General features: G+C 37.2%; 3 protein-coding genes across 3 annotated transcripts; all 3 read left to right on the forward strand.

The window, feature by feature from the left end:
- The first annotated feature begins 651 nt into the window (after nucleotides 1-651).
- On the forward strand, nucleotides 652-42,777 carry cpeb4b (cytoplasmic polyadenylation element binding protein 4b). The gene is made up of 10 exons (XM_015009257.2): nucleotides 652-1,106; nucleotides 3,565-4,802; nucleotides 21,787-21,877; nucleotides 27,417-27,467; nucleotides 32,276-32,446; nucleotides 32,549-32,638; nucleotides 32,933-33,051; nucleotides 33,143-33,257; nucleotides 34,972-35,153; nucleotides 37,332-42,777. The coding sequence occupies exons 2-10, from the start codon at nucleotides 3,615-3,617 to the stop codon at nucleotides 37,557-37,559; spliced, it is 2,235 nt and encodes a 744-aa protein (XP_014864743.1). The 5' UTR covers nucleotides 652-1,106; nucleotides 3,565-3,614; the 3' UTR covers nucleotides 37,560-42,777.
- A 2,952-nt stretch (nucleotides 42,778-45,729) lies between these two features.
- nsg2 (neuronal vesicle trafficking associated 2) lies at nucleotides 45,730-77,739 on the forward strand. Its single transcript, XM_015009263.2, has 5 exons — nucleotides 45,730-46,425; nucleotides 46,661-46,832; nucleotides 57,496-57,606; nucleotides 73,877-73,987; nucleotides 76,295-77,739. Exons 2-5 carry the CDS (start codon nucleotides 46,704-46,706, stop codon nucleotides 76,484-76,486), a joined length of 543 nt encoding a protein of 180 aa, XP_014864749.1. The 5' UTR covers nucleotides 45,730-46,425; nucleotides 46,661-46,703; the 3' UTR covers nucleotides 76,487-77,739.
- A 50,754-nt stretch (nucleotides 77,740-128,493) lies between these two features.
- Nucleotides 128,494-131,778, forward strand: msx2b (muscle segment homeobox 2b). Its single transcript, XM_015009266.2, has 2 exons — nucleotides 128,494-129,568; nucleotides 130,508-131,778. Exons 1-2 carry the CDS (start codon nucleotides 129,184-129,186, stop codon nucleotides 130,963-130,965), a joined length of 843 nt encoding a protein of 280 aa, XP_014864752.2. The 5' UTR covers nucleotides 128,494-129,183; the 3' UTR covers nucleotides 130,966-131,778.
- The last annotated feature ends 12,401 nt before the right edge of the window (nucleotides 131,779-144,179 follow it).

Consider the following 144,179-nt stretch of genomic DNA (forward strand, 5'->3'; position numbering starts at 1 on the left):
CAAAATTTCACACTATTTTTAAAGTTCCTTATCTTATCTTATCTTATCTTATCTTATCTTATCTTATCTTATCTTATCTTATCTTATCTTATCTTATCTTATCTTATCTTATCTTATCTTATCTTTTATTCAACATCGGAAAATTAGGATAGAACTTGACAAAAAAGGCAGAGAAGAGCAATCTGTATGGCGCTGTGAGAACCATAATGTAAAGATGATTATGTTTAGAGCGTTGGGTTACAGAAAGAAGATATTTTGAAAGATAAATAAAAAATCATGCATGCATTGCATATAAATCCGCGTTATTTAATTTCCATCTTTTACAACAAAGGAGCATTAGATGAAAGATAAAGCCTGGTTAAAGAGATTCTCATTTTCTTTCCATCCTTCTAAAAGGGAAGTGGGCCGGGGGTACTCATTTTTCTCACGACCTGCTACCGGCCGCATCGAGAAAGGTGGGAGGAGTCTTTTTCTGTCTTCCTGACCTCCGTGGGCAGTACATATTGATATTATGGGTGTGTTACTGGTGCATGACTGCTAAAGGATGAAAAAACTGGGCGAGATCACTGACTACCCGGTCCAATCGCGTATCGAGGTGTGCCTCCTTGGAGGCGGAGCCACGGTGGTTTGGGCGGTCCTTGAAGCGGAAGCGTGCCTCGGCTGATCTCTCGCTGTCATTCGGCCACGGTCGGTTCCAGGAGAGAGGGGCAGCCAAGAAACACACACAAGGATCGGCTGGCTCTGTAGGAAAGACAGCAAGCAAAAAATAACCCCAAGTCAAACGGACAATGAAACCGATCGAATAAGGCTCAAAAGGGAACCCCGCTCAGCTGCCACATTAACAAAGCTATTCGATGATCGAGTCCAGATCAGAGGCATCAGATAGAGAGCTGTGTCATTGAGAGGCAGGACACGTCAGGAGAAGGGAGAGAGAGAGAGAGAGAAAAAAAAGCTGACCGACTGCACTGTACGAGTCAGCTATTAAATCGCCTCTGAAAAGCTTTGCCTGCCGCACTCATCGCTTCAAGGACATCTTCTCGCTGTCAGCCCGAAGCAAAGGAGCTCGACAAAAAGGCATCTCCGAGGTCGAAGGGGGTGATCAGAAGGTGAAAATGATTTTTACTCGCCCGCATACACAGCCTGTCCAGCGAGCTAGCATCTGTGCTAACAGCCGTTAATAGCTAGCTTGCTAATGTTAGCAACGGATAAAAAACTTCCCTGGTCACCTTTATAAATTATAACTGGCTGTATGTCAACGACTGTCGCAGGAGTATAAGGACAAAAAAATGAAAAATACATATTGTCTGGTTAGATGTGAAACGTTGTTCCCAAACTGAAACTTATCTTCGATTTAATTTGATCATAGTGTTTCCTGCTGACAGCTGTCAAAGCAAGGTCGACTGTTTTATTCCCAAACGTTAAGGCGGTTAAGTGGTCATATTTTAAACATTGTCCGATTGATTACGTTTGTGTGTTCGTGTCGTTGTCGTGCTGTTTGTAGTTCAATGCCTGTCAGCTAATTTGCCTTTCTGAAAACCTCCTCCTCTTTCTGCTGCCTGTTCTCGACACAGCAGTGTTTCTGGTTTTACGGGAGGCTGACTGGAGCTCAGCTGGGCTCTTACAAACTGGCAACGTCACGGGGTTATAATTAGCTAAAGATGGAACGTTGACTTGTTTTTTTCCTCGGTTGTATTAAGGGTCAGCTCATATGATCATGGTTTATTATTAGGTGTCCATAATTAAATTTAAATAACCGCTACTATTGACTATTTATACTTACAGAATACATATAAAATGTATTTAGCATTTGTATAATAAAATGCCACTTCTAAATCTGTTTGCGACTGCTACAGGGATTCATTAAATAGAACATTTTTGGTAGACTCCCAATTTTTGTGAAACCTTTGACCTGCTGATTTTTCTTTAAAAGTCTAAATATCAATATACTAATTCAGGATCTTGCATCTTGGAGTAGTGTTCCTAGTTTATTAGCCGTGATGTCATTTTAAAATGTCTTGCTTAATACAAAATTTTTAAATTCTGTTTTTAACAACCATACCATCTGATGTTATTGAAGTAGTCTTGCAAGAGGAAATAAAATATCCCCTTTATAATTTGTACATGCTGTCAATTTCCACTATTTAACTATCTTTTATCCTTTGCAACATATGCCCTGTTTATTACAAAAAAACCCAAACAAACAAAAAAAAAACAATAAAAAAACAAAACAATTAGTTTCTACAGCTTAGATTTATATGAGCAATGTATCATCTTGCCATTGTTTGGAACTTTGGCAATATATGGGATGATATGAGAATAGCATTCAAATCATTTCATAGCCTTTCTGGCATTTCTGATCACTAATTATTTATGCTGGAACAAAGTTGACTTCACTTTGGGTGCATGAAAAGGCATTCTCAGGAAAACTAATTTTTAATAATCTTTTATTACACAAACAAAATGATGACATAGTTGACAACTGACTTTAGCAGTTTAGACACTTATGTCTTCATAGCTGCCTTTAAATTAACAATACAACCAATATTTCTAAAATTAGTCCTTTTGTGTGTATTTTCTCTGGAGAAAGTAGATTCTTACCTTTACTATTAGCTTTTGAAAAGGGTACCAACTTTTCTAAATCCAGTTCCAAAAGCTCAAATGAACAAAACAAAGCCTTCCTGTTATCTGAAGAAAGTTTTGATGTCATCCACAGTTTAATATTGACTTGATATGTCTTGAAAATTGGAGTAGAGATGTCGTCATGACCAGGCTTGGTTTTCCTAATTGGTACAGTTCTAATTACTGTTAGCAGTATGACTTTTTCATGTGTTGAGGTACACAAATAACACGTTCACATGTTACTTAACTTTTTCTCAAAATAGCTAATTTTGACACCCTTATCACTGCAAGACTTGTGCCTCCTGGTAGTACCTACTTCTGATGTATTCATTTATAAGAAAAAAAGACATTGGATATTTGAGTTTCAGACTGATTGACCAATGAACCTGAAAACTGATTGATTCCACTGAACAACTGACATTAATGTAAGTCGATTTTGGTAGAAAGCATGTTTTTATGAAACTGAAAAGATTTTATTTATTTTTTATTTATTTATTTATTTATTTTTTCATTTTTACAGCTCCAAGTGACTTGGGACACTTCTTTTGTGTCGGAAAAGAGATCATATATCATCATATTTTTGGACACAATAAAGTAAATTCAGAATTTCTGTTTGAGTAATGAGCCAGGAAGCTGAAAGATGTAGGTGTTTATATATAGACCCATTTTGAAGCAGGGGAAGCTAACCTCAGATTTTAATCGATAGTGCAAAATTTTTTAGGCAAGATATTCTTCTCACCATCTTATCTGAAAGAGAAGCAATATCCAATATTATATTACTTAAGTTAGGCTGCCACTTCTGAATTATGAACCCAAAAGCAAAAAAAGAAAACCTTTTATGTGATGATGTGGAATCACCAGTTGTGAATCCTAGATCCCTTGATATATTGGGCAATGAAGGACTGAGTGCTAACCTGCATGCCTTTCTGTTTGCTTTTTTCACAGTCTGACCAAAGAGATCGCAGAATAGCATTTGTTCTGGGGGGAGAGAACAAATGGGGGATTACGGGTTCGGAGTCCTAGTTCAAAACAACACTGGCAACAAGTCTGCTTTCCCGGTCCGAATCCACCCGCATTTGCAGCCCCAGCACCACCACCAGAATGTGTCTCAGAGCCCCGCTGCTTTCATAAACAGCACTACAGCCACAGGGAATGGCACTACGGGAGGTTCTCCCTGGCTCTTCCCTACCTCTGCCACCCACAACAGTGTGCAAGACGAAATCCTCGGGGGCGCAGAGAAGCCCAAAGCACAGCAGCAACAGGAAATGCAAGAAACTCAAGAAAAACAGCAGCAGTTATCTCCTGGGGGTCACCAGGAGACTGGGAGCGGTGGCGGGATAATTGCAGAACTGGAAAAATCCCGATCAGAGGAAGTCAAGACAGAGAATGGCACGTCAGAGGGCAGCAACGGAAAAGAGAAGCAGCTTCGTCTTGAGTCACCTGTCCTGACTGGATTTGATTATCAGGAGACATCTGGTCTAGGCGGAACAGGCCCGGTACAGTCGAGCACAACCTCGTCATCCCTTACTGGCTTTAACAACTGGTCAGCTGCCATCCCACCTGCACCGTCAACAATCATCAACGAGGACGTCAGCTTTTTTAACCCAGCCTCTGCTAACAACGGGCCTCTGCTGTTCCAGAACTTCTCACACCACGTCAGCCCAGGGTTTGGGGGAAACTTCTCACCCCAAATTGGACCGGCTCCGGCCTTGTCCCAGCACCACCCTGCCCCGCCGCCTCACCCCCATTTCCAACACCCCCACAACCAACACCAGCAGCACCGACGCTCCCCAGCCTCCCCCCACCCACCGCCACCCTTCTCGCACAGGAATCCGGCTTTCAACCAGTTGCCGCATTTGTCCAACAGCTTGAACAAACCCCCATCCCCCTGGGGTCCGGCCAGCTACCAGAGCCCCTCTCCATCCCCTGGCTCCTCCACCTCTTGGAGTCCTGGAGGAGGCTACGGAAGTGGAGGCGGCGGCTGGGGAGGATCTCAGGGCCGAGATTATCGTCGTGGGCTTAATGGAGGGATGACTCCCATCAATTCCATCTCTCCACTGAAGAAGACCTTCCCTAACAACCACGTGGCATCCCAGAAGTACCCCAGAAACAGTCCCGCCGGCTTCAACCCAAAGTCATGGATGGATGATGGAGTAGGTCGTGATAACATTTTCCCTTTTCAGGTCAGTTTTCTTGTGATAATTTCACCAAACAATATTCTTCTAAGCTACCACTATGTGGCACTGCTGCTATTTTTAGAAATGGGGGGTGGCATGGATTTGCACAATTTGCTTGTTACTGTGTAAAAGCTGTCACTGGACTCTGCACTTTCACAGTTGAATGTCCCTTGTGGTGAGTCACATGGATATATCACTGCAGTGGCGTGTGCCACGTTGGTGGAAGGAGGAAGGGGAGGCAATGCTGGGAGGAGGATGGGTGAGGGGTGCATTTGATTTAGTCAAAAGATGGGGAATGGGAAATGGAAAAGGCAGCTAGGAATGAAGAGACGGAGAACGGCTTCAGTGAAAACGATCGGAAATTACCAAGATAATCTGAATGAAACTAAATTATCTTCATGAGCCTGCCTGGTTAGTTGCTTCTTTGACGTAAAGGGTTTCAATCTGTTGTAGTTGCAAACATAATACTTATCCTCAGACAATAAAATGGCCCACATCATTTGGAGGAAGTTAGGATAAGCATGGAGATAGAAATCCACAAGAAATAATATTATTCATCAATACCACTATTAACAGTTGCTGCAGATTTATCCTCTACACATCCTTCATGAAAAACTCATACCACTGAGTCTTTCAGACTCTGTTGTATTGAGATCTTGTGACTCTGAAGGCCATGAGTGTACTGTAAATTCATTGTATGACTTAAACCAAAAACAGTTCAACAAGATAAGGTGATCTTTGTGATGTGCTGCTGGATTATCCTGCTGAAAGTGTCCATCAGAAGATGGATATGGTCAGCAACAATAAGAGTTAAAACAATGCTGTAGTGGTTACAAAGTGGCCCAAAATATGATTAGAAATATCCCCTTCACCACAAACACTGACCTGAACTGTTGTTTCAAGGAACGATGCACCCATACTTTCATACTGTTTATGTGAAATTCTGAAACTACTACATGAACATAATATGTTGTGCACTCAGAATTTATTTAACATGTCTGGGTAGGAGCAAATGTTCATTTGAGCTTACTGTCATTTTCAAAACCTTTTCTGGGACGTCAGTAGTCTGTTCCTTCATTTACTTTCTCATAGAATACCTGCTGGTCAAATGTTGCTCGGGTCATCATTGGTGAAATATTTTGAGGGTTATGGATCAACTGTTTTGCAAGGCTGTATCTGTATTCTGTCAGCATGCTGGTTCCAAATTAAGTCAACTTAGTTTTTAACAACTAAGACCTTCCTAACTATTTTGTTAATTTTTCTCCATTTGCAATCAGTCAGTCACAGGGTTCCACAGGTTAAAATGGAAGGACTTTGTTCTGACATGTCTTAACTTGCCTTGACTGTTTGTGTAGTTACATTGTAAACCTAAATCAACAATCTAACAGTCAGACAGCTACTGTAAACAGTAAGTAATCTTTGTTGGTGGGCTTCAGGTTTAGCAGTACATTTTTGGAAACCAAGTTTGACGTTGATAGCTAAAATCTTTCTTGTGGTCGTTAAAGCATTTTAGACACATTTTTAGTAAAAAAAAAAAAAAGGAAAGTATTGGTCTTGTTTAGTTTTATGCAAGCAGAAGAAAGCTGTACTTTCAGTTACTGTATTGCATTACATAATGATTAAAATGTTGTCACACTTTAAGTGTGTCCACTTCACTGCAGTGCGGGACATAAATATCAGAGAAAAAGAGAACATCATGACCATCTGTTTGAACTAATTAATACCACTATATATAAAGTACAATTATGTTTGTGTAGCTGAAATAACTTCCTTTCAACCTCATCACAAGTCTTCTTGTCTAAATCAATATCAAAATACAGAATTAGCATCCTGCTCTTTTTCATCCAAAATGTAATTTTACTCAAAGTCATGATTCAGTTTCTTGAATCCTTTTATTGCTGACATCATTTTCAAAGTACATACAACACTTTAGCTCGGCTAAAGTATTTATACTTCTTGATTTTAACATTTTTTCATTTATTCATTTATTTATTTTCACATTTTGTAAAGTTACAACCAAAAATTACAATTTATCTTGGGCAGAAGTATGTGTTGTATGCACAAAGTAACATACTGGAAGGCGAAGGCAAACGACGCTCAACACAATGTGGGAGTATCCTTTAAAACAAGAAATCACCTGATAAGAAAATACACTTATGAAGTCCTCGGTTAGAGAACGTTAGTGAACAAACATCAGGATAAAGACGAAGGAATGCAATCATTTCTGGAAAGATTTTCAGAAGGATTAGGTGATAAAACAGTATTCCCAATCTTTAAACAAGAGATGGAGCAATGTTTCACCCATTTCCTGAAACCAACTGCAACCAAGAAGATATTGCTATCAACCTACATTGGCAAGTTACAGAAATCCACTGACCAGCTGAAAGCAGTGGATTTCTGCTCAGGTGGGATTTTTGGAGTTAAAATACAATCCTGGTAGTTTAATTCCAAAAATCTGATAGATAATAGAAAAAAAAACCCATGTTGATTAGACTTGTTTCTGGTAGACTTTCAGATGTCTACACAGCAGACTTCTGAAAGATGGCTGGTCTGGCCAGGTGAGAAGAAAGTGAACTTCATGGCCTGCATGCAGAAATCTTTTGTGACTAAACACACACTGCACATCCCTCCAAACACACCTAACCCGTCTGACATCAGCATCCTTTGGGTGGATGCTTTTCTTCAGCAGGGCCAGCTTTCAGGGGAAGCTGGTCAGACTTGATTGGAAGATGGGTGGAGCAAAAGACAGGGAAATCCTGGTAGAAAATCTGTTGTGAAACAAAAAAGCTTTATCTTCTAGCTTGATGACAACCTGCAACACACAGCCAAAGCTATAACAGAATGGTTTACTCCACATGTTAATCTGCCTCCATGAACATCCATATCTAATTGAGAATCTAATTTAAGATAAATGCTATCCAACAAATTTAAATAGTCCTGACCAGTATTACAAAGTATTTACTCAGGGGTGCTGAATACACAGGCATGCTGCAAAACATGTGAACATTTTTTATAGCTTTCCTTTCAATTCACAATTATACACTGTTTTGTGTTGGTCTAACACCAAATCCCAGCAAGGGACTGTGTGGCTGTAGCTGCAGCTTGTTATGTGTGGCTGAAAGTAGCATTGTCCTCCTGGCATCTTGACTCTGTAAGGGCAGATTGGGCATGGGGCTGTGAATGGCTTTTCTGTGTGAAGGAGAGAGTTATGTAAATGCAACCTATTTGACAAAAACAACTAGACAATTTTACAATTAAAATTATCAACAAGTTGCAAGACTTAAAAAAAATGGCTTAATCTAAGAAGGTGGCTTGTTGTCGCTGTCTGTTTTGGTCAGATGGTGCAGCAGGTGGTCTGTTGTTCATATTTGTATTCAGGATTTGTTTGGTAATAGACTTGGAACAAAGTGTCCAACACACTGGTGTTCTCGGACCTCTTGTGGTTCCATACATAGTTTCAGAATTTGTCTTCGTTGTTAGCCACAATCCTCCCCGGTATGAACGGAGCAGAGATCTTAGCTGTCTTTTTGGGTGGTAAATTCCCTGAAGTTGATCTTGTCCATCTCTTCCTTCCCCTCTTCAGCTGTACTTTCAGATGACTACCCAACCTCTATTTCTTTTAATGTGTTTTGTTGTATACTGAACCCTTTTCATTTTTTTCCCAGGCACTGGCACGCTCATGCTTAACTGACCTTCATCTGATAACTTGTACTTTAGGGAAGCAGTAATTAAAAGGGAATCTGATGGCAGTGCTGCTCGGATAACTCCGGCAGTTTCCCAGGCAACGACACATAGGTCACATTTTACTCCTCGGAGGCTCCAAAACACAAATCATTATTGATTTTCCCAAAAAAATTTATATTTGCTGTTATTCTTGCCATCGGAACTTTCTTTTGTGGCCCACTGGGAGTTATCTTTGGCTTATTTGTTTACCAGCCTTAAACAGATCTAAAGGAAATACTAAGATGGCTGCTACTAGACTTGTTATAAATATTTCAAACTTATTTTGCCAGTGTAACTTACCAGGCATTCAGATTTTATTATTTATATTTCCTTTGTTTTTTCTGCACATCAAAACCTCTGATCTCATTATGCAGATTGGCAACAGCTAGATGTAGCTGTGAATGCTTCCTCTGGAGTTTCTATTGTTTGCCAGTAGAAATTATGAAGAATGTTGTTCCAGCAAAACATTAGTACTGCTGGGGTTCATTTATTTTGAATCCTTTAGAAATAAAAACTTAATCCCACTAAGCTTTAATCTTGATAGCGATTACCTTTGTGGAAGAATATTTGATGTTAGAATGTTGTTACATAACTCAGTTTCAGAGTGTTTTATTTGTCGGGGCAAATTTATTCTGTTGCAGTGTTAAAGCTGTTACTATAGAAACTATTGCTAAATGACAAACTCTTATGTAGTAAGTCATAACTACTAAGTCATATGTTACATTTATACTTATGTCTTAAAGTGATTAAATGACTGTTCAGTTTTTGCTTCTCCCTTTCTTTCTTCTAGATTCATGAATTTTATTTCTGATAAACACACGGGTAACATTTGCTGATGAATTCAGGCAGAGCTACAAACCGTGTTGACAGAGAAGCTCCAGTCAGTCTGCCATAGACTGGAATAGGACTGTTATCCTTGATTGATTTAAATTCTGGGAATCTTGAATATTTCATTAAAACTCAGGTCTCCCAATATTTATTGTTCTATATAAACACATACACTAACCTTACAGTGTGTGTTTCTTTTTTTAAGTTTAATTAAAAAAAAAATACAAAAAAAATACAAAAAAATCAGCCAAAGGTTAGCATGAGTTAAAATGCTGTATTAAAAAAATGTGTATAATTTCTCTTCTTTGTGTTAAGGATCAAAACTGAAATTGGCAATCAGACCACAAGGAAAACTGCTGAACTGTACCGGTTGGAAAACATTTGATCGATGCATAACTACCATATGATACAGGGAAGCATTACGTTTTGTGGAGAGACAAATATCCCCAAACTGTCACTCTTTACTAGAAACCTGAGAAACTTGCTCCTAAAACCGGATTACTGACTTTAAGTTGAATGTTTTTTGCTTGATTAAAATCCAAGCATTCTTCTATTATCCACAACTGACTCGTTCATCATTGAAGATTAAATTTTTTAAAGAATTCTACCTGAAAAACAGGCATTTTAATGGTTCCTAGAAACCCAATGTTACTCTTGCGGCGCATACGGCATGCTTTTGAGAGGTGTTGAAGTTGGGTAACCTTTGTATAAAAACACGCAAATCACATGCCAGAGCTTAAAAATACTAATTTAAGTTCTCAGTCGTATTTAACTTGTTTATGTTAGATATAAGTTAAGTTATTTTTCATAATTTATGTTGGTTTTACATTTAAATCCAAGTTTAGTTTACTAAAACTCAGATAAACCCTGTTATAGCTAATATTTAAAGCAATATCTTAAAAAATAGATGACAACGTATCTCATAAGTTCTATTAGAATCAGCTTTGGACAATTTATTTTATTCCCTTCAATTTAGTTTCATTTTCAATAAGATCTGAAAAATGAAGTTTTCTTGTTTTATTTTTAAAAACATCCTTTCTGTACATGTTTTTACACCAGATTACAAAATGCAACACAAGCTCCCAGGTTTTAGTAAATTAAACAGGACAACAGTTTGTGAACTAAACGGTCCCCATGAGGAACCGATGTCACACTTTCCCACTGTAAGCTCTCCAACTGCTTCACATACTTCCCATTTTAGCACCGACGCGGCAGATGAGGGATCAACGGCTTTTGCTTTACACTCGTCATTGTTTGGCCTTTCTAAGCTTACTGAAACTACAGTCTCACTCTGCTGCTTGATTGCGTGTTTTCAGATCGATAGGTTTTTACAGAGCTGTTTTGGATTGTTCATTTGGAATGGGTTTTCTTTAGAAAACGGAGCTTTATAATGGGTAACTGCAAGGATCAAACCTCTTTGTTTGCCTCATGCCTTGGATTTTTGTACAATAGTAAATGAAAAAAACACTATTTTAAAGTTGTTTGAAGCACTGTAGTGTGTGGAACGTTTCCCTGCACCACTGAAGCTTTCAAATATTAGCACAGTGTAATACTCAGAATGGGCCTGTATCCAGCCGAGCTACTGCTAATGCCCTGTTCAACCAGTATGTGCTTTTTAACCAAACATTTTTACTTCCATATAGTTTGGTTTAGCTTCTCTTTCATGTTGCTTCTCCCCTGAATCCTCACCTGTTCGACCTGCTGTTATGTCAGGTGCACACACTGGGCTGATTTGGACTGAAATTTGGCTTGTGACCAGGTCAAGACCTGCAGGGCTTGAAGGAAAGTGAGCCAGGCCAGGATATTGTCTCAGTAAGCCACCTGCATTACTGTTGGTTACTGTTCCCCTCTCACTGTTTGTGCAGCTCAGAAACCTTCCAACATATAAAAGGACATTATTAAACTCTCTCCTCAGTTCAGTGCATATGCTTTATGTGAATAAAATATATATTTTTGAAAATGACATTGCTTGCCCCTGTGGTATTTAAAAATTTCCCAGGAAACACATCAATCTTTGTATAAATTTAATTGATTTTACACAGTGAGTAGAAAAGTGGGGAAATATAGTTGACTACGGTTCAAAGTTTATTTTTTTGCTGGATCAAATGCAGAATAAAAAAAAACATTAATATTGTGTAGACGTGTGATGAGATCCATCTGACCATCATGGCACAATGGGGACAACCATTCAGATGGAAGATGAGTCAGTCAAATAACCAATAAGGACTGAGTGTGCATTTTTCTAAAAATATTGCCAAAGCAGAATGGGTAAGTTACTATGTAAAGTACTCCATTCCAAAGAAATGTAAGGATGAGTGGTGATGATGAGAAACAGGACCTTGAAGACCTTCCTGCTTGTTTTAAATGAACAGTACACATTTTAGGGACAGATCCCAAAGATACTGTAAGTGCAAAGGTCATATAACAACATGCTTATAGCAAGCCTATAGCATATTTAATTCATGTCCTTTCCATCAGTTGCAATTTTTGCTGACTAGTTTGTAGTTGCCATCAGGAGATTTGGTGTACCTGATATTTTAGTAATTGCCAACAATAACACCCAATGGAATCAAAGTTCTTAACAAATAGCACCAAGCCAACATTTTATAGCGTTTAGCTATACTGCATTTTATTTAACATGAAATCCAGGCCAAATTAATTGAAACATCACCCTTTTTAGTTTTTAAAAAATATTTTTTAAATGGCACATATGAATTCATATGCTTGCTTAAGCAATGATCATCTGTCGGCCATACGTGGCCTTGATAGAAGCGTGGAAAGTAGAACACGATTCATACTGTGAAACATGGTGGTGACAGAATCATGCCACGGGGATGTTTGTATTCAGCAGCGGCACTGAAGCCAGTGAGTTGTTGGAAATATGCAAGTGGTTAAATTCAAGACAATCCTGCCAGAAAGACGTTTTGGCCAAATTAATAAAAAAATCACTCATTTTTAAAAAAATTTTCCAGTTTGAACTTAAATAAACTTAACATGTATCTTGTTGGACATTATTTAGCTAGATAGAAATTAATAAAAATTTGCTTTAATACTTCATACTAAACTGAATTGAAATTTGTAACAGAAATGTCAAATGAGATACTAGGTCTGTAAGGTAACGTGTAGGAGGGATGCATACTTTAGAGAATTTGTTGTCGGGGTTTTGTGCGAGTTTTGAGTAGAGTATCATATTAGAGTATGATACTCTAATCATACTCTAAATGATTAGAGTATTTGTTCAGCTCTAAACTTAGAGTTGAACAAATACTGCTATAACTTAGCCATTCCTGTTAAAACTGCCCTAAATTCACTCATGCACACACTATTGAGCTTTTCAGCCAACACTGAGCAATTGGTTGGTTTTGAGAGTTGGGAGTATTTTGTGTCATTATGGGTCTTTGAAATATTCGACAAGGAGGGATGCATACGTTAAGAATTTCTTTTTCCTTTTTTTTATTTTAACACATCCTGCGTTGATGTACACAACCTACTGCTTTGAGCCTCCTAACATATCAGTAACTGAGCTCATTTCATCTGCATCTGCTTCTAGGGTTACTTTCTGTTTGAAAGAGTAAAAAAAGAACCTACTATTCATTTACATTGGTTTCTTTTTGCTGTTATACTGCACCCAATTTTGGATCCAGTTTGGGTATATGTAACTGTGTCTATAGTTACACCCCAAGTATTACTACAAACTGTACTTTCTATCTTTTCACTTCTCTATGGTTGTTTTTCCAGAGGGAATTGACTCTAAACAGAACAGAAACCACAGACAGCTTCACATGCAAAACCTTTGCTGTTTTCTTTTCTTTCTCTCTCTTCATTCCAAGGTGATTTAGCTCTTCACCTGCAAATGTTCTTATGCATATGGTTATTATATGATAGTAACAAACTAAAATGGAAACTAATGGATGTTTGTGAAAAAAAAAGTAATTGTGTGATATGTGCTTGCCAAACTACAGAATATTTTGAGCAGCACAATAGCAAGCTTGCAAATGTCATCTGTACCTTGTGTTTCCAACTGAGTGGTCTAAGCTGCCCAACTCTGCTCTTTAAAGCCTCATTGTAGCCTCTTCACACCCCTGGCAGACGCTTGAAAACAGGAAGACAGAGCATCTCTCTGCACATGCGTGTCTGTGCTGGACTCCTAATTAGTCCCAAGCCTATGGTTTTCTCCACGTGTTTTGATAAAGGAAGAAGGCTAAGCAAAGTGTCGCTTCTACCAGGAGTCAGTTAAGGTTGAACTAATCCTAGAGCTGAACAAATACTGCTGTAACTTAGCCACTCCTGTTAAAACTGCCCTAAATTCACTCATGCACACACTATTGAGCTGTTCAGCCAACACTGAGCAATTGGTTGGTTTTGACAGTTGGGAGTATTTTGTGTCATTATGGGTCTTTGAAATATTCGACAAGGAGAAATGGCATCAAAAGGGCAATCTGCTTCCCTTTCCTGCCCTCCTTTCTGTTCTTTTTACAATGCTTTGCTTGCCTTCCTTTTTCATTTTTGGTTTCCTTTCTCTTGTTGTTGCCTTTTTATAAGTGACCGGAGGTTAAAATTTCCAACTTAATCTCTGAAGTGATTCAAACTACCTCTTGACTATAAAATCCTTGAATCTCATTTAGATCCAGAATTTTCATTCTTCATTACCTGTCAGGTAACAAGCATAAAAAATGCTTCCTCTTGCATTATATCTATCTGTGCTACGCCACACAATGTAAATCTGATGAAATATTTATACCTGATGTTGCAAAAATTCTTATCGGGGTTTAAATTCCAACCTCTTATTCTCTTTTTAATTAAACAGAAGCAGCTTTAACGCATTTTAATTCGGAGAACATTTTGCTAGATTTTAACAGGTGCCTGACTTGTCAGCTGCTGATGATGAATAACATGTAAAATTAGCAAGTCTGGACTCTGTGGTGCAGAGTGCCTAAATTCTGAAGGTGCTATGGTAAAACGGTATGCTGGTCTCTTCACGAATATGTCATACTTTACAGTACACATGGGGTCATTGCAAAAGACCTGTACTCTTTATACTTTTTCACAATTCATGACGTCATGTCAACAGACTTTGTATGTTATTGGGATTTGATATGATGGAGCACAGATATTGTGATGCATGCCACAAATGCATACAAGTGTGGCATATATTTCTTTTTAGCTCTCTTAATTATTTACTTTAATTAGATCCAATACATCCAGTAGACTTCTGAAGTGTTTTAACTAGTAAATTTAATCTTTGGCTGCATTCATATCACACCAGCCCTGTTTGGTCTGTTTAGTTGTTTGCTCAGGAAGTCCATTTCTTTTTTCGGAGAGGTGTGAATACACAATCAAACTCTGATGCAGACCAAAAAAGCGATCCGCCTAAAAACCTTGATCTGTGTTTGGTTGGAATGAACGCCAAGTGGACCGGAGACCGCTCCAAAGTTTGGAAGCGGATTAAAGAGCAGGGCATTCTGGTTAAATACAACCAAAACCAACACAGATATCTAATGCTAGCTGTAGAAATGGCTTGTAGTCTTTTGCCAATAAAAGAGAAATCCTACTACTGCTAAAATCTGAAGTCACTCCACTTGAGAACTTTCACAGTTGATAAGATTTAACTATCAAATACACATTTCTATTAAAAATAATACAATGTAAATCTTCTTCCAGCAAAGCAGTAGGTCAAAGTTTTGCCAAACAGCTTATCAATGCATAAACTTTTTTGCAGTGCTGGTAATTTTAAATGTTTTGGGAGCATTGCCCAGGTTTGTAAATTCTCTACAGGGAGTCCACAGGTCTATAAAAGGTATTAAATTTAACTTAAGAATTTCTGTATTGTACCGTCAGTGCCTTTTTATTTCAGTCAAAGAAATGACCTAAAAGAAGTAGGATATCCTTTCTTCCCTCCGTGTCTCTAAATGTATGAGTGTACAGGTGAAAGTAGTATATGTCATGATCCGCGTTTCTGTGTATTTATTTTTAAGGGGTTTTCTGTGTTCAGTTTTTGTACTGTGAGTCTCTGTTGTCTCTGTGCCTTCCCCGTTGATTGCTTCCCAGGTGTGTCTGGTTACCTGATTACCCTCCCTGTGTATTTAAACCCACCTGTTGTCTTTGTCTCTTGTCGGGTCCTTGTCTATGATAGTTCGTCTGCCGGCACAGTTGAACTGTTTAGTCCTGTGTCGGCATTAGCTCGTCGCTTCAATCTTTGTTTAATTCATTTGCTACCGGTGCTAAGCCTCTGTGTTTCCACTCTGCCGTGCTGCCTGAGATCTGGACTGTTTTTGAGCTGTTCTCTTCATTTAATTAATCTTCTTCATCTCAAGCTGGGTCCCTGCGCTCATCCTCACCACCACCAACCACAACTCACGACACTATAGTGCTTTCACCTAAAAAGAAAAATGTTCCTACATCACAATAAGGATGATTACAATTAATATTCATCAATGTGCTAATAAAGCACCTGTATATGTATCCAAAGGTCATTGTTATTTGGCCTGATAAGACACTTCCCACCAACCAGTCATCATAAAAGATAATCTCCTTTTTAGTGTGGACTACCTCACCATCATTTTATTTATTTTTTCAGATAGGATGAATTATTCAGTACATCTCAGAGGTACAGTTAGCTCAGCGTAGGATGTATGTTTTAGGTCATGGTGAAAGATTCATAAATTGTAGCATGCGCCTGTTGTCTTGCAGTCTGTAGAAATGAACCCTATTGCACCGTGTTTTTTGCTGACTCATCTTATTTAAAGGCGTGTCATGGCTTTTAGCCTCTGTTTAAATCCCATACCCTGCCACAGACGGTATAGAGTGAGATAGTTTATTGATCCTGCAACACATCTTTTTTTTTTTTTCTGCAGGAAGCGAACAATGTAGCAACAAATGACAAACTATGAGCTAAACCTATGACATTTTCTAACTGTGGGCAATTTCTCATGGACTCACGACACGGATTGCCTTGTAAATTGAGTCTTTCTCATTTCAGATGTCCTCAAATGTATCTGTGCATGCCCTTCAAGCTGTCATGTATAAACACTTTGCTGGTCAGCTGCCCAGTTGTTGAGTTAGAAGACACAGATCTGATGATAAATCACCCTCACCTCACTTCTCTGGGCTGAATTTTACCAGCTGCAGAGCACAGTCCATACTGATTGTACCAAAGCTACAGAATGAATTCAAAACACCAAGGACAAATATAACAGCAGCATTATTTCAAACGACGGTGGCTGTGTTCGAGAATTGCTTCAGCTTCCTTGTATCTGTTTATTGTGGTTTGGGAATTTGGTTTGATTCCAGTTGTAAGGTGCTGTTCTTTTGCAGATCTGTATTTAATGTTTGTTTTGTTTGACCTGAAGCAATGGCCCAAGCCTTGCATATGATACTGTGGAGGATATGAGAGAACAGAAGACCCAGTTTGGCTTGTATTCCCGTGCTGATGTTTGTTTTGAGGGAGCGAGTTGTGCGCTGGGTGTGTTCTACCATGTCAGTTCTGTTTTTGCAGGTTCTTTCAGTTAGTGTGGGAAATCTGCTCTTGTACAAATCTAAAATTTTGGTTACAGCTCAGCAAGTTGGGGTGTTTGTTTTTCAGACATTTGTAGTGTGTTGCTAAATTTTCATATCCTCCAAGCTTTTTCTCATTTTGTCACATTACAGGGACACATGTTAGTGAGTTAGAATTTCATGGGAACAACACAAGGTTGTGCATAATCTTAAAATGGATGGTAAAAGTGTAATGTACTTTTGTATTCAGCCCTATGAATAAATCTCTTAGAATGACCATGTGCTGTAATTACAGCTACAAGAATTTCCAGAGTACGCCTTTGCAGGCTTTCTTTCCCTCCAGATTTTGAATTTTACACATTCCTTTACGTTGGCTCAGTCAGATTAAAAAAAGAGAGCATTTTTACATTAGCTTTTAATTCTTACCACAGATTCTTTATTAGATTTCTTGTAGGTCTGGACTTTGACTGGGCCATTTTAAAATATAAATATACTTTAATCTTAACTGTTATATTGTAGCTCTGGCTGTACATTTAGGATATTTGTTCTGCAGGAGGATAAACTTTGTCCCACCTCTGAAGGCTTTTGTTGGCTTTGAACTTCTTGTAGGGTTCCCCTGTATTTAACTGCATCTGTCTTCATATCAATTTTGATCAGGTTTCCTGTTCGTCCTAAAGCAAAGCATTCTGACATCATAATGCTGCCACTTCCATGTTCCTCTGTGGGGATGGCTTGCAGTGTGATGTGAAGTATAACAAAGACTGTCCCCTGGATGAGGAAATTCTGACCAGGACTTTGGACTCGGAGCTTACCGAGCAGCCCCAACTTTAGTGTGCAATATGACTGCCACATATGTTGAATGTAGTGAAAGCTGCCAGGATAAACAATTTAGATGCAGTTTGTAGCGTGTTAGGCCAGTGGCCAGCATAGTGTTGTAAAATGTTTATTTGTATTTATTTGTTTATGTTTAAATGCATAAAACGATGAGAAATGCATTATTGGTTAGTATTGCTAATGGCAGTTAGCGACTTGTAAAATTTACTCAACTTGTGGGTGACGTCATTACCAGATCCAAGCTCTGATCAATGAGACAAACTGAATTAGCTCCACACATCATACTTTCAACTCTTATCAGGTTTTTTGTCCCTGCTAGAAAATAGCAAATACTGACAGCATTATTCTTCCACCTTGGTTCACAGTAGGAATTGTATTTCCAGGGATTATTTCCAGAGATAGTTTCTTTTATGGAAGTTTTCTATTCATTAGAAAAGTGACTAACAAGACTATCAATTGAGTCCTCTGAAATTATTTTAGGAGTAAATGTGGCAGAATGCATATTCACGACACACTTTTCAAATTTTTACTAATAAAAATTTTGAAAACCATGTATCATTTCCCTTCCTTGTTACAGTCATGAGTTTCTTTGTGTTTGGGTATCACACCAAATCCTAAAAAAGCACACTGAAGGATTTTGACCGTAAAACTACAAAACTTCGGATGGTGTTAATACTTCTCACTGTAACTACGCTCTTTAACCCGTCAGACACATAAAGTAGCTTCTGAGTTTAGAAGCGGCTCCAAACTCCAGGGAGGGGATGAAAAAGTGAGGTGCCTGCCTGGCAGAGTGTGGGTCATGTGGTTCACAGAAGTAGGTCTGTTTTTCTGAACCCTGTAGCATTTAACCCCTGTGGAGTTCATGGTAACAGAGTACGCTATGAGCTTTGCTTTCCACAGTGCCTTCACCCTCAGGCTTTCTTTACTCACTTAAGCTGCAGTTCTCCAGGATTTTAACCTGGTTTTTAATAAATGCTAGAAAATCCCAAGACAGTTGCATAGACTCAACTACAGCATTGCAAGTGAAAAGTGGAGCTGTGCATCTATATTACTTATGTTGACTGGTATGTTGGGGTTATTCCTTTTGTGCAAGTTCTGAGCTTTACCAGTCACAGAGGCAGTCTCTGTACAGTGTTGTTATTGTCAAGATTTGTTTCATACTTTCCACTTGTTTTTCTTTCCTTGTTTTTCCAATCACAAGGCATATAGGCATGACAGAACTGAAACTGTACAGGACAATACAATAAAACCCTAAGAAGGAAGTATCATACTATATTTGCTTGTATTCTCAGTGGGTGAGTTAGTGTGTATCCACATCAATATTTGTATCAGCTGATAAGAAGCTGATACAAATATCGGCTTTGTACAATACAGATATTGCTGATACAATACAAATATTGTATTGGCTTGTTCTGACACATCGGTAACGGTCCAATAAGTGTCAGGTGATATGACAATGATGGAGTGCAGGATGGTGGCGTTTAACCAAAGTAGAGAAGTCATGAAGTTTGTCACTCCTGCACTTTCAAAAGTAGAGTGGAATATGCACTCTACTGATAGATGATTAAATATCATCTATCATCTGGCTGATAGATGATTAAATATCATCTATCAGCCAATATCGATATCGGCCCAAAATGTCCTGGCCAGGATTTTAAATTGTTTCACTTGTCCCCATTACTGATGTAAGTCATTTAACATAACAAAGTTTCTGAAACCAATTTTCAGTCTGACACTTTTTTTTTTGTAAAACCCGTCTTCTGTATTTGCCTGAAAACATATTAGCTTAAGGAGCCATAAAATGACACCACATTTAATCTTGTCCTGAATATTGCTCTTTCATTAGTTGCTCCACCTCAGGCTATTTAAACTAAAGAAGTGGCCTTAATGTTCTAAAAATATGTCACTTAAAAGTGAAGGCTTTACCATGTGTTTATAAAGATACACCTGACTGGATACAGATAGGTAATACTTTATGCCCAATAAACTTGGCTCTTGCTCCTGCTAGCTTCCATTTTATGTGGATCAGTTTCTTTCTTGTTTTGATGTGACTCTGATAATTTCCCACATTGTCGTCTATAGAAAAAAAAAACATATAGGAAAACTGAGCATTTTGCTTTAAATTGTGTAAACTTTTTCGACTGGTTTAAAGTGATTTCAGTGACCACATCATAGAGCAGGTGACATCAGACAGGATGCAGCAGCAGATCACACAGTCTCCGCTAGCTTGTTGGGGGACCTACAGATAAATTTTTGAGCAAAATCTTTCCTGATTTAGTTACTGTTTTTGCAAGATGTGTTTCAATTTTGACAGTTTTTGTGACATTCTATAGGGCAATTAAAAAAAAAATAAATAAATAAATATATATATATATATATATATATATATATACATATATATATATATATATATATATATATATATATATATATTGCTACACCTCATTCAACTTTTTCTTTTTGAACTTTGATTGCTCTGGTTCAGATCAAAAGAAAACACTTATCCTAATGCTGAGTGCTAATCTATACTTTGAGTCTGGACTTTCAAGTAGCCTGTCAGACTTCATTAAGTTCTGAGTGTCTTAAAACATGTTTTACGTTGCAGTCTGAAGATCATCCACCGTTATTAAAAGTTAGTATGATGAAAATGTCATACTTAGCAAATCATATAGTCATATTTGGATGTATTTCTAATATAATGGTACACAGAGAGTACTGTGTACCATTCTCCGCAGAAAGGTGCACACCACCCGACCTTTGTCTGGGAAAACCGAGTATTTCATTTTGTGGCTAAGTTTGGATCTTAACTTTTAGGTTTTGTCACGACTTAAGTCTCCTTAGATGCTTATCTCGGCTCTGAAATTTCTAAAAGAACTGTACTTTTAGAACTGTACTTTGAAGTACTGAAACAGATGAGTGCAGAAAGTAGGTTTTAACTTGACAGTTTTGGGAGAATAAACATCTTTAAGCTTCTTTGAGACTGAAGGTAAAGCCTACTGAGCAACAGCTTGTAGCCAGAGGAGTCGCTGCCTTTTGAAGTCTGGGATCTCTGATGCACAGATGAGAACTATGACAGTATTTAAGGAATTTCTATTTTTGAGGTGACACTCACTGTAGAGAATGACTGGAAAAATAGTAAAAATAGAAGGAAGGGATGAAATGTTCAGATATGTGGTGGAGTTGGGATGTTAGACACTTTAGATAAAAACAATAACGTTATGAATGTCAAATATTGGTCTTTGTTTGTTTTTGAAAAGCAGGAAACAAGACGAGTTTGTTAGCGTCGCCGCTTGTCGTCAGCTGCATACTTGGCCGAGGCGGAGTCGAGGGAGAAAGCTTATCAGTGTGCCACTCGCAGTATTTGTTTGTGGACGGGGTCGTGTTTTTCAGCGTGAGAGCATATTTTGTGTATACACATTGTAAGGGTGTGAGAGTGTTTACACATGTTGATGTGTGCATACACAGATATGTGGCGTCGCCGGTATGCCAAGGATGGCCCAGCTGAAGGTGGAGCTGTGGACATGCTGTTCTCTGGCTTGTTTTCAATGCCATCTCTTTTTTCAAAGCATTTTAGACTCTGAACAGGAGTATTTTGATTAAATGTAGCAAGTGTTTCAATAAGCAGAATGAAAATGAACATAAAATAGATTATTGACTAAGGAGTTAAACAACACTCTGTTTTTCAAATATTTAGGTCGATCTCAGAATGATATAATACTTTAGCAAACAGTTGTACATTAATTTATTCTGCTGTTTGTTTTTGAACACTTCAAAGAAAGATACAAAAGAATACATGGATTCAATGCATGTGATCTGTCATATCTTTTGTATTATTCTGTGATATTTTATGATCTTGCGCAGAGGTGTTCAGCTAGTATTTGAAGCAACGTTCTCGGATCATATTTTCATGTGCAAATTAGGAACTCTGTCTCCTCCTCTTGCTTTGGTCTCTATGTGTTAATTAGGTCAGTGCTGCATTAAAAGATAAGTCTAATGACTGCTGCTCCACTTTAAACACTGGTTGCCACAATAACAAAAAAGGAATCTAAACTACATGCCTTCTGAGGGAAGGAAAGAAGTGAAATTTGTCCTTTTTCTCTGTCCCCTGTAGGAACGAACCAGGTCATTTGACAGCTTCAACATGAACACTCTGGAGAACTCCCTGATCGACATCATGAGAGCTGAGCAAGACACCCTGAAAGGTAAACATAACAACTGAAAATCAAGAAACATGTAGACGAGCAGCAGTACGATGCTTTTCAACAAGCCTCATGCACATGGAGCAATCGAACAAGAAATACACATGCTCTTACTTGTAATTAAATGTTTAAAATTTGACATAAACCCCTTTGCATGCTGCGATGTTTGGACAAGCCACAGTTAATGTTGCATTTTATGCATACTTATAAGTTGGATTTTACAATTTTCTTTTAAAAACTACAACAAGACAACACCTGCAGACGCTGGGAGGTGGTTCCTGAGCGTCCTCAAGCTCAATAACCAGCATGACTCAATGCTCGTAGGGTTAAAGTAACAGGTACAACCCGTTAGCAATGCTGGAGGCTTGTACCCTATTAACCAGCAGTACACTTAGTAAAGTACAACTCTATGTGTGAACATGTTAATTAAGTTTGAGTATGTAAAATGGAGAGAAGTCTCATTGTTTTTCCTACTTGCAGGGAGAATATGATGCAATTCCCAGACACAAGTTCTTACTTCCAAAGCAAACTGAACTTTATTCTTTGATTTTCATCATTTCTAAGCTTCACAACACTTTCCCAACAAATAACTAGAAAGTTTCTGTTAATCTACAAAACTGAACATTAAAATTAAATCAGTCATTTTTAATTTTATATTAAATTAATGTAATATCTTAAAATTAGCAGCCTGTGTTCAATCAATAGGAAAAATATGTTGACGTTTTGTTTGCCATCACATGATCAGTGTTAGTTGATCAAGGTCAACTGATTGTAAAAATCCCAAACTTGATTAATTAATTGCTTCTTTGCAAATGAGCATTTTATTCCATGGTAAAAACAATTTTTTTGTCTTTTGGAGAGAATGTGTAGAACCGACGGTGTGGTCTAAACTGAAATCCGTCTTGTTCTTACGTTCTCATTGCAGCCCTATTTTAAGTGTCAACAGTTTTATTAAATCATTTTGTCAAACATAAATACCATATTGTTCCAAGTGATTTTGTGTCTTTTGACCAAAATGTGTTTATAGTTTCTGATCCAGCTGTGATATTGCAAATATTTATATTATGATGATGACTATGATTCAATACATTTTGCATTCCTAATGTTTACAAAGAGATATTCTAATAAATCACCATTTTTAAATCACCAGTCCTGAACATTAAGTGGGAATCTTCTAGGGTGCACCGATTGCAGTTTTCCGACTGTGCGTAAATTACTGATCTTTTAAAAAACTTAACCTGCCAATTCCGATTTTAGCTGATACCAATTCTTTTTTGTTTGAAATGTTTCTCAGTACAGCAAGAAAGTTGTTGAATTAGCAACAGTGGGGTAACTCTTGTTAATTGTAAACGTGCAGACTTAACCTGGAGGACCAGTCTGTCAGTCAGATCTTTCTCACCAGTGAGCAAAAGAGGACAGTGGTTGATTCTTAGATGTTTGCCAAGCTAGATAAGGTTGGTGGATAAGGTTGGCTTCACATGTAAAAATCGGCCGATCACAGATCTCCCAAAATTAAAGAAATCGGCATCGATAGATCGGCTGGCCGATAAATCAGTGCACCCCTAGAATCTTCCCTCTAAGGGAAGTTAGATTAGCATAATTTTTTTTATGCTAATCTATATGCAAAGCATTTCTAGCAAAATTATGCAGTAATCACAGCTGAACAATATTTGGCTAATAGTAAATCACCTTCATGATTCTTGTTGATTGAAAGGGAGGACCTGTTAGAATTAGTTACACCTTTGACACAAGCTTTACTTTAGTGTAATCCTTTGAGTGCTGCATGCTAACTAAACTTGTCAACCCCAATGTCTTAGCTGTTAAATAGATTACAAGACATCAATGCCAATAGCAGCCATGTTTTAATTAATCGTTACAGATTGAGTAAAAAAATAGAAATGATGACAAAAATAAATGATTTTTAAAAGTTGGATATAACAGATTCACTCATTAACTGTTTAACATTGCTGAAGCTGAGTGGTGGTGTTGCTTTTTCTGTTTTAATATATGGCATAATTTTAAGCTCTCAACATTTGAACTGTTTAATGAAGTCCACAAGCCTGCCTCCAGAACCCAAAATTAGTGGTTCTTATCTCTGGCTCAGCAACGGGTTGGGGTTGAGACGGCTCCTATTTTATGCTTTAGTGGAAGAAATGGGTTGGACAAAAATAGTGGCTAAGCTAACTCTGGTTTTTGTTTTAAACTGGGGGACGTTTGGTCATAAATGACTCAAAGTAGCCAGGTTTTGCGTTCTCTTTGTAATCCATCTGAACAGATTAACTTCCTTACAAAAAAGTAGGCCCAGATAAGAAAATTATTTTCTCTTTTATCCCACTGAACACAATAAAATGTCTATAAAAGGTGCCACTGCTACAATAACAAGATAATAAAAACATTGAAATACAGGCTTTATTATTTTACAACTAAACACGCAAAGCTCATGTGCATCTAGTCGTGATTTTGTGTTCTGTTGTCAGAGCTTATAGTAGAAAATATTTTTAATAGAAATTAAAGTTAAAAATCCTTAGTACCATCGATGTTATGGTATCAGGTTTTTGAGACAGTTTTCTTTGACACTAGCGTTTATTATGTTTATAGTAAAATGAATCACAGCACATTTTCCACCTTAGTTGCCCTAATTATTTTCTCCATCACACTCTGGATTGTCAGTTAAATATACAGTGCACAGTGGTGAAACCATGAAGCACACCATATCGTCTCCCGGACTTATCATCCTTTCATTTGACGTGTAGATCTTGGAAGCAATCAAATTTTACAGTCATCATTTTCATAATTATAGTGCAGCCTTGTACAATAGTATGACAGGTGGAGCTTGAGTAAATTTGCTCTTTTCTTTGCAGAGCTTGAGTAAATTTGTGCTTTTTCCCATGGAGGATAGTTAAGAAAAAACATTATTACAAGAGGTTTTTTTTGAGTGCTCACTTTTCCAATTTCTCACACAAATGCATCCATGTAGAAAGAACACAAAATAAATACAGCAAATCTTGAAATTTCTCATTTGAACTGAAAGTGTTCAACAAAAGTGAGCACAACAAAGCAAGGGAAGAGGCGAGACAAAATGTCTACAGAAGAAGTGGCTTTGAATCCCTTCCAGCATTGTTCCGACTGACAGAAAGGGTTCCTCTGTTCGTCCACCGCACATAAACACACCACTGCATTGTGCGAGGTTGTTCATACATGTGTTTTAAAGTGGACTGTTTGTGTGCAGCCAGCAGCATGCAAATAAGCTTCACAAAGCAGCCACATTTCAACCCTGCAGACACACTGGGTTATGGTGTACCTGTTTACTCCTCAGAGATTTAAAGTCCTTAATGACAGCCTGGAGCTTTGTTGGACTTTGAGTTTCAGATGGTGGAACTATGTGCACCTTGTGTTTATTACCTGGCTAATTCACATGGGGAGATAAATAGGTAAATTCTGCAGTGAAGAGTCACACTGCAGTCTTTATCTGGTTCGGGTCAGTCCCTACGGTTCTGTCTCCTCTGTTCTGTGAGTTCAGTTCGCAGAGTGTGGAGGAGGGGCCCACAGATTTCCTTGTGACAGGGGCATCGGAATGCACCAATCACCAGGCGGTCCGTACCCACACAACAATGGTTGCACTATTTCAGCTCTTTCATCTCATTATCCTTTCTGGTGCAAGCGGGCCTTGCATAACTTTGAAGATTGTTTGGCATCATAACATGTATTTGTGTGTTTGGGAGGTGGCCCTTGCAAATTGCTCAGTGTAAAAAGTATGGTATGAGGATACAGATTGGAAAATGGAGTTGAATGAGAATGAGAGAGATGGTTTGTATTTTGTAGCCACAGTATCTAACAAAAAGCCAGTTTGTTGTAATTTCATATATGAAAAATACATAGTGAAACTAAATTCTAAGGTATAAAAAGACCTCCGGCACCAAATCCCCGGGGTGGAGGACATTCAGTCTGGTGGTGACGGCTCTGGACATTTTTGGGTTTTCTGGTTGAAATACCTCTAAAGTGTTGCATGAAGAACAGGAACAGTAGTTGTGAAGTGGCAGACTTGGGGAGTGTTCCTAATTATGAAGAAAAGGACAGGAGAATGTCTTCCAGCAATTAAGTGATTGCACATCCCAGTCTCCATGGGGAAGCTTAATCTCGGAGGTTGGAAATGAGGCTCCAACTGACCGTCCAAGCTCTGATTTCAAAAGAGCAACGTAGCTTTCGTCCTGGCATGGAAGAGTGGACGAGAATGTGTCATATCTGGGTTGCTTTTAACTGGTGCCCTGTCCTTGTATACCAAAACCAAAGCTCAGATGAGTTCTGTTTGTAGTGTTCATGGAAAGGATTTCAAGTAGTAGCGTCAATATCTCACAGCAAACCCACCACAGAGTGGTGAAGAGTTAATGACATTTTCGACTTCAAATAGTAAACCTTTACCAGTTCATATCAGTGATGGTTCATAAAACACTCATGTGTTTGCATTTACTTAATTGTCTGACTTTTTTTTTTCTTTTCTTTATTTCTTTTTTTAAGTGTTGCATGTGGTCAGGACAAGGTCTCAGGACCTGAAATGGTCCTCATAAGAAGGCCCAGTAGTAACTGCACTTCCTGTGGTAACTCTTACAGTACAGGAGCTGCTGATCATTTTCTATACAACCATGATTCAGTCTGCCATGTGCTCATCCATCACTGTGTGGTTTGGCCTACCCATAAAAGAAAAAAAAAAAAAAAACATCAGTCAAGTTGTGCATTTATTCCCATTTGTCATTTTCATGTGCTAAAAAAGGTACAGAAACTTTCCATTGGAATTTAACCCGTCAGACATCCTGAAGAGATGGAATCTTTTTGTCTGTGAGCACGAGTTCTTGGCTTTTTCTTGCTGAGATGGAAATGTTTGACTGTGGCTGATTGTCCATGATAACACTTTAGGAATGTAGACACAACCTTGAAGTGTCTGGATAAAATAAATAAAAAATACATGGTGTGTATCATTGTATTTTTCACTGAATCAAAAAACTTCAAACTTCTAAATTAGAAGATCCCAATTTGAAACTGCTCCTCAGCTTCCTCAACACTTGATCTGTTATATGTTGTGTCTCTGAAGTTGTGGACATTGGATTATTTTTTACGATTCCCTACAGCCGGGAAACGTAATTAGCCAATTTTAGCTACAGGTTGAGTCTTATTCAGATAGTGTGATGTGTCTTGACTCTTACCTTTTATCTTGTCATATACTGCTGCAGGTGAGCCTTATCACCTTTTAGTCTGTTTACTAACCAGACTAAAACCTGCAAAATCATACAGTTTGGATGGCTAAATTATTACACTTTCGTTTCCTGTTATGGTTGCCGTTAAAAGAAACAGCCTTTCATTTCTGGAGCCTGTACCATTATCATAAAAGCCAACTTTGTAGTTTGTTCTTTACTTTTGGTTCAGTTGTAAAGCTTATTTACTTTTGGTTCTAGGAATAATTAGACTGTCTTCTGGAAAGACTTGCACAGAGTTAAAGTAGAATAAATATATTATATAAAACACATTTTGTTTTGTTTTTTCTTTGTAGGTCGTCTGGGGTTCCCTCACCCGGGGGCGGACAACCCTCTGCCCCTTAACGGTATGTATGGCAACCTAAACACATTCCCCAAAAGTCTACTTACCCTGAAATTGAAAGATGAGTCATCAAAGGGATTTTATACCCAAATCACGTCGAGTGGGAAACTTTAAATGAAGTGAAGATGTAATAATCATAACTTTGAGGCAAATGTGTAGTTTTTGTATAAAATTTAATGTGCTTATCAGGATTTTAGACAGCAGGACTAAAAAGATGTAATTTTTTCCCTGAGCTTTTGTTTAACGCAATTGGTGTTATGTCTTTGTTATGACAACTTGACATTAACCAAGAAATCATTACTGATATAAATTACTGATATAAATTTGATATAAAAGTATTACTGATTGCACTTTAAAAATTAGGTAACTTTATGTTATTAAAGGTAAAGTTTAAACAGTAATGATTTCCTGGTTAATGTCAAGTTGTCATAACAAAGACATTTTGAATAATGTCAACTTTGTATTAAAAGTGTCATAATTTACCGAATGACGCTTTATGACAACAGTCATAAATATTCATGAAGGCTTATTCATGTTTATGACAGTGTCATGTCAGTCTTATTCAACCCCCTTCAAATAAAGTGTTACCAAACATTTTTTCTCCTCTTTTTTCCAACCATATCTCCGTCCTGTTAACCTGTTAAAATGGAGGCTGATATCGTCTTTCTAATGTCGTTTTGCTGACGGGAATCTTCTGTTGTTTTGCAACTCGAAGCAAAATAACCATTTACTTTCTCACTTGCAGAGGAGCTTAGGCTTGAATACTTGTATATAAAATTCTTCACTGCATTCTTTCTGCTTTGTTCTTGAATTAGAGAAGGATGTAAGAAATCTAATGAAATTGAATGATTTTTTTTTTGTTAAAAAAAAGCAATGGTTTGATAGATACAGAAGATTTTTTGTGGAAGATGTCCTAGATTTTGTCTGGAATTAGTGAGCTCCTGTGGTGCTTGTGCGTGTGAGCATGATTGCAAAATTGGATCTTTCTTAGAGATGAGATTTAAACTCTCGGTCATGCAATCTCTTCCTTCATCGTTCTGTGGTTGTTGTGTTTTGACGTCATCTGTACGGGCTTCAACCGGCGGGTAAAACAGGAACTGCCAGTAGTTTCTTGAAAAGCCTGCTGGGTCACATGGTTTGAATCACATGGTCAGGAGCTGTCATGGTGCCCTGAGACAGATGGTGCCAGCGGATAGAGGCTGCACACCAGTCCTGGTTTTCTCTCTCTGCCTCATAAGGATACGCAGATTGCATTCCTCATCCTCTTCCTCCCCCCATCCTCTCTCCCTCCAGTCACTCTCATTTTTGCTCACCCCCACACGGCTTTTTATCAGCTCATTTCTCCATCGCTTCTAATCTATTTTTCTCTCTCACACTCGCATATACACACACACACGCACACACACATCTTTTTATAGCACTCTCTGCTCTCTTTCAATCTGCTTTACTGCCTCTCAGTATTTTACTCCGTTTCTGGCTGCCTTTGACCTTCCCCGGCAGAGTTAATGTCCATCTGGTTTGAAATGTCCACTGAGGGAGGATTACTGCCGCCGCGTTCCAGCCGCTTCTTCACCCATTCCGGGTTCTTCCAATTGGAGATTGTGTTTGGCTTTTTTTAAACTCTTCTGTTTAAAAACCTATATTTCATCCTTATGTTGCCCCAACTGCTTCCACTGCCTCCTCTTGGAAAATTACACACTACGACTGAAAAGACATTACTTTTTTTCAAATACAAACTGCTCGTTCTCAGGCTGGAGCTGCTTGACCAGCCTCGCAGAGTATTGCTTTTGTTTGACTGAAGCTCTGACGTTAGAGCGCCATCTTTGAATCGTATCAGGTCCCCTGATTGGCTGTGATTAGGCAAAGTGATGTGCTTCAGTCTAATTTCTGCTTCTTCCTTATTCTCTGCATGATTAATTCACATCTCCCCTCGCTGTTGCCTGTAATTGTGCACACTTACTTTCTTTTATTACTTTGCAGTCAAGCTCAGTAAAATGGATCAGTTGCACAGTGTTTTGCTAAAACTGCTTAACTAATCAAATCTGCAGATTAAAGTCCAAACACAGTTCTTTTCTTGGATACTTCTATCAGCTGCTCTTTTTTCCAGTTACGCTGCATTTCCAGGTTTAGCTTCGGGTGTCTCCAGGGTTATCATGGCCTATTTGGGCCTGATTCAGTCTTTTAACTATACATCCTGTGGCCTTTATTACATTGTGTTTTAATTGCCTCGCTTTTATGCTAATGCCTGTTCTGTATTGAGTACCGATCCTCTCTGGTGAACTGAGATGACCCTTCTACTCTCAATCTTTCTGCATACATAAGCACAATGCACACATCCATCACAATATTTTAGAACATCATCTAAATCTATCCCAGTTCTAAAAAGTGAAATTCAGGTCAGTACACTCAAAGTGATACATTTCTGACATTTCTGATGCTGCAAGCTAATTCCATTAGCTTGTAGCTAATGGAATTTTGAAATTCAGTTTCTCTGAAAATAAATTTTACACGGCATATACTGTATATGGTTTTAAATCTAAAATTTTCACATTATGACCTCGCCAGTCATGCAGAAAATTGCTGGCTTGACAGTTTTTCAGGTGACAGTGACTGAAACATGCCACAAGGAGGGGATAAGTCACCAAAGGTCACTGCTAAAGAAGCTGGCTGTTTATAGAACGCTACCCTAGCTTAATAATGGAAAGTTGAGTGGAAGGAAAAATTATTGGTATGAAGTACTCGAGCAACAAAGATGCCTGCAGCAGATTACAAACAAAAGCCTTTTCAAGAAGACGTTGATGCTTTAAGTGCTAAAACCCACAGGTTTATTTTGGGCTTAGGCTACAACTTTGCATTATTTGTGTTAAACTACAGAATTTGTTGATTCTGCCGTGATAATCTGCTGGTTTCTGTCAACTTTGTTTTATTAAGTCCAAATCACTGCCGCCATTTACTTGTAAATTTGATATCTTCATGCTTCCCTCTGATGACAAGATTTATGGAGACACTGATTTCATTTTACTGGCGAAGGGAACAATTCTTTCAGTGCTTTTCAGCGCTAGCTCTTTCTGCTGGATTACTGGAATAAATAAATGTTTCAGTAATTCTCTAATTTTGGGAAAATGCAAAATTTGATAAAAACGTCTTCTTGAAAAGGCTTTTGTTTATAATTTGCTGCAGCCATCTTTGTTGCTCAAGCACTTCATACCGATAATTTTTCCAATAATTGAACATACTGATTCAAAAACCAAATCTATAAAAAAATAAATAAATGCACCCACTCTGTACCCGCTTACATAAATTGATATTTGTGTGAGAAAAGTACTGCAGGCTGATTATGATTCAGCGCTGATTAACAGAATCAAGTGCTAGCAGGCGAGCTAACTGTGGAGCACATTGTCATGAACCACCTGGCACTTTTATTGCTCTGGTTTATTATGCCATATTTACAAACAGCCTCTACTTTGATTTATTTATTTATTATTATTTTTTTCCCTCGTTCCACATGCAGCCAGGAATTATAGCAGGAGACGAGGTAAAACATATTCATAAATCTATAATGTCCATCTGTGGAATACGTTGTTTTAACCGTTTTATTTTATTTTTTCTATTTAACAAACTGTTTTCTGATTTATTTAAATCAGAAAACAGTTTCTGTTTTTCTTGCCTGCATGTTTTTCTTTTTTAAATTTGATTCCCATGTTTTGAAATAAATTTTTTCATGTGTGTGCAAAATTGTCTAAATGTTGAGTCTTGTTATAAACTTGTGAAACTGTGTCTTTTCCTCTTGCTAGGGTTCACTCTTTGCATATTTCCTTTCCTCACTTGCGTTTTGCAACATTAAACCAGTGTTGCATTTAGCTTAGAGTTAATGAGGCAGTGAGGTACACAAAGCGTCGTATGTCATTTACCCAATTCTGCGGCGGAAACACACACACGTCACACTGTGGAAGTTAAGGCTAACACCCTCGCATAAAGCTTTATAAAGCAGCTCAGGGCAGTTCGGATGGGACGGCTTAACCTCCACCACGCATATGTTCCACAGTGAAAGTATTCAGACTTTAGAGGACTGCTGTGTTTGTGTGATTAAGCTTGCGTGCCTGCTTCGTGGGAAATCATTACAGTTGAGTAACTTCCACAAGAAGAGCACACAACATTTTGGACATTTTTTGCTTTTTGTTTTCACACTTCATATTTCTTTTAATCTTAGTTTTATTTTTTAGGAAGCATTTAGAAATGCTTCCTGAACACCAGCCTCACAAAGTGTTCACACCTGTTGAACTTTTTCCCCATGTTTCAACCACAAACTATTTGAATTTAATGTTATCTACCAACTAAGTTGATTAATTGGTTGGGAAATCATTTTTGGCATTAAGCGCTCTTCTGAAAAGTGTAGGTTTGATTTTTTTCCCCCTTGACTCTGATAACAATCCAGGGATCTTTGGCATGTTGGTGGGCGATCATTAAGCAGAGAATCAGCCTAGAGCTCCATGTTAACTCTGGAGGAGCTGCAGGGATTCACAGCTATTTTGACAAAACAACTCTTAGGTTTGCATGCTACAAATTTGTTTTGTTTAGTTTTCATTAGATCAACAAGTCGATGAAGACATTTTTAGTTATAAAAGATTTAAACATGCCGCAACAAAGGAAAACAGAACCATTCCCTCAGTTTTTGCTTTTTTCTACACATTTGCCAAGATAAAAATCTATAAAACAGAAGTCATTATCACCATTATGACATAACTTATTTTTACCTTTTTTTTCTCATCTTGGGAATTAAATCTATTCTCCTGACCTCCTTCTGTTTTTTAGGCCACTCCTCGCTCTTTCCAATGGAGGACAGTTTCCCCGATGATGAGCGAGCTGACCAGGGTCTCGCGGGCCTCGGCTCCCCACACTGCTTCCCACATCAGAACGGAGAGCGCGTGGAACGCTACTCTCGCAAGGTCTTTGTTGGCGGACTGCCCCCAGACATAGACGAAGGTACAGTCATTAAAATGAAAAACAAAGGCTTATTTCTCTCATATCAGAAGCTCTTTGTGTTTGAATTAAATTGATATTTAATCATTTTCCTTTCTGTTTCAGATGAGATAACTGCCAGCTTCAGGCGTTTTGGACACCTGTTTGTGGACTGGCCTCACAAAGCAGAAAGCAAATCCTATTTTCCTCCTAAAGGTATTGAAAATAAGTTAGACTTGTTTGGGTGTTGGTAACATAGCACATAAAAGTTCCAGCCACATGTAATCTGCTTCTTGGTTTTCCTCATCTTCATCCATATGGGTCTGACTTTAGGTAGCAATCTGAATCACTTTTAATAGCATCTGTAAAGTTTACACCTGTGTAATAGAGGCTGACCACTTCAGGACATAAAGCACATGCCTGAATTCAGGGCTCAGATACACAGTCACAATAATCGGTCTGTTAAACTGGAGTTTCTGTACTTGAATGACCTGCCTGTGTTTGGTGCAGGCTACGCCTTCCTGCTGTTCCAGGACGAAAGCTCGGTGCAGGCCTTGATCGACGCCTGTATCGAGGAGGACGGCAAACTGTATCTCTGCGTTTCCAGCCCTACCATTAAAGACAAGCCAGTTAGTTTAAAGTCACACAGTTTTTCTGTTTCTCTTTGTTGTACTGGCTTTTTTTTTTCTTTTGTGAGCTTTTTGTGTGCTTGTGCCTCAGGTCCAGATTCGCCCGTGGAACCTGAACGACAGCGACTTTGTGATGGACGGATCTCAGCCTCTGGACCCGAGAAAAACCATCTTTGTGGGAGGAGTTCCCCGTCCGCTCCGTGCAGGTATCTGTCACTCTTTGTTCTTCTGGAGGTTAAATTGAAAACAAATGAGTATTTGTAATAAAAACAGTTGAATTTTAGGTACGCACAGTGCATACGGGCTGGACTTATACCTCATTTATGACCCATATTTTGAGGCTTTATGAAAGGTCTTTAAAATTTTCCTGCTGTTTGTTTCTGATTGCTGCATAAAAAATAATACATTACCATTCTGTACTTTTCCTGCCTTGTTCCCATTTGCTTAATACTGCTCTCTGCGGTGTAATCAGACCTGCTGGGTAATAAAGCTACAGAGGCATTGACCTACACTGGTGGTATTAAAATCAGCTCTTTGCAACCTGCTGAGCAGTTTAGAATATTGAAATGTATTGTTTCCTAATAGCAGTGGTATGTGTATTATTAGTTCATGTCTGCGCTGCTGGTTGCCATGCTTTAAGCCTTTGTAGCAGTGAACAAGGTCATCAACAGCAAATATTCTGTAAACCCCTAAGATGGTTTAAAATAAAAAAAAATAGTCATTACCATAATTTTTATTTTAGTAAACAAAGGTTTTTAGTTGAAAATCAGAACACAGTGAAGTGCCCTGCAAAATTTCTTACATTTTGACAATTTTTTATTGGGATTTTATGCATTCGTGCAACAAAAAGTAGCATCTGATTCTGAATTAGAAAGAAGATTTTTTACAAATAAAATCTCTAAAGTGAGGGGTGCGTTTGTACTCATCCCTCTTTACTATAAAACCCCTAAATAAAATAAACTTCAGAAATTTCAGTCGTAAATTCATGGAACAAGATGTGCAAGAAGAAAGTTATGTTTGAAAGAACGTCATAAAAATCCTATTTGCAGTTTACCACAAATCTTGCAGGAGATTCAGAGAGTATGTTTTGTTTGGTCCATCTTTCATCAAGGTGCTTTTTATGTTCATTCTGATGTAAATATGCACATTAACTCAATATGTTATTTTTATATTTCTTTGTGATTTCAGTTTAATATTTGTGACTTTCTTCTGCATATTTTTGTAATGACTTCCACATTTACATTTCGATGCTCATGGGATTTGGTTGAATGTTCTAGATTAAACTGTACATAGTTTATCTGATGAAGAACCCATCTTTGAAACGGCCCGGTTCCACATCCTGGTGCAACGAAGCAGCTAAGATGGAACTCCTCTGGAGTAAAACCCGGTTCTGTTTATCAGGAAACCAGCACTGCTCATTCCCAGGAACGTGACAGTGGCAGTTTCATGCTGTGGGGGTGTTTTTCTTCACCTGGGGCTGGGAAACTGTTCATAATTAATGGAGAACTGGATGGAGCTAAATATATGGCAGTCCCAGAAAAAAAAAAAAATTGTTAAAGACTTGAGGCTTGAGCAGGAAACCCCATAAACATCCAGCCGGTGTTATAACTAAATTGTTAGACTGGTCTGGTCACTAAATCTAGCTGGTAACCTGTAGCAAGACCTGAAAACTGATGTTGCTTCCAATCCAATTCTATTGGAAAATTACATAAAATCCTAACATTGGAGTTTATGATTGTAATGTAACAAAAAAGTAAAAAAAAAAAAGTTTAAAGAGTATTTATTCTTTCTCACTGAAATGTAAACTTAGAGTCTTTTCACATCAGCAACATGTGCGCTGGATTTTTGGTGTTGGGTATTTTTCGCTCCTAGTATTTCTCCTTTTTTTAAAACGACGCTGCTTTTGTTTTTCCTCCTCAGTGGAACTGGCCATGATCATGGACCGCCTGTACGGTGGAGTTTGCTACGCAGGCATTGACACGGACCCAGAGCTGAAGTACCCCAAGGGAGCGGGGCGGGTCGCCTTCTCTAATCAGCAGAGCTACATTGCTGCTATCAGTGCTCGCTTTGTACAGCTGCAGCACGGAGAAATCGATAAACGGGTGAGTGGAAAGAAAAGGGAGCCTCTGTGTTTTTCCACCTCCCTCCTCGAAGCCCCTCTCTTTCTGAAGTCGTCTCCACACCACAGTCTTACTTCCTGTTCCTTTACCTCAAACTGCACTGCCTTTCTTCTTATGATGAACAAAAAGTTAGATTTTTGCTGAAAGTAAAATGCATTTGTTGGAAGAAAGGCAGAAAGCTGGGAGTGCAAAGTGTCAAACTTTCCTCCTACATGAAGAATTATTTGACCTTCTCTTATAAAAGAAGTTTCATTCCATGTTTTGTTTTTTTTTCTTTCACTTAAGTAGAAAAGCAGGAGTATTAGCAGCAGTTTAACAAGACTTGCTTTTAGATTTGGAATCAACGATTCAGCTGAATTTCCATAAACTGTAATGAGGCCTAACTATTTGAGGTTTTAATCAGAGCCATGCATTTCGTAACGCTCTTGTTAAATAGAAGGATCTGCGCTGATCCAAGCTGTAGATGTGCTCCAACTGTGAGTCACAAAATTGTATGTGGGAGCAGTAAATGGGATTCTTGCATCTGGAACAAAGGTGCCGAAATCTCCCCTCCCACTCTGCAGCATCTCTGTAAACACTTTATTTTTACTACTGCAGGTGACATTTCTGCGTGTTAGCCTCGAAACAATAGTACCAATAATGCTTCTTCTGCTGGGAGACAAAACTCTGAACTCTGCTGCTTCTCAGCGTCACCGCTTTGCAGTTTCAGTAACGTGGTTTCCTCATGGTGCAAGCTTATTTATTTGAGGATTCACACTAATATTTGCAGCACTGGTGCACAATTTGCCATAACCAGTGAATTATGCAAATTTAATCCAGTGTTTGCAAAAGAGTAAGTGCAGATGCCTGAGAATGAACCTGGTGGAACTTCTAGTAGGCTGTTTTTCACACTTGAGTGATTTTTCAATATCTATCTGCTAATAATGGCACAACGCCAAGTTAGTAATATGGTGAAATGTGAAGTTGACTCTTCCTGGAGTACATTCTGACCTTAAAAAAGGAAAATAACAGATTTCAGCATTTGGACAGCTATTATGAAAATCGACATTTAAATTTGACCTTAAAAAGCTCCTCGAGTCTTTAAAAAATGTTCTGTGACCTTTAAGACCAAAATGGAGCCAAACTATTAAACTAACTGTGAAGTTTTTCTTTACAATTAGTTAACTAGATGTTTCATTAAAAATCTAGTTTTTTCATGCTTCAGAAAACATATCAAATCAAAACATGTTTAAAAAATTTCCCAGCCATTTATGATTGGTACATTTCGAATGAACACTGAAAAATATTTAAGGCTGAAACCTGGTCTAAACGTTTCCCTTCATATGACTTCTGTCAGCAGATTTTTTTATGACCCAATAACAGTAGGAAGCAGTGGTAGTATTCATTCTGTTTGCAAGAAATATGATTGTTGGTTTTGTGTAGTTCAGTGATCTGCTGGTTTTTAGTATCAGATTGTTCCACTTGAAATCCCTGTGAAGAGCTGGAAGTAGCAGGTAAATCTGCTTGCAGAAGTCACACCGACCTGATTTTGTCAAATGCTGGTTTGAATTCTCCACAAGGAAAGATTTACAACTTTAAGCAAGGTTGGCCAGGTTGGAGGGAACATCTAAAGTAAAGACAACTTTCCATGAGTCGAATGCAATCTGGAAAAGTCTGGAATAAATTTTTGTAGTTTCCAGATCTGGTTTCAAGTTTCCCTCTTTTCTATCGTTTTTCCTCTCCTCCTCTCCTCTTCCTTACTTAAAATTTCCTTTCTTTCCTTCTTTCCTTCATTACTCCTTCCTTACTTACTTTTTTCTTCCTTCCTTAGAAACTTTCTTACTTAAAACTTACTTTTGTTTTTTCTTCCTTTCTTACTTTGCTACTTACTAACTTACTTAAAACTTACACAGAAGGAAAGAAAGTAGCAACTTTCTTTCCTACTTTCCTGTGTACCTCCTCTCTGCCCTAGCTCCCTCCCTCCCACTCCTTCACTCTCATTTATTCAGGGTAAATATTTAAAGTCTTTCTGCTATATAAATACATGCCATGAATTCATAAAACCCACTGAGTTGTAAAACGTACGAAATATTGAAATGAGTAATGTGTAGAAAACTATTGTTTACATCACCTAGAGTCTTTTGGGAAAAGAAAAAGTCTAATCCTCACCTCTGCGTCCAGGTGGAAGTGAAGCCATACGTGCTCGACGACCAGCTGTGCGATGAGTGCCAGGGGACCCGCTGCGGCGGCAAGTTTGCGCCGTTCTTCTGCGCCAACGTCACCTGCCTGCAGTACTACTGCGAGTACTGCTGGGCGGCCATCCACTCCCGTGCCGGCCGCGAGTTCCACAAGCCCCTGGTGAAGGAGGGAGGCGACCGGCCGCGCCACATCTCCTTCCGCTGGAACTGAGCGACGGAGAGGGAGAGGCGACAGAGAAGCAGGGGAAGGAGAGGTAGTGCAGGAGTCGCAAATCATTGTACAAATAAATGCACTTTTCTGTTGCTGGTTCCTTTTTTGCTCTAATTTCACCTAACAGCATTTTGTTTCTGGTTTTATTTAAAGTTAATATATATCAATATTTTGGAGATAGAAAAGAAAAACTGGAATTGTATCCAAATATGTCCATTTAGGGGGAAAAAAATGTAACATAATTTTATTTTTCTTCTGATTTTTTGAAATATTTTTATTAGTTCTCAAAAAAGATATATATATAAATATAGGAAAGTTTTGATGTGTGATATGGTACTCTGCTATTCAATTGGCATATTTTTCTAAAAAGAATATTTCCTTTTGATACAAGAGGCCCTTAAAAACACCTTTGGTTTGACATTCAGCTGTCTTATATTGTAGCAGAGCTGTTGCCTTTTTCCTTTTGTACAAAGTCTTCACAGCAAATGCTGCTGAAAAAGTGCGTCATTGGCTATTTATTTCTGAGACGTGGGATTAAGTTTGCTATTGCTGCAAGAAGCTCCAGAGCAAATGTGATTAACAAAGGTGTTGCTGAAGAAGAGTGCACTTATTTCTTGTTTTAAAGAGTGAAGACACCGTATATGAGACCCTTTTGTAGTTAACCAAAGCTGAATTCTAATTAACTTTGAAGAACAGAAAGGGCCCGCTGCAGGAAGAAATGGAGTCTTTTCTCTCCCTGTTTGAAAGAAAAAAAAAGAAGAAAAACTCTTTCTATGAGTTCCAAGACCATACAGACATTTTGACGTTACTTGAAAAAAAAAAAAAACACACAACAAATTTTAGCAACACAGATTTGGGTTTTGATCTCCATTTTTCACATGCAAAAACCAATACCTCAGACTCAGCTGCTAATGTGCCGAATACATTAAGTAGAAGAAGGAAAAAAACAGCAAGTAAGCAAGAACAGAAAAAAACACATTACCACTCTCTGGTGTTAAGCTTCCCTTTGAGCGAGAATCAGAGGGAAGTGATGCAACAGACAGAGAGTGGCCTAACAGGCACAGTTTTCTACTAGCTTGCTTCATCACCTCCTTATTTTTGTAATCAAACCTAGGGTTGCGCTAGGGACTGAGTAAAGTATCATACAGTATACAGTGTAACATGGGAATGTATGGCTAAGGGAGGATAGAGAAGAGGCAGGCGAAGAGATGAATGCAATTCCCCTTCCTCATGTCCGCTTCTGGCTTCTAGAACAAGACTAGCAGCTAACCGAGAGCGCGGCCTCATTGTTGGATCCAAATCAGATTATTCAGGACATGAGGTGAAGGTACAGCGCCTTTCAGAAGCATTTCATACCTCTTAATCTTTTTCTACATTTTAGTCACATTACAACCACACATTTCAGTTTATTTTATCTGTTTTTCATGATATACCAACACATAATTATGACGTGGGAGGAAAAGAATAGTTTACAAATATAAACTGGAACCTGTGGCAGATTGCTCCATCTCAATCCAGATGGAGAATATCTTTCGACATCAGTTTGTAAATCTTGCCACAGATTTGTAGGCCTGGACTTTGATTGGGCCATTCTGACACATGATTTGATCCAAACCCTTCCATTATAGCCCTGGCTGTTTGGTTAGGAATGATCTCATATGAGAAGGTTTTCCTCTTAATTTTTTCCATTATTTACCTCCAGCCATCGTCCAGTCTGCTGTGACCACCCTGCTACCCACAACATGATGCTGCCTCTACCGTGTTTTACCTTGTGGAAGAGATATTCAGGGTGAGATGTAGTGTCAGTTTTCCTACATACAGAACTCAGATGGTAGATGAAACCAGAGTTTAGTAGCATTGAATTTCATTTAACGGTAGCAGATTGAAAATGGGTGGATACATGTTATTTATATACTACTTTGTGCTGGTTTATTAAACAGAATTTCCTAGAAAAAATGAACTGAAATGTAAAAAAGTTTAAGGGGCATGAGTATGCTTGCGTGGCGCCACCTTCTCAGCACCAAACAGGAAGCGCCTGTCTCTGCTGGTTCCCTTAAAACCCATTTGTGCAATTCTCCCAAGTCTTTAATATCAAAAGTGCTCCTTTTGCATCCAAGATTGAAAGCGACGCTCAATGAAGCGTGCAGTTTGCGTTAATCTGCTTTGCACATCATCAGCACGCGTTCGATTCACGGAGGGGGCGGGGGGCGTCCCTCCATCCTTTTTGCTGCCAAGTGAATCCAACTCAGCATCCAGTGTTTTAGAAGCATAAATGAAGATATTCTCTTGCAGTGTGCTCTACTACTACTACTACAACACAATCATGACCCACATGCAGTTTTCAGGCCCGTTCGGTTGCACCCAGTGGCTCATGGGAACCAAAGATGGCTGTGCAGTAGTGGGTCATGTTGTAGCTCATTTCCTGTCAGGATATTTATGTTTTCTCTCATTTCTTTAGAGTTTCTTTTTAATCTCTCTCTCTCTCTACACACACACACACACACACACACACACACACACACACATACATATATATATATATATATATATATATATATATATATATATATATATATATATATATATACATGCTCATCGTACCACTCCGACCCAGTTTTTGTTTCACCGTTAAGCCCTGGTGGACTACAACAAACCAAAGATTGGCCTTGAACACAATGCAGGCGCTGCAGATATATTTAACAGTGAACACCATCTGTGGAAAACCCAACAGGGCTTGCAGACACAGAAAAAGACCCCAGCTCAAAGCGGAGGTGGTTCTGTCAGGCACGTATTTTTTTTTGTTGTTTTGTTTTGTTTTTAATCTCAAATACTTCTGCAAGTTTAAAGTGTACATTCCCACAGCAAAGGTGAAAATAATCCTCTCATTTTCTTTGGTGTTTTCCGTCACTCAGTGGCGATCTTCTAGCCGAGCATTTAAACGTCAGGGAGTTAGTACCGAAACTTGATTTAATAACACACACTAGTGAGAATCCTCATATTGGCGGGGGGTGTCGCTTTGCGCCCCTGCATCAGTTTTGCGGGTGAGCATTTTAGAAGTTTAAAAAAAAAAACACTTTGTGAAGAATTTGCTGTTTAAATGAGATGAAAAAAAAAGATTATTTTATACATGGCCTGCTGATTTTTTGGTACAGTGTTTTCTAGCTAAATTATTTTGTCATGCACATAAAAACATTTATTATGCACTACTTTTCTAAATATTTTTTTCCTTTTTTTTGTCTTTTTTTCCAAACAGTCATTTTAGGCACATTTTTCACAAAATGGGGAAACTCCTTTTTGCAATACCTCAATTTTTCACATTGTGAAAGGTAGCTTTTGTACTTTTGTTACTGAGAGATCTGCATATATGGAGATGTTTCATTTTTCGAAAAAAAAGGACAAAAAAAAGTTGAGTGCTTTCAATATATATTATTTTCAATTATGCTTTTTATACATTTCCGTGCTGAGGAATCTTTACAACTTTACGAGTGCGCAGTTGTGTTGATGCGACTTCAGATCTGCAGAGGAGAGACCAAAGTGGAAAGCTCTCTTGGTCTTTGTATTTTATTTTATTTTTTTATTTTTTATTGGTCATATACCAGATGTTCTCCGGTCGATCTGCTCAATGAAAGCATGGCGGGAACAGAAAAAGAAGAAAATCTTGTAATTTCAAATTGATGTAAATGTCTCCAAGCTTGGCTGTACTAGTTGGAGGAAATGGTAACTTCTGTCTTGGTTTCCTCTCCATAGATGGAGCATAACTTATAAAGAGGAGAATGCAAAATCTGGTTCACGCTTAACGCTGAATCTTGTACCACAAGAATGGATGTTTGGTGTTTTAGATATTTTAATATTTGAAAAAAAAATCTATATACATATACATATATATATATTCTTGAACTTGCCAACTAGCACCTATTGTAACCCTTAGCATGCATGACGAAAAAAGAGAAAATGACAAGTACATGAATTAGATATTAAAATTAACTGTTGTGGTGTGCACCAAATGTTTAACTATTACGTTAAGGACACCTCAGCTCTCCCCCTCACCCCCCTCGTGTCGATTTCCCCCCCGCTTCCCCTTATCCGCAGACCTCTGCAGGGATGCACATGATGGAGAGATAAACATAAAAAATAAAAAAAAAACTTAATCCGATGCGGCAGTGCAGGACTTTGAGCATCCGTGTTTAAAAATAAAAAAATTACAAAAAAAAAAAAAAAGCAAACAAACAAAAAGAAACACTGTTTTGAAAAGACTTGAGAACTCATCCCCGCCGTGCGTCGCGGTGAGCTTACGTAGACCTATCTGGAGGAAAGGGGAGCTTAAAGACTTGAATGTGGTAAATTGTTGCAAGTTAACTTCAAGTTGTTATGTGCAATACTTCTTTTGAACCTTTTTCCAGAGAAAGACTCTTTGCAATGTAATTCTTTAATGCCATTTTTAATTGCAGACATTTAATTAAAGAAGATGTTAATATGTTTTTCACAGTCATTTTCTACTGTTATTGTAATCCTTTTCATGCTGGTGTTTGTAAAAAAGAAAAGAAATCAAACTATTTGTACTAATATAAATAATTGAAGTTATTTTTAAAACATTAAAGGTTTTTGTGCTCATTTTGCTTATTTTTTTTGGTTTATTTTAAGCTACTGTGATTGATTGCATTGTAATTATTAGGTCAACGATGTATTTAGCTGTTTATTGGTATATTTTTAATTGGAATGTATAATTGATTTTTATAATTTTGATCAGATTTTTGTTATATTTTTGAGGTGAAGCTTTTAATATGTTAAAGTGTCTAGTTTTTACTAATTGCTATATTGTGCTCAACAATATATGGTTCACATTTTCTGAAGGAAAATAAATATTTAAATATTTGTCTGTTAATGATGTTACTTAATGGCAAGATTTCAATAGTTTTTAACTGTGTATGGGAAGGTTGTTGTATTTATTAATAGCATTTTTTACTTAAGATATCACCTTAATTTTTATTGTCATTTCACTTTATAAGTTCCTATTTTTGTATTTTCCTTTCTAATTAAGTTATGTAATACGGATATGTCCATATTTCTAGGAGTTGGTCTGTAGAAGTGCTAGTGAAACGAAAAAGAAAAATCTAATGTTATTTAATTGTTTGCAGCCAACTATTTATAACAGTATGCATAATTTTTAAATATTTGTAATGTGAAATGTTGAATGAAATAAATCTTAACTGTGATGAAAGTGTGTGTTATGGTCTGATTATTTATGCTTTGTGTTGGGACTTTCAAATTGCGTTTTGTTTGCCTATTATTATACGTTTCCTTGTGTTGAGTTTCCCGTATTTAGCTGAGTATCGATCAGCCTGCGGCTGTGAATGGTACAGGCAGTTCAGGTTGCTTTACCAGCAGCAGCTCTTCTGTTTTACTAACTGTCTCATTTTCCTCTTGATAATAGTCCATAAATTCTGTTGTTTGGATTAGAGATGCTGGTAACACTTTATTTGAAGGGGGGTGAATAAGACTGTCACGACACTGTCATAAACATGACATAACACATGTCATGAACATGAATAAGCCTTCATGAATATTTATGACTGTTGTCATAAAGCGTCATTCGGTAAATTATGACACTTTTAATACAAAGTTGACATTATTCAAAATGTCTTTGTTATGACAACTTGACATTAACCAGGAAATCATTACTGTTTAAACTTTACATTTAATAACATAAAGTTACCTAATTTTTAAAGTGCAATCAGTAATACTTTTATAACAAATTTATATCAGTAATGATTTCTTGGTTAATGTCAAGTTGTCATAAAGACATATTGAATAATGTCAACTTTGTATTAAAAGTGTCATGATTTACCGAATGACACTTTATGACAACAGTCATAAATATTCATGATGGCTTATTCATGTTCATGACAGGTGTTATGTCATGTTTATGACAGTGTCATGTCAGTCTTATTCACCCCCCTTCAAATAAAGTGTTACCGAGAAGTTTTCTGGCCAATCAAATGCATCAATGCATAGTTAATGAAGCACTTATTGATGTTTTTTGTGCAATATGGACAGGTGCCAAGTCCATCTGGAACAGAAAAGCAGCATCTCCAGGAAGCTTGTCAGTCTGGAGAAACATGAAGTGCTCTAAAATTTCCCGGTGAATTGACTTTAAACAAAAAGGCTGGATAAACACCAGCATATGAAACCGCTCCTTAAATCATTAGTGATTGTGGAAAGTCTTCAAACTCTTCAATGGACTTTGCGTCAGAACCCTCCTAAAGTTGTCTTCTCTGTTACTGGAGCACCATATTCTACCACATGTTTTCCTTTCACCCACCTTTCTATTGGCATGTTTAACATATTTTGTGAGTTACTCTATTAAAGAAGGTGTTGATTCTCTGGACAATCATCAAGGCTGTATCAAAAGGTGTCTCCTTATTGGTCAAATTTAAATATTTGAGAAACAGACGTTTGGATTTCTATTGTAACCGCCCACATATTTATCAAACTTAAAAAGTAAACAACTGCTTACATGTATGTCTCTCTGTGTGTAGAGACATATATTAAAAAGTTAAACTTTTTGAATGGAGTTACTAAAATAAACTTCCTTATAGTAGTCTAATTTACTGAGGAAAAACTTCCCATTTTGTAAATCCCAGATTTTGCCACCATGCATGTAAATGTCAGTTTTGTTTTGTAGGCCTCCATACTGATGCCTTCATGCCGTGTGAAGCCTTAAATCAGACTGACTGTAGGACCCTGTAATTTTATGACTGGTAATAAATGAGTGGAAATGCACTCAAATCATAGAGGAATAATACCTTCTCATTTATTGGCATCCCTGGTAAAGTTGTGTAAAAAAAAATTGCAACTACATATTTCAGATATGAATCGATACATACCAAAAGTAATACGTTAATGAAAAAAAAAAAAAAGAAATCTACTACACCATAAAAGCCCCCACTTGGCAGTGTGCTTCAGCTGCAAAAAAGTTTTCCCCACAATATCATTTTTCAGCCAAACAAATGCTTATTTTCTGCCAGCACAGAGTCTAGATTACTCAGCTTTTATTCACACGGCTAAAGTGCTTAGTCCAATTTTTCAAAGAAGGAAATCAATACTCGATTTTTTCAGAGTGAAAAGGCTGTCCTCCTTATTCAACAATGTCATGCTTCAATTCTCATTCAGACACCTTAGGATGGTTTGCCAGAACATGTTTGCTCTTTTTCACTTTCACAGTTTAATTATTTTTGGAACACCTTGGTCACAAGCAGCACAGAACTGTGTGATGGTATAAAGAACAAAGGGCCTCTTGTTTAGTTGCTGTCAAAACTGTACCAAGGCTTCTGCAAAGCTCCAAGTTTCACACACAATACCTCCACAGATCTGAACATATGCCAGTATATGACTCCATTGCAGCTCAGTTTATATACAAAGAGCTGTTCTCCTGCTGAAAGGTAGATTTTTGGCCCAAAGTTCAGGTTTTTGGCTTCCTCTCGTAGGTTTTCTTCCAGGATTGCCCTGCATGTATCTGCATCCAGTTTTTCTGCCCTCAATGGAGAAATGCATCTCTACAACATGTATTGGTGAAGATATTTTCTGCTGCCATTGGTAACTCCTCCAGAGTTAGTGTGGGTCTATTTACTGCTTTTCTCATCAATAGTTTCCAAGCTTGACACTTTGGTAGGTTTACACTTGTGGTATACTGTTCAGTTTTGCCTGATGATTGAGAAAATACTCTGTGGGATGTCCAAAGTTTGGAACATTATTTTATTGCCTAACTCTCCTTTAAACATTTCCGCAATTTCATTCCTGACCAGTCTGTTGTGTTCATTGATCTTCATGCTGTTCAGTCATGTTTTCTAACAGAAGCCTCTGCAGAACAGATTTACTTATAATTAAATTAAATTAAATTACAAACAGATTGTCTCTGACTTGATACTTGATTTTACTTTGAGGTGTTAGAGGAAAGGGGGCTAAATGCAAAATACCTGCCATCCAAATTTCAGTTTGGATCTTCATCCTTCTACTTAATAATTGTGCCCCAGTTTGTGTTGGTTTATGGAACACAATAAAATAAACATGAGTTTGTGGGTGTTCAATGTAGTATGAATATTTAAAGCAATGTAACTCAACACATAGTCTGATGTTAGGCTTCTTACAGTCTGTAACACAGTAAAAATATCGCCAGATGGCAGTGTAGGACAAAAAAGTAAAACTGACACAACTCACATGATGTTGATTGCGTTTGGATGCCATGAAGACAATTTTTAAACATATATAGCCTATATACTCATTTCTAAGCCTATGAATAATTGAAAAACATATATACAGATAGCACTGTGGACAGCTGAAGTATTCATGTACGTGAGAGATTTTCAAAGCAAAAATCAGATTTTTTTTTTTTTAGTTAAAACATTTCTATTTTTTATTTTATCATCTGGATTTAAATTAATTTCTAATAGATTGTTTTTCCCATATTATTTTCCAAACGATTACACCTTCCCAATGTAAAAGCTGGAATTTACGAGGTACTGTCAAATGCAACATTAATTTAGCTTCCACTTTAACCAAACAAACGAGACCGGGGGATTAAGGAGGCGAAACATCCCTCTAGCGGCCAGCAGCTCCAGCGGTTGGGTGTAGCTCCACGGAGAAGAAGAGGCTGTGCTCGGATTAGGGGGTTGGGCTGCCTTTGCTTGACGGAAAACCCGCTGCCAGACATCCAGCTTGTCCTCGGCGGCGCAGTGTTGCTTTCCCGCAGCATCAGCAGCAGCGACACCGCAGCGCGGCTTCACCTGCTCCCCAGAGCTCCATCCCCTGGTCCGCACTCAGCGCTGCCGCAGACCAGAGCAGGCGGACGGACAAGGACGAACAGCTGGAAGTGAGTGGCATCACTTTTCTTTGCTAAAACGGCGGTGAGAGAATGTATAGTCTGTTTTTCCTCCAAAACCAAAACCGTGCGTAAAATGTCTATGTTTTTGCATATTATCGCAAACCAGGCAGAATAATTTCTGCCTCTAAACAAATCCACAAACTGACAATATATCTGTTACTTCTGAACTTATTTCTCTGTGTTTGTTCCGGGGAGCATGAGACGTACTGTTTTTGGTTTTCAGGAGCAGCTCTTGAGGGAAATAAAGGGATACAGCAAAGCTGACGATGGTGAAACTGGGGAGTAATCTTCAGGACAAAGGGGCCAAAGCTGTGAGTGTTGAGGACGGCTTTCAGAATGTGCCCCTCATCACTCCTCTGGATGTTGGCAGCCTCCAGAGCCAAGCACCTGACAAGGTGAGACACGTACAGCCCACCAGCTCTGTGGGTTTTATCTGTGTTTGTGTATGAGGGACAGCAGAGCCGGCCTGAGGTATATGCAAACTTGGTGACATCTATGGAACCTCAGGAAAGATGCAAGTTGATGTTTACAAATAAAGTAGCTGAAACAAATAAAGCAAAAACACTGTCAGTAGAGGAGATGCTGTGGAGTTTTTCCAATAACTTCAAAGAAAGAAAAAAATCAGTCTTATTCTTCACAGAGGTGTTAAATCTGACTAAAAAAAGGAATAAGATTATCTTAAGTTATGCACTGAAGCATATGTTCCTATCTATATGTTGTGATTTGAGTCAGCTATGATCTTGGTTGATACATTTAAGAATGAATAGAAAGTAATTTGAGTTTTTACTTTTGTTGCATTCAACAAAGGGGGCAACACTTACAGATCAGAGCCAATCAGGAGATAATTGTCCAATTCTGACTATTATTCTGACATTTGCCTGGACATTTTCCCCCTCATCTACCCTCTATTAATCAGCTGCTTGTTCTGTACTTTGCTTTGTACCAGGAGTCTAAACCCTTGGCTAGAGAAACAAGGCGTGGAATCTGTTGAACCTTTAAATTACTGGATCTGATTTTACCCAGTCACTAACATTTGGGGTTGATGTATGCAGTTTGCCAGCTCAATTGTTAGGGAAGATACGCTATAAAGCTTAGCAGAAATTGAGTGTGAAAAGAATTTGTTTTATGACACCCTTTGTTTAAAAAGTATTTATGGAAATAACCATAATCTACAAATGATTTGTGCTCATTAACTGCAAGTACTATTATTTTTTTATCTGATTCTAATTGGATTTATTTTCGCTATTCATATTACCTACATATATGTGATTAAAACAGAATGAAGAAACACTGATTTGGACAGCTGCAGAAAGTCTGCACATGATTCCTAAAAAAAATATTTTGAATATTAGCAACCACTTCCTCCATTTATTGTCAGCTAAAGGTTCTCCTGTACCTTCGGCCAACAAGAAAAGCTGACAAACCAGATAATTCGCCAGAAAACTTTGTCCACCTTGTTTGATTAGGAAAAGATCAGTGACTGGAACCAAATATGACTAACTTTTGGAGTGAAGACACATGAACATATACAGTGAGCTAATTTAAAGTCAATTATACTGGAAAAAAATATGTTGACAAATTTATTAAGCCAATATTATATCTTACCCATTAATGTTATTTATTTTTTAAGAAAACTCAAGAAAAAATATAACATAGTGAACGCCATTGGCTGACACGTTTTTATAGCAAAAATGTTGGAGTTTCATTATGCACTTAACAGGAAAAGGAAAAATAAAAAAATTCAGACCTCAAAAAGGGTGGGAAAACAAAATACAGCCAATAAAAGGATGGTTTCTAACTCTGAGGTGGCTCAACAGAGAGTGGACCTCCAAATGACATTCTGCATGGGACCTCTTATTATTTGGGCCGGCCCAATTTGAGTGTTTATGTCAGGGAAAGCTTCATTGGATGTGCATCTGTCTGTCTGTTTCTGTTGCCATTTAAGTCGATGTTGTTGATCCATGCCATCCTGAAACCCTCTTAACTAGAATAACCCCATCCTCCAAAGTACTTACACACACACTAACACACACGGCTATGATGTTTGATTCATTCACACATTCATTCATCTCAGCTGTCTCCCGGCTGTGTCCTTTGTTTTCCAGCTGAGATTAGGAGACAGATTTGGTGCCAGACAGCTTGTCATTTATCATCCTGACATGCCATAGTAACTCCGCCGCCGCTCGTTAATCCAGTCACCATGGCGGTGGAGCAGAGCCGATTGGTGCATCTATCTGCGGGGTTGGGACAGAGAACTGTGCTGATTGCACATTATGGAAATGAATGGAACCAGGCAATAGGCAAGCTCATTATCACTTCCAGCACATTTGGAGGCTTTATGTATGAAATGTGTTCCATGCAGCAATCACAGCTCCATTAATTCATTTTTCCTATATTTTTACCTTTGTGTACTCATCAATTTATTCAAGATAATTTTTTTCCAACTTGAGAAACTTTGGAAGCCTTGAGGTTGTTTGCACTCCTGATGCAACGCAGCATCTTCTCTTCATTATCTTCAGAATGTGAAGTCATCCGCAGCCGGGTGGCTTTAAATAGGAAAAAGCACTGGCATCAGATAAAAAAATATGACATATTTGTCTGTTACCCATTTTGCAGGTTTTTTGTTGCTTTAATGCGAGTTCATTCAGTGGGCATTTGGTGTTTCCTGCTTGTAGCTGGGAATAGGGAGTCAATTTTATGTGCTTTGTGTTGGACTTCACTGCAGATTTTTAGATGGTTTCCTATATTTTGATTGGTCGTTGCTGGGGCAGCAGAGGAGGGACTTGCCCAAAGTGTCATTCATGCAGAACCTCCATTAGTGAGCGTACAGACAACAGCTAGTTTAATTTGTGGTAAGACACATTTATCAGAAGAATAGTTTTCAGTCTTCTTTGGTGCAGGTCTTAGATAATGGCTATGTAATTTCAAATTCTTACCAATAAAGTGATTTAAATTTTATGCTGCAAAGGTATGCAAAATTCTAAATATTGAAATAACTGATTCCTGTAGAGAAAACAAACACAATTTATTTCTCATTGTGTTATGTACCTTTCTTAGCCATGAAATTATGAACTCAAAGTCAGTTTCAACTAAATCTTGCTTTTGCAGACCAAAAACTGGTCACCCTTCAAGACAATGGGCTCCGTTTTTCAATGTTTATTGATTTTTAATTATTATTATTTTTTTACTTTTAGGTTGTTCGTTGGTCGTTGTGACCCTTTTATTGACTAGAAAACATGTTTAGGTGTAAATAAATCTGTCGTCAGCATAACAATATAATGAGTGATCCAAAGGAAACATGGATAGTCTGATGGACAAACACAAGCTTATTTAAAAAAAAAAAAGAAAATAGTAACAACTGTAGATGTTGACATAGATATCAATAGCATGTATCATTTTTCTCATCAACATTTGAAAATAATCTAATGTTTTGCTCTTTTTTCAAAATTATTGTTTTTTTCATATTTGTCTAAATTTTAAATATTACGTAAATAACAAAATCAGACGCAAAACAGAATATATTTTGATGTAAGTTAGTTATTTCGCTAAAAAATAATGCTAGATTATTATAATAAACTGTGTGCTTGAGTAACGGGTTTTATGTGCTTGCATCATTTCTACTGATCTGTAACAGCACACACACAAAGAAATGCATAACAAAGAGAATATAAAAAAAACAATTTCTACTGAGATCTCTTTGCAGAAAAAGAAGCTCTAAAACCATTTTACATGCAAAATTGTCAAATTTTTAATAAGCTAGACATCTGAAGATGGTTCTTGGTATTTAAGCGATTCTTTAATCTAACACAATCATACAGCTGCTGTTACAGCATGCATATAGTCACTGCACGGTCTGAACCCACATTTATTCTGCTTATGGAGCCACCGTCTCTTTCCATTTCTTAAACCCGTTAAATGACTTGTCCTTCAATGCTCTTACACGCTTGCATTTTTACTCACAACAACAATTGCTCGCTTCCAGCAGTGTGCATGTCGGGTGCAGCCTTGTGGACACATGCAAGCGAGTGTGTGAATTGCATGTCGATCATGTCTGCAGCGACCAGTTTGTAAATGGACATCAGTCAAGCTGTCACTCATTTCCCGCTGATTAAATTGGTCCCAGCAGAACCAAGAGCAGCGAAACTGCAGCCAAAGCAGCCATCAGAACCTCAATATGCTGTATAGAAATATTCATGTTGTTGTTTTGCTGCATTTTTTTTCTTTCAAAGATTGCACTTATTTCCTCCTTGTGAATAAAGTTGCTGACAGATGATGCAGATATTGCATGCCATTTCCCTGCCTCACAGTAAGAAAGCTGCTGGTCCAGACTCTGCATGCTGGTGCATGTTTGTCCTTGCACAGGACACAATGAGAGTTGGAAAGATTATTTGCCTTTAAGTTTCTTATATGTCAGCAACCTTAATTGTTAGAATTTGTGCTGCTGGCAGGGAGAGCATGGATGCAATTCAAGGCAAAAATGAATTAAATCTGTAGCTATACAAATAATACAGAATGATGACTGAGGTAAGGAGGAATACAAGCAACAACACCCCCCATAATTTATTTGTTCATGACATGGACCTGGATTCAAGGCCTTCCATAAAGTCACAGCTTAAGAGACACAAATAAGTTTTGTTAGGATTCTTCTGCAATTTAAAGTGCTGAATTAAATGTCAGAAACGGTTTACTTCTTTTTGTTTTTTGATAGGTTTGTTACACTTAAATGTTTCAATTCATTAAACTAATTTTACTGCCAGACAAACAGCCTGAGAAAATACACAATGCAGTTTTCAAACAATGACTTTAATTTTCTAAGTAGAAAAACATCCAAACCAACCTAAGCCAGTAAGAAAAAGTAATTGCACCTTAAACAAAGTGACTGGCTTTCTCACCGTTGGCTGGAACAAATTTTTGCGAATGTTACATTACTAAAGAGAAATCTTGGCCCTCTCTTCTTTTCAGAATCCTTTTATTTCAGCCACATTGGAGGTATTTTAAAGATGTACAGCTTTTATTTAGGTCATACTACAGTATTTCAATTGGATTCAAGTTTGGTCTTTTTAGGGTTCTTCAGACCATTCTTGTAATTCATTAACCATGTGAGCTTGAGAATAAAGTCACAAGCTAAAGATCAGAAAATCTCCATTAGGATTCATGGTTCCATCAGTTACAACAAGCTGCTGAGATCCTGATCAGATCATCCAGATCGTCCCACCACTATATCCAAATGAAGGATTGATGTTCTGATGCAACATCTTCCAAAAAGACTCTTTTGCCTCTTCAGTCCTCAAAATATTTTCTCAGAAGTGTGAAACATCAAGATGTTCTCGTCTTACAGCTTTAAACCATATAGATGATTTTGTTTTATATGTGCTTCATTCATTTTACTGTGCCTTAGTAAAGTAGAAAAGTCTGTTAGTACATTTTGTTTTGTTTTAGTTGACTAAATTAATGTGATGGAGTATTTTGGCTTTTTATGCTAACCTCTCAAAGCTTGAACATCAAAGTCACAGCGAACACTGAAAATTTCAGTGAACACATTTCTCTATTCAGAAAAAAATATGCATTTTCTGCTCTCTTTCACGCTTTTCTCATGACAACTGTTTTTTTTTAAACAAATCCTACATTCACCCTTATTATGGTGGCTTTTTTCTTAAGGAGAATAAAAATATCTAACTCTTCCAGGGTTAAGTGCTTTCCAGCTGTACTTGCTAAAAATGCTGTGTGCTGCTCAGCAGGTTATGCACATGTTTTGGAACAAAGCTGCTAGAGATAACACTGAAGCTGTGACAGAAACCTGGAGCAATAAACTAAGCAGACTGTGAAATAATAATTAGAAACATGTTTTAGCACTTCATACAGCCAAAAGGAGGACGCTTAATAATTTTTGGAATTGCTTTTCAGTGTTATTTTGGTGTTATATTCTTAATTTATTTTGACCTTAAACATAAAAAAATGGAATGTGCTCCTAAAAATAAATCTTTGGAATAAAAATCTCAGTATTGCTGAATTCAAAGCAGTTTTTTGGACATAATTTAGAAAAAAAACAAATTGATTGTTTATCTACTTATCTGAGACTGTTGTTTTAAATCTGCCCTCCAAAGTTTACAGGGATGATTTCTGGTTCACATGATCAGTCCTGGACCTCATGTCACCCATTTGGTTCTGAGCAGCTTTACAGACACACACACGCACACACACACACGCACTGCCTGTGAAGGACTGCGTTGTAGCTGTGGTTATGTTTTCTCATGGTCACTCTGTTTTGTGTTTACGGTGTGTAACCCAGCTGAGCTGCTTTAAAAGCTGCTCCTACTCCAGGTTTGTGCTGCACTTTTATCCTAGCTGTGCACTTAGAGACTGATTAATTCCTCTGATATTGGGAGAAGGCAAACTGCTGCTTTTATTTTCCAGATCAAAAAGGCGCACCGGGAGAAGCCAGCAGTGCTGCAGGAAGTATTCCTGAGCATTATTAGTCAGATTTAAAAATGTAGAAAACATTTTACATTTATTTCCAAAGCTAAAAAGATGTATAAAAAACCTTTAAAATGAATTAACCTGGAGATGTTCTTCCCCCTGCATTTCAATCCTCAGTGTAATGTGATGGACAAAAATAAGAGTCCTTACCCTATCCTGTTTGTTGAATTATTTTTAATTATTTTTCAGAAGTAATAATTTAAAGCCATTTCTTGATATTTAAAAATCAATCAACACATGATTGCAAATCCAACATGAGTTTATTTCCCTTCGTGTGGAAATACATGTACGATTATGAGATCAGGCCTTCTTGTCCGTATTTGCTCTGAAACATGACATGTTAATATTTACGTTCTGAGCTCCTACCAAAGACAAGCAACAACACCAACGTCTGTTTGTAGTTCTAATCAAATAAATATGACAACATGAAAAGAGCGGCTGATTAAACATTAATCATCTTTGATTAAAATATCACTTGATCCTCTTGGAACTTGTTTTGCAGTGCTTCAACAAAGAGAGATTCCATTTTTTCTTATTTATAAAACATGTTGTTTATACCTTTTATTCATAAGGAAACAAAAGAATTCAAGATGCCAAGAAAAAAATAAAAATAAAAAGCTTGTCTGCAGCTGTCTTCCACACTGAACCTTGCCAAAAACCTACACTCCCACAACTTGCTCTCCAAGGATTACAGATAAAACAGCAATCACTGCTGCAGCAGTTCTGAGGAATAACACACTGGAAAGACACACAGAAAGAGGAATTCTGACGGATTTCCTGCAAGAAAGATCACAACTGAAATAAACATATAAAGAGTTTTCTTACAAATGTAAATTGTTCTCATGTTTATCCCACATTCTCTTCTCCACTTATTTAAATACACAATTGAAACTTTCAAGGCATTTTAAAGGAACAGCTAAATATTCTTCATCAGCTCACTGCATTGAAACACTAAAGTAAAAATATTAATACCCCTTCTGCTTTTACGTATTTTGCTATGTTACAACCACAAATCTATTTTGTTGGGATTTTATGTGACATGCAGATACAAAGTAGCACATACTTATTGAAAAGAAAAAAAGATGCATGGTTTTCAGTTCTTTTTTTTTTTTTTTTTTACAAATAAAACTATGAAAATAACATTTGCATTTATATTCAACCTTTCGATACTTTGTACATCCATCTCTTGCAGATAGTAAATGTCTGTTTAGCTATGCAGATATCCAGGGACTGAAATCTCATCTCATTAATCTCATCTAATCTTTTGCGAAATGGTTGTGGTCAAATTGTAAACAGGATCTTCATGTTTCTTTCTTTAAACTGTGGATTTGTTCTTGCCATTCTTGCATAAAGATCATTCAACCTAAACTGCAAATCTATGGACATCCTTCAGAGTTTCTAAAGATCTTTTTGGGTTTCCTCAAAGATCTCCTTTCCAAGCCTGTCAGTTTAAGTGGACAGCCCTGTCATCACATTAAAATGACCAATTTGTGCATTTATGTTTTGTGATACCAAGATTCTTGTATGTTTTTGGTGTAAATCATGCCTTTCTATAACAAATTGAAATGCATTTCCATTTCTTACAGAAAAACATTTAAAGGTCACATGCTTTCAAGGTTTTTAAAATAAACATTACTCATGAAAATTAGATTCTCCAAGGCTGAAGTGTTGCTTGGAGAATCATTAGCCTACATTTTCTTGATGTTGGACTGTTGGTCTTGCTGGCAGAAAAAAAAAAAAAAGAGCAGATAGTCTGCAGCCGTGCAAGAGATGAAAAGACAGGTAGGACAATGATCTGTAAGGCAGCCAGGGTAAGGCAGCAACATCAAAAAGGTGCAGCACAGAAAATGAGAAGGGAAACATTGTGGTGATTGTTGTTTGTCAGATATACATAGCATTATTGAGCCAGGAAAGTGTGTAAAAATATCAGAAAAAAATAACTGGATTCCTAATATTGCTTTCTTGTTTTGAATCTTCACATCTTGACACACCTGATAAATAAGGAACTGCATGTCTTCATTAATGAGGGTAAGATAACCTTATTTTGCCCTGATGTTGTCCACTATCATGGACGAGAGCCACCTTAGATCCTATCTTTTTTTCTCTAAAAATACCCTGCTTTCGTATTTGTGGGCCAGCTTTTCAGGCATTAGTTCGTGTTTCAGAAGGACCTATTTTAGGATGAGATTAATGGTTGCAAATTAAAGGTTGCGTTTGGGTGGATTTAACTTCTGTTTAGGAACCAGCTCCAGTATTTCTCTCAAACTGCAGGAATTCTATGATTCTTGGAAACTGTGTCTTAAATCAAGACACATGTAGACGAAAAAGAAGTAAAGAAGTATGGAGAAGTAAAGAGACCATAAAGAGCAAATCCTACAGGAGTAATGATACAAGCTAGAGCAAAAAAGAACTAAAATAAAGATATATCTAGGAGGCAAAACATGGGGAGTAGAACTAAAAAGGTGCAGATACATTTAATATTTCAAGTTATGTGGCAGTGTAGTTATTGTACACATAACTACACTGGTAATCTTTTATCTGTGTAGAGATAAAAGATTCTAGAGATTCTTTTATCCCTAGAATCAAATAGAATGTTTTTCTGCAATAAAAACTTAAGTTGAACTTTGGCTCCCTTTGGTACTTGTTCAGTTTAGGCATTGAATACTTTAAATGAACAGCTATAATAAGTCATCTGTAATAACTAACTATAGCTGGATAAAGTCGAAGGACTTCAGGAAAGCTTTACTGTAGAATAAGTGTTTTCATTTATATCTCTAAAAGAAAAAAACGTCTTTAACAACATGCTGTTCTACTCAGGAATCTACATTCAGAGTTTTATAACTCCAGCATTATGCCACACCTCATAACTGCTATTTTTACATAATACTTTACCTTTTTTCCCATAAAAAGGCATAATAAAGATTTTTAAAATGTATTTTAATTGAAGAAGAACAACTAATTCAGAGTTAGTTGGTCTCAAAGGGTTATTTTTACTTTCAGCCTCAAACATCTAGCGGGCAAGGTGAGTAAATCGTCTATGTAGTGTAGTAATATTTTTATCTAATAAAATCCAAACAAATGTAATGAAACATTAGAGATTTACTACACCATTACTTCAGCAAAATCGAAAACAAGCTTTGAAGAGAACCAGACAACTCCAATAAAGGCATGGTAGTATCAAGTTATGCCAAGACTTTTCATAAAATATGTTTCAAAACTACTACAGTTTTATAGTCATATGATAAGTAGAGTTTGAAGCCCTTCATTTGGATGAGAAGTATTTGTTCAAATGCCATGCTACCGTAGATGTAAGAATATTTACAATATCCCATCAGTAGTGTAGCTAAATGTATCTATATCTCTATAAACAGCGAAAGCTAAACCCACAACATACATGTGCTCAGGAATGACCAAATGCAATTAATAATTTTAAATATGTCTTTTGACTTTGTACGCTGAAAAAAGCTTGTGTTCATGAATTGTTGGTTTTCAGAACAAAGTGGGACCTTTCTAATCAGAGATGGTGGTGCTGGTGGCTAAAGACGCGTGAAAATGAGCTAAAGTTGATTGATAGCCACTTCACTGGGTAATAAGAAACAAAGGAGTGAGACGTGGAGGTGGGGAAAATGTAATGAAACAACATAAACCCCATTGTGTTTGAAACCTGGAAGCTCTGAGCATTTTGTTGTGAAATGACTTCAAGAATGAGAAAGTTGTGATAAAAAATTAGACATTAAAAATGGCAAGCAAGCCATTTGTGCTGCTACACCGACAGCCGCGGGGCTTCTGCGCCTCGGGAGTCCGACGAAACGCGCCGCATTCACCTACTGCAGCTTTCAGCTTTCAGATAACAGCATTGTGGAGCAAAACGAAAGCTTTGTTGTTCAGATAGTGGAGTCGGTTTGTGTGCACAGCAGTTTCTGGCTTTGTCTCAAAGTGACAGTGAGCCGCTTAGCAGCAGCACAATCAGCCACAAGGACACTGAGACATTGGCCTTGTTTTTCTTTTTTTCCTCCACCCCATTTTCCTTTGCTGTGTTCAACATCTCTTACCCTGAATCTTGGGGATTACTAACCAGGGATTGCAAAACAGCAGCTTAAACACTGTGTCCATTTCAGGATCGCAGTGGTGAATTTCCATCATCTATAATAATGAGGTTAATTATTGATGAATGTTCCCTGATGTCACATTTCAGTCCTTTCAGTAAATGAACGAACACACAAGACAAAGAATAATGCACACATACTCATACTTAAGGGCAAAATTAGAAAGACAAGTCATATTTTATAAGTGTGGACAGAAGTCATAGTGCAAACTTTATGCAGAAAGAGTGCAGACCAGGATTTGAACCCATGACCTTCAGCAGTTCATGGCTTATAGTTGACTCACACTGTTTACTGTTAACTTGTTGTGTTTCCTCCAAAGTCAAATGTTTGTGCTGCAGTGATCATATTTAATCCATGTTTTTAAGGTGTTGATTTCTAATAGCAACATTTCTGAGATATGAGGTGGTGTCACTGTATGAAAAGTTTGAGAAAAATTATGTTTGTGTTTAAATTTCCTGTTTTGTTTTTTCTTCAGGTGGTGGTGAAAACTCGGACAGAGTACCAGACAGAGAAGAAACGGCTGAAGGTTCCCAAGGTGGAGGAGTTTACTATCAGCTTCACCGATGGGGTTTCAGAGAGACTCAAGGTAATAATAAACATTCAGTTTTATTGTTCTTAAACCTTTGGGATTACAAAAAAATACATAGTGTGTTGTTTTCTCCTACAGCAATCAAACTTTAATAACTGAAATAACTAATAAATAATTAATTGCAGGTCTTTAAGTTACAGATTAAACTATGAAGGTCTATGTGCAGATGTTTCACTCAACCAGCTGCAGCCAGGTGTCTTTAGGCCAGTCTGATTTTGTTAAATTTGAAATGCAAACTCTTCAAAGAACAGCATCTTTATTCCAACCGAGGAAGAATAATTTATTTACCAAGAGTTCACTATCTGCTATTATAAATTAGATGCGACTGTCTTAACATTACAAGTTGACTGTGAAGATTATGGCATGAAAATGAGTGGGTTTGTGTTATACATGGTTTCTTTTTTCATGTCACTGTCATGTCACCCAATGTCGACTGTAATAATGAGGTTAATCTTTGATAAATGTTCCCAGATGGCACTTCACTGTGAATCTATCCTCCCAAGCATGGCTGTCCTGATTCCTGGTGAAATTGTTAAAACATTTTAACCCATTTTATTTGTAGACACCCCTAAGAATGTTCTGGTTATCGTAGGAAACTTTGCGTTTTAGGTAGAAATAAAAAGTTTTGAAGGAAAGAGGCTTTCAAAGCAGACCCTGCTGCACCTTATGGTCTTGTACTTGCATCTTGAGGGCAATAAGGTTAGATATTTATTAGGTTGGTGCATCAAATTATGCTACATTGAAAGAGTGGGTGAAGTGTGACACTATGGTGTCGTAGCCCAGGAGAGAGATATTGTCTTGAGTGGGGAAAGGAACAGTCATGTCATTGTGCTTACTGATGGGTTGATGTTTAATATATCAAGTGTGTATAGAAATGGACTGAACACACAGCCCTGTGGTGCTCCGGTGTTGGTGGTGACAGCTGTACAGAGGAAATTGTGCTTGTGATCATTGAACCAGGTGTGGATGTTGAAGTGATTCAGATTCTGATGCAGCTGAATGTATTAACGCGTCATATCAAAAAAAAAAAAAAAGTTAGCACAAATACACACTTCTGTCTTGGTTTCTCTGTACTTATGTGTTTTGCAAATCATATTTTTATCTCTGTTTTACATCTCAGTGGAAAAGAGTAACACATGTAACTCCAGCACTGTGTGTGTGTGTGGGGTGTGTGTGTGTGTGTGTGTGTGAATCACACAGTCACTGTTCCACACCGTCTGCATGACCCAAAACACTGTCTGTTAGGTCTTTCTGTCGTCACGGGAGACCAGAGATCTCATGTTGTCATGGCAGCAAAAAAAAAAAAAACCTCCCTCCATGGCAACCCCGACAGAGAGCAAAGGAGGAATAGTGTGTGAACAGAAATGTGCAAATGTGTAAATGAAAAGTGTAACTCTCATCTGAAAGGTGCCTGTTAAAGACAGAGGGGGAACAATTAGAAAGAGGGCATAATATATGTAGAATGTGGAGGGAAAATTAGGCCTTTTATAAAGATAATATAATTATGTTAGATTAAAAAAAAATGTATTTTTACTAAAAACTGCCTTTCAGAAAATAAAGGTATGACCACGTTTGAGAAGCCTAGTATGATGTGAGGCGTTGGCATGACTCCTTAGAGAGCCGTTTATCTTTTAGAAACATTGTAAATACTCCATCTGTTTTACTGTTATTGGCCTCAGAGCTATAAGAACAATAATATAAAAACACCAACTCTGAAATAACAGCAGCAGAGCTGCATTACAAAGTAATATTGGTCATAAGTCACTGAAGATTGCAATGTGTGACTTCCATGGATCCATTGGACTGGTTGCTATATATTTTGACTTATCTTGTTGTGATGAATGGAGTTTGAATCGACCTTTTCAGGGCAAACCTTTTTTTTTCCCAAACTGTGCTTTTTAACCTGCAAACAGCAGTAAATCTAAAAATACCCTAAACCGTTTTTTGTAGACTTGTGGATACAGCATATTTGTGGTTTTAATAAAGAAGGGACTGATTTGAAGTAGGAAGCATAGCAAGAAATATGAAACATCCTTTTTAGGACGGACGGGGTGGACCATAGACTCCTGGTAGAAACATTTTTTGGCCTGTTTTTTAAGGTTATTCTGTTTTGGATAAACTTCCAGTGGAATGTAGCCTAATTCCAACGGTGGATTAGGCCATCTTCTCTGCCTTGTCGCACCACATCCGGTTTTGTTTGGCAAAAATACATTTCAGTCTCTGTGATTTTGTGCGATGTCTCTTAGTTTTTGTTTGCTGAGCTGAACAGTTTGCTTCGCTTGACAGACGGAGCTGATTCTGCAGGCACAGAAACATCCACAAACGTAGTTCACAGAGCGACCCGCGCCCTTCTGTGCAGAGCAAACATTTCCAGTCGAAATGCTTGCATGCACATCTTCTCTCTCTTCAAAGTCTTGCAGATTGTGTTGATGGATGAAGAGCTCAGATTGTGAAATGCTCTTTAATCTGCCCTCCCTCTCCGCCTTGTCTCCCAACACTTCACCCGACTCCTGTGTCTGTCTTTTCACTTCATATGTATCTCTGCTGGCAGGACAGCTTCCTGTTTTAATCTTTTTCTGTTTAATTCCCCACTGGAACTGTTACAGTAGACTTTTACTTATAAATGATACGTCATTTTTGCTGACCTTAACCACTTACTATAGCACAATCTTCCATGGCAACCTTTAAACCTCTAAAAAATTGGTGTCAAAATATAGTAGGAAAGCCATCCAACTTTCTTCTCATCCATTTCCCCAGATCCATTCATCCCCAGTTCCTGTTTTTCACAGTAAAACTTCTCCTTATAGCAAGCTGAGCTGTCATTGCTTAAAGAGTCCTTACTCTCCTCCTTTTCATGATCCATAAGGGAGGACAGTCTCCTTCATTCGTCCCTTGCCGTCTGTCTCTGCTCCCCTCTTCCTCTCTGTCCCTCTTGATACTCCCAGCAGGTAGAAGCTGCTGGAAGCTTCTTTTCTTTTCTCTCTAGGTATTTTTTGTTCCATATAAAGCTTTAGAAGAAACAATTTCCCACCTTTTTAAGAATCAGACATTTAAATTGAAAGCTTCTGAATTTCCTGGCGATCGGATCAAACCGAACTTTGAGAGATTCTTGCTGGATGGCAGTCTTTCTGAAAGACTATAATGACTGAACAGGTTTTACACGGTTCAAAGCAGATATTTACACAAAGACTGCATATTTCTCACTCTCTAACAATATACATTTATTATTTCAGGTCAGTTTGGATTGACAAAAATATTTCTGTTTGCTAAATACAGAATAATGAGGTTGTCAATTTGTTAACATACTCTAAGAGTACTATGCCTTTAAATCTTTTGGGAAAGTGAAGATAATGATCCCGTGGCTTTGCAAATGTTGAATTTCATTACATTTAATTTATTTCTTCTTTAATTTTTTTCTACATTCATTTAAAAGAAACTCATCAGACACAGCTTCCTTGTGTGATATCATTATAGAAAACTAATAAAATCAGAAAATATATAAGAGAGGTATTAATGATTCTCTACAAGTCTGCAGGTGCCTCATTCATCTCTTAAAACAATCACTTGGAAGGCATGTGGATGTTCAGGTTCTGCATGTGGTGGGATGCAAGATGTTCGCATCAACCAGAAAACAAAAGCTAATGACTTGTGAAGCTGCTAAGAGTGTCATCATCCACAGCAAAGTAAGTAGCATTATTTGAAAAACAATCTTAAAATCAAGTTACAGTTTGTAAATGCACTGAGGAACAAATTTGTTTATTTTTTGGAAACATGTCCTATATTCTGAATAAACTAAATTTAAAGTATTTAGCAATAATGGCCATCAATGGAGGACAATATGTGAAGTTAATGGACTTCACAAAATAAATAGTATCATGAGCAAAAATATATTATGAGACAGATGAACAAGAAAGTCCATGTTAGTTTGATTTATTGTCATTGAGAAAAAAAAGACGTTTCTTTCATGTAAGGTGTATGTAAATATATGGCTTCAACAGAGTAATCAACAGCCTCTGTGGCTGACAGTTTACAGGACAATATGACAAAACCACAGTTCATGTCTTTAAACTAAAAATCCTATTTTGTTACGAGAAACAATTTGCTACTTGATTAATAATATAACATCCATGCACACTGCCTTATATCTCAGATTAAAGTCATTAGTCGTAGTTATTTTATATTATAACAGTTTTACAACTACATGAAATTTGCAGTTTGTCAATTAGAAAATTACATGAGTAATAGAAATAACACTCAATGAGTACAAAGGAGGAAAGAGCTAAATTTAATCTAATCTGGATTTTGAGTGGAAATTATAAGCCAGCCTGACCTGAATCCTTTGTTGTTGTTTTTTCCATCATTGAGCCAACTTAAGCATTTTCTGGCCATATTCTCAGCTCCTGCAGTCTGTGGTTGAGAACATATTCAGCTATTTTTTTAAAGCCCTATTACACACTGTAACACGCTAACAAATACATGCAACCCTGAAACTAAACATCCTACATCAAAAGATTAAATAGCAAAATGCTCCTTTGTGGAATATTTGATTGGAATTCACCTCCCAACCTTTGCTGTTTTTTTTTTTTTTTTTTTCCAGACCGCTGACTTTCCCCCGAAGCAAAAGCATAAAATTGTGTTTCCGAAGCAGGAAAGCAGCACAGGGTCGGTGCTGCAGGGCAGGGTTTAAAAGATGCAATTGTGGAGGTTTTGTGAAAGGCAGATTATATTTATACTTTACTTCCATTTCTTTTAACTGTGACCAAAATTCACCATATCTACACACAAACACATATGTGTCTTTCTTAACCTCTAAACTCTGTTCACACCTTAATTTTAAATACCACTTCTTATGGAATCTAGGCTTTGGGCCCCAGAAATGGGGCCCAAATGAAAATATTTGTTGCAGAAATTAACCTTACAAAGTGAGAAGTGCTTAAACGCACGCACTTGAAATTCATACAAGAACTTACACATTCACACTTCATTTCAAATCCCTGTACACCTTCACTACCAAATCAGACACTCTGGACACCAGCAGAAGTTAGAGAAGCTTTGCAAGTAGCAGAGACAGCCATCTTCCAAAACAATTATCCCATTATTACCTTCACTTTTACCTTCAGATAAAAGCTTTTCTGCAGGCTGCCGCCTCCACAAAAGGCCTTCTCTGTTCATCAGGTTGAAGGTAATTACCGCTGTAGGTTGGAAACCGTACACATTTTCCAGTTCCACGTATCGCGCCTGCCTGCTCTCTGTGGATGACTAACAGTGCACTGATTATAGGGAGTGTTCAAAGCCTTCATTGGATTTCAAACACCCACACTGATGCACACATGTGTACTCTCAAATGAACAATAGAGGAAAACAACACCACTAGTATTACTAGCATGCAAATTGTTCAAGCAGAAGCTGAACTTAAGGGGACGTTTAAGAACTTCTGAGGATAAGAATAGCTTTCTGTTGGTTACGTAAGAGAAACATTGTACTTCAAACAACTGAACTTATATGTTAAAAAGCACATATATCGTATTTATTTTACTGAATCTGTATAAGATATAATCCAGAATTTTCTCCAGCAGATACCTAAATGAGAAAAATATCTCTGAATATTTGAAATAATGAATTTCCTTAACAATTTGGACAAATGTATTTATTGCATCTTATTCTTTTAGAATTGAACATAACAGAAGGCAAGACAAGAATGAAGGGAAACAAAATCTGAACTGTTTTGTAGGTTGAGGGTCTAATTTACAAGTGGAGGACTTGGATTCATGGATAAGTGCGGATATTTTACTGATACCGAAGCCAGAAAGTGTGGAAGAAGAAAGTGGAAATAGCGGTGATGAAACGAGGAGACAGTTGCAGTTGAAAATCTTTTCAATTTTTGAGGTACAAAAGTTTATACATCTGTTGCAGAGGGCAGTGGAATACATAAAGAGAAACGGTGGAAGGGAGCTGAATAATCTTACCAAGTCTGGAGATTATGGTGAGATTATGGTATGTGAATTTCCTTCAACAGACTGGATGAAGGAATCGTAATTAACAGATTTTGTACTCATAATCTGTTTTTTTGTATTTCAACAGGTTCAAATTATAATTACAAATATTTTCAGAGCAAAACATCTTAGAAACATCTAAAAATTGAACATTTCATTATGGTCAAGCCATGTTACACATGAAGAATTACTTCAAACATTAAGGTAGTTTTTCCTTTACAATATTGTAGTCAAACGTCAAATTTGATTACCTTCATCTGTTTACTGCCTACTACTGCTACTGAAAGGCGGCAGGAGGAAGGGACACCTGGGCAGTAGCATGGTAGCATGCAATGGATTTTAATGATGCATTGTGCTTTTCAGTTTCAATTGCTGGTATCATGCAGTAAACTAACAGTCTACCAAAAATGGATCATGCACCATGGGAGATCACATAGCTTGTAAACTGCATTGTAACTCGCAGTTGTTTTCGGTTTAAAACAGATCCACAAATCTGACATGGAGGAGTGAAAGTATGTAGGTCATTGTTGAAAGAAAGTCAGAAGAATTCATGTTTTGAAGTTTTCCACAAGCCATTTAGGAGACACAACAAACCTGTGGAGGAATGTGACCTTGTAATATAAAACCAGAAATGCACCTGTGGCCGAACATACAAAACAATATGAATGGCAGAAAATTAGCACTCTGAAAAAAATCCCATGGTGAAACACGGTGATAGCAGCGTCATGTTTTGAAGTTATCAGGGACAGGAAGCCAGTTAGAGGTGATGAGAAAATGGATTGAGCTCAATACTGGAAGAAAATCTGTTCCATACTGCATTAGTTTCATGAGTAAACTGTCAAAGCTTTATAAACCATGTTTGCCAATTTTATCCACATCATTTTTTTTCATTTAGGCAAGCTTCTGGGAAGCATATTAGAAATGTATGCATTAATCTTTAATCAACATTCAGGAGGGCAAAATGTTCCTGACTGAGAACTGCCAACAATGTAAGTGGAAACATAAAGAACATAAACATGACTTTGGTAAATCAGACTGATAAAACGAAGGAACAGAGTGAGAGGTCATGGCGCTCCCTTTCCTCTGCCTAAGTCTTTCACTTTGCTGCTCCTGTTCTGACAAGCTGAGCCATGGGAGCAATTAGGAAACGGGCTGACTGCAGAGGAACGGTCCGACCTGCCACTTCTTACTCCTCTGTTGTTTCCTCTTACTTTAACATTTGTCCTCACAATTGATCCATCTCCTGTAGGTTAGCTCCAAGCTCTGCAGACATCAAATATTTACATTTTTAGAAGAGAACTTGAGATGAGTTTTAAAGCTACAAAGCAAATATTTATAGCTGCTTCTTCATTTTCAATTTGATCATCTGTTAAAACAAAAGATTAGTCAGGAAAAGATGTTTGCTGTTGGCACATTTTACTGTATTTAACTTTGAAGGTTTCACCATTCCTCAATTTAAACTAACTGTGAAAAATATGCAGCTGGGTGTTTTTAACTGCTTACCGTATAATCTAAAAAAGTGCTAAAACTATTTAAAGAAAACTTATGAAACATAGTCCAAGGAAAAACAAGCTTTCTGGTGAAAAGGTGTAAGCGCAACTTTAATCTCTGGGGCAAAAAGTTTCTCCATCTAACAGAAATAACTCTGTGTAGGTGTGTTGTTGCGTAATTTCCATCAGCTATTCCTTTCTGCAGTTCCATGATTCCTTAATATGTTGCATTTTTTATAACTGTTGCAATTGGTTGGTTTTGTTAAATTTGTGTACCATGTTGCAACAACCTTTGTCCAAGTCAGATTTCTCCCACTGGAGACTAAAGACAAAGAGTTGAACCTTCTAGAATTCACTGTCTGTGATTAAAAGATTATTAAAAAGATAAATCATAAATGTCTCAACATATATGCATAAGGATTATAGGTGCATCATATAGAAAACATATAATTGTGATACCATTGCTCAATACTGGGATTGCAGTATTTATAATTAACCCACATTTTCCTGGCTCTTCTCTTGTTTTCCTTCATCACAAGTTTGTCAAATGGATAATGTATAAAAATATACATCATATCTGAGCATCCAGGGTGGTCAGCGCCTGTCCAGCAGGCATAAATAATAGAAGGATGTTCATTTGTCTGGCAGTTCAAAATGTGGTGTTTTTATATTTTTAGTCTCTGATGGGTCTCATCATTTAACCACTTAACTACATTCTGAATGTGTCTCTGTCTCCAAGTAGAAATATCTGTCCCTTTTTATCACTTCTACTTTTATTTGTCATTTTTCATTCCTAAGCACTTTTCTTTCCTGAAATTATTCTGGCTCAGCTATTGGGCTGTCAGTGCTCAGTGGATTAAAGGCCGACTTTCTGAAATGGTTTTCTGAAGGTTTGCTGAAAAAGCAAATGGTGTTAGTGCCAATAGCTGCTTCAAAAATGAGCATAATAAATAATATTGGGGACACAAAAGAACGTTAATAACCAAAGGTGACAAGTAGATATACTGTAGTAGTTAATGACTGCTATACGCAAAGTTCAGAGTCATGGGTAGGGAAAAATCATAGTATGGAAATTTGCATTAAATTTATGATTTATAAGGTTCTGAATATGCATGAAAAGAGAAAATAGTTTGGACTTTCATTCATTCGCTGTGGTCAAATTGTTTTATGCACCAAAATCTCTTCTCTTTCTTCCTTTTAGCTTAAGAGTAAGTTTTTATGAACCACTTAAGATCTTAAGAGAAAAGAATGGGTTTCTTGTGGATGTTTGACCTTTAATCATTTTGCAACTGTTTGTGTGTCTTTATCTCTTTAACGTTTCCTGATTTGTATTTATGTCTCATTTCTTCAGCCCACCTGCTGCTTGTTTACCCCAAGAGCACATTCACCTCCAAGCAGAGTCTCATTGTGACATTGTGCATCGCCGCAACCTTTGAAGTTTAGTCTCCATAGAGACCTAGGTTAATTGGGCTACATTAGCATAATTAGCAGCCATCTTCTGCTGAGCTTGCACTGTGTTATTGGACCATGCACGTTTTGTGAGCGTTTCCTTTAATGACAAATCTCCCAGCGAAAAACAATGTTGCAGTATTAGAATATAAAGTGATCATCCCCACAACTGATCAAAATAAAGATGAGGAATGAATTCAACTTGACCAAATTTTATTACATTTTAGAAGAATGGAATTTATTTTTATTTTTATTGAAACCTCCAACTAAAAATTATGAGAAACAATTTTGAGATAATCAATCAGAATCAAGAATTTAATTCATGATTAATTAATATAGTATGTATGCACTAATGATTAAGCTGAGGAAAAGTAACCCCGAAACAAATCCAGAAGGCACAGGTCCCACTGTAACTCTACTCTAAAACTGCAGATTAAAGAGAAGTTTAATCTGTAGTTGTCCTCCCTTTGACTCAGTGAGGGGAAAAAATGTAGAAAAGCCTCAAACTGTGGATTCCTTTGTGAAGCCACCTTCCTTCAATGCTTACATCAAACATGCCGAAACATTTATTTTTGAAATAATCTACAAAAACAATCCTCCTGCTCAGTCTTTTTTGACACTATTATTTCATAATTTCTGGGAAATATTTGGGAATATTTTGTGGATTCTCAGTGAAATACAACTTTGTTTTGGTGATTATGAAGTCAAATTTGTATCCTAAGTGCAACCCCTGAGAGCATTCATGTATTTTTCACCAGTGTTAAGATTTTAAAATGATTTTAGAGTGTATTTTGAAATCTACTGACAGCACAGGAGTTTAATAAAAGTTTTTTTTCTGGTTTCATCTAAAGTCCATTGAGGACGATTTGAAGGATACAATCTACGGCAGGGGTCCCCAAACTACGGCCCGCCACGTCATTTGGTCCGGCCCCCCTGAACAATGCCGGATCCGGCCCGCCTCCTCATACCAGAGAGCATTCAGTGTTTTTTTTTTTTCATATATTGTATTTTCCGGTTTATATGTGGATTTTTCTTCAACCACCAGGGGGCTTGAGCAGATGTGAAACTAACTTTCCCTCAATGGAATATATACTAGTCAGTCCCAGTCACCGTTTCACTCACGGTTTTTTCCATTTGCATTCTGGGTAAAAATCTATCTAAAAGCGCGAATGTGTCGTCCCCCCCCTCCCCCCGTCGATAAGAATTTTCTAAGGTTTCTTTCTCCAAAAACCTAAGACCGGCCCCCGACCAGAGAAAGGAACAGCTATGTGGCCCTCACAGGAAAAAGTTTGGGGACCCCTGATCTACGGGGACGGTCAGATCTAAGGTGTCTAGGTGCTTTTAGAAAACTTTCATTAGAAAAATCTGACGTGCAGTAAAGTATAAAATATAATCCTAACTTTCCTTAAAAATAATTTTTGGGATTAAATGAAGGCTGTGTAAATCTCCAGGAAAAATAAGCCACATCCCTCTTTTCCTCTGATGTGCAGAATTTAAATCTCCCTGTGCAGCATGTGAGCTGCTGGATTTTATTTGACATTGGATCAAATATTTTTTTGATTATTTTGAATTGAATTGACTAATAGATGAGTATAATTCAGTTCTTACGTGTTTAATGTTCTTTTTACAAATATTAAGAATTTAAAATGTTTCTATTTTGTGTTATTTAAGAATAATCTGTGGAATCTAAAATCCTTACTCTGTCAAAAGCTCGTTCAGATTAAAAAGAAAATCCTGCCACTCTTTCTCTGCTGTCATTGCAAAGTGGTGGGGGATATTCAAGTGGAAAACATTTGCAACTTCTGGATAGGCATAGTCAGAGTGAGGAAGTTTATATTTGATCACGCCTGAGCAAAATGAGGCTTTTTTACCTAAAAACCTGAGTTTAGCGATCCAAGCATACACAGAAGTACAGTTAGTGAAGGGGTTTCTTGAATCCTAGGGATGTTTGCTTGAAAAAAAGGTTCTATATGAGGAAAATTCCTTCACACTCAATAAAAAACACATTGTCTTTTGGTGTGAACGAAGTAGCCAATTGATTTCAGACGAATCTGTGCTCATGTGCTGACCTCGGCTGACCTTACACCCAAGCAGAATCTCGAGTTTCCTCAAGTTGACATTTTAACCAATCGTGTTTTCATCAGAGACACGATGCGTCTCGACAGTGGAGTGTTTGTACTTTGCTGCCTGACTACTGTAGCCGTGCTTGTGTCAACCGGATAAGCTGTCCTCGAGAGCCCAAATCCCTCTCCAGAGCCTCCTTGACATCCCTCCAGCCTGTCTCAGATACTCGGCTCACAGGCAGCGGTCTCCCACAACACTCTGCTTTGTGACTCGTCTTTGTTTCGGCAAGCTGAAAACAAAACAAAAATTCTCTCTTTGCTGAGAATGAAAACCTGAAACACAGGAGAAAAAGAAAATCAATAAAAGAGAGAACTGTCAAGGTTCATGCACAGTCTTGGAAAGTCTGAAGAAAACAGATTTTTTATTTTTTTTTCACTGCTTTCATTTTGATATTCCATCCACATCTGTCCAATGATGAATGACTTTTAACTCCTCAAAACAAGATAATCAAATAGAAATGTGTTAAAATGTTGGTGGGAACTGTTCTGGGACTACATTTAATCAATACCACAGCTGTTGTCCAGATAAGGGTGATTGCTGGTGAATTGATATTGAACCTAAATTAGGTCTGATTGCTCTAATTATCTTTTAAAAGGGCATTGTGCTTATAGTCTGTCTGCTTTTAAATGTTGAGTCAGAGTAACATTCTGGCCTTTGCCTTAACTTGGTCAATCTCATTTAAGCTCTTCAGTTTTGTTTCTCACAATGAAAGGTCTCATTTTATATTGATTTATATATCTCATTTATACTGCATTCTTATTTTACAAGCATGCAGTGTTTTGCAGAAGTATTTATGTTGTCAATAGGAGGTAAAATTGCGTTAGCGTTGTCCTCTAGCTTACATTTCTGCCTATCCACACTTCACAGCTGCAACCAAAAAATGAAGCAATCTCCATCTACCTCTGGGTCTCATACTCTGTCTGCCTTTCTGTTGTTGGTTTATTGTCTTTGTCTCCTGCTCTTTCATATCTCACTTTGCCTCCTCTGTCACTCAGTTTATCAAATAAGTTTTTCTCTACTGTCACACTCCCACCTTTCTTTTTCACCCTTCACACAGGCGCACACACACACACACACGCACGCACACACTCTTGTTCCTTTAGAGAATATGAGGTGGTGTTTGCTGTTCCATATGGCCCGTCAGCTTACAGCGGTGAAAGTGTGGGTGGTGCGTTGCATTCTATCACACAATGTTATTAAGAAAAAAAGAAGGCCAATCATATGTGAAATGCTGGTGAAAACTGGCTGTGAAAAAAGCCAATTAGAAAATGCCTTTGAACTTTTGATTTATCATGAAGCTGCAAATAATTCAAGCAGAGTGTATTTTGTTGATAACACTCACTAGGATTTATAAAAAAAATAAATAAAAAAAAGATTCACACTGAGGTATTTTTAGGAAAAAGGTAGGTAGTGATAACTATAAATCAAGTCATAACTATAAATCAAGTTATGACTATAAATCAAGTTATGACTATAAATCAAGTTATGACTATAAATCAAGTTATGACTAAAGCTGAAACAAAGAAAATATATTAAAAACAAATAAAATGAGATCCAAAAACTGTTTAAAAGATCTATAGAAAAATGCTGAAATTTGTGAGTACTTAAAATGCAGTTCATTATTTGACCATAAATTAGCCATTTTAATGAAGATTAAGATGTCTAATTAAGCAAACTGCTCTCTCAGGCCCCTTTAACCAAAAAGGTTAACAGGGTTGTAACTTTTAGAACCTAATCCAGGAGTGGAAAGAGCAAAATTTGTCCATAAACCAGCTGTAACAATAAGGTCCAGGCCCAAGTTTCAGACTGAGAAGTACAAACAAATCCTAAGAGTTCTCCATGAGCCAAGGACACAGAGCCTTTACAAATACCTGGAATTAGGAAAACATCTTCCACTTGTTGCATTTTTTAAAGTCTCCAAAGCTCTTTACACTATCATTGATTCATCCATGCACAGATTCACACACATAGTGGTAATCTACACTGTAGCTACAGTCATCGCCAATGAATACTAATGGGAAAAGACTCCACGCCTGAAAAAAATAACTAAAACACCACTTTGGAGTTTGTTAAAAAATCCTGGAGTTCATTAGAATCAGTCAGTGGCCCACTGGGAGAATACGGTCTGGTTATATACGAGACCAGTATCAACCACTTTGGATGTTTTGCAAGCACTGTGTTTAGGGTATCGGCATCGAACATCGCCCCAAAAGCACCAAACATGTGAACCTCATTGCAACATTATGAGAGACGTGTTCTTCAGCAGCTGGTACTGGCAGACTTTTACATTGTTTCTTGTCTGATTAGTGTTTACATTGTGTGCTTCCACCTGCATTCAAGATAAGCAAACTGTTATCTGTGATACTCAGTAAGTAGGTTGTGTTTGTGGTGATAGAGGTGTTGGAAAACACACCATTGTACAGTGAGTGACGGCACCATGGGAAATAGTTTATAATTCTGTTTCCAGGCAGTTTTCCTGTGTCTGTTTTTAGTGTTCCCCTGGGTTTTGCTCCTATATATGGTTTCTGCTTGGTGATACTAAATGTGTCCACTTTCTTTGTTTTATCCTGAAGAATAAAACAAGGGACCTGAAGAATAATGTCATATCATGCATGGAGAAAATAATCTCTGAGCTGTGCTGATGCTCTGTCAACATCCTTAGGTTTATAGCCGAGTTCAGTCGGGTCATGAATAATAGAGAAAGGTCACATTTTTTATGGATTTGTGCTCCACATGACCACAGCACCATCAATAGGGAATTCTGAGCAACTATTTAGTACAAGTGGTGAAGTATGTATTTGTATGAGGTGTTGCTTTGACTGAAGGTGGAGTTAAGATGAACATTTTAATGTTAAAAACAGTCACCGTCTTTCATCTTTAAATGTCATTAAATACTTTGTAAAAAAATAAAGTGGTTTTGTTTGTGCTGATTGCATAATATGCTATATTTTTTCAAATAAAACTGGAATGTGATTGAAAAATAATACTCAGAAGGCTGTGGGTGGTCTTGGTATTTGGCCGATATTTGACTATTTGACATAAACACTGCAAATGTATAGATAAAGTCAGATCAGGTTTATTCTGTTCTACTTGTACACAGACGTGAATAATCCCCCCACTCATTTATAACTGGAGGCTTTATTTCATGTGTCTAACCAAAGTATACAGATAGTAAACACTTCTGCTGCGTCCTCAGTGATCTGAGAGGCTTTACTATAATCCCTCTTCTTAATAAGACATTTAATTTCCATCACTATTGATCGATTCAAAAGAAGCCGTTGAGCGGGTCTTAATCAGTCACTTCCCGCCTGCTGTAGTTTCAAAAGGCGGGTCACAGTGACTTTAAATGCATCCTTTTAACGTATGGCACTGTGAGATGTGGGGAGATGTAATTTTGCAGGAGTGTCAGAAGCGACCAAGGGTGAGAGCTGTGTCCCTCAGTTGACACCGGGTAAACAGTCACTTAGCGTGCATGTCCCTGTCCGCCCTCATAACACTGCTGGAGACTGATGATCTTACTTGTGTAATTGCTCTGACATCTCACTGTGACAGATTGTGTGCAGAGCGGTAATGCGAAATGGCTGCAGCACTAGTCAAGGATGGAAAACAGAACATTAGAAATATTCAGCCATGCACGAAAAATTGGTTTCTTCAGCTGTATTACAACCAAAATCTGAAGTTGCGTTTTATTTTTGAGGATAAGAAAAAACGCAATCATAACTCAGTACTGCACACGTACCTACAGCTATCCTTTGAACTTGATTTGCATAATTTTAATTAAATGTTCACTCTAATTTATGATATCAGGATTTCATGTTGAAAATTTAAAGGGGCATTCCCCTTTTTAAAATATAGCCAACAGCAGCGTTATCTTGTCTACCAGGGAAAAGAATATTTTACAACTTTATCTCCATTTGCATCAGTAGATTTACTAGGGCTTTTGCTTGGTGTTGACTTTCCTAATCCGCTCAAGAGACATTTGAGAACTGATAGGAGTATCTTATTTTGTGACATGACAGTCTAGTCAGATTACACACTTTTGGAAATCCACCACCGACCTGTCAAAATAGACAATTTCTTTTATAGTTACCTTCAATAAAAGCAGCTTAAGTAGGTTAAAGTTCAAATTTGAGGAAGTCAGGCTACATGCAAACTATGTTGTAATTTACAATAATCAGTTGCTATAGTCGTTAATAATTAATTACTGAAAAGTTACTGAAAATTTCATTTCAGCAGCTAAATTCATAAAACGAAGCAATTTTATGGATCGTTTACAAAGATTGTTTCCAAACCTTTGTTATGATTATTACGCTTACATTTTTAAATGGTTTGTTACAGCAAACCTTTTAAAAACCTATAGACATATGGGCTTAATAAAAACTGTTTCACAGGTTATTTATTAGTCACTTTTAATCTGACAAATAATCCTCGTATGAAGAGATAATATATTGAACATGACTGTATAAATTTGAGATAAAAAAAAAAAATGAGTTATTGCTTCCTGATTTCCTGACTTATTTTTTTGCAGTCTTGAGAGGTACATGAGTGAATCTAATGTCATGTAGTTAAAGTTTTATTATTAAAGTGAGTACAGTAAGGAGCACATCTGTATGTGTGTAGATAGTCTAAACTGGGCTGTTAGAAGCACACTCCAGGCGTGATTGGAGTGAAAAGAGGGATAAATATGTGAAAAATCACCATATGCAAACTACAAAATACGGCGGTAGAATCTGTGATAGTCTGTTTGTGTTTTCCAAAAGCTTTGACAACCTTATTAGAGTGCATGTCTTAAAGGTGGTTGATACTCATCATGTGGTATCACAACATATGCAGATAAATCCTGCAGTGTATGAGGACAGAAAAATCAAATACAAACAAAATCAAAACAAGAGGATTAAAGAAGATGTAACCTGTCTTCTGATTCACCTCAGTGATTTTATATGTTGTTTTTCACTGAACCATGTAGTGTTAATAGAAACAAGGTAGTTTCAAACCGTATCCCATCTTGAGATATCCATCATGTAACTCAGCAGAACTCCTTGCCTCCAGGAGCCATTGACCTCAGTCAGCAGCATCTTACCATTTATAATGACAGCATGCAGACACACTCCAGTGCACACACTCCATTTTTCTAACTGTCTTGCATATACACACCAGATCCGCCATACTGCTCTGACAGACACACTGACCATGTGTCTGTTTCCCCTCCAGGTGACCATTCTGATCATCCTGGCCTTGGCCTTCCTCGCCTGCATCGTGTTCCTGGTGGTTTATAAAGCTTTCACTTACGACCACGCCTGCCCAGATGGATTCATTTATAAGGCAAGAGCTTTGAGTAATCTCTCAAATGTTAGGCATTTTGAGGTGAAACTTGTAAAGAAAGAGAAAAATAGAAGCAACATCACTTGTTTGTCACAGTGACTTTTGAGTACCATGAAATGGAAATGACGGTCATACTTTGGCAGTTATGTTGGTCAGATTTAGTTCTATTTTTTTTTTTGTTTTGTTTTGTTTTTTACTCATTTGATTCACAGGACTTTTTCAATTTTGAAAACAAATTCCTTGGGAAAAAATTGTCTTTTGCCCAGATTTCTGTCTTCTTTTCCGGATGCTGTTGGGGACATTACTGATCTCAGTATAGCGATCAACAGCGCAGCAGATAAAGAAAACTATGTCCATTTCTTTTGAAGAAGAAAAGCAACAACAGGGCTTGTTTTACATAAATACAGTGAGGTAAATCTGCTGTTTACTCACTGTTAATTTGTTAAACGTCAAGGATAAAAACTGTTTTCATATTCTGGTGAGAAACCACCTTCCATCAAGTTCTTTTCTTTTTCTCCTCTACATTGTATAAACTGTAATATCATTATTGCTCCCCAAAAGACTATGGTGAAAACTATACATTTGTGAGTGGACATGAGGACATGAGGTATATCAAACACTCGGGTCTAAAAACAAGCTTCATAGGAAGGTAGACCAAAGGATACATCAAACCAGTGCACATCATCAATAAAACTTACCACAGAATCATGATATGATCATTTTCTTCTTTGTTGAAGCGTACCTTAAAAGTCACTTAAGCTATGGTAATTTGTCAAGCTGTACTCGTAGCTAGAAGTGTCCCTGAGCAAAGCCCTCAATTCTGTGCCCTTGACTTTCGCCATCTTTCCTTTGTCACCTATCTAAATAAAGAAAAAAGGGTGAGTTCAGTCCCTTATGAGAGCAGATAAAAAAGCTGCTCCTGACCTACTTTTGTATTCAGAGGTTAAGTTACAGGAGGAGACTCATGGTTTCTAGACAACCAGAGACTTTCTTATGACCTGTGTAATCAGGTGTAATTTACTAAACAGCCGTAGACTATTAAATCTGCAGCCAGAAGTTATTAGCTATAGCTATTAAGGAGTGAATAGAGAAATTGTAGCCCTGTAGCTGTTTTATAATAATCAGCATAAAATTCTGGATTTCCATAAGGCTGAGGTCAAAAGAAAATAGCTCTCAGATGCAGCACTGTCCAACGATTTGTTGCAGTAAAAACTGTTATTTTATGGTATATGAACGGATGCAGAACCAAGTTACTGTGCCATGGAGGAGGTCACCTTCCAAGTCCCTCAATATATCCTGGCTTTAATGTAGAAAACATTAAATTTTAGTCCTTTGTTAGATTAAAGCCAGAATATCAAGGGAGAAAGATTGAAGTTTCTCACTAATCCTGACCTTAAATCCAATAAAGCTGCCATGCGTTTAAAAACAATGATTGGCAGTTGTTTTCTACATAGATATACCTACAACACACATTTCCTTAGTGCTTGATTGCATAACATACAGAAACTAACACAACTGTGTTTGGGAAGGACACAGATGCAGAGCAAAACATACGTTGAAATCAAACAGCATTATTTAATAAAATAACTTACAAAAACATAAATGAATGTCCAAGAACCCCGAACTGAATGGGAAAAAGGAGTAAAACCAATGAGGAACTTAAATATTGAGGAGAGACAGAAATGACAAATCAAACCAGATGAATTGATTAGAGACAGATGGGAATCAGCTGAGGGAGAGTGAAGGCAGAGGGAGTTTGGGGGATGGAAAACTACCAGGGAAGGGAGCAAACTACCAGGCTGAGGGAAGGTGACTGATAAACACTGGGGAAAACTGAGACTTAAAGAAACTGACAATCAGCACTAATCTAAGAAATCAAAATCCAAATGTACAAAGAACAAAATGCAAGAATAAACTAAGAAACTAAATACAAAGGAATTAAAGTATATGGCAAGAACTTTTGCACAATAATGAATACAGGGGACTGAATAGAATATGGCAAGACCAACAAGGAAATAATCTAAATACAAACACTGAAGGAAATGTGCAGATGAGATGTTAACAATTCATCTTTCTGTTTGTTTTGGGCTTAGTAGCTGTACACTATTCATATTTATTTCAGCTAGAGACACGCAAAAGTTTATCCGAGTGCCACTCTAGGCAGCCTTAGAGGATTGCCCACCCTTGCACTATAGTAATAAATCTGTTGAAATGACGTTAGAATTGATGGAGGCATTGGTCCAAATTAGGTGCAAGGAAGAAATACTTTGATTTAATGCATAAATCTGCTTCTTCTTCTTCTCACAGCATAAGCGGTGCATCCCTGCATCACTTGAGGCCTACTATGCTGCTCAAGACGCCAACTCACGGGGTCGTTTCTACACAGTGATCAGCCACTACAGCATGGCCAAGCAGACCACCTCGCACTCTGTCTCCCCCTGGCTGCCCGGAGGGGCAGCAGGCCACGAAGCTAAACCTCCGAGTGGCGAGGGCCACTGAGTTCGCTGAACCAATGATTGCCAGATGTGAACAGAATCACATGAACATAAACTTAATAAAAATGAAATAAAAATGAAGGTAGATTAGTATGCAGAGACACAGACAAGTTGGTAAATATTTAGAACCGTAGACAAAAGAAACAACAAATATAGAGTAAAATCCTGCATGCAGACATTGATTCAGCGTAGATTTTATGTCATTTTTGGTCATTGCAGCAGCAGTGCTTGAACACAAGCTAACATAACTTCTCTTTGTTCTTGAAGGTATTTCCTTTCTTGTCTAAACGGAGTGCTGGGGAGTTCAGTTCCCTCTAAGTTAAGCTCTGTGGACATGCAGGGACATGAACACGCGCTAAGACATAACCTGAACATGATATCTGCCCACCTGTATGCTCATTTTCTTTAGGAATTAACTTTGAGATCCAGTTAAAGTTCATACATGCACATGCTGCCCACTCATTGCTCTTTTTACTCTTTCCTCTAATTTATTACTCTTTCATTTTTACTCTAATTTATAAATGTTTTGTAAGTGATTTCCATACTTTGTATAAAGCCACCAGTTACAGCAACATGTCATGTTCCTTTAGTGTAGATTCTCTCTAACTCTTGTTTCTCAAGTGTTTTGAAGTATTACTGTTGGTACATATAATTCCTGTTGTATTTAACAAACATTTCTTGCCCACATCTCTGGCTTTGCATTTGAAGAAAATCTCTTCAGCCTATCAGCCACATTCATATCTGCTCCAGTTGAAGATCATTTATGCGTCTATAGTTGATGTTTGATAACCTGTACACTAAAATCATAATTTTCAGTGTTCTGTGCCATAAACCCAGCCATCCCCTAAAGTGTACATACATTTTGCATTGAGCCTAGCTTTGTGTGTATACATCGTAGTAACAGGATATATTTTCTGATTAGATCTCTGAACATTTTGCCTCTGCTGCAAGGCTTGTAGTTTTCTGAAACATGATGTTAATGTTTTAAAAATGAGATGTGCTGTACATAACTGTCTCTCGCCAAGACTCTTCTGCTGTGTACTGTTACCTTCATAGATGGGCTTCAACTGCAGCTACATTTTATTTGTGTAACACTTCTGTTCCCCACAATTTGTAACGTTGGATATGTTGTCAAGAGCACTCCAGTGAGATATTGTGATGTCGTTAGATGTGCTGATACCTGACGTAATTTCTCAGTGTGCAACCTTGTCCCTGCTCTCTTTGTTTGAATTGAGAATAAAACAAGCTGTGACCTGTGTTGAGCGTCTGTCAGTCCTATTTAATGTTTGCCTCTAATGTAGCTCTAAGGCAGTTCAAGGTGATCAGCAGTGGCTGTTTTTTTATTATTATTTTGCTACATTCAAATTAAATTCCTCCTACGTGTGTTCTTTCCACAATAATGAGGATTTGTGACTGACAACACAGAGAGAACAAGGAAAATACCTGTGTGTTTAATGTCCGCTGGATGTTTTATTCATCCACACAATTCTCTGGGAACACAAGATAAGGCCTCTTTTTTTTACTTCTTTCTTAATTAGACAGGTGAAGCCATCAGTTTTGTGTTACTTTCACTGCAGTAAAGCAGCAGGAAATTCAAAAGCTTTTATAAAGAAAAGCAAATACAGGAAGGACAGATTCCATTCTCAGCTTAGCATATTTTAAACGTTATCATCAATAGTAGAAGCATGAGTAGTGAGTACGTGTTTTCTCCATTTTTGTTTGGGCCATAAAATAAACATAGCATTTCTTTGTTAAAAGTCCATCTTTATTTGGGGTTGGCTAATATTAAAATTGTCTATGAAAGTTAATTTTAAGTGTTATTTTCTATAAGTAAGGAAAAAGACACACATAAACCTTCGATAGAGATATTCTAAACCATTAAACTTTCTCTTGCTTTTCAGCAACAGCAAAAAAATCAGTTTTCCTCTAATATTCACAGGCTAACAACCACGCAGGCGACCAAACAAGCCCGACTCTGTTTCTTGATAAATTGGACAGATGGTTGCGTATGCAGACCTTGCAACAACACGCTGACTTGTGATTTGAGGAGACCAGGTGAAGAAAAACAGCTGGTGATTTCATTTATGCAAAACAAGGTAAATAGCAGTTTTTATCCCTTCTTTTGATGGAAAGGTTGGCAACACGTACACTAAAAATATAAATGATGTTACCATAAACATTACTCAACTCTCCCAGTGACTAAATGCTTGATGAGTATAGTGCTACATTTGCATGATTACCCTCAATATTTGAACGTATATAAATATTTTCTAGCAAACGTTCGTTTTGCTCCTCAGGAGGACTTTAAAAGTAACACAGACTCCAAACAAGCCACACACATATGGCCATCAGTGTGGTCAACACCTCCATCTCTCTCCTCAGCTGTCTCCCCTGCTGTCAGAGAAAAGGCTGCCTCTCAGCAGTCTGCCCCCCGAGGGGAAGGAGGAAAAGCAGGGAGGAGGAAAGAGGAGAGAAATAGCAGAAGACACCCACTGGGAATTAGAGGCATGGGGGGGGGGGAGCCAGGTAAATGCTGTGGCGGTGGATTCATCAAAGCAACGCTACACCTGCCACATGCGTATGGTTTGTTATTCAGCCCCAGTTTGAGCTTTTATACCTCCACATCAAATGTTCACACTATGAGTGGGGGATGGGTGGACACACAGGGTTTCACCTCAGGGCTATGATGCACTCCTTTTACTATATCCTGCATAATTTTGGATATGCAGGATACAGTAAAATGTTTACTCACTGAACCAAAGAGAAATGTGGCTTTGTTTATCTTTCCGTTTTATTGGTAATTCTTACAACTATAAGTTTGAGACTCCAGCACTTACAAAATCAATTGTTGTTATATAAATTGTTAACGTTACAACTCAACTTCCATAATAAACAAATGTGTTCAGGGTAAAATCTGAAGAATAAAGACAAGTACAATGACCTAGTTCAACAAAAGCCTTAATCTCATGTTTTGTTAAATCTCTTGTTGATTCATTTTCTGTATTCTGTCCATTTTGTCAAGTTTATCTGTATTCCATGTCTGCACATCATACAGGGAGGAAATCCCTTCAAGAGATGTTTTTCCCCTTAATTTCAGTTTTTATAACCGACAAAAAATGTTTCTTTTTTAGACCACAAAAATGACAACTCCAGTTGAACAAATATAATTGCAACATTAAGAAATGATGCAAAAAAATGAAAACAAAACCGTAATAATATTTTGAAGTTTCAAGCTTGAGACTGGCTCTCTGTGGGCTTGGGGGGATCCCTAAAGGATACCACGCCTCATTTTCTGCCGATCTTATTCACACCACAGACAGATGCTATCCTGCAGCAAACAGAGGGAGGCAAAAGATAACAAGTCAGGTTGTGTTTAATTTTTAAGCTTAATTCACGGTCCATTTCTTCAGATGTGTTGAAATTATTAGAATTTTTACACGATAGGATTGAAATATTTCACCTTGAAAAGTGTTAGTTGTTTGGGGACATTTAGGCTCAAACATATTTTCACATCCTTCATTGCCAAAACCTGTGTGAGAGAGTTCCAGTTGCTTCCTTCGTGTTTTCAATCAATCTCAATCCACTTATGGCATCTGGCTGGGTACCACAATGAAGTTTACCACCCTTAATATATAGTACAATTTTAAAACCAAATTACCAGAGTGTTACAATACACCCATGAGACAAGATCCGTCCATCCGTTATCTAAACCTGCTTATCCTTGCAGGGCAGCAGGGGGCTGGTGCCTCTCCAGCTGCTTCTGGGTGAGTCGGTTACATCCTGCACAGATCACCAGTCGATCCCAGCATGAGACAAGATGGAAAACAATATTGTGTTTGAGAGAACAAAAGAGGATTTTAATAAAATTTTGGGGGGAAACTAAAAATGGTTAAGAAAGACTGAAAAAGGTGCTTTTTTGACAAATTAAAAAGAGCTAAATAAATCTCAAACATTGTGGAATTATCAGGCTTAAATTTGACCCATCTCAATGTTTTTACAATTTCAAGAAGTGAATAGATTTAATCCAGATTCCTTAAAATCCGTGGAATATCTCCTGTGCCAAATTCTGCCCATATTACCAAGAACAACATGGTAGAAATGATTGTTCTGGAAAATTTGCTGTAATTTATGGAACCCTAAATTCAAAGCATCAGACGAGTATGAAATGCTAAAAGATCTTAACAATTTAATGATCTTTAAAAAACAGCTTTTTGATTTCACTGACCTCTGATATTAAAATGAGTTTCATAATTCAAGACAATTACAGTTAAAAAAAAAAGTTAAAAAGTTTTTGTTAATTTTGCTCAAATTTTCTTGTGTAGAAATTAGAATCTTTTGTATGCATTTTTTAAAAACTTATTTCTTTTTCAGCTTTACCTTAATAATTCCTTAATAATTATTGACATTTGTCAGAAACTTTCATCTCACAGCATCCCTGATGTGAACCATTGAATTAGATCACTGCCTTATAATGGTTAAAAATAATTTCAAAATAATCATAAAGGACTTTGATCGTTGCACAGATCCTGTGTTGCAGATATCAAAGCAACAATGGGGATTTCCTCTAATAGCTGCAAAATGAAAATCTAATGAAAAAAACACATCAGCTTTATATTAATTAAACACCATCAGGAACCAGCAGCTCATGCTAAGTTTAAATGTGTTTTTCTGTGACAGCAGGGAGTTACCTTAATTAAATCAGCATATAAATGTTCAACGTTAATGCATCTCTAAGTGTGTGGAGCATCACTAACTACTTTTCTGACCTAGTTTCCTTCTCTCATTTAGAGCAATGTCAGCTGAGTTCATGAACACTTACTGTTGCTTGGCTGCTCCTGCTGGGTTTGGTACATACAATATTCAATACACTGAATACAGTTCAATTATTTACAATAAAATGTCTGGGTTAAAGGATGAAAGCTTCGCTCTCTTGGTCACGGTGCAACCGATACAAACAGATTTTTGATGCTGAAAAAAATCATTATTTTAAAAACTTATGAAGACACACGCTTGTAAATAAATGTATCAGTATTATGAATACTTTATTTAACTTGAAACATCTTAATCTGAGCAGACAGACAGTAAGCAAAAGGAGACACTACGGCTATTCTTAAGCAAATAAACAGATGCAGCCGCGGACAAATATGAATGAGACAGGATACACATTAAAAATAAAAACCCATTTAAAAGCTGCATTTGCTGCACTTAACCCAGAACCACTGTGACCTTTATGCAGCCTGTCTGACACAGTGCTACCAGCTCACCAGTCTAACTAAAACTGGGTCAGTAGGTTTAATCCCTCTTTGGATGCCAGTCAGATTTTAAAGTTAACAAATTGTGAGCTGCAGGCACCAAACTGTATGCTAAAAATACAGTTTGCCTTTTCTATGAACTGAAGCTGGTGGCAGGATGGTATCTGACTTACTTCCAGAATTTCTCTCAGAAATCAGGACCAGGAAACTAAATGTGAGGAAAGCAGCAGCTGAATTAGCTCTGGGCAATTCTGCAGTCGAACTTTCCATTATTCCTAAAATGTTGATTAACTTGATTAGAATATATTCAGTAAACACTTTAGCAATTTAAAATACATTTTTTCTACCAAACCTGAGCCTACCAAACAGAGAGTTTATACAAAAGCACACCCCTTTAAATTATATATCTTCCACATTTTGAGAATTAAAACCTTAAAATCAACACTGGATGCTACTTGAAATGGTAGCGTAACAATCCACCTACAGTATTCTGTTTATCATCATGATGATTTGCTTCTGCAAGATTTGTTTGCAACAAGGACATCTTAGCACTTTAACTAGCTTCACAACTCAATCAAAAATCAATAGAGGAAATCACAGTGACTGCTAGGTCTTTGATAAATCATCTTCCTCAATTCTGGTTTCAATCAAAGCTGATTTATGTTGATTTTCAAGTCAAGTTGGTGTGTTTGCAGCATCTTTTGCCTCAGTGCTTATTAAAGTCGGAAGAGCGGCGTTAACTCCAAGACCGTGTTCACAACTTTGCTCACCTACCCGCTGCCCTGTTCTTCTTCTCTTTTCTTCTCGATCCCCACTGTAATTATCCTTAAATTGGGCCTTTGTTCACCAGCATATCAGTCTCATTACGCAGACAGGCAGAAATGGAGCCTAATCAGAGGCAAAAAGGGACAGAGAGAAATAGGCTGGCTGGTTATCTCTTATGCCATGCTGCTAAACCTCATACAGCCTGCTAGTCTGGATTTTAGCTCACAATTTTGCAAAAATACAGTGAATATTGCATCAGACTAAAAAAAATGATACCATTTTTTTCAGTAACCATTTCTCCCATTGGTTTGGAAAAATGCAGCACGAGTTCAGTGAAAGGATGATGCCAGAAGGAGATGGAAGAACAAAACATATGGGACATTACAGATCAAAATGAGGACAGGGTGACTCACTGAAATACAGAGTTGCCTCAGAAAAACAAGACTAACAGCAAAACATTCGATTTCTGATCTAAGAAAAATAAGAAAACTATCTTGGTGATGAGGATGTGCTGAGAAGGAAGATGATTGGTGAGTTGACTATGACAACAAGTCACAATGTTGTCTTAAATGTTGGGCCTCTAGTTTGGTCAAACAGGCAACAATTAACAAAAATACTACATCGCTAAATGCTGCACTACAGAGATCAAAGGGTAACTAAAAACCCAAGGTAAGATCACTTACCTGTTTTATTTTAATAGTCTATAAGTAAACATTAGAAACATTTTTAGTGTTATGCATGTAATCTCTCAGCTGTTGGCTCCTCAGTTAATCTTATTTCTTTTGCACAATCAAGGATTAATTAATGTTTTGTTTATCAACGGGTCTATAAAATCTGGACTCATCATTCAGTGCATGTAGCGAAGCACCGACACATTAAACATCTGAACAGCCTTTTTGCTGTTCACTTCAAATTGTTGGAGCTAGAAACTAGAAACTTTTTTCCACTGTGCTTCATATTGAGGTATGCCTGCATTCAAAATGAAACTTCATCCCTCCTAAGCAACTTTCTGCTTCCGTCTTAGCTGCCTCTGTGCTAACGTCTTTGCTAATTGAATTGACTTTTGACGGTACAGTGCCTTCAGATGATATTTATAACAGGCGCTACATGAATATGCTGGATTGAATTGAATATGAAAAGGCTGGTCAAAAGATAAAAAAAAATAGCAGAGTCTTTGTATCAAATTTAAGAAGAAATACCGTGGAGATGTGGCGTGCTACATATTATTCAATAAATGGAAGATGAATATGAGCTTGAACGAACGATATTATTGTTTACCTTGCATCATAAATCATACGTTCTGAAAGGGTTTTACTGCACTCCATTTAACAGTTACTATCATCATGATAAATATGTCAGTAACTGGTCACATGTGAGTTTGCTCATTAGATAAACCAGTTCATCCTGATGCTGCATGACAGGCCTTCTCCATCAAACCTTCCCCTGACGGTAAAAGCAGGAGGGAGCGCCTGCAGATACCTTCTGATTTGCACACAAAGCACACTCAGGACTCTTTGACTGCAGCCTGTCTCTCCTTCTCTCTGTCTGCCTTCCACACAAACACAAATAGAGCACACGCGCACACACACACACACACACACACACACACACACACACACACACACACACACACACACACACACACACACACACACACACACCCCCACACACACAAAAAAAAAAAAATATATATTTATATATCTCTGCTTGTCTCCCAGTCTTTGAAACTTGTTACTGACTAGATCGATGCTTCAAAAACAAACACATTGAATTGCACTTTTCTCCTGAATCATCAGGGGGCAGAATATGGAAATACTTTGCTTTATTACGACATATTCTGAAATGCTGATGCGATCTATTGTGTCGATTTCATTCTGTTTTTTTATGCCAGAACCAAACATAGATAAAGGAAAGAAGGACTCAGTCTGTCCTTCAGTTCTAGTCTGAATGGCCAAACGTTCCTGGGCAGGAAGTTTACCACATTTATTCTCTCTCAAATGCTAACGCTTTTCTTGTTGCGTGAAATGTCACAGCATCGAGGACAGACCATCTCATAGAGGTCAGGACATTTTTAGAAACTAATGCAGAAAAACAGTCTTACCGACACAAGAGGAAATCTCTTCTCATTACTGTGAAAATGTCAAGAAACTGGAGGATATGCTCACCCAGCTCTCCAGACACACAAGCCATCCTCAGAGGGTTTGGTGGAGTATTACACTACGACTGTTTAAAAACCATGAATTTAATTGTGAACTACTTCTCCTTTCAATGGCGCTACTCTCATAATTGTGATCACAAGCATCTTTCTGACATCAGCTGAGAACAGACATGAATCTATCAGTTTGCTTTTACTCACGGTGACAGAGATACTGTTCACTCTGAGCTCTGGAGGGCCACTGATGATCTGAGGTTGTCATTAAGATGGCTTCCACAGCTGACAAGTGGATCCACACGAAACTGCACAGTCTGTGCACTTGTGCTGAAGTGTGAAAAACTTCAGAAAAAAAGGTTGTTTAAACATTTATTTTGTAGTGCTTTTATGGGAATATTTTAAAGCTTTGTCCTTCATTCTGCCTACTGTGTGGTATTTTGTAATGGTTAAGCAATCTGAAATCCATCACCACAAAGTTTTAGAATGATTAAGACAGTTTTTATATATTATTTGCAATCATTCCTTAAATTTTTAAGCTATTTTCTGAGAAATTGAATGCAAAACAATAGCTGGAGTCACACAATTTTCTACTTCACCAGCAGACATGGCATTAATCCTAGTAACTAATTAGTGCTCTTCACTCAGTTCGTTATTCAGATTAGTTTAAAAACTTCTCAGTCTGTATAAGCTCAGCAGATTGTATCAAATCATTAACTTGCAGGATTCACTCCTCCTGGATGATGTAGACAATCGCCTGTGTTGTGTTACTGACTTTCCCTCAAACAAAAAGGTGAGGACTGATATCTGTGCTCAACTAGAGTCAATGCTGCTAAAGGACACACGAGGAACCTGGCTGTAACATTCACATAAAGTCTATTATTAAATTGACTTTATGTGACTTAATAAACTGTAACAAAGCTGTAAGTATATCAGGTTTCTTATCCAAACAGAAAACAGAAAATCATGGATATCCTGCTGCCTCAGTCTTGACCATCACCAGGAAAAATATTTATAATTTCACTCCACTTCTTAAATCACTGCTCTGTTTGTTAAAGAAGAGATTTTATAATTTTGCTATTGGTCAATAAAAAAACTAATTGGTCTTGGCTGACACATTTCTCTACTAACCACCTGAAAACATAAAAGGTGCAGAAACTGTTGGTTCCTTTAAAGTGGGATTGAACATATTTTTTGGTTTTTACAGCTTTTGATGAAAACATCTGACAAATAAATTGGTTGAGACATTTGATTCTTTTATGTATTTAATTTCTGTATTTTAACATATTTTTTTCTTTTATGCAATGCTTTTATGGCTATGCTTTGTTTTTTCTTTCCTTTGATGTCCTGTGAAGCATTTTGGATTGCTTTGTATGAATGGTGCTAAATAAATAAACTTGCATTTCTTTGAAAATCCTGCATCGTCTTTGGGACAGACAGCCTTCATACCAAAATCCACTCATCTTTCCAATATGGTACATTTCATATTTTCCTCCATGGTGCTTAAAACTGGTGAAAAAGAAGCCTTTTGAGGATTAAGGTTAGGTTGCAGCAGCTGCTTGTCATTTTGTCAAAGAGGCCCTTGGATGAAAATGGAACTGTTCATTGTTCCAGTTGACAGGTCAGCATCTTGACTGGCAGGTCAAAAGTGTGTGGATGAGATGTAAACTGTAAAGAGGTTTGCTGTTGTTGGAGAAGATACAGTAATTTCTTTACCAACACTGTCTGGGTTCAGCCTGGCTCCCAGGAATTTACAACCCATCACTGTGAAGATGAATGGAACGCCGTGGCTCTTCTCCAAGCATTCCATGAGGTTCTGATGGGTTCTGTCAAACCCGTGTTTGTGTGCTTCAAAAAGCAAAAAATAAGCGTTTCATAAGCCTTCTAATCTGTTTGCCTGTCAAGAGAAGAAAATGTAAGGAAAATTCTGCTTCACATCATCTTTATGTTTAACGTCAGCAACCACAGCGTCTTTTTAGAAATGCTAATTGGACCGTGGATAAACCTAATCTCCCTCACAGAACAAAACACAAAGCTGACTGTGTGAATGAAACATTTGAGCAACTTGATTTGTAATGACTTGTTTGCAATAAAATGCATCACAGTTTGGAAGCACACTGCTTATTTTAAGGTTTCAAATTTATGGACTAACAAAATAATGTTAGTCCATAAATTTGAGAAATACTCAAATTGGAGCGTCTGATTTAAAATATTTTCATTTGAAGGTTTATTCTGTTAATTGTGAGTAAAACTAAATAAATTATTCATGAAATGAATTCACAGGAAACATTTTTGCGGTTGTAATGGGAAAGGACAACTGGAAAAGGTAACCGGCTGGCTCTAGTTTGGTTTGATTTGGATTCCATGTGAGTAACAGGCAGAAAAACAGAATGACAAACAGCCCCAGTTTACCATTTCAGAAAATAAAATCTCTCTCTCTCTCTCACACACACACCAACTCTTCCTGCTGAACGCTGAGCTCTTGGAGAGTCTGTTTTTCACACTACAGACTCGGGGTGATGGGAGGAAAACCTCATCATGTGTCCAATAACCACCACTGAAGGACTTCTCAAAATTGAGCCAGATAGCAATTTATCAGAGAGGCATTTATATCAGAGTTAGTTGAAGCTCAGGCTCTGAACCTAAAAGCAGCTTTGTGTTTTTTTAAGACTACACCAAATCCTCTGATATGTTTGTGTCCAAGCAAACATCATTGATCATTACGCATTATCATTACGACTTCTGGGAAAACCTAATGCTCAAAACTTCTTTTAGAGGAGACCGATTTTCAGCTCAATGCATTTCCCATAACCTCATAAAGGCATTCAAGGTTCTTATCAGATAAATTGGTGGTTCCTTTTCAGTGGATGAAGCCAGAGATATTATCTCAATCTGCACTTGAAAACCGTAATTACCCTGAAAGACGAAAACCTTAATAATAAAAGCTCTATCTTTCATTCACTGAACTGAAAAGGTGTTACAATACTCACTGGGCTCGGCTTCCCTAACCTCTGGCACTCGGTGCCTTTGCATCATTTTGCTCTTTTGTCGGAGCTTTCAGTGAAATATCTGTTATCTGCAACATCGGGCTAATGAGAGCTCTGCATCTGAAATGATGCTGTGACATTTCTGCTCTTAAAATGTCAGCTGTGACTTTATGAAACATCTCTCAAGAAAAGCCTAAACCTTTCATATTAGTGACAATCAGGGTGGATAAAAGCATGTGATAATGGCTCTACTTCTAGAATAAGAAAAATGCTGATAAGAATTGCTCGAAGAAATAAATTATCTCTGATTTTAATTGAGAACTTTGCCCTTCAAAATGTATTTAATTAAGTGAGAAGCAGTTTCATTTGAGAACTACAGACGACAACTGACATACGATGACAGTAGACAAGGACCCGGCAAGAGACAAAGACAACAGGTGGACTTAACCCTCCTGTTATGTTGACCCGTTTTAAAGTTTAAAAAATATTTTAAGAATAGTTGGAAGTATTTTTTTGCATGAAACTTTTTCTATTTGTCTTAATAGGTGCACTCTACATGTAAATTGAAAATTTATTCATTTTACACATTTGTAACCCCCCCTGCGTCTACTTGTTACATCGATACTGTTCGGGTCAATTTGACCCGGCAGTCAAGTTAAAGTGCAAAAAAAGATTAAAAAATGTCCAATTCTATATGTTTCCTTGCAGCTATGAACCATATTTCACCACACACACATATGCACACACAGACACACACAAGCCCACTTTCTCCCTACCATCTTTACTTCACTATGAACTGCGAGAAAGCAGGTGTTCATACAACTTTTGACTGGAACCTTTTCTGTTCCCGTGGGCAAACTCCACCCACACTGAGTGACACTCAGTAGACGTGGAGGAAAGCATAAATACTCTCTGCATGACTCATTTATATTGATGTTAATTGGTGGGTCAATTTGACCCTGAACAGTATGTGTGTCTCCAGTTCAATTAGAAAGATCACTCATTGCAAAAAAAAAAAAAGTAATATAAAAAAAAATCACCAAAGATCAATTTCAAGGAAATTAATGTTTTTTTTGTGTGTGTGTCTAGGTTTTTTTCACATTTTTTATGTCCAAATGAGTAATTGAGTAAATTGTCGTCATTAATCCTTTCTGAGAAATAAAAAAACATCATTGCACAAATTAATATCGGAGTTAATAATCAGATACAAAAATGTTTTGGAGGAATTTTTTGGTTTCTGACACTATTGCATGATAAAACACTCCCCAGGTAAAATTGACCCACAAACATTATTGCTGTACCTCAGAAACGAACATAACAGGAGGGTTAAATACACCAGGAGGGTAATCAAGGAATGAGACACACCTGGTAAGCAATCAACAGGGAAGACAGGACTGGACACTGCTAAACACAGAAAACCTCAAAAATAACTACACAGAAAACACAGAACATAACACAGATCTGTGACTGAACTGACAAGATTCTTCTGGATGTAATCTGGATCTAGTTCTGTTGTAAGTTTCTTTAAGATGATATTTCTTGTAAATTGGAGGTACATAAATAAATTGAATTGAATTCAATTTCTTCTTAATATCTTTATATAATTGAGTACCTTGCAATTCTATGTTTTGAGAAAACATTTCTTCCGTTCAAATCACTTTTAATTAAATTAAACATTTATAAATCCTACTGTAGCATGTTTTACAAGTGTAACTGTCTAAAGCCTTATTATGCAGGGTACTAGTCATGGTAGCATATTTCTCATACCTCAGAGTGGGTCATTTCTTAGGATAGAAAGCTGGCTTTGATTCTTGGCTCAGACTTTTGAACCTCCTTGAGTCATTACATTTACTCATTAATGTTCCACATTAATCAGTACTTTTCTTCATTATAATACTTGGTTCAGAATCAACAAAAAGAAAAAGGTTTTATCTTCAATTCTCTAAATTGCAAGAATCTATTTTTGGAAACTGCTGAGGCTGTTTTCTGGGACATTACACTTTCACATTTCATTAATAGGTAACACAAAAGCAACACCTGGACGTGTCTTCATCCTGCCAAATATAAATTCAACGCAAAATTAGGAATTCTATAAATTCACAGTATTTTTTTGGAGGACAACAGTTTCTGTTTGTCTGAAACATCAGAGTCCAGCAGACACATCCAATGCTGCTGTAATTGTGTAAAACATGTGGGTGTGCTAATTGCAAGCTGCCAAACAAAAACCATGTTTAGTCTGTAACTAAACATAGACAACAGCTTAAATTGCCTGTTACTCTCCTGCTGCTTCCTGACGAAGCCACATAATAATCACCCTCAAGGACGCCCACCAACTCTTCTTCACTCGTTGTGCTTCAGTTTCTCTCTCCTTTTTCTTTTCTGCCAAGGTTGTCCATTTCTCTTCTTGTTTAGTAATTACTTCTCTTCCAGTGTTGTTGAAAAAAGCTAAGCTTCTCGTTACACCCATGCTGCCCAGGCATCCAGCCAAGGATCAAACAGGAATGAAGAAAAATGGTGCTGCAATGTCTATCCTCTCCTTAGCAACTCCCACTGAAAAAGTGATGCTAGTCCTCTTCTTTGATTGTTATCTTTTGATATGGAGTAGATTTGCTCTCTCCGTGTTATCAAGGATCACCATGGATACGGGATGCAGTTCAAATGAATCATGCAGTGCAGGTTCATTGTGACACTAGAAATTAAAGATGAATAAAGCCTTAATTTAATTAAAATAGAGTTCTTTGAGGATTCATCTGGCTAAGAAAGTGTTATGCTATCATAACAGATTTGCAAGAATAAAATCACAGTTTGAAAGGTTGTATTTCATTTTGACAGTTTTTGCTTTATCTTCTTGCCTCTCATGTTTGAACTCTTTCTTTGTTTTCCAACACAGTCTAAAAATATGTTTTAAATTACATAATGTACACATATCTAGATATGTTTTCCATGTCCAACAGGAAAAAAAGATAAAGAAATGTAAAACTTTTTTACATTACATCACTTTACAGCCGTCAGTTTATTTAATTTGGATTCACCAAAGTTTATTTTCCTACCACTAAATAAAATTCAATGCCTTTACCTCCCTTTGGGATGTCACTTAATTAGCAACATGAATGGAGAAAGTGGTAAAAATAAAAACTGAAAAAGGTTAAATCATAAAAACGATATATCTTAGACTTGGGAAAACTGTTTACTACGTCATTGAAAAATGGAAATAATACGGCACAACCAAGCATCTAAACTGTATAAGTCTGGAGTGAACCTGGAAAAAAAGCTGCACTGACCAGATGGATCAAAATTAAACTGGTCTACATGCAAAATGTAGGAAAAACTCGCACCACACCTCATCTTTACCTCACCATGTCTCATTGTAAAACACGGTGGTGGGAGCATCATGCTTTGTTATCCAAAGTATACTGTGGAAGATAGGTTTGCAGATTTATATTTTAAGAAAAATCTTTCAGAACCATGTGGTGTTTCTGTCATCTTCAGGCTACATAAAACTAAAACGACGACAAAGTGAATATATTGGTTTATATTGTAGCTTCTCCTTCTGACTCCTCTCTTTGGCTGACCAATATTTCAGTAAGATGAAACTTTTCCAGGGTTTTGTTACAACTACCACCACAACTCCTCTAGGAAATGGCCTCTGTGCATGTTTTTATCAGAGCTGTTGTAATTATTTCTTGCCTTCCTTTTTCCTTAACATCCCATTTTATACATAAAAAATACATTCTCTTTTAATGAACATTTTGATATAAAGCGACAGCCATTTTTAAACTTCTCAGAATAACTGTCTAGAAAATCTAGATTCTCCCTCTGCAATTTAAGGAAGAAGCTTTTGAAGGGCTAACCTCTGCTCACTCTAGCTCTGTATTACTTACTGCTGCAGTTGTTTCTTTTTGCCTCCAGCAGCTTTATTCTCTAACCTCATTTGACCTTGATTTCAAATATAAATATAAAAAGCTTACAACTAAGATTGTCTTTACACACTCAGACACCATAAGCTGTCTGTGCTTCTGATGCATAAAGATTCTTTATATGTGCAATGCATGAGAAGAAAATGACAATTTTTTTTTGTGAAGCAGAGCTCATCAGAGTGGGGCTGTTTTATCTTCCTCAGGTTTTAGTTTTTGCATGATCAAGCTTTATTTGAACTGGACTGAACCATGAAAAACAAGCTGGAGGAGTAGTGGAGATTAAAGTTGTAACAAACAGGTGGGTCTCTGCAGATCAGAGGTGGAGAAATAAGTGTAGATAAGACAACAACTTATCAAAGTTTGTTATGGTTCAAAGAGAACTCTTCCCACTCTAAAGGAACAGAAATGAAAACTTTACAGATAAGAAACGAAAGTTTTAGAAATTACTTTTCTCATTTGTTACAGTTCAAAGTATTGTAAGTAGTTTCTCCAGGTGTTGTTACAGCCTGGACAGGACACCGGTGCATCACGCAGAGACATATTGGACAAACAACCACTTTTTAGTGAGACCAATCAACAGTCATGTGGCTCATAGACCATAGGAATACTTAATGATGTCTCGTTAAGATAATCAGAAAGCTGGATGGGAATCAGTGTTTGATTTGTTTTATGATTTTCAGTAAAAACCACTCTGATAGTATATTTATTTTTTTATTAAATCTTAAACAAAACTCCAAATATCCCTTAATTAGTCTGACCCCTCCAAATATTTACTGAGCTTCACAGGTCTTCTTAATTCATCGATTGTTGACTTTTCCTCAGGAAAAGCCAAGTTCAACAGCAGGTCAACATAAGGCGGATTTTCATCTCTTCCTTTACGGTTGCCACATCTTTTTGCTTTTTGAAGGTCTTCACACAACAAACGGCAAACCATTTTGTGGAGAAAGATTTAGCTTTTAAAAAGGAACATTTAGCTTTTAAATTATTATAATTTCTTGCAGGAGTTGAAGAAGAAGACTTTTCCCTGTCTGCATGTCAATCATTTCTACACAGGTTGAGATACATTTTCTTTAACCAAATGTGAAAATAATTAATATTGACGTCTCTTTTCATGTGCATTGTGCTCACAATAAAGTCTATATTATATGAATCGTGCCGTTTGCCTCCCTCATCCACATTTTAAATCATATATTTCATACATATAACAGGCTTTCTTGCTTTCAATTCCAGATCTGAGCATTTAGTGGAACGTTTGCGTTCTGTGAAGCGTAGGGCAAATAAATATTCTGAACCAGAGGTTCTCGTCCTCTTCATCCCTCACTCTCTCCACATTCATTATTTTTCGTATGCTGTCTCAGATTATGGATTCTCCTCAGAATATGGCAGCCTTCATGTCTGCTGAAATGTGCTCCTTTAAAAAACTGCTTCCTTACCTAAATGTGGCTGGGATATTCAGAATATTTGGGTTTCCTTTTTCTACTTTATCAGTGTTTTAAAATGTCTAAGATTAAATACTTTAGGTTGTTTTTTGAAAGGTTTCTCCATTAAAAGAGAACCAGACTGCAACGTGAGTCAGTCTCTTTTTTATCATGAAACTTATTTTAATGTATGTGTTCAGATTATAGTAACTAAACACAATAATCACGCTACTACTGCATCTTGAAATGAAATAAGCTGCTGCTGTTTACTTTGTTTGGTCCATTTTACTTTAATTCTGTAATCTGTTTGTATCTTTTATTTGTGTGTCCACTTATGACAACAGTACAGTTAAATTTAAAGATTTCTCATTTACCTACATTTTATTTTGGAATGTGGATATATTTTATTGCAGTCAAAAGTTATCATGAACATTTTTGAAATGATTTAAAGAAAATTATGTTCCTTATATTGAGTCTTTAAATTGAAATTAATACTGTGGCTAGCTCAGGTAAGTATAGCCTAGCGCAACTGGTTGCTGGGAAATAAATTGAAGCTAATCAAATTTATGTTAACAGCTGTGTTTTGTGTTAAAGCTGCACAAAATTAGATTTCTTTTTTATCTAAACAAGATGTCAGCTCAACTGCAGAGTTTCGCCGAAGGAACTGGGTGTTGGATTTTGTCCCATATTTATAGATCAGATAAAAAGTTGTTTTATTAGCCTGACAGTCATTCTTCTCAACTTTCTGCTTCAGATTTTTTTTGTATCTGTGTCAGAACTACCATAAGTAATATCCTTCATGCTGTAGGCATAGTTGAATGGAGGCGCTTTTGACAGATTGGTGGTGTTTTAGTCTTGTTGTACCTTCTATGTTTTACTGTTGTAGTATAATGTTTTACAGCTTCAGATAAATTTTTGCATTGATGCATGATTTGGATTTGAGAAAAAATGTCTGACTTTCATGAGTTTCCAGGTTAGATCAAGTTAAAATATTACATCCACGATTGCCTCTATTATTCATACCCATGGATCCATGTTTTCTGTTGATCAAAGAAATAATCCCTGTTAAATTAAACATGTTTCTAAAAGATGTGCACACAAACTGTTCCTCCATACAGAAAACCTGTACATATTTCACAATTTGAACAGCCTCGACTGCTTCCACCTGCTGTGTTGGTGTTGTGAGGATATATTGTCCTGCTGTGAATCATCAGTAATTAGATCTGTAGGCAGAATACAGCAGGAAAAAACCCACTACATTACCTTCAAGGTTAAGAGACCCGTGGGGTTTGTGGGTTTATAGTCAGTCTGCGCTAAAGTTGATTACTACATCTAAATCCATTCTTTTGCTGAGGAGCAGTACGGAGGTCAAAAATGAGAGTCTTCTGCATGCTGACTGGGACAAAGACAGCCATATTGATCTGCTTAATTAAGAGGAATGATGCAGACGGAATCAGAAATTAGGTAATACCTTTTGCTTTATCAGCTTTCCTCAAAGGCTAACACAGCTGTTAGGGGGCTCCACTTTTAGCTAATTATGTCTGTTTTACTATGATCTGGAAATGAGGTCCCTCCCCACCTTAATACAAATATTTTTCATAACCAACTTTTTCTGCTGTATTTTTAAAGTGAGATTTTTCTACTACAACAGGCTTAAATTGAAGGCAACTGGACTTTGGCTCAGTCTTTCCTCCAGACGTTTTGACACCGACAGTGAAGTCGTTATAAATTCTGGAGGCTGACAGTTGAGTTGTGTGCTGCTGTTTTTTAAACAGGAGGATGGGCCTCCATGTGCTGGTTGCCTTCAGTTTAAGTCTATTGTAGTACCCATCAGTTGTTATTGCACTAACTTCAGCTGTAAACTAAAAATGAAAGGAAAAAATAGAAGAATGCACTGTTCTATAAAATTAGGTGGATCAGCTGCTGAGACACAAAATTATGCTGAACCTTGTGTCAGAAAAAGTAATTTGGATTAAAAAAACAACTAACTGAAATATTTCTTCCTTCCTGTAGCTTTGCTTCTGGCAGTTTTGTGGTAAGCACTATTGACTATTTGCACATTACATCACATCAAACCATGCTCAGTATCTTCCTGCAGAGCTCTGCCATCATCATTTACCGCTGCCTCAGGATACATGGAAATTAGTGCTATTTCATAGATTTTGTTTTAGTCGACTAAAACATTAAAGAAAACCAAGCTGACCTTGAAGACACATGTCTCATTATTTTGTAGACAGAGACAAAAACATGATTTAGTTTCATTATTTTACAACTTCCATGTCAAAATGACAAAAATAAGAATTAGCATCAAGCTGCCTTTGAACAAAAGTTAGTTTCAGTTTCAGCATTTTTATTGGCAGAAACAGATGCCTCAGATTCAGTAAATAAAAATGCCTCAGATTCAGTAAATAAAAATGCCTCAGATTAAGTAAATAAAAATGCCTCAGATTAAGTAAATAAAAATGCCTCAGATTCTTTGTTGTGTATATTTTCTACCTTATGTTGTTTCATAAGAAGTGAATTGTCAGTCTCTCTCTCTCTCAGGGTCAGTGGAGCGAAACAACTTGTTTTCTGTCTGCATCATCTAGAATTTAAAGATACTTTCTTACTTCCCAAACTTCCCCTCACACTCCTAATGAGGTGAATGTACATGAGACTTTAAACACATTGTGAAAGGAGTTAGGCACTATTTGTTAGTTAATCCACTTACACAAATATTTGTAACTCTAATATTGCAGGATATTTGTAATGCATCCCAAAATGTTCAACACATAATTTTGTATTTTATAAACATTCATTTTCTGAAAGTCTCACTAATGGGCTGAATAAGCAGCCACAGAAGCAACATTAAAAGTTATAACACATTTCATCATGTGCTAATCTGTGAAATGTAGTTTTCGTTAAATTTGTTAAATTCCTCTCTCTTTGGAAGTTAAAACCTCTCAATCCACCAATAATGAGGAGACTCTCCACTCTGGATACAGAGTTGCTGACACAAAGCTTCAGAGGAATACATGGCTTATGAGTGTGTGACTAATAAAAATTGAGGGATAATCCTTTTCACTGCTTGGGTCTGCAACTGACTGGATTTTGGAAAGAGGAGATGATACACTGCCTTTCATCCCAGAGACACAGGATGATGCGAATGTAGGACAGGGCAAAGGAATAAAGAATGAAGTGTGGGATTTAAATTTTATGTACTTTATAATGCTAAAAAGCATTTTAAAGAAGGAGTACGGACGTTAAGAGCTGCTCTGTGATGTGTTAAATGAAAAAGTAAAAACATATACCACTCTGGCTTCCTGCCCAAAAGAGTTGAAACAGCACCAGGAAATTCATGTCTTGCTAATTTTGTCCCATCATTGTTCTGGGTGCAGCCACAGGAATCTCCCCATGTAGCTAAAACAAACTGTAGTTGCTCTTTTAAAAATGATGAAAAAAATGCATGCACACATTTAATGTGTTAATCTGATCAGGGAGACTGTGGGATGTTTTTCTGTTCAGGCAAAGTGCATTTGTCATGCTATCAAAAATAAACCCTGGAATTTCACCTAGCAGAGAAAATGAAAGCAGGTGAGAATGTCAATAAAAACACAAGCAGCTACTTGTGAGATGCATGACATAATTACACAATACCTGGAGCATGCCTTATAAAAACATTGTGGCCTTTCTGCATAGATAGATATGCTGTATTCACAGAGCTTCACTTCTTCCACATTTCATGTCTTATTCCAAAATGTATTAAATTAATGTTTTCTCAAAATTCTACACACTAATAAACCACTATGTAGTATACTGATTTATTTAAAATATAAAACCAACCAACACAAATTTACATAAGTATTCACAGCTCAAAATGGTTTCCACTCATCACGTCTGGTATGTTTCTACAACTGAAACGGAGTCCTCCTGTGGTAAAATCAGTTATTTGGGCTTGAAATGGAAAGACACAATTTTTTTATAAATGTAAAAAACATTTATTTGGAATAGTGCTGCAACATAAGAAAATGTGGATAAAGTAAAGCGCTGTGAATACTTTAGATGCAGTCCATACTTGTTACCTCGATCTGTGACCTGCCAAAGCTTTGTTGACAAAAGGTTGGACTTACTATAGGATGGAAATTTTACTGTTGTATGAACATTCAGGAAATGGAAAGTTAAATATGAGCCCAAAGTAATCATTGATGTTCACCTTAAAGATTATTCACTACTAGTTAGTGTTACCAATAAAATCAGTTTAAAGACAAAGTGACTAGTACCATGAGAACAAAAGAATGGGGGTTGGTTTGGATATGCGTAATTATATGTCTTTTTGTGTTGTACGCTTTAGCAAAACAGAAGTTCATGACGTCACTCCAGGTATCAAACCATGTTTAATTAGTTCTTTCTTTTCAATGTTTTATAAAAAGCCTTTCTCTGAGTTTTTCTGGTTCTGTTTGTAGCAAACTATTGAAGTGTAGCCTCAGGGCAGAGGGAGGCATCACTGCTCAGAATGCCTCTGGCTCTGTGGCAGTAAGTGAGTATGCATGGGAGGATATTAGAAACTGGCATGAAGGTTCAAACATAGGGATTTAGGAACCTGCTATGAGTGTGAGGAGAGTAAGAGAAGTTCCTTTGATCAGAGGAAGCCACAAAGACACCCAATAATTAAACTGCATTCAGATAATCCTACAGTGACAGACATTAAAACATTCCCTCTTCCTTTCTCTACATGTATGATGCACCTGATGCAGCATCTGCAATATAAAGAAACTTTTCTCTAAAAAGACCTTTGACTGTTTCATGTAAGTGCAGAAAAATAAATATCCTGGACTGGATAGGATGTCTGTGTTTTAGTACCAATAAAGAGTTGAATACAGGATCAAAAAATGAGAACTTCCCTTTTCCCTGGTAAGTAGTAGCTATAAGAAGTCTGCACACCCCCCATTAAAAGACCTGGTTTTTGTGATGCAATAGACAAGACAAAAATAGATCATGTCTGAACTTTTTTCACCATTTCTGTCAAGATTTGGGATTCTGCAGGGAAAATCTGAATGCTGAAACTGAATCTGAAGTTTCTACTTTGTTTATGGATGTGCACACATGAAACCAGGTTATTGCATGACGTTTATTTTGGGTGTACTGCTTTTCGTGTTTGACTGTGCAGGCTGAAAGTCACATTAACAGGGGAAAAGTTTTCAACATCTTTTATGGCACATTTTTTATATCCGCTTGATTAAATATTTTTCTGTGACTTTATTTAATTTGGTTGATCTAAAATCCTTTGGGGTAAAAATGGGTGGATTTACAAGATCCAACAAGTTACAACAGAATGTCTGAAAATTGACATATACAGATTGTTTTAATGGTACAACTAACTTCTACACTCCAGTCATTTATATTATCTTGTACTGATATACATCTTAAGGTTTGTGCACTTAGCAGCAACGAGAGATTTCCAACCCTTGAGAGTAAAGGACAGCTTCATGTTTTAAATGTAAGCAGGTTTCAAGTGAATGCTCTGTTTTAGTGTGTTTGTTATACATTTATTACAAGAGAGCTCAAAAATACTCAATAATAGGACGACAAACATAGTAAGTATAATATTTTGAGTGGCTCAAATGTCAAGACATAAATACCTGATGATAGCTTTTACAGCAGAAAATGGGCACAAGTTATTAACACAATAGGTAATTAAGATGTAATTTACCACAACACTGAACTGTTTCATCTGTCAGTGCTGAAACCTTTTTGGATTTATCAAAGAACAGAACAAAGAACAAAATAAACTCAGAGGCTGTTTCTGAGATGAAAATAAATAATTAAATGAATGGAGCAGGAAGAGAGAAAAGAAAATAATTGTCAGAAAATTTCCATCAGTCTTTGAAATGGTGATTAATAATGTGCTGGGTGGTCAACACTTATGCTGAGAAAAAAAAATTGCTAGAAGGTAAATAGATATCTGGCATCAAGTTGCAGTTGTATTCATTTCCAAAATGTATTCCTACGTTTATCAAGCCTTGTTGATGTCAGGGCTCCTCTGAGCAGCTGGAAATATAACCATCTTCATTTTCCACAATGTGTTATGATACCTTTACACTTAAAGTAGTGTCATTCTTAAAATGCACTTGTTTTAAGAGAAAGAAATCCTACGTTACCTATATGCAGCATATTTGTTTAAATGTCTATTAATGCCTTGAAAGTGGCATTCAAGCATTGTTTCATAATCCATCAGAGTTCAGTCTGTTTCTGTTGTATCTGTCTCTGATTAGATTGAATAGTTTTTTTTAATCTCTTGTTATTATTGACTCTGGTTCAGGTCAAATGTAGACCCCATTTTTTCTGTTTGTCTCAGAATCTCCTGTGTGACTCAGGGATATTACTATTAATTATTAATTATTGGATTGTGGCTGCAATATTCTCTGCTTTCAGCAAACTTTTCTGAGATCTTCAAGGACAAACCTTTTCAAATCAACCAAAGCTACTGAAATTGTATTCCTGGATTTTTTTTTTTTTTGTCTGTAGCTTCCTGGTTCTCATCCAATCACGTCAATCATCTGTTTCTGTGTTGCAGACCCTCCAAATGTCTGAGCAGCAACATCCAGCATCCAATCAAGATTTCTAATAAATCTTTTGAAACTTCTTTGTCTTGGCTGAATGTTTGGTTCTAGCTCTTAGCTTTCTAAGACATAAATATTAGAGTCTAGTTTTAACTACAGATCCTGTTTTGGTCACAGTAAATTTCCATGCAGTGGAATGCTATGTTTCTTTTCAAACATGCATTTGAGAATGTCACAGATAGCAGTTATCGTAGAACACACTCCCTTTCTGCAGCCAGAGAAGAAGGTACGTGGTCAGAGTGAGAATAATCACAGGTCCATACAGTCAACTGACTCTGGTGCAGTGACAGCACAGCAGCCACCTGGAGAAACACGGTGGACGACCTGGGCATGTTCACACACAGTCCCATCTTATAGCACAACCAACTAACCAGGTCACCTGATTGTGCTATACTCAAGTGATACAGGAAAACTGGAGGGAAAAAGAGCATTTTCCCTTTAGCATCTTTGTAGTAAGGAAACTTTCAAATGGGCAGAAAACGTAGCAATAATGAAGGTAGAAATAAGGTGGCTGCAGCTCAACCCTGTTTTTGATGCGTACAGGCTTTATCATACTTCTAATGACACAAATCTATGTCAAATGATTATGATGCTAAAATGAACAGCCCTGTAGCTGTGAGGCTAAGGAAGTACATTTGTAAATATTAAACCAGATAATGAAACTTTAAATCTGGCAGATACCTCTGAGTGTTTTGTTTTTTAACCCGGGGCAATACATTAATGACAACCAAACCACTTTGTCTTTTATTTGTAAAGATAATAATCTACTGGTCCCTCTGTACATTTAGAGGAACCACAATGACACCTAGTGGCTGTTCAGAGTTATACTGGAATAAAGCTTTAAGTGTACAGACATCAAATTTTCATAAAAAAATATGATGACTTACACACTGATGAAAGATTTGAAAGAGATCCATCAAACATTTTATCTGCTGAAATCTTTAAAAAGAAGTTAATATTTTAAAAAAAAATCTTACAAGATGTAAACTGACTGCAAGTCATTTTACCTCTTTTTAAACCTCATTTTGTTAAAACTTGGGATTTTCATCTTCGGCATAGACCTAAAATGTCAGTCACAGGGTGACTGACAGACTGACATCTGAGGAATAAACACTTAATCACAGATGGGAGAGCTGAGGTAGAGAAGGGTTCCACACAAATATAGTTTTAGAAAGCTTCGAAGATTGAAAAAAAAATCATTTTGTTCTATTTTCCTTTCCACATACCCCTGTAGAAATTTGATCACAGCTTCAGTCTGACATTTCAGACTTACTTGTGTACTAAATTACAGCCTTGCTGCCAACAGTGCCTTCACAGCGTCTGCATCCTCCTCCTCATTAAATGGCTTTGCTTTGTGATTTTTCAACATATAATCATGACTTTCATGAAGTAACAAGAAAAACTGAAGAAAAAAATCACAGTATATTTTGCATCAACTCTCAGGTGAAGAACTACCAACAACTAATGTTTATGTACTGAAGTGAAGACAAAAAGACAGACGTGGGAGCATTTCACCACAAGGTGGACATCTTGCACCAGATAAATCACATCCTTGAAGCTGAACTTTGTTAAAGTTAATACTTATACTACCAACTACAGTATACACCATTTCCCTCCTGAAACACTAAGCCATGGTATGCTAACAAGTGTGCTTAAGAGTCTGCTCACTGTGTGAAACACATTTATTTATAATACAAAATCACTGTGACAGACTAAATATGAATGTTTTATGTGTTTAAAAGATGCAGCAGCTTTCTCTGTGTCTGCATTGTTGGGTCTAGTGTCTCTCCTCTTCCTCTTGACAATCCTCCATCGATTCTCTGAGAGGGAAAGTCAGGCAACTTTTTCAAGGACAGCGAAACTATGGTGATTAAAGGAGTTATTGTTACGTTTTACAATGTAGGCAGGGAGCCAGTCATATTGGAAAGGGAATTAAACTACAAGTAATATGGCTTGGGTTTTTTATTTATGCGCTGTGTTGCAGATTTCTCCTTGACTTGGCTATGAAATTAGCATCTCTATAAGGTTTGTTGCAAAGGCAGAATCCATGCCATTGCATCTTGTGAATCTGCCATAATCACTGAAAAGACTTTGTTTAAAGCTTTTAGTTATCCATGTTAATTTGTTCCATTTCTATTTGTTTTCCCTCCACTCAACTCTGATTTAAAATGTCTGGATAAACCATTCTGTGAAAAGCCAGGTTCTTTTTATTTTTGCAATGACATTCTGTGGTTTGTGCCTAATTCATCGCCCGTATCCCGAACTACTGTCTTCTCAACTGTGACATAAGTTTGTCATTTCTATGTGTCCCCTAAGGCTTTTTTTTCTGTTTTCCAGCAGCCGAGAGTTATGTGACAGAGATGACCGTGCATAATACACCCAACCAGAGGATGGTGCCAAACATAAAGAAGAGAAAGAAAACGACAGGTCTTGGAAAAACAGGAGATGCTTTTTTGATGATATTCTAATTTTTAAAGAAACACTTTAGCAGGGAGATGGCAATTTCACAGTTTGACAGGTGTCTGGATGGATCATTGCTGCAAATAGTGTTGTGTTCTCTTTCCATTAGTTCAAACACTATAAGTATTTTATTTTTCATGCTATAGGATAATCTCCTTCTTTAGCTGGGTTTTTTCTAAACGGAAAAATTAAAGGATATATTGCTGCTGTTAACTTTTTTATTTAAAACAGAATCTACTCCTGAACAGTTTTTTTTCTGTTTTTGTGTCTGATCTGTCTTCTCACACCCCATGTCAGTCGTGGCAGATGGCAGCTCACTTCAATCTAACTTCTGCTGGAGGTTTCTTCACATTGAAAGGGGATTATAATTTCCACTGTCGCCACATTAACACTCAGTATGAAGGATTGCTGCAAAGTTAATGACTTGATACAATCGACTGTTCACTGTTTGTTCAGAAGGCAAAGCTGCAAAGTCGCTGTCTTGAAGCATTTGGCTCCAGAGAAAATGTTTTACCAGTTGGCATAATAAGCCGACATTAACTGCATTATATGATAATTACGATAAAACTAGAATGTGTTTATTCAACTCTTGAACTGAATATGTCAAAACTGATTGCTTTACAAGGTGACTTTTGTTATTAGCTGTGCCAATTATTGTCATACAAGTGATTTAAAATTATATGTATGTATGTTACTCGTCTCTGTGCTGCCTTGCGACAGACTGGCGACCTGTCCAGGGTGACCCCGCCTCTCGCCCGAAACGTTCGCTGGAGAGGCACCAGCAACTCTCCCAACCCCACTAGGGATAAGGATGTTAGAAAATAAATGAATGAATGAATGAATGAATGAATGAATGAATGAATGAATGAATATTTTTAGTGTGACATTATACGTTGGTGTAATTTTATATATATATATATATATATATATATATATATATATATATATATATATATATATATATATATATATATATATATATATATATATACTCTGCTCAAAAAAATAAAGGGAACATTTCACTTTAATTTTGTGTGTGGCTCCAAATCCAGGCCTCCATTGGTTAATAAATTTGATTTCCATTGATGATTTTTGTGTGATTTTGTTGTCAGCACATTCAACTTTGTACAGAACAAAGTATTCAATGAGAATATTTCATTAATTCAGATCTAGGATGTGTTATTTGAGTGTTCCCTTTATTTTTTTGAGCAGTGTATATATATTTATTTATTTTTTTTTTTAAGGCTTTTCGCCCATGGTGCCACTAAATACACAGATATGCCCACTACTGCTACCCTTTTGGAGAGTTTTATTACTCACAGGTTAAGTGACAGCCCCTCAAAATCCCCAACTGTTTTCCAGTTTGAAACCGAATCTCAAGGTTTATTAGTGCATCTGTCATAATGGCTCAGGTAGAATTTCCTTGTTGTGTCAGAGACTCGAAGCGACACAATGAGCACAGACCGGCCTGCTGTCTGACTCTCAGTCCATCTCAGTCCCATCTCTGTAAGCAATCTGATATCCCGCCTTGATGCATTTAGCTTGCGACACTAATGTGATATGATGACAGATAGAACAAGGCAAAGAGACATTTCCACAGAGGTTTGCTCATAATAAAGGAGCCCCTGAATAAAACATGATGTGACAAGAGAACAAGACGTTTGATTCATACATTATCTGTCTTCATCAAGCAACACTTTCATCAATATAATTTACCCATTTTCATTTCTTTCCTGTCCTTTTGTGTTTTCTCCTCAACATTGCTTTTTCATGTCCTATTATGTTCCTAATTTGTGAACAAGTGAGGTATATTTATTTTCCTATAATCTTTGCAGCCTGACGACTTTGTAACCAGAGTCTACAAAACTCTGATTCCAAATTACAACAAATGTGTAAACAATTTCAATGTTTGCTACTGCAAGGCTTTTAATCATGACTGTGGTCTTGTTATTATAAATGAATCCAAGATCACGAAGTGTGTGGGTTTTTTGTAGACTTTTTTAAAGAGACTCAGCTTCCTGGCTTCATACCTCTCTGGTCCAGGATGTTCCTTGGATTATACACTTCATTAAAACACTTTACAGTGCCTTGGAAAAGCATTTGTATTTCTTGAACTTTTGTCCCATTACAAAAACAAATGTTGCAGTATTTATTTTAACGTTTTGGGGTGTAGGCTGAAACAAAAAAGGGCGTAGTGGAAAGAAAAAAGGCATGTTTGTACTCAGTGATTGCAGAATCATTCCAGATTCTAGTCTTCAACTTTGTAGATCTTGAAAATTAGTTTTTGACTCTTTCTCTCTGCAAAACAGTTCAAGTATGTCCATATTCCCTTTGAATTGAGGTTTGTGCTTTGAAAAGCTCTGGTTTGTATGTTTAGGGTCGATATTCTCTTGGAAAGTGAACCCAACAGGTTTTATTTCTGTTAGGTTCACAAAAATATATTTCTCTATTTAGCCTCTTTCATCTTCCCAATAATTCTGACAAGCTTCTCTTTCCCTACTGAAGAAAAGCATAAGCAAGGCATGATGCTGCCACCACCATACTTGAATGGTGTATTCAGGGTGATTCAAACTGGTTGCTGCCACCATGTTGACGAAAATGTTTAACAGTTGATATTGTTCACACTGGGGCTGATGTGTCTAGGGTGAATTTGCTTTCAGTCATTTTTATTGTGTTGCATGTACAGTAAAAAAAATATCTATCATTTTATCTTCTTCAGCATGCTTGCTCTGTCTCCTACTGTGAACTGGACTTCTTATTGGAAAGCTTTTAAAATTGCTTTCTTCTTGCAAGTTTTCCAGAAAGGCCAAACTTGTGGGGCATCATCACTGAAATAAAATTTAACTAAGAAAATAACGTATATAGAGAATTGGAGGCTTATTGACTATAATTTAAAAGCTGTTATCTAAATTCAAAGTGAATAACTCAATGAGCAAAAACACTTATTGCATTCTCTAGCAATATTATTTAAAGGTGAAAAGGAGATATGCATTTATTTCCAGTTTGTTAAGACATATTACAGACTAATCCATGACATGAATTATTAGTTACTGGGGAAGAACAATATTTATGCAGTGGTAAAATCTTTGACATGTGACCTTTCTTAAACGTTCTGTCACTCTAACATAAAATATTAAGTGTTGCAGCATAAAAAAGAGGCAAACCGCAGGCTTTGAAGGCTAATCCTGGTTGTGTGTGTGAAATAGGATAGGGTTTTTAAGTCCTAATAAGTTCTTAATTGAGTGGAAACACTGTGAGGCCAAGCACACAAACACACACAGGTCAACGGCGGCTTCCCATCATGGTTGAATTATTTCCCCACTAAATTCCTTTTTCTGGGCGCCCTCATGTGTGTGCTGCACATTCTGTGGTCCTCTTTCTGGAGATTTCTGCTGAAGTGAGGAAACCTGTGAAATTATTGTTATACAAAGTGAAACATGCAAGGATTATATGACTTGTGATTAAAAACCATCTATGCATATCTTAAAGTTGACTTTAATGGATTTGTAATTGATCATTAAACTACTTTATCTTCATCTTATTTGGACGGGTGTGAAGACGGAAGGTCCCTTGAATTATTGCTTAATTAGGGTGTGCAGAGACCAGGGCCCCGGTCATTAATCAAAACGGTTCTTTGATGATTATAAAAGGTCTGACAGAACAAAAGAATTGGAGCAAAAAGCTCTTGTTTTAAAGTTAAGTCAACTTGTTGATGTTATTTAAATATTAGAAACAAATGGTGACTTTTTTCCAGTTTCAAAAACTCTTTTCCCCCAAGTCTAAACAAAAAAATATGTGATTAATAAGAGACATTAAAAGTTCTTTTCAGCAAATTTACAATTCAGTTGGGTATAATTAATCTGTTTCTCTAAATAGGATATGGCTCAAAAGGAGGTCTTGCAAAGTACGCTCATAAACTGTTTTTTATTTTTTTTTGGGAACAGAACATCTTTCCGTGGAAATCTTAAGTAAACAACTCAGCTTCATGAGTCAGACACAAGTTTTCTACACGGCTGACTTAAAATGTGAGCTCTTAAAAAAATTCCCAGAAACAGAAGCATGTTTACTTAGGAAACCTGCAGTTAGTTAGAGTGTTGACAGAGCATTAACATAGCAAACACATAGAAAGAGTTTTCAGTCCTATAGGGACACAGAGGCCGACAGCATCTGTCCATCCAGCTGTTGTCCGTACCCGCTTGCCTGGCACCGTCCTGTTGGGAAGGGCGGCTTGCTGTGCCTGTACAACATATGCCTAAATGCTTTATGAACCCTTGCCAACACGTACTTACAATTATATAGAAAATTGTTTTGAATTTTTGTATCAAGCAGATTCTATCTAATTAGAGAATAATTTATGCATGTCACAAATTAAACTTACATTTGGATATTTAGTCTACAAAGTAGCAACAGTAGGCATAGAGTTACTGTGGTAAATGGCATTAAAGTGCTTCTGTTATCATTTTTGGGCGTATAGAATATGCATCCACAGGCATTCATACACCACTTTGGATGTGTAGAGGTGTGCAAATGGTCAAGAAGCTTTAACTTGATTTATTTCTTTTTATGAGATGAAATCCTTGCCAAATCTTTCAAACATTTGTCATGTCTCCACCAAAGTCTCATATATTACATTATTATGCGATATACTGACATTAAAGTGGATATATCACTTTAATGATATGTCCATTAAATCCTTACATTTCACGTGTAAATCATTCATTTATGGTCTATATAAAGTAAAGTGGAATTCTTTGGTCTGAATTCCTCGTTATTGTAGCGCCACAGATCCTTCGTTTATTTCTGCTCTGAGGCGCTTTTTACAGCAACTTGTTCTGCTGCGGTCTTTTTAAATGTGAATGAGACATTTCACGCCCCGCCCCCCTCCATGTCACACAGCGTTCCACTTCACCCTGTTCGGCCATTTTTTTAGTTTGATAGCAGAGATACAGTTATCTACTGGCAGGGAAACTTTTTATTCCCAAGTTTATAAAAGACGTGAAGAGCAGAAGGCTTCTCCATCCAACCTTACATGTTGGAGCCAGTCTGACCCAGAGCAGAAAAATGAAGACGATAAACCGGCAGAACCACACACTCAAATGAATGCATCACAACTTACTGTACCACCCATATTAATATGGAGCACAGTTTAGCTTTAGTGTCCATGCATGTGTGTCAGATACCTATTAAAATATTAATGCTATACCATATGAATGAAGATAACAAAATCTTGACATAATTAAGGAGTTAGTGTCAAGACAGATGATTATAAAATGCCTGACAGAAAATAAGGTCATGTTTGTGCTTTAATCTTTATTATGAGAAGTAGTGATATTAATACTAGTCATAAATATAAATGTGTGTCCATGAGTGAATGCTTGAGCAGCAGCTACCTTGTATCTAAATACACAAACAGTACAATGCAGATTGTGGCTGGCGGTCCTCTCTATTGCCAGCTGACAGTTTTAATCCGGTACTAAGTGTAGATTTCACTGCTGTCATGTAACTGACATCCTGCCTGTCAGGCTCTTCTTTCTGCAGCTCACTCAGAGACAACAGCAGTATTTAAGTTCAAAACTGACAAACTCACTCACAAAAAGAGGCCTGGGGAGAATATTTTAGTGGTTGAGTGATTTTTTGAGTCCTATAGAGTTTTTGTTTGGATGTGTTTGAAGAATTGGACTAAATGCACTGGTCTGGTTTTAGAAATTAAGTTTGAGTGTTGTGTCACCCTAATTACACAATGCAAAAGCATAAAAATGCTTTTTTACAAAATGTACATGACGTGGTGACTTTATTTACTGAAATTAAAATATATACAAACTAAAAACCGGAATGATAGATGGAGACTTGGATCCACTTACTATTTGTCGTCCATGGATCAATATTAAATTCATGTATGTTACCAGCTTTCATTTTTTCAGCAGAGTTAAAACAAGGGCAAACTTACACTTAAAATAATGACATTATGAGATAATGAATGAAAGGAGTAAGGCAGAATATGGAAGTGGAGTTCTTCATCTTGATGAAACAGAAATTTGTTTCACAGCAAAAATGTAGTTGAACCTCAGCTGAGACAAAAGAGGAAATCGTGCTAAATTGAATGAAAGTGAAAATGCTAAATCAGGTTACATAGCGCCAATATTTTCAGATTATATAATATTGGGCAGTACACTGTCTATACAAATAAAACACATTTTAGTTTGTGGTTCTGGCATAAGATGTTGAAAAAAAAAAGATTTTTTTTGCAAGGCACCTTGAATGTTAATAAATACAATTTAACCTTTTGAACAAGCTGTTCTTCATCCACGTTATTCTGAATCACATTAGATCCTGCAGCTAAATAATGATTAGCTGGCGTTGAGCTTCGACCTACGGTTTGGAAAATCTCTCATCGTGGACAAAAGACAGGACTTGAAAAACCATTATGGGTACCTGAAGGCTTTATAATTATATATAATCTGTCATTGTGGACAGATGTCATGTCTGAATAATGAATGGTGTTATCGTCTCACCCCTGGCGTGATACCAGCGTCATTCGTAACATGAAAATGAATGCCTGCTATGCTTTTTTCACATAATTGCTGCCGACTAAAGGAGTCAAAACCAGTTGTTTAAATCTTACTTACAGATTTGTTTAAGATATGAAGTAAGAATTGACATAGTAATTTGTTTTTGGAAAACAAAATATCTACAGATTTGTCTTACAACTCTTTTCATGTTCTGCAAAAACGTCAACTACAACACAGCACTGCAGATGTGATAAAAATGTATGCTTCCCAATTCTTTTGATCTATACACAGAGGTTGTAAAGTGCTTCATGTATTTTTTTTATTTTCATTTTTGTCCTTTATCATGGTGTTGTGTTTATGAAAGTGCAAGTTATTGAAGATATTATACTTCATATTTTTGCACTTAGGTTTTTGCAATATTTCTGGATTTTTTTATTTTTATTTGCCATGACTTGAGGTTCAACTTTTAATTTCCCACTCTTTAAGGGCAGTCTTAAAACACCAGTCACGAAGATCAATAACAAGTTAGACATGCAAAGAGCATTGGAGAACAAGTTTTAGAAAGCTCCCGGTTTGTAAAAAAGAAAAAGAGAAACTGGGAAGAAAAAAGGAGCTAATCCATGAACAACCACTGCTGAGACGGCAGGCTGAGCCTCAGGTATTTCATGCGCTTCACAACTTCAAATTAAGAAGCAATTATATTCTCTCCTGGGTCATTACTAAGCCTTCTAAGGTAATGGAGCCACACCTTCAAGTTTAATTGCAGGGATTACAACTGAAAAGGCACAATTTCTTTAACCAGCACTGTCAGAAACAAAAACCTTCACAGGAAGAAAGAAAAGTTTAACACCTCATTTACTAATGCTGAGAAAGCCCCAAGTGAAAAGAAAATATTCAAAATCTCTCTTTGTGATAACACTTGCCTTTTAATCTTTTAAACCCTCTCTCCGACTTTTGTTTTCCCCTTTCAAACTGGGCAACACTCCCCGACTGTCACTTGAAAATCTCTAAAATTAACAATCACCGTCTGTTAATTTGCAGTTTTTAAACTGCATTTTCTGCCTACAGCTATCTGCAGTGTTGCACAAAAGAGACCAAATCTAACTTTAAAAATCCCCAGTTTGAAACCTAATGCCAACAGAGTTTAGGCGCAAGCAATACATTTCTAATAGCCAGTCAGTGCTTGGTCGAAGCACCAAGTTGAAGCAAAAGAACTCAAAGATATGAAAGAAGAGAGGTGAGAGTTGAAGAATACAGGGCAGAGGAACATCCTCTTTCCATTAAGCAGCATTAGCCCTGACCTTGTTAAAAGAGAAACATTCCCTCATGTCACCACAGTGTCTGCAGGGGGTGGAGAGTCAACCTAACCCAATTATCAGCCTTTTCTCTTATTATACCCTGTCATGTACACTTTCTTGTGACTAGCACTTGTCTATGATTAATATTTCTTTCCAAATAATCTCCATTAACTGGGAATAATTATAAAATATATGCTTGCAGGAGGGATCACAAAGGTGGGAATCTTTTAACAGAGTCAAGCAGAGTTCACTGTCGTTAATCACAAATTTATGAGTCGCTTTGAAGCCTGTGCTTCACAATAATGTCAATAACAACTGACAAGAAATAAAAACATGTAAAAAAATAAGTTATATCACAACATGGAAACTGATTTATATTTGTTTTCTTTGATGAAAAGCCAAAGAAGGTTTTATTGCATTGCATGATCGTTAAACATGTAATAAGTAACATGTTCTGAGGCGCTCAAAAGGGTAGGTGTCAGTGTAATGTAGGATTTTGGAGCCATGCATGGGTCAGCATGTTCCAGGACCCTTAAATCACCTGAGTGGTGGTGTAATTACAGCTCTCTAGGACGCCACTCAACCCTCTAATACCCAGGGGGCTCTGAAGCGGCGCCACTTATTGCGCAACTATTCAGAGAGGGAAACACTGAGAAAAGAGGGGGAGGGGAGCTGGGATGGCCCGGGGGAAATTCAAGGTTAATCCCTCAAATGTCGTCTGACAAGTAATATTGCTGAGAGGGAATGCTTGCAAGTAGGTGTGGGGATTGGAGTTCTGTCTTTTTTCCCTCCCCTCGAAACCAGGGAAAAACATGTTGCTTACACTTTTGCCGGGACGTCACCAAAAGTTTAACACAAATGAGCCTTAATATGTTTCTAGCACTTATGAAAAACACTAATTGTCATAGTTTGATTTTTTTTTTCTTTTTGGATTGCTTACTTATTTTCTAACTCAGATGATGAAAATAAATCACCCTTGATGCTTCTCCAATTGCTTAAGCTAAAGTTTTCTCTCTATTTATAGATTTGACTTCTTTCATTCTTCACTTTTCTTTAGTCATATCATAAGAACACACGACCCGATGTGCCGTATTCTCCAGATAATTGGTCGCGCCGCAGTATAAGTCACATCAGTCAAAAAATGAGTTTTATCAAATGTTACCTGCTTTTCAACAAACGCACGGAAATTGTAACATTTGGTTTGGAAGTCTGCTGGCTTTAGCACAGCAGTGGACTGACGGACATGCTGTCTGCGATCAGAGACGGTGTGGAGGAGCGCAATTATGAGTTTAATCTTGAGCAGCGCCAGAAACGCATGCGTTGACTTTTGGAGGGGAATGACCTTAGCAAGCAGCAAGTCTCTGAAGAACGGTCAGCAATGAAGAATCAAGAAGCATTTCGGTTCTGGTCAGTGTTCTGCCACAGTTAAACATAAATACATGACTCTATGGTTCTATGGTAAATGATTGTGTGGATATTGGTTTACAAATTTTGACTGCATTACCTAAATCCAAAAGGTTTCATGTTTAAAATAAAGTGCCATATATGTATGCATAGTTATACTTTGGTATAAGGAACATGACATTTAACAGGTGTACCCTTAGGTTTAAGTCAACATATGCCTGATTGAATGTTATAATGTATTTTTGATCCTTTTAATAGTTTTTCTGTTCATACGAGCCACTTTATTAAAGAAAACTGTCAGTTTTAAAGCAATGCAGTATGTTTTTCGTGCTGCTTCACTGGAAATAACACATTCATGCTTGACAGCTCACTGTCAAATGTATATGTGAGCAAATATGCACTAATTAATTAATTCCTTTGCTCCACTTATTTTTCATCCTTTTCACCCATCAGTTGTTTCAGGTTTGATGGAGTTCACGGTGGTAATTACCTGTAGACATGGCACAGAACAAAGCAGCCAGGGAGGGTCCCTAAATATGCCGTCTAGACTTGGTGTCTCGCTCCCTCCCTGCGTGTCCCTCCATTTATTGTGAGGCCTGTCGTCTGACCTGACGAGGAGTCGACCTCTAGCTTTAAAGAGGACCCAGAGCACCAATTGTCTCCAGCTCATTACTTGTCGTTTATCCTTTAATCTTACCATGAAAACACTGTTTTGTTTCCAAAAAGGTTATTTTTTCTTTAAACCACAACCAGAGTTCAACGCCTCAAAAGTTAAAGCACGACATATCCAAAGTTTCCGACTGGGAGACAAACAACAAGGCAGGAGGAGGTTGTGGGGGCAGGAGGGTAGAGAGACAGTTAGTCTCACCCTCTCTAATTGCCCAGCTTTGAAGTGGTGAAGATTGTGCTTGTAATCAGCTTAATTGATTGTAACAAGGCACTAGGACCAGAGAGTAAGATAGAGACAGAGCACTGTGGGCTGGTTTTAGAGAACCACTTGAGTTGGGGTTGAGCACTAATTCACCATAATGACAGCAATTACTCCAAACACAAACAATGTTAAAGAGTTCTCCAAACTCTGAGACAAACTGCAAGATACATTCACTGTAGTAAAACACAGCCACAAGGAAATTAAAATAAGATTCAACTGATACTTTTCAGCCATTAGTAGTAAATTAAGGAGCAACATTACATTTCACACCTAGATTCACTGACAGTGAACAAAACACTCAATTTCTCTCAAAACAATCAGAGCAAAAATGTTTTCAGGTTTTATCTAGTACTAAATAATCTGATGTACAAAATATTCCTTTTTCTTTCTACTAATACTATTTTTCATTATAGTTTCCCCCTTTATGCTTTACTTGGTCTCTCCCCTCTATAGTTTCCTCATCTGGAGTTGATCATCCCACTTCCTGGCTACTATTACAGTCAGCAATTATCTTAAAATCAGCAGGCAGCTCATCTTAAAGACAACCAAAAGGGAATAACAACAAAGTACAATTATGGAACTATTTAACAAAGCTGTAAAGGTTATAAGTAGTTGCTGTATTACTATTAATCTGATCTGTAATATTTCAACTCAGTGAAAAGCTTTTTCAAGTCGTTAAAATCATTATAAATTTTAACTGACAAAAGTTCATGGCTCTTTTTGCTTTGAAAATTGAAGTGCAAAAAAAAAATAGTTGATTTTCATCCTGGTCAAAAATGAAAAACATCAAGTCGTATATTTAGCTTTTATGTCAATATCTTACAACAGTTTTAAAAAGATCTTAAAAGCATTGTAAAATATCAAAGGAAACGAGAGTCTCAGTAATTATTTTACCAGGTATTCTGCCATGTTGAAATGTTACATGAGGAAATGAAGAGGATTCTGTGGGATGTGAAGGATTTGAAATATCTGAAATATAAAATTCAGATACACAAAAAATGACTGGGGCTTCAAATTAAGACTCTTATTGCTCCACTTGAGCGATGACGTCACCAACTTACCATTATACAGTGCACTATGGAAGGTGAACTCTTCTCTAAGCCACATCTGTCATTTTATAAATCAGTATAATGCAGTTTTGCTATATTTTAAGAGTTACTGAAGAAACTTTTCATGGCTGAAGTCAAGTTTGCTTTTCTTTCTCAGGACACTTCACCACTACCCTTCCAGTGTTTGTTAATGAGAAGATAAGATGTGCTTGATGAACCACACCAGGGCTGCACAATATATTGCAAGTGTATAATTGTCTCAGTCTTTCAGAAAGTTTACAAAAGAAGCAAAGGGGAACGTAAGAAGAGCTGAAGTTGAAGAGCTGAAACTGTTTCCTTTCAAACTGTTTAAGACTAAACAGTGTTTTTATTTTTTGGGCCATTATAGATGCAACACAATTTTAAAGCTTTACAGAACATTAAAGTGGCAGATTGATTTCATCACACTTCTGCATAAATATTTATGCACAGCAGATGTTAAGCTTACTCCATCTTTTTTCCATTTACTTGTGTTTTGGATGTAAGCATGTGGACTGAATCATGATTACTACCTTATTTCCAACCAGTTCAGCAGCCAGTCTCTTTCGGTCCATTTCAAAGGATGTCAGAAACCTTTGACCCTATGGGTGAAGACGGGGTCATCACACTCATCTGAACACTCACTTTTCTCTACAGGGTCAGAACAAGGATCAGTTGAACTGTTTGTGTACTCTCCACTGTCTATCAGGACTCTGTCCTTGATCTCAGAGTAACTGGAGTCTCCAGCTTGTTAAACAGCAGCGAGCCTGAGTCAGAAGTCCACCGCAAAGCAAGGACACGCATGCACACACAAACACATGAAAGGTTTTATCCGATCACATCCAGAGACATTGGAGTGTCAGGTCCTGTGCTTGTTTTTACCTCGCTTTAATTGGCCATCGAGATTGTTGGACAATCTGTCAGCCAGCTATGTGTTCAAGGATCTAAACTCTGAAGAAGTCAGTGAATCTGACTAAAAGAACACTGAGTCTTTCTCAGACATTTAATCATATTACTCAGTTTATTTTGCAACAGTCTACAAATGAGTCAGAAAGACATCAAGAGATTTCTGAATAGTTAACCTTTAAAATAGTTATGAGTGACTTTGAGGTTTCCTTTTCCTTATTCTGGTGCAGTGGCTGGTTTGTTTACCAAGTGTTTTGTTCTTTATGACTCAATGAAAGAATCACTGACCAGATTCTAACAGCCAAACTGCATCAACTTGGAAATAAACTGAAAGGTTAAACCCCAAAACATCTCAACGCTCAGCATTTTTAGTTTTAATGGTACAATGGTAACATTTATTTTGTAGATCTTCTTTGGTACCAACGTGTGGGTGTGTTGAATGATTAGCATGTAAAAACTCCCATTTGGAGCTTTGTCTCAGCTTGCAAAGTCTTATAAACATTTTAAATTGCTACTATTTCAAAAAAAAGGTTTATACTTTTGAACATATTTTTTTTAAATATGTTCATTCATTTCTTGTACGACTTGACTGATTACAAGTCCAGTTTGTGATGCTGGAGGAGACTTTCCAAACTTCTATTGGTAAAAAAAACATCTTTAGAAATTAGCTCTTCTTTAAAACTGCTTTATTCACAATTATTTAGTTTTTGTCAACCAGCTCGAACACTGAATGTACACAGCCAGTTCATTAATACTTTAAAATCCCAGGGACTTAAATTAGTCTTTATTATTCTTCCTTTGAGATTTTTTTAATATGCTGCACTTTATTGATTGATGTTAAGTGTTTTGTTCAGGACAATGAAAACCAGGTGAAAATCATCCTAAAGGCTGCTTCTGAGTCTGGATGTGAGCTCTTTGATCATGGCAACATTCAGTAGGAGATAATAAGATTTAGGCAAAGTGATTACAAGATGTCCATAAAATAGATAAATGTTCCAGTGAGAGAAAAGAAAAGGAGCAGACTGTCTTAAAGAGATAAAAGTAATAAGCTCATGGTTGTGAGGCATGTTTTAGGACAGCTGATTTAATATTTGCTCACTGCAGGGAAAAGAAAACCTCACCTGAGTTTTTCAAAGGAAACGTGTTATAACTCTAATAAACTAATTGAGGTGGAAAAGTCTTGGCAAATTTGATCCAGCCCTCAGTCTTGAGCAACATACAAGGACTTGATTGCAATTAAATTATTTATTTTTAAAATACATAAAATAAGTTAATAAGGATAAACTCTGAGACAATTTTAGGTCTCAAATGTTTTTGTGAGATAATGGGGCATGGTGGTGATGATAGCAGTTTGACTAAAAAATATGAATGGGTGTTCTCCTCAAAAAAGTAAAACTTACAGATAATCCTTGAAAATGTAATTCTATAAATGTAGGATCAAGTTGAAATTAATGTGTATGACATTTAGAAATTAACATTATGACAGACTTTTTTACAGTCACTAAAAAACACTGGGGTTGCTGCAAGCCTAAGTGATCTTTGTCTCACTTCACTTCTTCAGTGTAAGCTCATCGCACTTAAATGTATCCCAAAGGCTGCCTGCAGCTCAGTCATAATAGCTGGGAAAGCTGTGGCTTTTTCCGCTATAAAATGTTATTTGCTGTGATGGGATGAAAATTTTCTCTTGAGCAGATTTGTTGTTGTGGTTCTAGTTGTTTGTTGTGTGGAAGGTGGATTTCCCCAATCTCTGGAACACTTCCCAGAAGGCAGTGCACGCTCTCACAATCACATGTGGGACAAACACACACGCGGAGAGAAAAGCATGCACAGATGCCCCTCCAGCACCACTTTAAAACAATTTCACCATTTCACTGCCTCTCCATAATAACAAGGCTCCTTTTGATTTAGAGGTCGGTCTTGTCATAAATCCTACCTGTCAAAGATGATTTAGATATAGTTTGTTACAGAGAATCTGCATGGTTGTTTGAGGATGGCCTCTGGTCAGACTCATACTCTGTAAGGGTTAAGAGTTTGACATGAAACCTAAAGTCACAAGGTTGTGATGCATGTTGACTCATAAGAGTCTGCATCCTCCATGTTTCTGATCTTTTTACCACATTATGAATTTTTTCCAAGCGACTGAACTCCTCAGTTGACATCGCTGAATCATAATTAAAATGAATTCAGAACTCTGCAAAATGATCCAGATAAAATAAATCCTTAATCATATCAATCATATCTCACAAATATACATTTGCAAGATATGAAGGATAATCAGAGGTGGTTAAGATCCAACATGGCCAAAGTACAGAGGTATTTATGTTACTTTTGGTCATTTTTGGCACTTTTTTCACTATGAGAAATCATATAACCTCACAAAAAACAAAAAAATATAGCATATGGAAATAATTCAGAACTAACCAAATGCTGGATGTCTGGTGGGGATAATATCTGAATCAATGCCAATGTCAAGAACAAAAGAGTTGGAGTAAAGCTAAGCTTTTTATACCTTCACATTTTGTAACATACAGCATTATCAAAATCAAAAAAGCCCCATTTTCCTTGCAAACTTTTCCCAAGAACACATCATAAATGAATTCTATTTAAGACTATAGACAAACTCATGAAAGAAAATAGACAATAATCAGACTTTTCTGCAAAATAAGATCTGATAAAGCTGTGAATGTGAACAATAGAAATTGGTTGAAAAAATTACAACCATATTGTTGTTCAAGAAATGGGTCAAAAATATGGTTTATGAATCTGCACACGCATCTGTGCAGAATCTCGCTTCGTCCTATTTTTTATTTTTTTTAAACAGCACATGGAGATCTTGCGCCTTAAAACCTGCTTTGGAAAATGAAAGTTTTGGGATATAAAAGTTTAATGAATCCACTGCAATGTTGAAAGTATCACAAATTTTAAACTTCATTCACACAACAGGTCTTAATGATCATTTCTGTTTTTCTGCTGAAGTTAGATTTTTTTGTAAGGTTGTTTATACTGCTAATTAAACATAAAAATGAGATTTCTGTGTGAACGGTTTATGTCCCCAAAGCAACAGAAGAAGAACGTTGATGTCACACATGAGGATACTTTTTACCAAAGAAGTCATTGATGCCACTGCCTATCGATCAGTATCAAAGTTTATTCAGCAGTGGGAGCCAGTAGTATTGTCCCAAGATGATGACAACAGGAAAGAAGCTTATAAAAGAAAGCAAACTAATAGCAATGACCTTCTTTGGAGCATTGACTTCAATGTCTGTAGCAAAATCTGTTCAGATTTATACTTAGTCAGGAGTGGTGTGATTGCGATGTGACGCGCTTCAGTGACAGACTTCTTTTAGAATTTCATAATCAGAATTTTCAGCCATCGTTTAAGTCCAGATTTACTGTGTGTGGATTTTTCTGTTGCAGAATTATGACAGAAAAATTGGATAAAATGTGACTGCTGTTCAGACCATGTCACATTTTCAGACTGTTCAGACTGCAGATACATTGAAAACTATCGGATATGTATTTAAATTAGTACCACATATTGAAGTGGCACAGATTGGATTATAAAGAATAGAATTGGCTCATTCAGACTGCTGTGAAAAAGTTGGATATAGGTTGCACATGGGTGACGTTTGCCTGCTGTGTAGACGAAGCCTTAAATCAACTGAACAAATGCTGGATGTCTGGTAGGGAGTCACTGGAGTAGAGGACTGGAAACACAAAACAGGATTTAAGTCAGGCAAATTCTTATCACTTCTCATAAGTAAAAAATTTAGATAAGACAGTCACATTACCTAAACTTGACTCTAATCGAGGAATTATCAAAAAGAAAAATGACTGGAACTCTGATAAGCAAAGATAACATACGTTTGTCTTATTGCTGTGTAAAACGGTGATGATGCTAGCATGTTGAGAGAGAGATGTGGTGCTCCTGGAAAACAGTTTAGCTTACAAGAAAATCTGCTCCGCATAAAAAATATAGTAACATTTAGTGGAAGTTTAGGCTTTTTCATGTCTTATTTTTCCAATCGTCTATAACCCAATAAAGGGAGAACAACCCTATAACAAAATAGTTCCTGTTTAAAAGAACATTATATGTAGTTTTACTAACTGCGATACTACATTTATGCAAACGTCTGTAGGTAAACCCATGTGTAGGTGTTTTACAATCCTCTGTTCAACTCCTATAATGACCCACGGTCAACTGCTAATTTTCTCAGGAAGCCTCCCCTGCAGACTCGCAGTCATCAGCTGACTGTCCTGTAACATATCCCAGGACTGAGTCAAGCAACAGATTACCTCCTCCTCTTGTCATTAGCAAAGTGGGCATCAATCTTTCACTTTACAGGAGGCCTCATTCTCTGGCTTCTGAATAGATCTGTCTACTGTGTTAACAGCTAATTGGCTCTGGCGCCAATGTAGCATTCAAGGTAGTCATTTAGGTGCATTACAGGCGGAGGCTCTGAGGGCTTCCCATGCCTGGAAAGGGAGAGGCGGGGCGGGTGACAGCTTTGAGGTAATTTGGATCAAAGTGAATACAGTGTGATTAGCTTGCGTGTGGATGTGTCGGTTGTTTACAACATGTCCCACTGGTTTGACGAGTTACTTTATAAGACGGAAGGGTTACTAACTCTGAACACTCTGCCATTTGTTTTTCTGTTGCCTTGAATAATGGTGAGCGATTAACTTTAAAAACAGGGCAGAGCTTTTATTTTAGATACCCAAGAGACAACTCTAGGTAACCTAACTGCATTTTTATTTAACCTTTTTTGTGTCTTGGATCTGTTTTCGTTAAGGAGTTGTTTTAAAACTGTTCTTGTTGAGGTATTCGTTTAGTATTTGAACAATGCAGATAGAGTGATGTTAGGTTTTGATTTGCCTCAGAAGTTGGAGTTACGACCTGTGAATGACGTGAAACCTGAGATCAATGCGTCGAGTTGAACCTTGGAAAACCGGTTCAGTTACAAAATTGCTATGATACCAACTAATATTAGCATCACAAGCTAACAACAATGTACTTCTTCCAATTTTATATTTGCATATCCCCATATAAAGGTTGTGCTGTACTAAGAGTGTCACTAATTAAATGTGGAATAAAAACGGAATTACACTACTGAAAGGACACTATAAAAACAGAGCACTAATTGACCTATTGATATTATTCAAAAGAAAAGAAACTTTGATAAAATAGAAATTTTGAATCTTATTTCAAAGCTCAGTCTGTCATCATCACAACTAACATCACAACTAACCTTTACTGGGATGAACTGGAAGACTCCATTCTAATTATTTCTCTGCATCTGTTGCCACTTTTATTATCTCCAGAATGACACTTCCTTTATTTATTTATTTTTTTTATTTTTTTGCAGATGACAGCTGTGGACAGAACTGACCTCCCCTCGACTGTGTAGTTAACCTCAAAAGATAGGTGGCATTAAATTTTCTGAATTTTAATGAGAATAATACTGAGGTCATGTATTTGGGCCCAGTTCACCAGCAGAATTATGTCCATATAAGAAAACCATTACCACAAATATGTATGTGAGAAAGGATGCTTTACTTAAATTTGTTGTCCAAGATGAAGCTGATACTGTCCAAACAAAAATTTGAACCATTAACTTTTGCATTATGACACTGAATCTGCAGATGTTATGCCCCTCTTTATGAAACAAGTGAGTCTTCCCATTCTAGTTTGAAACTGATACAAAATGCTTGATTTTTTTTCCTTGTAGAATTAAATAAGGGTGCATTTAGCCAGTTTTGGCATCCCTTCCACAGCTCAAAATTTGTCTAAATAATTTTCAGATTAATTTTCTAATTTTCTCAATAGATGAGCAGCATTTCATCTGTCAGAACTGCTGCCCTGCTTATGTACCGTCTCGCTCAACCAGATGTGTTACATATTGTTAGGCAAGAGAATTTTCACTTACTGTTCTCAGGAACAGTCTTTAACTATCAGGTTTGACACAGTATAAAAGTTTATTTTTTATTTTTTTTATCTACTTCTGTGTCCAGCTTGTTGTAACTGTTGTATATTAATTTGTCATAATTTCTTTACACCTTGTATTTGTACCTCTGCTTCTATGGTGTTGAGCTCGGTTTTGAGCTTGGGCATGTGACTGAATGAATTGGACTCTAATGAAAAGCACTTTGAGTTGGTGATACAACCAGAAAAGTGTCATATAAATGTGGTGCATGTATATTTATCAGATGTATCAATACAAAAATATTGTAAAAAAATAAAATTTAATTGTTCACATATTTCTTTTGAAGCTTTTCCTTTTGTGGTTTCAAGATCATCAAAGACAATAAAATGACTGAGATGTCCTGACTCATTGTTTTTAATGAGAATTTAAGTGTGGCCCAGCCTGCTGATTATCCCTGCCAAACATTCTGCCACTTCAAAGCTCCGGCTGTAATTACAACGCTCTGAGGTGTGCCCGACCCACGCAACCAGAGGCTTCTCGAGGCTCCCTCCTTGTCACACATGCACGCACGACGCACAGATATCTGCACAGTTCACACGCAGGAAAACATGCTCAGACAAATTGCTTTTGCTATTACCAGGCTTAAATTATATCATGGAAAAAAGGAAGTGGGATATGTGGGTAATTTTGCTTACGCCCAGGAGGGCACCCCTCTCATCTCGACCCCACCTCCTTCTTCCTTCCTTCCGCTACCTCTTTCTGTTTCCCCTGCAATTGTCTTTTTAGAGTAATTATATTGTTTTCTTGCTCGTTTTTTTTAATGTACAATTGATGACTGAAGTTTTATTTTAACAGTATTTGTACAGATTTTATTTTCAATCCATTTAGGTGGAACTTACAAGTTTCAAGATAATCAAACAAATTTTCTATCAGGCAAAGATAAAGTAGGAAACCATAAAAGTTAGCTGTAAAATTACATTTCATTTAATAAGGGATTATATGATAATGAACAAAGGCCTTAACGACAAAGGTAATTACGCACATCTTTAAATCGGGGATTACGTGTGATTAAAGGATCAAACTAAAGGACAATAAAGTTCTGGTCTACTCACAGCACATTAATGGAAAGCTTAGTTCCAGGTGTGGCCACACCAAAACCTGATTACTATAACTGTTAAAATCAAGATGCCATTTAAAAAGAACTTTTTTGACAGCTCAAAGAACAGTCACATATCTCAAAAAACAATACATTGTCTTAAAAAAAATAAAGAATATATTAAAAAGTCTATGACATTATCCACTCTGCAGTGTTGTGTTCAAGACCACCTAACCCGAGACCAAGACAAGACCAAGACCAGAGTGTATCGAGACCGAGACAAGACCAAGACTTTTAGGGTCCAAGACCAAGTCAAGACCAAGACCGAGGGGAGTCGAGACCGAGTCAAGACCAAGACCGAGGGGAGTCGAGACCGAGTCAAGACCAAGACCGAGGGAAGTCGAGACCGAGTCAAGACCAAGACCAGCGGTCCTCGCTCCATGACACAATAAAATGTAAAATATGATCAAAATTCCTTTTCAAAATAATCTGAAAGATCCATATTCCCATAAGAACACCTAGATATTAAATACTTAATACATTTTACCAATATTAAATATTCCATTACTGTGCTACAATGTGTGATGGTCTCGTGCCATCCCTAAAAACATAACGCCCTGGGCATTTGCCCATATTGCTCAGGTAAGAAACCACCACTGTCTGCACCATTAAACATAGCAATTGAGGCAATGCCCTGATGGTAAATAACGCTCAACTATGAACACTGACCAAGGAGCAACAAGCAAGAAGTAACCAAACAGAAGGCGCTCATCGTGACTGTTTTCACTCTCTATCCCAGTACATGAAGCCAGGTAGTCTGACACCATGGCAGACATTACAGCTGCCACTTTGAACAAAAACAATCAAAGAGCAATGTGCATGCTCTACGTGCTCTTTCGTTCTTATGTTTTAGTTATTTGTTAATTTAAATATCAACGTACATAATTAAATAAAATAATGATGCAGTGTACACAGAGCATTACAAGAACAAAGAACAGGTGTTCTGTCAGGTCAGATCGTCATACGCTTAGCACAAACTCACGGTGTTCTGTCAGATCAGCATACGTTGTCAGATAGTCGTACGCTTAGCTCAGACATGCATACGCTGTCATTACCATATGATTTTATTTAATCAGCAACATAGAATCATGACGTAGATCATCATACACTTGGTTATTAACAGTTGTATGGTATCCAGCTGCAGCCAGACCTGCTTTAAATACACTTTGAAACCACGACAACACGTGTATATCTATCTAGTTATCAAATTATGTCATATTATAAACAATTTAATGACTTATTTTCGTCATAACTTGTTGCGTATACTGACAACTCCACTGACGGTCGGACTTAATGCGCATGCGCTGGCATGGTACTCACTGCATGTATGCTATTCTGACAGCGTATGGCTGGCTATCTGATAGAACACCGGCTACATCTGTCAGACACGTCATTACCATAAGATTTCATTTAATCAGCAACATAGAATCATGACGTAGATCGTCATACACTTTGTTATTAACAGTTGTATGGCATCCTGACTTAGCGGTTAAGTGAGTTTTACACGGGCGTGTGTTGTAGCTGACTCCAGCTGCAGCCTGCTTTAAGCCTGCTTTAAATACACTTTGAAACCATGACAACACATGTATATCTATATAGTTATCATTGAAAACAATTTAATGACTTATTTTCATCATAGCTGAACTGACAACTCCTCTGACGGTCAGACTTCTTAATGCGCATGCGCAGGCATGGTACTCACTGCACGTATGCTATTCTGACAGTGTATGGTAATCTGATAGAACAACGGCTCTCAGTGAGTGACACTCCAGTCCTATCTAATGAGTAAAGAGCCATGGAGAAGAATCAACTGTTTCTGAATGTCACCTCATTATATTGCAGACTTTTGGACATAGCGTTGTCCCATATATGCGACAAGTCAGTCAACACCTCCGCACAATAATTCAGGCAGTGAGTGACTTTTTTTCATCACAAATTCTTATGTATCTCTGTACAGCTAGCTTTGCTAACATCACGTTAACGGAGCTTACCTTCTTTGAGCTACTTTTCTAAGTGACGAAAAAAGTTAGACGTTGTCTCCACCGTCTGTGAAAGCAAAGCGATGTTGAGTTAGCTGTGGCCATCGGATTTCTTACTATTTTTGCAACGCTATTATATTACTGACCATTAGATAAATATTTTCTGCCGCTGAGAGAAAACCACAGTGCCGCGTGCGAGTGAAAGGTGGGGGGGGGGGGGGAAGGAGGGGTAACAGAAACACGTAGTTGCTTGGATTTTAATGGGCTCTTTGCACCTCAGCTTCCGCGTTCGAGGTAAAGCGGCTCGATTGTTTCCGATCCAATACAAATATCATTTACATTAGGTGCTTGCAGTGCTTGGCCAAGGTTTGTACATCAATCCGAAGCCCCAACAAGTAAGCTGGAGAAAGGTATTAAGATGTTCGCCTCGTTATACATTCACTGACACGAAGGTGAGTTTTACTTAAACTTTGTGGCTAACATTAACGTTAGCTTATGCTAGTAGGCAATATTCTCGGACATTGTTCTTGTAAAATGTGCTATTTAAGTATCTAAACATTCTAACGGACAATGTTTTTACCTAATTTTCAAGTATATTATGTGTGTTTATTGTCGTTAGTGTCAGACTAAAGGGGTTCGGTTACTGTTCGGACTTTTTACTTACGAAGCCTGACGGAGCTCAACAAGCCTCATAGCTTGACAGTAGCGCAGCTCTGGTGTCAGACATCTGGTTCAGCTGTTCAGGTTCAAAGTTGCTGCTTTTAGAAAAATATGACCGTGTTGCTTCATGTCTCCGTGTTATTTCGTTTTATTACCTTTGCATGTTTCTTGTGAAGAGCTCAGATAGGACGGTGTTTACAGCAGTATGTACAGGCGGCTCGGCTGTCTGGCTCTGGTCTGCTCTCTGGTTCCCATAAACTCTTTCAGGCTGAATACAGAAGTGATTCCATGGAAATAACTCAGGGAGGCTCCTTTATTTATCATCCGTATCCCCGGTAGTTTTAGGCTGATCCGGAGTGAAGTGAAGGCTGCAAACTTTGCTGTGCGGCGTTAGCTGGTAGCTACAGATATTTACAAGCCATCTTCTTAATTCAGGATCGCTTGGAAATTAACGAAAACTTAAAAGCCCATTATATTAGGAAGACAACAATGTTAATAGTATTGTTTTTTTGCATCTGAAATATGACTTGGTCTTTTCTACCAGTCATGGTAACTCAAAGCGGAAAAAAGTGAGCCGCATTAGCTTCTGGAGATGTGACGTCAACGCCTTAGGTGCAAAGAGCCCATTGGTGTGTTTTGCATCCACTGAAAACAAAGATGTTAACAAATAAACTGAACAGCATGCTGTACGTTTAGTGATATTTTCACAGTTGCGGTCTCGACTGGTCTTGAAATAAAATGCCGAGTCCTCAGAGCCCGAGACCGAGACGAGACCGAGACCATCAATAAATGGTCTTAGGACCAGTATCGAGACCAAAACCAATTTCGAGTACCACAACACTGCCACTCTGAAGATATTAAAATATATTTCAAAGGTTTTAGAACTCCAGACAACCATAGAAAAAGCCTTTAGAACAGTGTGGATCTTACAGAGACCAGCTGATCTCACAGATTACTTCAAGAGCACAACAACAACACATGGGTATTTTAAAATTGAATTCAGTTAAATCAGACTGAGATGCAGCGGCAATGCCCATTCATGCTAAAACCACTCTATTATGGCTGATTGGAAATAATGGGCTCTTTGCACCTAAGGCGTTGACGTCACATCTCCAGGAGCTAATGCGGCTCACTTTTTTCCGCTTTGAGTTACCATGACTGGTAGAAAAGACTAAGTCGTATTTCAGATGCAAAAAAACAATACTATTAACATTGTTGTCTTCCTAATATAATGGGCTTTTAAGTTTTCGTTAATTTCCAAGCGATCCTGAATTAAGAAAATGGCTTGTAAATATCTGTCGCTACCAGCTAACGCCGCACAGCAAAGTTTGCAGCCTTCACTTCACTCCGGATCAGCCTAAAACTACCGGGGATACGGATGGTAAATAAAGGAGCCTCCCTGAGTTATTTCCATGGAATCACTTCTATATTCAGCCTGAAAGAGTTTATGGGAACCAGAGAGCAGACCAGAGCCAGACAGCCGAGCAACTGATCCGCCTGTACATACTGCTGTAAACACCGTCCTATCTGAGCTCTTCACAAGAAACATGCAAAGGTAATAAAACGAAATAACACGGAGACATGAAGCAACACGGTCATATTTTTCTAAAAGCAGCAACTTTGAACCTGAACAGCTGAACCAGATCTCTGACACCAGAGCTGCGCTACTGTCAAGCTATGAGGCTTGTTGAGCTTCGTCAGGCTTCGGAAGTAAAAAGCCCGAACCGTAACCTCCCCGTTAGTCTCTGACACTAACGACAATAAACACACATAATATACTTGCAAATAAGATAAATACATTGTCCGTTAGAATGTTTAGATACTTAAATAGCACATTTTACAAGAACAATGTCCGAGAATATTGCCTACTAGCATAAGCTAACGTTAATGTTAGCCACAAAGTTTAAGTAAAACTCACCTTCGTGTCAGTGAATGTATAACGAGGCGAACATCTTAAAACCTTTCTCCAGCTGACTTGTTGGGGCTTCGGATCGATGTACAAACCTTGGCCAAGCACTGCAAGCACCTAATGTAAATGATATTTGTATTGGATCGGAAACAATCGAGCCGCTTTACCCCGAACGCGGAAGCTGAGGTGCAAAGAGCCCATTGCTTCACATCGATGTAAATGACCTGCTGGCAGTTATCTTAAATACTTGATAGCAGTTGTTGTGCCAAGAATGGCACAACCAGTCATTAGCTTTAGGGAGCAATTACTTGTTCACACAGGGCTACACCTGTGTGAACAAGTAATTAGAATAATTTGAAAGCTGCATTCATTTTATCTTTAAATAATGTTAAAAATGTTCCTGATGGTATGAAGCATTATTTAGATCATACAAGTGTGACAAAAAGAAGAAATCTTTAGGAAGAAAAAAATATTTTTCCACGTCATTGCATGTGCGGTATGCCTAGGCTTGTTACTTCTTTAGATAAGAACACACTTCACAGATGACACGGCAGTACGGCCTGCAAGTTATGCTAGTGCAACATGAGCTAGGCCTTAACATTCAAACTATTATATTAATTAATTTTGCATATCGTGAACCAATTTTTTTGTTGTTGTTTTTGCTTGGTTCAACATACTCTTTATAAAGAAACATTTATTGATTTGATATTAGACCAAACATGACAAAATTATTTGGAAATACTAAGGCCTAACTGCAAAACGCAGAGACAATTCAAGGACAGAAAGACAAATAGGGGTTCAGGAAATGAAAGGCAGACTGTGACAAACAGGAGTAATGGAATTTTGAGGTAAAAAAAAATGAAGATGAACAACCTGCATGAGGGTGAGAACAGAAAGAAAGAAGAGCTTCAGGAATGAACATACAGAGCAGTGATCTAATGATGCATAACTAAAATAAAGGCATCAGAGATAAAAGGCTGCAAGGACAAAGTCAGGAGGTGGAAACGCAAGAAATGTGCCAAAATGACAGTCAGCCAAGACTGACAAGGTGCCTGCAGGGTTACAGGCACAGCCACAGACCGAGCAAGAGAGAAAGAGAAAGAGAGAGAAGTGGGTTGGGTGGAGGAGGAAGAAGGAGGTGGGGATCCTGAACTGAGCTGTAAAAAAAATAAGGCAACAGTTTGTCCCCTGAGGAGTTGGTCCTTTCATCTGGCCGCTCACTGGCGCCTCCACAAACCTCTGATTGTCTGTGAAATAACCCCACTTTAATAAGGCAGCAGTAGCAGCCTCCTGGGAACCAAGAGCTGCTTCGCACAGACAAACCAATCTGGATCTGCTGGCTTCATCTGAGCACACAAAGAAGGACTTTTCATCATGTTGTTAATTCATTTAGTTTCAGGGATGTTTTAGTGGTAAAAAAAAATTAAACTTTGAAAAGGAATCCAATTAATCTTGTACAATTTTAGGGTTGTGTGAATTCTGATATTTAGACAGTATATTTAACAAAGAGCCTCTTTGTTAAACACAAGTAGTAAGGCAACAGATAAGTCATTATTTAGGCACCCATGACTAGAGGGGAAAGATTTTAAAATATGGGAAAATGACAAGAGTGCAGCTCTCTATTAAAAGCTAGGAAACCTTCTTTTGAATGCTTCCATGTAAAAGTTATCTCATAATGAATAAAAATTAAGTACTTTATATTGGCACTGTGAATAATTGAATCATAGAACAAGAAGATGGATGAGTCAGTAGAAGGCAAACAGAGATGCCATCCAAGATGTCCTGCCAAAGGCTTAGAGACAAGCAGCCTTTTAAGAGCTAGTTCTGTTTTATTTGGGTGTGAAACCCCTCTATAAAAGCCTGACAATCAGTACATACCAGCACTGAAGCTCACAATGGAAAGTCCCAATAAAGAGGAGACCAAACAGATGAGAGAGCAGGGGAGATAAAGAAGAAAGGGATCTGTGTTTCATCCCGGGTATAATTCTCTATAATTATCCGCATGGGGCCCGTGTTTACACATGCAGTCTCATGAGGTTAGAGTTAGAGCTAATCCATTACTGGTGCTTAACATGTGATAATGCTGTTGCATGGCTATTATTTTTACAGCCTATTTCTCTGAATCCACTTCTTAAGCAAGTTAAGCAATATGGAACTGTGCATATTGAGTTCCCAAAGAAGCAGAACCGATTCACTCTGACTAAAACTAAAGTCTAGAAATCTTTCACTTCCCAGCATTTTAGAGGGAAAAATGGAAGGAAATTAATTTTATCTTGGCACATACAAGTAATATATTTCCGACTTAATTCACACTTTTTGAGTGTTTTTTAGCAACTGGTAATTTTTTCAGATGAATATTTCTTTTGTGGGATAAAAGTGTGAAAGCCTTTCGGTCAGCTGATGGATGGCAAATAAAAGTACTGCACTTTATCTGGACAATCATCAATAGTCTATAATTTAAGTCTGTCAAATGGCATGATGCATAATTTGACTGTAACTTTTAAAACCTTGGGTCACCAAAACTAAAACTATTAATTTTAACTTGAAATGCTTCCCTACATTATATGCATAATGTGGACAAAATGAGGTGAATAGGGATGGGTAGAGAACCCAAAAATTGTACTCAAGTAAGAGTCACATTACTTCAACATATTTTTATTCAAGTAAAAGTAAAAAGTAGCCGTCCAAGAAATTACTCAAGTAAGAGTATAAAAGTATTTCTTAAAAAGTCTATTCGAGTACTGAGTAACTGATCAAATGATCAGTTATTTGATATTTTAAAATGACATCATCAGATAGACTAAAATGTAGAGTTGAATGGAAATTTTGGTATTTTATGGACCAAACTGGCAATAACTCACAGAACAAAACAAACAACAAAAAATCAGACAAAAAACAAACAAAAAAAATCCAAATCAGTTTCTTTCAATATAAAAATTATGAAACTTTAACAAAAACTCCAGGTGTGCATCTTTGACGAATTGTTGATTAAAACATGCTTGTTTTTCATTGAGTGGGTAGACAATCCAGAAGTTTTACTCAAGAGTAGCGATAAAAGCACATGTAAAAAAAAAAGTTACAATGTAATTGAGTAAATGTAACTCTGAAAACTACCCAACTCTGAAAGTGAATAAAAATCTTAAAAAGGAATTTCCCAGGTTGTACTTCATAAAAAAAAAACAAGAATAATTTCCCACGGTTCTTGAAAGCAGCACAAGTTCACTCATAAACATTCTGGGCAGCAGCGATTGGTCAAAGCTAAACTGTGTCAGCGTGTTACGTTTACAAACTCGCTCCCAGTACCTGACAGCTCAGAGCGCTTCGCTCACCGAGGACATCACCTGACGGGACTTCTGACGGCGCTCTCCGCTTCCAGTCCACCTTTACTTCTGGAAGAGACCTGGAGAAAAGATGACCTCCCAGGACACTGCGAAAGACTTGGATCACTGTTCCGAGGAGGCGAATAACAGATCGGTCTCCCCAGAAGTGCAGAGTGAAGAGAAGACGTCGCCGATTCTCCGTCGGCATCATCCATTCAGCGTGGAGGCGCTCATGTCCGGGAGGAAGACGGAGCACCGCACCGAAACGTCCACCTGTTGTAAAACAGCTGGAGCTACCGTGTCAGCCCCAGCCGCAGGGCTAAAGTCGTTGTATCTGTGCCGGGACACGTGTAGTCCTCCCGGGGAAGGTCGGAACAGTTTCGCGGCGGTCCCTTCTTCGCCGGTGAAATCCGAGGTGTCGGAGTCAGAGGAATGCTCACACTGGGTTTCTGCCAGCGCCTTCTCCACACAACCACGTAAGTTTATTGCCATTTTATCAAGCATCAGAAAGCTTCTTTATTTACTTTTTCTTTTTTATGTAGTTTATTACCTACATTAAACCTTTTAGATTAGTTTAAAACAAGAACAAAGTTCAGCTTCTCCAAGTAAGACTCAGAAAAATCAGGAAGCAAGGATATTTGAGTTCACACAATTTTCAATCAATGCATAAATAAATATTACATTGAAACTTGGTCGACTTTGTGCCCCACGTGGCCTTTTTGGTGGTTTGAACTCTTATATGAACGTTTACACTGCCTTAATAGCATGTTTTTGTCTTTCCCATTTTAAAGAATGACCGAGAAAAATTGGCGCTTGACACGTCATGTTTACAAAAAATAAAAATAAATAAATAAAATAAGACATGGATTACAAATTAAACCTTCCCAAGATGAGCTAACTTAAAAATCAAGGTAGAAGTTAAAGTGTTAATAGGTGATATGGCTTATGTTACCTAGATTTATTTTTTGTTTATATTTGTAAAAAAAAAATAATAACATACCTAGTTTGTCATCATTGAAGTTTTTTAAACAATATTTAAATGTACCTGAATTAAAGGTTTACTTTTTTTTCCCCAAAAGTGTAACACAATGTCCTCTGTCAGAATTTGGTATTACAATAAAAAGTATAAATAACCAATTACAATATTAGTAAATTTGATTTATCTTCCAATATTTCTGTTCATTGATAATTTATTTACTTAGTTTATTTAAACTGTTTCTCTACCAGATTATAATCTAAAACTATTAAAAATGAAAGTAGTAATGTCAAGTCAAAGCATGATTTTCAGTTTTTCAACTCAAATTCATGTAAGTTTTTGGAAAGTCATTACCTGGTATATATTCTATTCAGATCATGTTATAATCAGAATAGCTGAAGTCACTATGCTAAATTTTTCACTCTTTTTGTTGCCTAAGGTCACATCAGTCCAGGCTGTCAGCTGAGGAAACACAAGACCAACAGAAAGCCCCGCACTCCCTTCACTACGTCCCAACTCCTGGCTCTGGAGAGGAAGTTCAGACAGAAGCAGTACCTGTCCATCGCAGAGCGAGCAGAGTTCTCCTCCTCCCTGACCCTGACGGAGACCCAGGTGAAGATCTGGTTCCAGAACCGTAGAGCAAAGGCAAAGAGGCTCCAGGAGGCTGAGCTCGAGAAACTCAAGATGGCCGCTGATGCCAAGACGGCAGTGGTGGCAGCCACTGCCACTTCTACAGCGCTACATCCCGGCTTTACGTTACCACTGTCGCTGGGCGCCATGTCTCTGTACGGACAGTCGTATTCTGCCTATCACCACCACCAAAGACCCATTCTGCCCATTTCCCCATTAGGACTGTATGCTGCTCCGCTGGGATACAGCATGTACCACTTATCATAAACATGGAAATATTTTATGTATTTTGCTTTTATGCATTCCAAAAATGGACAGAGAGGATGTGTGCTTGACATTTAAAAAAAAATAATAATAAAAAATTGTGTACAGCCTATCCATATCACCTGCACAAGAAGTGTGACGTTCAGAGCACTTCAGATCAAATTAGCAACCTGTTTTTCTTCCCCTAGGTGAGGATAGAAAGGCGCTTCCTGTTTTGCCCTCGTCAGACACCCCGTTTACACGATTGGCCTGTAATGCGGAGGGGTGTTTCTGTCTGGGTGCTGTTTATCCTCTTCACTTGTTTACATCAGCAATAATTGAGCAGGGGCGAGGACTTGCACTGGGCACCAAAGCACAGACCGCAGCTGTTTTCTTAAGCCTTGTTCCCAATCAGACGCAGTGCCTTGTGTCAGAAAATGGCCTCAATGTCAGGATACTTGTGAGGATGAACTGGAGTTTTAGCTTCTCAGGACAGATTGAACATATCACTGAAGCTTTCTTGTGGTGTACACAAACCGATTGCCTTAAAAACATCATTGCATTCAGGTTAAACCTGAAAGTTGCCTGCGCTCTAGCAAAGCATAATTTATACCACTATAGTTGAAGTTTCTGTTGTTCTTCAAAACACATTTATAGCACAATAACATATTTATCTCCTATGAAATACAATGCTGGAAATGTATGAGTGCCTTACGTTGTGTATTTATGGTAGAGAATATGGTACAAAGTTTTACCAAATGTATTTATATTGCTCCTTTTGAGCATTCTATGCTGTTCTTGTTTTGACATCTGAAATTAAAGCTGTTTAGATTCCTACATTCAGATATGTAATTTTTTTTATAGCAAAGAAAACTAATACACAAATACCTATCTCTAGGTAAAATTAGTTTTTAAAAGATTTTGAGGAAGTGCATTCTTTGCAGCTTTTGCAGTCTTTTATTAGGCTAAAATTAATTTCTTGAACAAACTTATAAAAATGCCAGATGTCCGGAATATTATTTCCTAATTGACAACCAATAATCGCTAATCGCGTGCAAGTTGAACAACAGCATCATGTAGTCTCACATTAAGTGAAGCTAGTTGCAGTGAACAACTTATACTTGCTACATTTTGAAGTATTTTTGCTTTTATTAAAAGTTAAGTCACTGCTTGCTGCAGCTATACTAGTTATTCTGCTTTTAGAGTGTTGACTAGAGACGCTTGGATCATGTTTTTCACGTTTTCCAGTTTTCTTTATGGTTTAATATACTTGGTCCAAATTTAATTTACATTCTTAGGATAGTAACACATAAAGGAGAAGGAATCTTTATCACAGGTTTTTGAGTCCGGCATAAAATTAAGGCATTACATTAACTTCATTTATGCATGAAAGCATGCATCCCTCATCTTTATATGATTTTTATTCAATTTCATTGTCAGACATACTGTTGGTTGATGTGTTTACAGACTGAAACTAGGAGGAGTTCTTACGTTTTATGCATTTAATTGCTAAACATTATGGAAGAAAAAGAAAAACAAAACAGATTATTCAGTCCTTGACATGATGATCACAGTTCAAAATTCATTCAGGGCAAAATTGACCAAATGATTGGTTCATTGTTAGCCTCGACAAACCAAGTTACCAAAGATCAGTTAACATATTTACAGAAGAAGGTCATGCATTAAACTAAATTGTTACCAATTTGATTTTTGATAAGTTTCTCTTTGTTAACTATTCAACTATTTTGAATCTTGTCCTGGTATCTTAAACTAATACTATGGTGGGTCTGGCTGCTTTGAGGTGTCACAAGCAGATTTGCTCTGAACAATAGGCTACATCAGTATTTAGGCAATAAAGACAAAAGAAGGAGAGGAACAAAAACAAGTCAGGGGTAACCAGGGAAAAAAAAACAGAAAAGACTAACAGAATAATACAAGTAATACTTCTTTCTCATTAGGACGTATTTTTCGCTCTTATTTCCCTATCTATTAACCAGCAAAATTAAACCACAACTAATGCCAGAGTTTAAAGCCACAGGGTGAGTTTTGAGGTGCCTGTGCTTTTGTTAGGATTGTAAAAGCAGCTTAAAAACTTCCTTGTGACTTTGATGTAACAAAGGAATTGTTTATAGGCAGCAGCACATTTATGAGGTTCCTCTTTAATCAGAACAAGTTGCAGGGGTCGGGCAGGCGAAGCAAGCAGCTTACACAGACGAGCAATCAGCTTAATGAAGTGCAGACTGGCAGGGATGACTGTCTTTTCTCTTGTGAAACATCACATTTGTGCTACATGGACAAGGAGGGGGAAATCTGAGTGTGAAGAATCCACTAAAGCAGCTTCTTTATGCGAAGACTTGACATTAGCAGAGGGGATTTGTTTTTGTCACTGTTAGCTATAACTCATTTGTCAGTGATTGGTCATATTTGTGGTTTTACATGTTACTTAAAGAGAAAATGTGACTAAGAACCCCTCTGGGTTTAAGTCATGTGCTTGTATGCAACCTCCTCTAGTGGCTGTTTGATGCATAGCATTCGATTATGACTACTTCCTAAAAAATGTTTTCAATGCAAAGTAAACAAAAGGCACCATTATGAAATGGCTCTCCTTTTAGAGTCTGGTGAAGTGAATCCAAATTCCAAGGTGAAGCTAAATTTCTAAACATAGCTCCGACTTGTTTTTCAGACTAAAATTTCACACCCACCCATTTGCAAAGTCAAAACTGTGACCGTGAGAAATTATGACCGCACCCTAAGATGAAACATAACCAAATGCTTGAGCTTGAAAAGATTTTAAATATGTGTAGAAAATAACTCAGAGTGGTCGTTCTTCCTGTGAGGCCAAACCAGAAGAAAAGTTGCAACAGTGACTTCAGGACTTCTTAAAATTAGGCAGGAATCTCACAATGTGTTTCAGTTCAGATCTTAGTCATTTTTTTTTTTTAAATATGTCATTCACATCTTCATGCTCACATTCTGGTGGTGGTGAAGCCCACTGTAGGTCTGACAGAAGTGAGGCTTCTGTGCATCAGCACCACTGGATCCTTTGACTCCCACAGGCAGGCGGGAGGTGAGAGGGAGCGGGCGTATCTGGCTTACAGACACAATAAGACGGACAAGATGAACTCCCAATCTCAGACATATTTCCCACAGATTGCTTCAACTGGCTAAGAGAATCATTTACTGACAAGAAATTATAATTTGTTGAATTTTGACCTTTTATGTGCTTAAAAGTTAATGTGTAGACCCTAAATATGTTGACAGTGAATATTTACTGGCATTTCTTAAGTATTTTAATGAACATTTATTTACATTCTTATAAAAAAAATCATAATTCTACCCATACAGTGTGAAAACATCAACATTTATCCTGTAAAATCTGCTGTGTTGAAGAATCCAAACTTATAGAAATTAACTCTTTCTCTCTTCATACACACATATGTTTTTCTATCTTCATAAGGACTTTGAATTCACTCCCATTTGTTCTTCATTCTTCTCTATAGCCTAGCCGTAGCCCAAAACCAGCATTTCTTATGATTGCGCAGCTTGGGATTATAAAAGGAAGCCACATCTTCTAATCTTTACTTGATGAACCTCGTGATAAATAGAGAAGACATTCAGGGGTTTTGGGTTCTTTTTTTAAACAGTGCTATTTTTATGTTTCAGATCTGCAATACTTTACAAATCCTTTTTCTTCAACAATCACACAAACTTATTTGTCCCATTCAAGTATTGTAAATTTAGTTTAATGTTAAACAGGTAAAAGTAGAAATTCTTACAACAAAATAATTGCTGAATTTTATATAAAATATAATGTTTGGACATCTCTGTGCTTTATTATTGTAAGATTTTTAAGTATCGTAAGTTGAAGCACATTCCTAATGAAACTCGGTTTTTGTGAGGTTATTTATTTTAGATCAGGCAGTCTAAAATTGGCTGTGGTTCTTAAGTTTCCACTCCAAGTATTACATGAAGTGCATCAGAGTTCCTGATGCACTTTCTGGTTTCTGATTTGGATTACAAGCTGATTTATTTCGTCATGGTCACACTACAGTGGTATAAAATGCCATCTGCCAGTCGTGCTTTCAGAAAGTTCTCCAAGATGTGATTATGTTTTATAGCTGAGAGGAGCCTTTTAACTTGACTGTGACTAAGAAGCATTAATAACACGGAATGTTATTCTTTAGAAAACATAAGTTCTTTTGAAATACTACTTATCTTGCACTACTTACTTAACAAGAATTGTGCAGTTGGTGAATTTTGCAGAAAAGTGAAAATACTTTCTTTGTTATTGGTGGTAAATATATTAAAAAACAGACATCCAAAACATAAGTCAAAATCTGATTTTTACTTTGTGGCACTTTGTTACCAGAAAACGCGCTCATCTCTTAATGCCACATTAATTACACTTAATTAAATCTGCTGTTGAACTGGGTTATGAGTTTAATTAATGTCTCTTGTCAATATGTTTTAATGTGGAGAATGCAGAAGAATTTCTTAACTCTTCTGGACTTTCTGCTGGAATTCAGTAGGCCTATGTTAAACAATAAGCTTTGTTTTTCTGCTTTTTAGTTTTATCAAGGCAAAATCTCAAAACCAGCAGCATAATTTCCTCAGAGAAAAACACTCGGCACATTTTTATGTTTCTTCCATTTTTAATAGAGTTCCCTTGGAACAGTTTCAGGATTCAAATAAAATCAGCCTTGGCCCCATTGTTTAGGATGCTAGCATCCCAAGTTGCTATTGACTTGTTTCCTCCCATAACACATATTGTTTTAATCTAATTAACCCCGGCACACACAGCTGAGTCAATAATTTGTGGAATGATATGCAGTGGCAGGTCTCCTCTGAACGGCACCCTGGGTGAGCCCTTCCATCTGTCGACCCCCAGCCAATTAAAACACAGGAAATTATCTGAGTTTCTGTGGCAGGATAAAACACAGAGCAGTCTCAACCAAAGCACGTCTCGTCTAGTCCCCGTATTATCCGCAGCAAATAGGGATACCTAGTTAACACACAGTGACATTTATTTCACATGCATAGAAGCAACAGGAAGTTTGTCCAGGGCGTATTTTGCCAATATGTTTAAGTTAAAGTCTCCAACTCATTGCATCTTTTATTTAAAGTTTAGCTAGAAAGTCAGAGTGAGAACTCAAAAAACCAGTGAACAACCCATCATGTTTTTTCTCCACTGCCTTTCATGTAAAATACATTAAAAGTTTGAGGCTAACCTTTTTGAATCCTCCTCACTGATACATGTTTTCCTGAATCTGCAACAATGCACTTCAGAAGCCAACATTTTTTAAAAGCCAGACAGAAAATCAAACAGGATTCAAGCAGCAATCTGCAGATGAGCGGTAATGGTCGTGTCATGGTCAACAGAAATGAATAATCATTTGCTTCCTTGAAAGAGAGGGATAAATATCAGTTTACACTGGTGAGAATGTGCAATAAAATACCAGTTTACATACTCAGAAAATCAGTACTGATTGTCACTATGTGAGGCATTTGAAGGCAAGACCCCTGACTCCTGTAATGGTCATGAAAATATGGTGACCTACAGGATTATGAGTGTAATGAGCATGATACCCTTTAGTCTTTGTTTTCAGCAGAAAAGAAAATAGTAGATGTATGATATTAATTGCAGGTCAGTCTTGAAAGATTGCAAATAACTTTCGTTTGGGTTGAAGGACAAACCGTAAACAGCCAGAGCCACAATAACATGACATAGATCTCAGTATTTTGAGGTCAAAAGAAAATTTGCATAAATATTTTCGCATAAGACTGGATGGGATAGAAATCTATATTGCGCAAGCATGAAATATTTGGTGAGTACAAAATTTTCCCTAAGCAACACGAAATTTCCATAAACAAAAAAGATTCAAAAAGAAATAATCACGCTATGGGTATGCAACCTGGACCTTTTCAGTTTTTCCTATAGTTTTTCTATAGTCCTATAATGTTTGTGCATATCTGCCTGGAGGCTTGTGCAACACGTGGACGAGTTGTTCAGTTTGCAGATATCCTCTCTGCATTTAATACTGGCCACCCACTAATCCTGGCAGGCAGATTGAAAGAGCGTTTTGACTGGACTCAGGATTAATCACATGGATTTCAGATTTTTCTGGGCAAATCTGAAAGACCATATCAGACATATGGTGAAACATGTCAGCACCCTTCAGTTTTACACAGACCTCATAAAAGACCTACAGAACTGTTGAATTGCAAAGTTATTATGACACCATTTCAAACCAAATTTGAAATGGTGTCATAATAACTTTGCAATTTGGGGAAGATTTAAGAAAAAACATTGTCACTAGATTTGAGCCATGTAATTTATGATTGAAAGAGAGACACTGAATGAGGTGATAATGTTGACAACAATTGGCAATTTTGACTCTTATTATGACTCACAAAAGACTGTTGGCCAATGACTGACAACTAAATTTGTCCTTCAACAAATTCTTAACGATTGGGATAAGTTGACAAGTTATTATGCTTGAGAATACATGCTGAAATAAAAAAAGCGACATCCAGGATCTATACTAGTGAGCTCTTCACCATGCAGTAACCTGTTAGAACAAATACATAAGGAATGTCCAAATATAAAAAAGAAAAGGAGGGGAGTAGTGGGTACAGCTGTGCTTCTTTCTAAAGTGGAAAGCATCAAACGTAGAGTGAAGAGGACCGATCTCACTTTCCGCTCAATTTTTGCAAAATGGTCAGTATTCTCTTCAGAAGTTTGTTAAAAGTTTGATCCATTCCCATCATAATAAATTTTAAAGACGTTAAGTCCTCAAAGTCCTGCAGCAGGAGTTATAGAATACAATAGGCTAGAAAGGGAAGGAGAATGTGCTGTCTGCTTTCTATGTGTGCTTATTAAAGGTATTGGTTTACAGTAATGGATGTGCATTTTAAGAATCTGTTTGTAATCATGTTGTGAGCATACATCTGAGGCTTCAGTGAATAATAATAAAGCTCACCTCTATTGATAAGAATGATTTTGAAAATAAAAACCTGATTATTGAGATTAAAAGTTTTCTATGTTTCCAGCAGGTGTCACTATATCAATACATTTTAACAGAGGAACAATTCATTGGACCCTTTAACGCCACGCAAAAGCAGGCTGCTTTAAATTAGCTGGATTCCTAAAATACAACACAAAGTAAATACATAAATATTTATTGCCATTTAAAATGCAAAAGTCTCATTTTGCTTGTGTTATTTTGGTAAAGAGTGAGTTGAAAATAAGTGCATTTTTAAAATTGCAAATGATGCCACAGGGAGGAAGCCCTACTAGAAAATGCTGCCATACTGCTCCAACACCTGTTTACAGAACAGAAACCCTGCAGCGCTCAGGCGGAGGTGTTTGCATATGCGTGGCTGAAGAAGTGCGTTTTGCATGTTTAAGTAAGGGTGTGATGCGTTTATCAAGAGGGAGCAGAAACATGTGCTTACGTGCAACATCCGGGTGATGCAACTCAATCACCTCTTCTTAAGAGAGGACGAGGAAACTGTGCAGCCACAGAATTTCACAGAATCTGCCTTGTCTGCTACACACACACTCTCGCTGCCATCGTAGCACCTCTCCTACCTCAGAAATGTCACCGCGATAGACAGTAAAAATAAGAGCTGGCCCCTGCAGTGCCTTCATCCCCTTTCCCCTCTTCCATCTGACACACACAGAGCAACAAAGACACAGATGCTCTCCCTATTCTCATGTAAACTCACACACATACACATATTACCACTGTGTTACTCCCTCATATTCTCATCCACTTTTATCGCTTCCAGTCATAGGCTCAGCACCAGCACAAGCTGATAAGCTTTTGGCACATGGGAAGCGTCTACATTCTGCAGGGCACCGCCAAGAAAATAAGCAGCACTACATTGTAAAGGAATTGCAAATGAAACTCATGCTGTGATTGTTCGTTGAGCAATTTGTTGAGCTCCGGATTTTTCTGCACATGATTAGAATATACCGCCACAAAAAAATCAGACAACCTACTCAAATTCCAGCAGGGGAAAATTTGAAGTGTTACTTAACAAAACCAATGGGAAAAAAGCTAAATGGACAAGTGGGAGACTTACAAATCTTCAGTGAGTTTTTACAATCTGAAAACATGTGATCTGTTTACTGGCAAAGCCATATGATGTGTGAGAACATAGCCGTGGGATGAAGTCTATTTTTAGATTCACTTGTATAACTTTATGTGATTGCTCGGTTTTTCCCCCGTTTTCTGTGGCTCATCAGCAATGAGCCACTCACACTGAGGGTAGCAGTGATGAGTGGGTTCATGCTATAAAATCATATGATCAAAAAAGGATGGAAAAAAAGGGATGACACCACAATTAACACGTCGAAATCGTATGCTAACCACAATTAACTTAAAGCATGAGTGAGGAAACTGACTATTGCCAGTTAATATTAACAATGTCAGCAGCAATAACTTCTTTGTTGCACTAAATTTAAAATAATCAACAGCATTGGATACAATTAGTTGTACATAAATTTACTGTTCTCTTCACAATATCAATACCAATTGTCTTAATATTAAATCTTGTCTCCAAACCTTCCAACACTTGATTTGCAACCGTTTCTTAAAGCCTCTGGCACTTTTAAACAAGTTTAGAAATAAAATATGTTTTACTTCTACAGCTGAGTAACACAAATATTCAGCCAGGGTTGTTGCTTTTATATTTTTACATTCCCTTTTAGCAGAGTAAACACAAAACTCTGGAGATTCACAAAACTCTTCTGTAGTCACAATGTTTCCTGCAGGGTTTACTAAACTGTTAATGAGCTCATTTCATTAAAATTCTACAAGCACTAAAGATTGTTATTGTTTATTATTGGTATCAACCTTGTTGCTATTCCACACATGCATCTTGATCCACAGAGACTTGTAAAGGGGGAAAAAAAAAGAAACACTTGTTCACTGTCAAACTCTGCAGCAGTGAAATGTGACCTTCTGTCCAATTTTGCAACTGTTGTGCCAGATTGTCACACTTGCTTCTGCCAGGATGAGAGAGTCAATATTTGCATGCATATGTATTTTAGGCTGTGGAACTTTGGTGGTGACATTGCCAAAAAAGAAGGTTGTTTTAAGCACTTTTAAAACTGGGAAGGAAAAAACAAAAACCTGAAGCGAGAACTTGGGGTTTATAAAGCAGAAATTAAGTGCAGGAAGTGGTTTAACATGGATTAATGGTGACTTTAGTAATACAACAAAATATGTGACCTATGTTTGCATTTTGATTTTCAGTGCCACCTATGCTCTACGTTTAGTCACATAATTTTCAGAAATATGATTAACTATTTAAATCGAGAAATGTTGACCTAAAAACGACCGATTGCTAATATGAACTTCAACGTGTGCATTGGATCAGAAATTTGTTTTATAACGTCGTTGAAGCTGGTGCGCTTCCAAACAGCTATTTATCAAATTAAGTTGTTTTTTTACATGAACATTTCACCTTCAGCACCTTAATTTAATTAAAACTGTAAATTCATAAGCTATTTCAAAATTTTGTTGTGAGTTTTTACTAGAAACTCTGTCTTTAGGAGCTTTATAGTAAAAACAAGCGGTAGCGAGAACAGAGATCCAGAAGCATGTTAGGCTTTTGCTTTCTAAGAGCTCCTGCCTTGATGTTTAATCACACTGGATGACAAGAGAGATGCTATTCTCTCAAAAAAAACCGGAGTGATTATGACCTCATAGAAGTGCAATACGAGTTGGAGGACCATAAAATGTTATGTCCCTTTGACAATTACATTTCTCTGGCAGTGAGAGAGACGGTCTTCTCCTCTATCAGCTGGAATGACTTTCCTGAGCCCAGACATAATTGCATCTGGAACATTTCCTAACCCCAACAAAACTATTTAATATCAGAACATATTAAAACAAACCAAATGAAACAAAAATAAACAATTAAAACAAACATCTCCTAGCTTACAATTGTCCATTTCTAGTGACCATGAAACTTTTGTAGGTCATTATATTAACATGACTCTCTAGGAAAGTTGTGGTTTACAGCATAAGATGGAGAAACTTTCAATCACTTTTGACAAAAAATGAACTGAAACCCTGAAAGACTGAACTGTAAAATATATATTTTTTATTTAATCACAAGAGCATCATTTAGACATTTGATTTTATAATTGTTGTAAAAGATGACTCTTTGCAAAAACCTGCTGTGTGTTTTTTCACTTCACATCTTGAATTTTGGTTTGATTGAAAAGTTTTAGATTTTTACATCTTTTTTGACAATCGTACTGTAAAATGATTTGTGATGAGGACACAAATGCAGGAGGAATGGGTACTGAGGTGAGTAAGAAAACTTTTATGAATGCATAAGTACTTCAGAGTCCTTCAAAATACCAAAAGTGATGAAGACTGGAACCTGTGAGGGAACAGAGCCAGAGAAACTGCAAGAAACTGAGGAAACAGCGAGATTAATGTACTGAAAAGGTGATACTGAAACAATAAACAGATAGGCTGAATTACAAAGTGAAATATAAAAATGTACAATTCCATCTAAAATCTCTTTACCCCAGACAGATCAATATTTAAATCAGGGATACAGACACCAAAAAAAGACCGAAACCATTTAGTAAAATGTGTCTGTCACATTCTACCTATACCTATCTGCATACAATAACTTAAGGGATTTAATCAGTCACATTTTCTGTCACAGGGTCAGATGCCCTTGCATGGATGAATGTACGTATATGAGTCACAGAGTGGAGGGAACCCTCCCACACAGCAGTCTTCCACAAGAGAGTCTGGCTGCCAGTCAGAGTCCTACACACTGTGCATCCCTGAGAGTCAGCAGAACTCTTCACTGCTGCGTCACATTAAAGGCAAGATGACCTGAGGGGGGTCGCTGCCTGCTTTGTCAGTCTGACAAAGCCTGTTTGGCCCTCTTCGTTCTATTGCAAGGGCAATTTGCTATGTGTGACCTTTCAAAGGCCAACGTAATATGACAAGAGTTGTTAACATCTGAGGATCACCCAGGGGATTCTGAAGATACAGGTCATATTTACAGTTTTTAAAGATTGTTATCTTTAAAGTAGACATCCCCTTCTCTTTCAGATGCTGGGGTGTCTGATATACATGAGGTTGATGATGTGCTAGCAGGTTTTGTATTGCTGCACAACATTAAATTAATCTATAAGCCCCAGGAAGAAAGGAAAGACTAACAGTTAGAAAAAAAAGATTTGTTGTTGATGCCCAGAAGTGTTAAGTTATTCTAACTGTCCCAATGCAAGAATCCCTCCTTCTATCAAAATCTCATGGATAAAAATCATGTTATATGCCTTGTAGCTAAAATTTAGCTTTGCTTCAGCCTTATAGCATTTGTAACGCAACAGAGAAGAACAACTAAAACCAGATGTTTACATGGACGATACAAAAATAGACACATTAACTTCTTATTTTTCATCAATATATCAGAATGAACTTTTTCTGTTTCAAGTCAGTTTACCTACCAAACTAGTTTATATTTTGAAACAATAGAGTAACTTGTAAGGAATTTCGTTTTATTTTCTTCGAAGCCAGAAATTTACATGCAGTTCTTTAATATGGTAGCATATTCCTTTTAACGATATAAAGATATAGATGTTTTAGAAGCATATAAGCCAAATTCTTAAAAAGCAAATTTATCTTAGTATATATAAACCTCAAACTTTGAAGGATGTAAAAGAAGATTCTATAAAAAGTTATTTATTGGCTTTCAAGCTAAATTAAATTATTTTGGTAATCTCATAAATGTTTAAAGTAGGAAATGCTTAGTTTGATTTAATGTGAGGAAAAAAAAATAAAATAAATATCCAGTTTTGAAATACCCAGACTGTTAATGTTTTTCACTATGCTGACTTTTTTTTTTTTTTACTGGTCCCCGAATCAAAAAAAAATAAAACCTTAAATTTTCACTTTGGGTGAGAGGCAAGTTATACCTGATTCCCCCCTTTATGGGTATCTCATAAAAACTGTTGCTATGGCAAAGTTATCCAAGCTAACAAACAGTAAACAACTTAAAGACAGTCAAAAATGTCAACTACATATTAACTGTTAGTTTAAAAATAGTTTTAAAGCCCTTTTTTACTGTGACTTCTTTCTCACGCACCATTGCCTGTGCTCCTAATGTAATTTATTAATGACCACTAATGGCAAGAAGTCGAGACATTTTCAGTGCTGCTCTCATATCTTCCGTTTAATATGGTTCTTAACAATAGTTCAGAATAACCCGAAATCAGTGTGGGAAGGTAAAAGCTTTACAAAAACTAAAGATTTAAAATTCATCAGACCAATCAAAGCATCTCTGGAATACACAAGATACATTTGTGGTAAAGAGTAAATGGACTGTATTTATATGACATATATATATTCATTGGTCACTCACTAACTGATGTTAGATGACAGACTCTATTTACTAATTCACATGCACAATATTAATCCAAATTAGATATCAAGGACAATGGGCAACTGATACACATGAAGACTGAAATTCTAAATCTAGAGAATTCATATCAGGAAAATGAAGATAATGATTACAAAACATAACTTAACTCATTCCACTTAAGACAAATGTACAAAATCGTCCTTTGCACCTCTCTACCCTAATTTTTTTTAGAAAGTTGAACCAAAATAAGTTTTTTAGCTGGCTTTTATCAATAAATAAGTCTGTATGTAAAATTAAAGAAAGGGTGAAATCTTATCTAGCTTGATCTGTTGCTTTAATCATACAAGTGTTAATGTGTGTATGTAAATATTAATCTTGTATCTCTAAATGCATGTGCTTCTCTAAGTTATTGATGGAAGTACTCCCACTTTCACTCCTTTTTGTTTATAATTTAGCTGTGACACTGTCTGTTGCTCTGTGTGGCCGACTGTGGCAGCTAGCTCTGTACCACCGCTCCTGAATCGAGGATGTCAGAGAGAAGCGAGTAGCCTCTGGGGTTTAGCTTCCACTCTGCACGCTGTGAATGCTGTTCTATTCTAGGAACCTGTCTGAAAACTGAAGGGAGCACAGTTTCTGACATTCTTACCTCTGGTACAGCTGCTGTTTGGTTTTGGTTGGGGTGAGACGGGGGGTGCAGAGGTGTGGAGACGGAGCAAAGGAGGGCAACAAAAGAGGCGACAGGATGAAAGAGAACGAAGCTGACCCGTTCGCCCTGGAGGCAATTATACAGCCAACGATGGACTTATATAACAAGTTGGCAAGCTGGACAGTCAATC

Source organism: Poecilia mexicana, unplaced genomic scaffold (genome assembly GCF_051168715.1).
Source record: "Poecilia mexicana isolate PSO_F unplaced genomic scaffold, ASM5116871v1 scaffold_14, whole genome shotgun sequence".
Lineage (NCBI taxonomy): Eukaryota > Metazoa > Chordata > Actinopteri > Cyprinodontiformes > Poeciliidae > Poecilia > Poecilia mexicana.

Coding starts and splice junctions, on each gene's coding strand:
- cpeb4b (XM_015009257.2), top strand. CDS start 3,615: ATGGGGGATTACGGGTTCGGAGTCCTAGTTCAAAACAACACTGGCAAC. Junction 21,878..27,416: donor TGAGCAAGACACCCTGAAAG/GTAAACATAACA, acceptor TTTTCTTTGTAG/GTCGTCTGGGGTTCCCTCAC. Junction 35,154..37,331: donor ACGGAGAAATCGATAAACGG/GTGAGTGGAAAG, acceptor CTCTGCGTCCAG/GTGGAAGTGAAGCCATACGT.
- nsg2 (XM_015009263.2), top strand. CDS start 46,704: ATGGTGAAACTGGGGAGTAATCTTCAGGACAAAGGGGCCAAAGCTGTG. Junction 57,607..73,876: donor GGGTTTCAGAGAGACTCAAG/GTAATAATAAAC, acceptor TTTCCCCTCCAG/GTGACCATTCTGATCATCCT. Junction 73,988..76,294: donor CAGATGGATTCATTTATAAG/GCAAGAGCTTTG, acceptor TTCTTCTCACAG/CATAAGCGGTGCATCCCTGC.
- msx2b (XM_015009266.2), top strand. CDS start 129,184: ATGACCTCCCAGGACACTGCGAAAGACTTGGATCACTGTTCCGAGGAG. Junction 129,569..130,507: donor CGCCTTCTCCACACAACCAC/GTAAGTTTATTG, acceptor TTGTTGCCTAAG/GTCACATCAGTCCAGGCTGT.